Source organism: Opisthocomus hoazin, chromosome 6, assembly GCF_030867145.1.
Source record: "Opisthocomus hoazin isolate bOpiHoa1 chromosome 6, bOpiHoa1.hap1, whole genome shotgun sequence".
NCBI classification, from domain to species: Eukaryota; Metazoa; Chordata; class Aves; order Opisthocomiformes; family Opisthocomidae; genus Opisthocomus; species Opisthocomus hoazin.
Window position 1 is genome coordinate 47087432 of NC_134419.1, and position 143260 is coordinate 47230691.

A 143260-nucleotide genomic window follows, 5' to 3' on the forward strand; every position below is an offset into this window, starting at 1 on the left:
TTAACACAGTTTTCTGTATGATAGAAATGGTCTCGGTGCACTTCAGAATTTGGGGGAGTTAAATGGGGACAGTCAGAGGCCTGTTGTAACCCACACAGGCAAATGCAGTTCCCAAGGGTCAAGCTTATGGGCACTTGCATGTGGCCATGCTCTCTTATTGACAACATTTCTATTGTACTGAGCAATTGAACCTATTTCTAGGTCTTCCACGTGCTTGTTATTACTTTATTTTCTTATTGGTTTTGAGATTAGATAGACCTGACTCTCAGCTGCCTTTTCTTGAAGAGCTGACTGCGCATAGCATTAGTATATCAAAGATAAGGAGGTGCCAGTTTTCTTGCAAGATCGGAGTCAGGATGTTGGTGAAGGAGCTATGTTTGATTGTTCTGCTGCTGATCACTGGGCAAACATATTTTATTTCTATTTGGTCTTTTGTAGCTCACAGAAGGAGTCCATAGAATATAAGTGATAAGTAAATGTAAAAAGCATTTTTTGGTATTACATGTGATTGCAGCAGGGTTTTACTCTGTAAAATATGGCCGTACATGTTTAGAGCTCTGTATAAAGTATTACTATCAGGTATGAAGGTTCTGTTTTCAAATGTGAGCTTAAGCTCATTTCTTCTGTACCTGAAAAATGCTGTATGATTTTTCTCTTTGCCCCACACCCTCCAACCAGTGTGCTCCACACTCTCTGATCCTCCTTCAGGCAAAATGTTCTTTCTGATAGCAAAAACATAAGCCCCAAAGACCATTAGCACAATTAGAGAAACATGCTGAGTCTCTGGAGGTATGCAGGGACGTCATCGAATGCACTTCAATATTTTTACTCAGTTTCCCAGACTGGCCGCAGCCTAAGGTTGAGGGCTATTCAAGTTAAAAATGTTACTCATTGTGGGGTCCTGGTCTTGACTGAACAAACTAAGGCAGGAATCCTCAAATTATTTCAGCATGGATTCTGACTGCTGCCCAAACATGCTTTTTTGCCTCTTCTAGAGGTATCGGGGTGTCATGCGTCAGCCTCTGAAGGTGATTCCTCAACAGAGTTTGACTATTCTGCACAGGCCGTTTTCTCCATGTGGTAGAACAGAGCTACCATCTGATTAGGGCTTCACTTACAGGTATCTGTTATTCCTTTTCCTTTTGTTACTATGTATATTTGTTTGGCATTACCTGAGGAGAATCATATTTGCTTAGTGGCTTTTCAAAGTACACAAGCTGCATGCATATCTAAAGTAGCAAATTTAGCTTGCCCAAGCTGACAAATGCATTTATTTGTGTCTTGTGTTTTTGTGTCCATTCGACTCTCAAGCACGAAAATTGCACGGCCTTCAAGTTCCAATAAAGATGCTTCTGAAGTATCTCTATGCTTACCAGAACAGGTGTTGGATCCTGGTCTGACCTCCTCAACTGAGTGAGCCAGGTGGCCCCTCACTTTTAGAGCTTAATACCCCCAGCTAACACCAAATCAGTCTGTCGTGTTTGCCACTCCGACTGTGACTTGTCAGGAGCACATGAGAAATGATCCCTGCTGACAGGGAGTGTTGGGGCTGGGGCAGGTTTTGGGATCTCTTCTTTCAAAGTGGGTAGTAGAAGAAATAAAATTATGTACTCTTTACACAAAATATGATCCCAAAAGGTGTAACAGGGGCTTTTGCCGTTGGCTTTTCAGCCCTCTAGACTTTATGGCCCACAACTGATGCAAGGGCCCAGGTATAGTTGAAGAATTCAGGATTTTAGCTCTGGAGAAGTTCTATTTATCCAAAGTAAGGAATACAGTGGCAACTTCTTGTGATTGCATTTGCCAAGGAAAACTAAAATCCTGCATGGATGATATAAACTCAAATAATAAACTCGGGTGAAAAATAAAAGCAGAGGGATAAATTCTTCCTGTGGTAGACTTACATATTCTTATAAGATAGCTCTTGCTAAAACAGTGGAAGACTCCTGGTGACTTCAGTGTTCATTGGATCAAGTGTGGAGATCTGTTGCCTCATTCTATTTTGTCTGACGTTGTTGCAAACTACTCCCTCATGAATAGCTTTAGCAAAGTATTGTCAAATGGTGAACATAGATCAGGTTCATATACACTTTTTACTGATGTTAGTTCTGAGAATAATTTGTCCAAAGCTTAGCAATGACCTTATCCTCTTGTAGGCTGAAGATGAGGGGAAAGCCTCCATCAGTCTTCTCTTGCTTCGGGTCAACCAGTTCTTACTAGATGTGAGCAGCTGTCTACATCACAGCTAAGTTCTCTGCAGGACTCATCAAGTATGTTTTTTTAAATGCTGATGGAGAGCAAAGAGAGCTCCTTAGTCCTACATTAAACAATATGAGCAAGGGTGCTGATTGCAACTCATGTATGTCTGCAGCTCCCAGTAGCCCCTTGGTGTTGTAAGACTTACGGCAGCCTTTGGATGACCTACATTGTTTCTGAACACAAAACCATCTCATCATGCTTTGTCTTTTGATGTTAGAGCAGGACTGTCACACAGAAGGCATTCCCAAAAATTACTTCTGTTTTCAGTGCCTCAATGGTGGGAGTCTCTGCTAGAAAAGTTCAATGTCTGGATATGGATTTGTCCAAGTCATAATTCAACATTTGTGACAACATTTGTTTGTGTGTTTTGGATGCAATGACTGTGAATATCTTCAAGTATGGGGGATTTAATTCCACATTTTCAGGCTGATGGTCTACAAGGGAGTGGCTAAGGCCAGAGATTTGCTGTAGGATAAGCACCTTATGTTCACAATGCCAGCTGGTCAGCCTCTGAAAGCATTATCAGAGAAATCGGGTCACTAAGTGCCTATGAGAGACCTTAAACTGAACATGACTTGTATGTCTTCTGCACCTTGAAACAATCACAGAAATCTATGTAGTTGCAAGACACTGTCATACCAAGCCCAGCTTCTGCTGGAGACTCAAACCTTGTCCACGATGTTAGTTCGAGAGCTGGTTAGTCCCTGCTGGCAGTGTAGCACGTGTGAGGATTTAAACCTTATATGGGAGGCACTCAAGCCCAAGCGTTCGGAATTTCAGTGCACACAAAAATGCCCGTTGAAAGGATGATTGTGATTAACTGTCCATGAGGCACTTCTTCAGTCTCTTAACCACATTAATGTGCATAGGCATTTGTGATGAGTGTGGTACAGTCAAAGCAACGACTGTATCCTGGCTAATAGGATCTCCAAGTCCAAAAGCTGAGCAGCACGGGGTTTCCCGCAGCTGACAGGCAGGATGGCACTTAAAATTTGGGTTAATGAAGAAGAGTGGTTTTCTGCTGGGTTCTGTGGTGGTGTTTGGTCATCAGCACTGATCCCAACCTCAGGGGGGAAAAAAAGGCATATTCCTGATGCACCGTTTCATTAGTCTGCAGCTAATACAGCTTGCCTGGTCTCTGAAAATCAAACCTCTGTAGCATGCTCTTAAAATTGGCTCCCAAAACTGAAGTGCGCTGGACAATGCTGTCTTTGCGAGGTGGGTTCTCAAGACGAAACTGCCTGTTTGCGCTGCTGCAGAGCCCTGTGTCACAAGTCAGTGACAGCCATGTGGTGTGTTCACCGAGAAATGCTCAAACCTACTTGCATCCCAGAATTTTCCTCAAGAGATCAATAGGCCTGGGAAAGAAGATGTTTTCCTACAAAAAAAGTGTGAAGAAGTCCATCTGTTTACCAATGCTATCAGAAAAAACAGTGAGATGGTTGAAAATTGTTGAAAACAAGATTCTGAATGAGATAATGCAGCAGTAAAGTCCATCTTTAAAGCATTCTTTTCGACTCACTGGCTTTCAAGTTGTTAACTTTTCGTTACTTGAGAAACAATAAATGATAGCAATTGTCACTGGGTTCTTATCTTGAAGTTGTTTGAATGTACCAAGGTTAAACAATTCAGCATTATGCTTTGACTTAGTTAAATATATACCAATATTGCTGCTTTCTTCTGCAAAACTCTTCAGGTGAATGGTTGATGATGAAAAGAGAGGTTAAAAAAAATCTGCACAGAAGTTATGTCTAGCAAAGGACTATGTGCGTAGTTGACCTTAACCTTGTAAGCTCCACTTTTGGTGATCTTTGAAAGGAAATCCCCTAGATTTCCACCAATTTAAGTCAAGACTCAACAGTTTGGAAAACAGATCCTTAAGTCTGAGAAGGAAAGTCAGCCTGCTCTTCGTAATTTTATTATAAAACGTACTTTGCACCTTTTCCTGTCTGTTGAACAAAACTTTCTTTCTACTTCCTGCCCCAACTTTCTTCCCATGCTTTCTTCTGTTCCTAGGCATGATTTCACAGTTTCAGATGCTAGGTCTTTCTCATGGGCTGTTCTCACTGAGTATATAAGTCAAAAGTCTCTTGGTGTGATTGTCCCCCACCCATTCTTTGTCTATGTGGGATCTTACATCAGAGAAATTCTTCCGCTGTCTAAATTTCCTCAAGTTTTGCTCCTTGTGCTGAACTACTTTAATTTGACTCCATGAATTTCTGTCCATGAGACTGACTGGAGTGCACTTTGTCAAAAAGATGTGGTACAAAATGGTGCTGCATTGCACTTGTTTTTTCCAGACATTATTTTCATACCAAGGACAGTTTCAGTTACATGATTGGTGCGTCTGTGTTTCGGGGCACTATGTAATCGTCTTAGAGTCAGTGTGTGAGTAGGGATTTTTCTGTCGTTCACTTTGTATTGCAGCCTTCACTGCAATAACTCTGGATCATGTAATCTCCATTACCAAATATGAAAGTCTGTTCCCAGGTGTTTTATTCATTCCTCATATTAATGTCTGTTGTAGAGATTCTTGCCACGTAGTTCTACTGATATATTTTATTGGCGAATTGTTGTAAAAAATATTAAAAACAGCACATTAGTTTGAAATAAAGTACTTGAAGGTGTGAGAGGAGACGGTAAGAGCACAGTACTCATAGGTAGAGCTGGTAGGCATGGTGAGCCAACCTCTAGGCTCTAGCCAGGTTAAACTGCTTGTTTTGAGACCCAGCGTATGTACAGGACTATTGACTGTAGAAATCTCTCCAGGCAAAGGCTAGATAGTTGCTGGGAAGTGTACGTGGGACCAGAGCGATAGTTTCGCCTGTCTTTGAGGTAAGGTAAATGACCTCAAAGTGGAGTATTTAGACCTCTTGTTATAGATAGAGAATTTGTGAAAATACACCTTGTTTTCTAGGTTAAGGACAAGCACTGCTGTGGCGTGAGGCTGCCTGGGTACTCTGTTTTGCTCTAGTTACAACAATCGAAAGCAAAGGCTGAGGTATGCCCCGGCCACTTGGGTCTCCCAGCTCCTAACAACGTAAGTATCTCGGCACTTGGTCCAGTCTGAGAGTTGCTGAGCTGTGGGATTCCCTGCTGAGAATGGTTAAGGCACACGCCTGCATTCCCAGCAAGAGAGGTCAGAGGAAGACCATCTTCAACCACAGTGAGTAAAATCCAGGGATTTTTCAGCCCCTGGGACTGAAGTGCTGGTGTGGTCCAGAGCTGATCTCTAGTGAGGGCTTTAGTTCGCCTGTACTGAACCACTGAATTTGGTTATACATGGCAGTGAAAGGAGCATGCTTGATTTTCATACATCCCCTGGTCCGAGAAGTCATACTACTGCCTTGTACGCACAACATCTATGCAGTGATGTCCATGGCATGCATGCCAGCCAGAAGATTTACGGGGTTGAACACAAGCATTTCCTTACTCTGCCTTGACAGGTATTGTTATTTTTCTCAGCCACACTGAGTAAAGGATAAAATCTTGATTCATTCCTTATTCACACCCCAACTCTGACTTACATGTACAATTTTTACAGCAAAACAATGAACAATACTAGTTATTCCATAAATAACTCAGACTGTCTGTCTGCTGCTAAATGGCATCCTTCTACACAGGTCTCTGTCATGCTCTGTGGCACCACATCCATCAGAGATCACGCTGCTGAAGTCAATGTAGGCTATCTAAATATACCTGGATATTCTAGGGACTATTTGTTCTTTTTCTATCCCTGTCAAAATAAAACGAGGAGAGTAGCTTCCAAAGAAACCAGGTTACTGAATTGTAAATGCATTTTGCAGTGGTCTTTAAAAGACTCTGAGCTAGTAAAATGGCTTAGTAGGAACTTTAATTGCTTAACAGCTGTGGCAAATGTTCTCCTTTCCCCAGTTTCCTGCAGCGCCTTTTTTGCAAACACTATAAAACACTCTTTGACACCGTATCTGAGGTGAAGCACTGGGAGGATTACTTCTTTTTCCCAGGAATTCCCCAAACCTGCTCCGCTGCCACCCACAGTAAATGACAATAACTCATGATAAATCATGCAGGCAAGTCCTCAGAAGCTTTTGATTTACTGACTAGCATTTTTTTATGAGGGGATGAAAGCACTGTCTCTTTACCTGTCTGGGAAAAAAAATCACCGCAGGTTGTTGGGAAGCACTTTGACATGTGTTTGAAAGTCACTGTGGACACACTAAAATTGCTAGGTGTTTGGTGGCTGCTCTCCCTCTTTTCCTCCCGTTGTCGTTTCTTAATTCCTTTGGAGATAAGGACATCATGGCTGTGATTCCCTCATGACAGCGCTACATAAAACTGTACCATGGTGTTAAACCTATGGTAGTATGCGAAAGAACAGGGCTGTCTGGCCACGCAGAATGGTGTTACTCCGTTTTTAAGACTACTTTGACCTAAGGAGCCCCATGTGCTTCCTGGTCCTAGACCATTACCTTGGCATGTTTGCTCTGCTACCCGGGTAACTTTTGTTGGTTCCTGATGCAGTACAGTGAGTCACTTCTCACGGTTTGTGCCTAGCAGAGATGCGATCAGAAGTCCAGTAAACTGGGGCCCACAGAGAATGAAAATTGGTTTTATTTAGACATAAGTGGGGAGTTTGGTATTTAAAATACTCCCCCAGCAAGAGAAGATTCTGGTCTGACTCAACTGTATCAGGCCATTTAAGGAGTTAGGGACAGGAAAATCTGACATTATTTTGTGCCTTATGAAATACTGACTCCATAACTTGGTTTCGGTCTGTGCATGCTTAAAGAATAAAGTGAGTATTTCCTCCTTCAAGGTCTGTCTTGTAACCTCATGACAACACTTTGCTAGCAGTTACTGGAACAAGACTTCTGACTTCTAGCTTTTCATGGCAGTGGGAGTGAAGACAGGAAAATATTTTTGCTGCGGGTAGACTTCCAGTTTTGGTTCATTTTTTTTTAAAAGCGCTCACCCTTAGATTTTGTCATTTTCACAGGTAGGAGACTGTATGGATATGATTGTGTACATGCTCTCTTAGAAAGCCTTGCTATCCATTTAGGAAATCTGAGAAATTTCCTCCTATATTTATTGCTTTGTATGTCAGATGTATATGGGATATAAGAAAATAACCTGAAAGAAATTTAAAACTTAGCATGAGGATGTTACTTGTATCTAGAGATGTTCAGCAATGGGACTACTCCAGAACAGTTAAGGGCAGAGGAATTATGATTATCCAGGGGCATATTTCCTTTCTGTTAATTTATTTAGTAATCCTGCATCAGTGTCTGACCATATGAAGCTTTCCTGGCTTATGGAGAGCTGGGTACGGTGCTGATAAGAGAGCTGTGGGTGCCTGGGCTGGGGACGGCGTGCCTGTGGGAGGGAAGCTGGCGTGACACCTCTGCAGCTCCCCTCGCGCCAATGCCCTCGCTGCCAGAGGTTTCTGCATCATCGTGCTTGGGCACGTGCCTCCATCCCGAAGGATGACAGAGACTAGCTTTGCTCTGGACCAAAGACGAGCTCAGGCTGTGAGGTGGGGGGTATGTGCAGAGTAAAACGTGTGCGATACAAACAGGAGACTGCAGAGCTGGGGGAAGGTCTGTGATCTTGATTTATCTGGCTTTCCTGCTTATTCCCAGCGAAGTTACCCACTTCTGTCTTCCCTCCTCTACTTCCATTGCAACAAAGAGCATATGCGCTCCTCACAAACGGCTGGAGCAGAGGGTTCTTCTGGTAAGAGTCAGTGCGACAGGATGGAAAACAGTTTTACTCCCTGGGAAATGCTGGAGGGAATCCATATTTGCGTTCCCTCTGAAATTTTCAGTTTCTCTGTGGAATAATATTAAGCCAAATATTTATGTAAAAAATGAAAATATTTCAAATCAGAATATGGTTTGACTGCAATATGAACCTTTTCCAAAGAAAGAAGATGAAAATGTTTAAGCTCAAAAACTGGTTTCTGTATTAGAAAAACTGGTGATGAATGGAAATTTTTTACTGATCCTAATAATTAAAATATTTTGTCAGAGCCCAAGACAAAAGTTGCTGATTTTAATGCATAAGTCTTACTTTATAAGCTCTCCAATTTATTTATAGACACAAGGGAGCATTAGTGGATCACATATAGTCTAAAAGTGTATGCAATTCTTAAAAATGACAAAAAGGCCAAACCAAAAAATTTGCTATCCCATACTGAGCAGTAACCAAGTACCAGAAAACCTAGCTCTTGAAAGGAAATTAAGCCGTCTGGATACGTGGCTTTTGCCAAGTTTTTCTGCATCAAGGAGGAAGATAATGTGCTACATCTTGCCTGAAGAAACTGCAGTTTGTGTGCAAGCTTTAATTATATGTTTGCACAAACTCTGTCCCAGTATTTCAAAAGCAGCCAGCTTTGCATTATGTTCAAGGAGGACACTTTGTGTTATGTTCAAGTTGACAGAAGACTTGTGGTCAGATGCTTGTAGTCACCTCTCTAAATCTTGGTTTTCTTTTCCACAAATGAGGGATGTTTTTGTTCTTCTGTTTTGTGGGGAATATCTTCCTGAATCAATTGAGTTACCCATTTTCTTCATGGTATGTGTTCTATCAGACTAGATACGAGGACGAAATTTTTTATGACGAGGGTGTTGAAACACTGGCACAGGTTGCCCAGGGAGGTGGTAGATGTGTCCCATCCCTGGAAACATTCAAGGCCAGGTTGGACGGGGCTCTGAGCAACCTGATCCAGTTGAAGATGTCTCTGCTCACTGCAGGGGGGTTGGACCAGATGACCTCTAAAGGTCCCTTCTAACCCAAAGTATTCTATGATTCTCCAGGGTTTTACCATTTTCCCTTGCACTGCTGAGGTTTAGCAGAGCTGCTCAGTGGAGCTGCAATATGAAAAAACGTGTAGACAGCTGAGTTACAACTCATGTTCTTTAGACTTCTCGAACTAAACAGTACAGTATCACTTTCAGTTTTCTATTACTGAGCAGAGAGAGGTTTATAAATCTGATCAAGTTTATTGATGATAATGTCACAATCTTTTGCTGAGTTTAATGTGAATTTAATGATCTTCGGCTGATTATTTATAGACTGTTTGTGGTAGAGATGGAAACTGAACTTAGACCTCTGTGAGTCAGAACTGTAACAATGAGATTATTTTCCTTTCAGATGCAAACATGTTACACTCATTCAATTAATAACAAGCAAATAACACAGTGAGAGGGAGAAAGAGGTGTTTATTGGCTTGCATTTGAATCTTGCAGGACTGTAAAAAAATTCCAAGTCATTTTAACAAATTTGCATATCCCAAGTGATGGAAGAGGGCTGAGGAGAGGTGTATACACTCTTATATAAGAGGTGACATATTTGTTCTGGCAACAGGGAGGATCAGAGTTTGGTAATCATGGCCAAGGGCTTAAGCACACATCTCCGATTAGATTTAACCACCAAAAACATGGGACAGTTCCTCAAGTTGCATCAGGGGATGTTTAAGTTGAATACTAGGAAAAATTTTGTTACCGAAAGAGTGGTCAGGCATTGGAACAGACTGCTCAGGGAGGTGGTGGAGTCCCCATCCCTGGAGGTGTTCAAAAAACACGTAGATATGGCACATCAGGACACAGTTTAGCAGGCATGGTGGTGTTGGGTTGATGGTTGGACTGGATGATCTTAGAGGTCTTTTCCAACCTTAACGATTCTATGATTCTATGATGATTCTTTTGCAGTTCCTACTGTGCAATAATGTTGTGAGTCTGCTTGCCTAGATGTTTGGAGAACAGCTAGGACAGTTCTTGCTCACGCCATGCTGTGGGACTTGCTAGTGAACTGACCCTTCGGTGGGCAAGAAGAGCTGTGGTTACGGCTGTGTCAAACTCAGGGTTGTCAGGGTGTCTGTCTTACCACTGGTGTATGTCGCAGGCCCACCCTGCTCCCCTTCCTCTCCTTTCAAAGCTGAATATGAAATTCCCTATCACATTCGAAGATGTGAGAATAGGGAGAGCTTTGAGCAGGGTCTTGAAAGCAGCTGAGGCTCCACTTCTCTCCTTCGTGGCCATTGCATCGAGCAATTCTGAGTGAATCACTCTGTGCAGAATGCCTCCAGGTATCGACAGTAACTCCACAGCTCTGTTAGCATATGATTTAGAGACGGAGAGCCAGAGTGTAATTTGGACTCTTTCTGCACATGTTGAGGTTTATATAAAGTGTGCAGCACCTTTAATACTGAATTTATTTACACGGACAAACTCCCACACAAAAAATCCCAAATATTCCTCTCCAAGGTAACGCCTAATGTCATATCCACCCAGAACTGGAGGATGAGCGTAGGAAAAAGAGTAGCTTGAGGTGTTATTATATGAATGTGAACTTCATTACTAATCAATACCATCCAGAGTCTAGAACAGAGGGTTTCTTGACTCAGATGGAGGCACAAAATCTGAAGAGTGTACGTAGTAAATATAAAGCAAAGCAGGAGAGTAGAAGATAATCTTTGTTATTTCTTTAATTTTATTTTTCTCCCTATTTTTAAATTGCAAGTGCATGTAAGCATCCGAAAACTGATTGAAATGCAACTCACGAAAACCTCACATTGATATGCCAAGCAGGCATTCCCCAGGTAGGCAGCTCTAATGTGATTGCCCTGAGGTGGCAGGGCCACCCACGATGTGGAAGGAGTAATTTTTCTCTGTGCCAGCTCAGTCTCTGCCCTCCCTGCTCAGGCAGCGAGTGCCGGCTGGGATGCGAGTGACCGGATTGGGGCACTTGCTCCTTGCTGGCTGGGACCTGGCCTCCTCCCACCCCCCAACAGAGGAAACCCTGAGCTCCTATCAATGTTGCTACATCGTGTGAGGGGCTGCGGTCCTGTGGCATCTTGCGCGCCACTTGGGTGTTAGCATCTCTTGGCAGTTCTAGTCTGGTCTTAGGCTGGGCTTTGGGAGTGGGCTTGAGAACAGCTGTCTTGGTGGAGCTCGCGATTCCCGTATTCAGGGAAACAGAAAAAGGGCAACTCTCAGTACCGGTGGAAGCCCGTTTCTTGTCACCCACACCTGGTTAAGGAAGACTGCTAGTCTTAGGCTTAAACTGAGGGTTAGGACTGAGAAAATTAAACGTGTTGGGGCCCAGATTTTTCCAAGATTCTCAAAAGCTCAGAGAGATAAGAGGGCAGGAGCTGGCAGGGTCTTGTGTGTGGTTAGTTTTGTGTCTGGCCCCTGTGGCCTGGAACCTTCTGGCTTCTGTTTGGGGTACGGGCTTGTGCTGGGAGAACAGAAACCTCCATGGCTCGGGGCATCCCAGGGGCCTTCACAAAGGCGCAAAACAGTGGTGACAACCATGCTGCACTGGTACCAGTACACCCAAACTACAGTCATAAGGGGAGAAGTCTGCAAAAATAGTCATTTCATTATTGTAATGTTCTTCAACATTTAAACTTTTATAAGAATTCAGATTGTCTAACAAACTCTAGCAGATGTTGCTAATCAGTGACCCAAGCCCAGGACTTTTGTTCTGAAAATATTGGATCTTTTTAGATTTGTCTTCATATTGAACAGTGAACAAAGAGAACACCCTAGGAAACGAATTGGTGCAGATCAGATGGGAGTATTTCACTCTTATGTTTCTTGCTACTTGATATGCTAAAAATATATGAAATAGAAAGTTTCTTCTACATAGAGAGAGGGATCCTTCCATTCCTAAAACTGTTAGGACAGAATATATTGCTCTTCTGAAACCTCCTCCTGCCCCTTTTCTTCCCAAGGAGAAAAATCCATCAAAATCAGCCTGGCTCGATGAGCTGTGTTAGCTTTGATCAAAGCACATTTTTTGACAGGAAAAAATACTCTGTCAGAGTGTTGCTGTGTTAGGTATGTATCTGAGTGTGCATACATGCATATTAGCTACGTTTTCAAACTCTGAGGGGATTAAGAGCTCAAACTCATTGAAATTCAGGAGAAATGAGACATTTTGCTTCCTTGGAGATGCAGGCCCTAGAGATTTAGATCCCCAGGAGATGCAACCAGGGGAACAGACAACTATTAACTTTGACAAGAGCTCTCCATCATTTTTTCTGGGAAAATACTCCGCAGAAAAAAGTATGATGTTAGTTCCGGATTGAGGAGACAGGTGAGGATATTTAGGTGCTATTTATGTTTCCTTTTGGGCACCATGCAGCTGCATTTCTGTGATTTTTTATCAGTGTTTTAATATTACTCTTGACAGTGGTGGCATGGTTAAATCTGTAACGGATTACACTTATATCCATCTTCTATATGTGTATCCCCTCCCACACAATTTCCAGCTTCACATCCCCATGTCGTGAATGTAAATGCACAAGAAAATACATTTGGTTTTTCTTAGGTGCCTGCTGCAGGTTCCCCTGAGCTTTACAGGCCACTGCTGAAGGCACATGGAGCCTTTGCAAACACTGCTCTACAAGAACGGCCATACGGAGTCACACCAAAGGTCTGGTCTTGCAGGAGGTGGTTAGAAAAAGATCAAGCTGACAAAGAGTCTTTCCCTGGTTTAACTTTTACGCTTCTGGCATGGGGTAATTTAGTGCCTTACTGAGCTAGGGTTTGCATCTGTATCATCACATTTGCTAGTCACCCATGAACCTAATCTTCATTAATTTGTCTAATCAATTTTGCAGCCTTTTTAGGCTTTTGCTCTCTGTACCATTCTCTGGCAAGTTCCGTGATGGATGGTGAGTTTTCACAGAAGAATCATAGAATGGTTTGGGTTGGAAGGAACCTTAAAGATCATCTTGTTCCAACCCCCTGCCATGAGCAGGGACACCTTCCACTAGACCAGGTTGCTCAGAGCTCCATCCAACATGGCCCTGAACACTGCCAGGGAGGGGGCAGCCACAGCTTCTCAGCTTTGTTAATGTTTGTGCACAAGAGTGTTACTTGTACCCTTCTGGGAGCCTTACAGCTGATGTGTTCTGCAGGCAGAGGTGTCTTCCCAGCAGAACCGTAGGTCCTGGGGAATCTGAAGGTGCAGAAATGCCTTGTCCCCAGCACGGGAGCATCACCGCATCACTGGTCTGCAGCCAAGACTTCGTTCCACTGTGGACAGCCTGAAGCTGCTTCCCAGCTCTGCTCTTGCTTTCTCCGTCTCGGGCCTGCTGCTGAGGGAGCAGCGGCTGCCTGCCTGTAGCCCAGCCAGACCTTGCGGGACATGCAGCGTCCCACGGGTGAGTTACATGGGCACTCAGCGTGGCCAAGAGGTGCGGCTGCAGCAGAAGCGGCGTCCAGCCATGTGAAGACCTCCCACTCCGTGCTCTTGCATCATCAGCAGGAGCAGCATCATCAGCAGGAGCAGCAGCACCACCACCCCCAGCAGCTCCCAGCGGGAGCGCTCATCGCCGCTGTCGAGGTGTTCCACCGGCAAGAAAGTCTAGTTTCTGTCGCATTTTAAAGCATTGCAATGGAGAACTCTTTGACTGGTTCATTTCTTAGACGTTTCTTCAATGCAGGCTGTTAATTAAAAAACCAGGGAACTCCATTAACACATCGGTAAAGGGCAAGTGATTTGCCTCAGGTCAAGTTTAAACAGCTAAGCCAGTATGTAAACTTCTCCTTGATTGAAAGCTGAGAAATGAAGTTCCTTTTCAGCAGCCAAAAGCTTTGTCTGTGAACAACTTCCCAGAGTGGCAGAGTTTTTAATGCTGTAATTTATTGGGTGACATGTTGTTTAAATTAGTGCAAACACCTTTTATGTGCAGAACAGCAAAACAAGCAATGAAGAAAAGCTACTTTGTCAACTTGTGTTGGTGGTTAAACCCACTTTTTAGTACGTTGGCTAAAAATTACCTGCTGAATGTTAAAGATGCTTTCAGAAATTCATGCAGTTTGAGAATTAAATGATCAAACCAGCTCATTAAAAGAACATTTTGACTTCTGCATTTTTAGTGTGCAGTTTCCTGGGTTTTTTGCTATCATAAATGTGATTGTTTCCTTTAAAACAGCAACAATCACGTTTCCTGCTTGTTGCCGCTGTTAGATTTTCTTCCTCTGTAGTTTCTCACGATTATCAAAGCTAAAATAAAGAGAAACTTCTTTTAACTCTTAGAAACAGAGGGCTGGCTTAGATAATTAAAGATAGCATTCAGGAAGAAGACAACTTTCTACTTTACCTTCTCCCTGACTCATGTGTTTGGACAGCACACACACACTGCTAGCAGGAGAACCTGGGAGAGTTCCACTGATTCCTCCAAATCCTGTCTCAGAAATGAGTCCCACAGCTCCCTGCAAAGTAATTGGTCTAATTAGGTGGTGGGAAGGAGCTTCTTTAAATTCCTCAGAAATTAAGACGTGTCATCCGCTTAACATCTTAGCATCTGTTACTGCCTCTTGCACATTTCTCCACTACATCAGTCTGAAGGACACTTTCCTGGACCTTTCAGAGAGGGAAAAAAAAAAAAAACAACAACAAACCCAAGCCCTTGGAACAGAGAAGAAATTGAAGAAATTGGCCCTTTTTTTTCAGTGGGATGGAGCATGTAAGGCATTTCACCCCCTCTTTGTTCCTCAGTTTGGTGCACGTTTGTCTAGGTGAGTACAATGATCGCTTTGTTAAGTAAAAATGTAGGAGGATACCGGCATAACCTTAAATCCTGTAGTAATCGTTACTGATGTGGTAATGTCATCCTGAAATATTTTCCGTGGCAACCGATCCCTGTGCAGACGTTACCCTCTGTGTTTATAGATTTGGAGTTTTGTTTCAAATGGGTTGTTTTGAATCTCTTGACAGTCAGTCGGTAGAATGACAACTAATTCGTTGTTTCTTGTTTTTTTTTTATCTTTGTTTGCTGTTGTCTGGCAGCAAGTAAGTAACTATTTAATTGTGGCTAATTGCTCGTGCAGTAGGCATAATTTTAAGACACAATGTGCTTAGAATACTGGGTAAGGTGCCGAGGCACTGGGAAAGTTTCAGACTTGCGTGTGTAGAGTAGAGGAGAGGTGTACGGTCACTGCAAGCTGAAAAGGTTAATTTTGTAATGAAGCTGTCCAGAACTGATTGAGATTTTTATTTAGAGAGATCCTGCTACTTGATTTGTTTATGTTGTGGGCTTTTTTTTTTCTCCATATACTCTCTCTATTTGCTGCTATATGAATACTGGCACAGTGTCACGCAGAAATGATTTTATTATAAATATCTGTACAGAAACAGCTCAAAAAGTCCGTTGCAGCAGCTGGGTATGTTAAAAGCTCATAGTATTCCCAAAAGAGCTCGTGTTTACTGAGAGTCAGGTAACAAAGCCAAACAACCGCCACCTACAAAATGCTTTTCTTTGGCTTCTGTTTTGTTTTAATTGCAGTTCAGGCAAATTATGCCCCCTATTTCTTTGATAATGGAGCCAGAAGCACAAACGGGAACATGGCACTGCTCAGCCTTTCGGAGGACACACCTGTTGGTCAGTATTAATATTAGTGTGTTTCAATTGTGAAGCTGGAGCTGCTTGCTCTTTTGATTAGCAGCATTTATTTTGTTGTAGGTTGTTGTTATATGCTGTGGTCTTACATGTTTTTCTCTCAAGCTTTTAATTGGCCTCGATTTAAAATGACATATTTGAATTATAGCTGCAATTTAAAGCTGGATTTTAGCTCCCCTTTTCTCGGTCCATCAAATCTATTCACAGAATCAGAGCACAGACCTATGGGGTCAGAAATAAATTCATGGTGGTGAGGGACTTGCCAATTCTGTAAATGCTAATAAGAAAGCCTAGTTGCTAGTACTTTTATCAGCCTTGATAAAAGCAAGCTGTGCATTGGAAAGTAACAGAGGCATGATTTTCTTCAAACGTTTTTCATGCTCATGGTACAAATGGTGGAAAACATTTCTACTTTGAGTGAAAATGGCTTTGTCTAAATAACTGATGTTTTTTAAAAAGGCTTAGTTTTGTTTTATTGAAAATTCAAAAATTGATACATTTTTCAGCTTTGAACATTTTAAGGCAGGTCTATTTAAGCTTCTTTTAACTGTAGTGGCATTAAGAAAAAATTAAGAAGAACAAAAAAGGTGATTTATAATCAATATTTTGTATGGGGAAGAATAATTTCCCAACACTTAAAAAATTTTATGTCAAATATATTACAGTGATGAACACCACTTTGTATTCAAACACTGCGCTGAGATTTTGTCTAGGATTCGCTCCTGTTTGTCTGTAGCTCTTACAGGCTAAATCAGAAACGTCTTTAGCTGTTGCATATTAAGCACCAGAGCACCCGTTTATCAGCTGCCTGGTGCACAGAGGAGAAAGATGGCTGGGCGGAGCGGGGCACCCAAACCCCTCCGCTCCCAGGGCTGAGGTAGCTGGGGCAGGCAAGGGTGAGGGCAGGATCCTGAGGGCACAGACCCTCCGGGAGACCGACGCTGCCACCTTTGCCTTCCTAAACATGACCAGGGTCGCTCACTGCTCTGGGGAGCAGCTGCCTGGGGCTTGTTCAGAGAATCCATTTCTGTCCCAGTGGTGTTAAAGCCAGCCAAGATCCGCACTGGGCATGCTATGGGTTGGGGAGAGGGTGGTTGAGAAGCAGCGACTTCTCCTTTGCCTGCTCGACCAGACAAGAGGAGGGGGAGAAGGTGGCAGGTAGCATAGAAGTGACGCATCTAGCCGATGAACTTAAAAAGAGCTTGCTTATGATGCAGCAGGGATTTGCTATAAGCTCGGTCAAGCTGAAGTGGAAGCCTCAGCTGAAGGCTGACAGCAAGGTGCTGGTGCTTGAAAAAGCCAGAGTCAGACCAAGGAGCTGCGATTTTTTTGCTCTACTTCTGCACATGGAAACCACACTTGCTCAGCCTCAGCCATGTGGACAGCCCTGCTGATTTCTGGAGTAAGATCAGCCAGTGGAGTCACCTGTCTAACAGTGTAGATAAGGCTCATAATACCAGCTAGCCACAAAGTGGGCCCCCGACGCAGTCTGTTTGGGGTGGTGTTTGCCAACTGCACTGCTCGGACTGCGAACAGTTACAGCTCACTCGCTTGCCGTCAGCCTCCCGTCCCCCCGTGTGGTGCCCGCTCGCAGACATTTAGGGAGCATCAGCCACTGCTTTGAGCCTCCGGCCACCTGCGTGGGGATGGGGACCTAAAGATGGCACAGAGCTGTGGGGATGGGGAGCTGAAGATGGCACAGAGCTGCAACACACTCAGTGCTGTCCTTACCATCAGGACCACAGTGCTACGGGGTCTCCCAGACGACAGCACTCCCTGCAGCAGCAAAGTACAGCGGTAATTTTCCAGCGCTGGGACTCAGTGCATCTGATCCGGGGCTGCAGGCAGGCAAAAAAGGAGACTTGAGAATGCCTCGACAGCAAAACTGCAGTGTTGAGGGATCAGCGCTTGTGTTCGTGCTCTTGTAACTAGCCTAAGAATAGTGATTAAATATGTAATGGGCTTTTGCATGTGCTTTTGTAACATTAGCAACCAAACTAGGTATGTAGAGGTCTCTGGAGAGTTTGTTCTTTGGATGCAGCAGTGAAAAAGCTGGAGGTGCTCCGTCTTCGGTGCTGCTGTGCCTCATGCCTGCTGGCTTCATCCACAATGAGCACAATCCATGTGTTTACAGGCATTTACACTGGGTAGCTTGTACTTCTAAGTTGCTGTGTGAATGCGCTTTAAAAGACAAGAGAGAAGCAGCTTCTGGCTTAAGGCTTCAAATGTGCCACTGAAAGCATTTATCTGAGGTGAAAGGTTAGGAGGTGCTGAGTTTAGGCTTTGTCAAAGGGCCTAGAGAAACCCTCAGGAAAAGGGACATAAGAGCTTGCTTTTGCGAAGTGCAGGTGTGGTAGTTTTGCCACGCATCTACCACTGCTTCTCAGGGCTAATTCCCAGAACACCTTCCTCCAGAAGCAGGAGAAGGAATCTCGTCTCTCGTGTCCATGTGCGGTCCCGAGCATCCACACTCCAGCAGTAATTGTTCAGTTTGAGCAGGATGATAGTGACAAAACAGGGGAATTAAAACTTCCAGATGTTTGATTCTGGATGGCTTCACTCAGGCTTAGGTGCTGCAAAAATGGGCATGTTGCCATTAGGTCTTCCCTGTGCTTAAAATTTGGAGTCGTAGGCAGGGTGCTTTTCTTGGCAGTAGCCAGTGTCTGATCTGAGCAATGCCATGAACAGCAGATTTTACAGTCTGTGGCCCCGTTGAGATTACAAGCAGTTGGCAAAATGGTACGTTAGTTATATTCCTAGGCATCTGTAGGCAAGGGACATGCAACATTTTGGAGAACCGAAAGGAAATGGTGGATTCCCTATGTGACCACAGAAAGAGAAATGGCAGCGCTGAAGCTGCATGAACTCATCGCATTCAAGAAAATCAGATTATCATGCTCTCATCATCCTTAACTTGACCTTCTTTTCCCTTGTGCAGTTGTGCTTACTTACAGGTAGTTGTGAGCTACCCAGTTACATACATTGTGACATAAGTTATTGTAAACCCAGTTACATACATTGTGACATAAGTTATTGTAAACCCAGTGAATATTGTTTCTGTGCAAAAGCTTGAAAGTGTCTGCAAATTCCCGGATCCCATTTATTGCTGTAGAGACCCCTCAAGGCAAGAAGGGCCTGAACAGCAGCCCGTTCCAGTGCCAGATCTCAGAAGAATGGGAAAAGTAATGAGCTGAAATAGCAGTTGCAGTTTGTGTGGCTGTTTGGCAGGGCAGGTGGGTGATTAGCTCCTAGTGAAGAGTTGCCTGTGTACATACAAAATGTACGTGTGCTCCTAATCAAGGTGTTAAGGCATGTGTGGGATGCTATTTCAGGTTGTTTGCTTCATCTTACCTCGCTAATCCCTGTAAGCCCTCGTAGCGGGGACGGAGTGGCACTGAGAACAACTGCAGAGCGAGGAGTTGGTGCATACTCAGAAGGCCTAAGTTCATTACTCTGTCAAAGCCCAAGCAACATCAGTGCTCTGGAGATCTTTGCATGCTTCTCCTCCTTGCATTTTTCCTTTCTGTTTTCCCCATGGCCCCAGGTATGCACTCATCCCCATTAAAAGCCAGTTTGCAGTGGCGGTGCTTTGATCAAAGCTACAGCTGCCAACTACCTACCACTGGCTACCTGACCACTTCAGGTCCCTCTGTCCTTCAGGCTTCCCCTGTTGTTCCTGCATGTTCCTGGCCTCGTTGCTTCCCATCATCCACAGCTGGCTGTGGCAAGCCCTCTTGTCTTCTCTGGTATCCATTGTTCCTTCTCTGTTTCTGTCACTCTGCTGCTCCCCAAACTGCGGAGACTCCCTGCTAATGTGGTTCCTGGTCCATCCGTCAGTGCTCGGCCATCCTGCCCTGGCATTCTTCTGTCTCGCTGTAGGTGTTTCTGTATTTCATTCAGGACAGACATAGTAGCCGAAACTGCAAGGAAACTTTTCTGCTCATGATTATTTTCCAGCCCTCCTTGTCATAAAAAATATCTGAGTGAAAGAATTAACATGCTTCTCTCTTAAATTATAATTCCCTTCTGACTAGAAAGGACATAGGCATGGACAGTGTAGCCCAAATTGTGTCTTCACAGAATGGTAGAGGTTTGAAGGGACCTCTGTGGATCATGTAGTCCAACCCCGCTGCTGAAGCAGGGTCACCTACAGCAGGCTGCACAGGACCTCGTCCAGGTGGATTCTGAATATCTCCAGAGAAGGAGACTCCACAACCTCCCTGGGCAGCCTGTTCCAGTGCTCCGTCACCCTGAGAGTGAAGAAGTTCTTCCTCATGTTCAGACGGAACTTCCTGTGCCTCAGTTTGTGCCCATTGCAACCTTGTTGCTGTCTTTTGTCCTCCTGTGTCTTGGAATTGAGACCCACCAAGACCTTGCATTCAGACAACACCAGAAAGACTAAGTGGTTCAAAGGTGCAAAAACACTTAACTTTTTTAAGAAACTAAATTCTCCCCCCTAGGAAAGCTAGAAGCTACCTGAACAGAACTGTTAAACACAGCCTGCCTTCTGCATCACCGCAGCAGAGCTGGCGCTGTGCAGAATGGGGCTCCCCAGCAAAGCCGAGCACTGCACAGAGATGCACCCAGGACTCACAGATGTTACAGCCTTTGCTCTTGTTTTTATGCTTCTAATGGAAACCACAGATACATCAGAAAATTGCCCTCAGATGGCTTCGCCTTGGGGCTGGTCACTGCGGGTACGATGGGGACACATTGCTGCTGTCCGTGAGGTGATGTTTCGGGTCGCATGCTGAGTGCTAGCTGACGAACACCCCTCTCCCCACTGCAGGGGCTTGCAGCTGCAGGGCCAGTTTCAGCTGCAGGTGTAACATCTATGGCTTCTGGGCTGCCAGTCCTGGCCATGTCTCCGCTTTGCCAGCCCGCATGGTGTGACGGGGTGCAGGGAGGGAGCAGGAGTTGCCTGGGTGTGCTTAGGAAGGAGCAGTAGCTGTTAGTGAATGGGAAAAGAGCCATTTTTGAGGTAGTCTCAGTGTGTATGGTCCATGTCCTCCTGGAGCCTGAGCTCCCCTGTGATTATGTGGCTGGAGAACCGCCCAGCGGAAAAGGACCTGGGGGTGCTAGTCGACAGCTGGCTGGACACGAGCCAGCAGTGTGCCCAGGTGGCCAAGAAGGCCAAGGGCATCCTGGCTTCTATCAGGAGTAGTGTGGCCAGCAGGAGTAGGGAGGTGATCATGCCCTGTACTCGGCACTGGTGAGGCCGCACCTCAAATACTGTGTTCAGTTTTGGGCCCCTCACTACAAGAAGGACATTGAGGTGCTGGAGCGTGTCCAGAGAAGGGCAACAAAGCTGGTGAAGGGTCTGGAGAACAAGTGTTATGAGGAGCAGCTGAGGGAACTGGGATTGTTCAGTCTGGAGAAGAGGAAGCTAAGGGGAGATCTTACTGCTCTCTACAACTACCTGAAAGGAGGTTGTAGTGAGGCAGGTGTTGGTCTCTTCTCCCAAGTAACTAGCGATAGGACGAGAGGCAATGGCCTGAAGTTGCATCAGGGGAGGTTTAGATTGGATATTGGGAAAAATTTCTTTACTGAAGGAGTGGTCAGGCATTGGAACAGGCTGGCCAGGGAAGCGATGGAGTCCCCATCCTTGGAGGTGTTCAAAAAAACGTGTAGATGTGACACTTCGGGGTATGGTTTAGCAGGCATGGTGGTGCTGCGTTGACGGTTGGACTTGATGATCTTAGAGGTCTTTTCCAACCTTAATGATTCTATGGTCCTGTGGTGTAAAACAGCCATCTGCAGGCTGTGTGTTAGCTGTCCATCACCTTTCCTGGTCAGGAAACAGGCCTTTGGCTGAGGCAGGCGGAGAGCAGACGCGGAACCCCAGGCGAGATGGTATTTGCTGCGACATTGAGAACAGAGGCATCCTGTCCTGGGAAGATGGCCATGGATGTCCCCCTCAGCATCTTGTTAACAGATGTCAGCTGTGGTGGCAAAGGACAGTGAGGGGACTGAGCATGAGTCCAAAATCTGCTTGGCATGTTTAACTTGGCAGGGAGGGGGTTTGACTGCTGCATGTTGCACAGAGGAGAGGGACAGCGTGCCTTCAGTGAGAGGGCAAAACCAGCCCCGGAGCACATGGACAGAGACTGGCCTTGAATAAATTTGAGTTAGAAATGAAGTAAAACAGAGCAATGACATCAGGAGATGGCCATTCAGCCTGAGTGGCAGGAGCAAAGAGCAAATGGCTTTTAAATGGAATAGGAAAATGGAGCGAAAGTCTGGCGTGGGTCCTGGGAAGCAGCTGTAGCAGGGAGCAGCATGCAGCTCCCAGGACTTCCCCGACCCAGCCTGCTGTGTCATCCCCTTGGTACTCAAAGCATCCAGTTCTTCCGACCAGGGCCCATACATGGCATTTGCCATATCCCCGGGAAAAGACTCTTCTCTTCCCTTTTCTGTCTGACAGGGAGAGGCTGTTTACTTGGTACTCGCCGAGAAGATTTTAGCAGGTTTTTTTCATTTATTTCCTTTTCAGCAAGTGGAGGCATCACACTGAGAGGAGATTTTTAATTGGCATTAACACTGTGCTGAGAAGTGTTCCCAGGGTGTTAATGATATGGAGAGTATTGTGCAGTGAAATCACAATTCAGACAAAATTAGGAATTATAGAAGAGAATTTTTGATCCAGGGTCCAATTTAAAAGGCACACAAGCGTCCTGCATTATGAAAAATGAAGAAGTATCAGCTTTAGCTAGGAAGCAAATAATCCAACGTAAAGATCATTGGTGTCCGTAGCTTGCTCAGAAACCTCAGTAATGTCAGTCTGTACCAATGTCAATGTTTCTTCCCACATTTAGCAGCAAGAAAATTCCTGCTTTCCTTATGAGAAAATTCCTAGAAAATGTAGGAGAGAAAATTAAGAGATTGGAAGAACAAGCCCAGAGTCAAATGTATTCACCTAAACTTTCATAGTCTATTCTTTTCTAGCACATGCCCTGTGATCCCTGAGGAGGGGTTTGCAGTCCATCTACTGCCAGCACTGGTAGTTCAGGGCAGCCCCAGGCACAGCACGAGAGCCTGTGCCTGGTTGTTGCCGCAGGCTCTGAGAGACCCCAGACACAGGCTGCCGTGACCATCCTGCTTCTCCAAGACCCCAGACGTGGGTTGTGGTGTCCATCCTGTTTCTCTGAGACCCCAAACGTGGGTTGCGGTGTCCATCCTGTATCTCTGAGACCCAAGTTGTGGGTTGTGGTGTCCGTGCTGTTTCTCCACTGCCCAGGCAGCGCTGCTCAGCCACTGCTGCAGTCATCTGCATGAGCTAGAAACAGGCAGGACAGCCAGCAATATAAAAAGTGGAAGGAACATGAAAAGTGAAGAGGAAGGACAGAAAAGCAACAAAGAAATAAAAACTTCTAAAGACCAAAAAAGGCTGGAGAAAAGTACTGTACTGATAACGATGCCAGTGAAGTGCTGACAATTGACACCTGCATTCTCCATTTGGCCCCAGCTGTGATATTAAGACAAAGCTTTCGAAAAACAAGAATAAATGCAGTCAGTGCTGGTGCTGCAGAACCTTGAACAGTCTTGAAATTTATGTCTCTTATGTAGACAGCTAAATCAGGAGGCAGATGTCTTTTCAGGACATTGTTTTGTATCAGTCTCAGTTTATTCCTCTCCGTGTATTTCTTTGTACTTATGCAGTTCAGTTGTTACAATCAGAGAAGCGTCTCATCGTACAGATCATTGTCTTTCCCTAATAGTTTAGGGGGATCTCAGTTACAGATGCGTTGCTATTGTCTACTCTGTTTTGTGGAAAAAGTCCAAGAAAAATATGGAAAGTATTTTGTAGTTTTGTGAGCCTGTTTTGCAAATCTTGACTATTTGTTGGCTGGTTGAGCCAGCTCGTAACAGGGTCTGTTGTTTGTGCTCCTATGGGCCCATTGGTTTTTGCAACGTGAACATTTTTCTGTACAAAGTTGCCCAAATATTGCCCTAGTAATTATCATAAGAGAGTTTACTCAGAAGTGAGCACAGATCCCACATGGCTTGGCATAATCTCTGGCTATGCAAAGAAGGCAGTCATGTTTTCTAACTATCACTGCTGATGCCTGAACATTGTATGTCCATTAAGCCCACTAATCTGTTTGCTTCACATTTTGCATGCCGAAGAATAAGTAAATGGGGAGCAAAATGTCGCATTGCAAAACTGAGGAAACATTCAAGAATCTCACCTGTCAGTGCTTTAGGCAGGACCTCAGCCGAAGCTCTGGAGTTAAACAGAAGCTTATGGAACTGGTCAGTGAAACACTCCTGCAGGGAGGATGTAAGGAGAAGAGTATGACTTTTGAGAACAGAATTAAAAATCTCTCAAACTCAGGGCCAGAGTAGTTTAAAACTGGAGTCTTCTGGGTTCCCTGTAACAGTATTCTTCCTTAGCTTTGTGCTAACTTGCTGAGCAGGGATCCTTCCATCACACCTTTGCATCCCATGCGCAAGCAAAACTCACTACTAACCAGTGAGTCACTTGGCTACAGTTTTTCCAGTGCAAAGAACTTTGCTAGATATAAAGCAGAGTTTTTGTTTCGAACCTCTGCAACTTGAAGATCTTGGGTACCTCACCCAAGGCACAGCAGACTGGAAGGAAACAACAACAGTGTTTTATATTTCAGGCTCAGTTAACTGATATTTGTAAAGTGCTGGAAGTTCTTTGGATGAAGATATTAATGCAGAGTAGAATGACAGACATGTAAGTTTAAGCAAATATTGCCAATAAACCCTCACCATGTTTTGAAAACGTGGGTGTTATAACTCCCCCAGGAAGGGCTGCTTCTGATAAACAAAGTCAGTTCACTGAAAAAACTGGCACCAACTTCTCAAATGTTTAAAAATAGAAAGAACAATCTCTCTTTTCCCAGCTTGTGAAAGAAATACATTGGCAAGTTTGGAGAATTATTAATTGGCATGAGCATGAGTGGGTGTGTGAAGCAGAGAATTTAATGAGAGGGAGCTAATGAGGGGGAGTGGAGTAGGAAAGAAGACTTTTGCATCTATTGGTTCTGAGAGTAAGTGGAAAAGTCTGCAAATGTCCTTGCGTCTCCTGAGCTTCAGAGCCTGGGTCCAGTCCTCAGTTTAACCAGCAGGCTAAAAAGTGGCACTCAGGACTGTTGAACTATCTACTTATCCGTATTTCCCAGTGAGTGGGTTTGAGTCACAAAACCTTTGCATGCCACAGGGTAGCTCAGTTCCTGAGGAACAGACCAGTGAAATATTCACTGACTGAAGTAACCACCGGGCAATGCTGTTGAATGCCAATTTTTCAGGTACCCATGTGTACACTCTGAATGGAACTGATCCAGAAGGGGATCCTGTGACATATGGCCTGGGCTATGAAGCTGGATCAAGGCGCTACTTTTCTGTTGACGAGAACCTTGGAAATGTTACACTGATCGAGGAGCTTGACAGAGAGGTACAGTGAAATGGCACCACTCCATGTGTTCATGGAGTTTCCTTCAGTTTAATTTGATCTGTGGCTTTGAGGGACAATGTCAACTTATTTGCCCCTGAAACATGTAATACACTTTACAGTTCTGAGACATTATACTTCACTCATCACAGTGATTTTCAGTTGACTTGTGCCACTGACACTGCTATCAAATTTTTCGGCAGCTATCTGTCCAGCGTTTGCCAAAAGAGGAGTTTACTCTTTATTCCTGTCTTTCCCCACCTGTACCCTACCAAGAGCTTAGGGGCATTTACAGCCCTCTAATCCTCAGAGATCCCCTGTTGTTGGGAGGAAGTAGAGATTTGTGTTTGCAGTGTCCCAGGACACTGCTCTAGTCACATCATAGCCCTTTAGCCCAGGTAACTGTGTGGCTTAAAGATGTTGCCACCAATAGTGGCCTCAAGGCAGCCTTGTTCTGGGAACACAGGCATTGAACCCTTGATGTCTCCTTCATGGGGAGGGGCATGCAGTACTTAGCAAGCCCTTCAAAATACCATATACTGAGACAGAAGAATTCCGAATCAATCGTGCCTTTTTAGGGAGTGTTTCTTGAAAAAGGTGACTGATTTTCACTAGCACTTTACAAGACAAGAAGGATTCCCAGACCAACCATCTCTTGACAGTAGCCACATAAAGTCCAAGGAGCCCTTCAACTGGAGCCCCTGAGGGGTCTTCCTAGCCTCTGCTGTGGTTGCTTTGTGTAATTAGTTGTTGCTTTCATCCACCTGCTGAGAGATATTTACATCTGCAGTCCCTTTTCCAATCAGGGCAAAGGCCATTTCCCTAACAGAAGGTTTTTCTTGCTTTATAGAAGGAAGATGAGATTGAAGTCATTGTCAGTATTTCAGATGGCCTGAGTACAGTAAGTATTTCATTGTGCTGTAGCTTGTCAAACTGTCTGTCCCTGCATACATCCTTCTGCTAAATTACATTACAGGGACTATCTCATTTTATCAGAAAACATAATCTCGTTCGAGTCTCACCTCCTGTTTCAAGAGCTGCTGAACTCCCAGTAACTGAAGTCTCACTCCAGCTCCTTTCTCAGCTATTTGAGGATAATTATAATGTAGTGTGAGCTGAAAGACTGACTTTGTGGCCTGCAGAATTACAGCAGCTTCCTACAGAGTTTCGCTGTCAGCTCAGTAGGATTCATACCAAAGAAAACTCTGGATGCTTTTTGGAGAAGTGTGTGACCTTATAGCAACTAGTTTTGGACACTCAACAGCTGGCTGTGCTTCCACTCTTGCAATGTTTCTCTAGCACGGCATTAAGAAGATTTGCTCAGGCTAAGGTGGTGGGAGGTTTCTTGATCACATCTAATCATTAAGGACTTGCCTGAGGCGTTGCACAAGCATCCAGTCCTAGTTCTACAAACTCCCTTGGCATTTTCAGTTTACGGACAGATGCTGTCACAGCCAGGATATTAGTCTGCCTGCAAGAGGACCTGGGCTTCACCACTAGAGGTGCCACAAAAATGAGACCTGCTTACTATCCACAAGACTGGATAACTCTAGAGCTTATCTCAAACAAATTAACTGAGATTACTACAACAAACGTTTGGGAGGGGCCAGCATCCTACAGGCACAACTGCCCTGGGAACCTCTGTAAACATGAAATAATGGGATTGCATCCACATGTCCACTTGCAAACAGCTGGGAAGTTTGTAGGTCAAATGTACTTGTTTCTGTATTTTTAGAAAGAGAACACACATTTTGTTCAAGATAAATTGTTACATATTAGTAGCATACTATTAACCTAGTATCATGATATAAAATGAGGCTTTAATGAATGCTTTTGGAGGCCGGGTACCATCTTTTACAGTCTTTTATGTATTCTCATAAAATACATCATGGTATCTTAAATGCCACAAACAAGAAGAAAGAATTTTGAAAATCATCACCAATCTGTAATTTATAAAGTACTCTGAGATTCCTTATTTAGTGTGGAGATATCTGGGTGTTCTCCACAAACCAAATTCTTGTGGATTATGGGAAAGCTGCCGGGCAGAAAAGGACCTGGGGGTGCTGGTCGACAGCTGGCTGGACACGAGCCAGCAGTGTGCCCAGGTGGCCAAGAAGGCCAAGGGCATCCTGGCTTCTGTCAGGAATAGTGTGACCAGCAGGAGCAGGGAGGTGATCGTGCCCCTGTACTCGGCGCTGGTGAGGCCGCACCTCAAATACTGTGTTCAGTTTTGCGGCCCCTCACTACAAGAAGGACATTGAGGTGCTGGAGCATGTCCAGAGAAGGGCAATGAGGCTGGTGAGGGGTCTGGAGAACAAGTGTAACAAGGAATGGCTGAGGGAACTGGGAGTGTTCAGTCTGGAGAAGAGGAAGCTAAGGGGAGATCTTACTGCTCTCTACAACTACCTGAAAGGAGGCTGTGGTGAGGCAGGTGTTGGTCTCTTCTCCCAAGTAACTAGCGATAGGACAAGAGGCAATGGCCTGAAGTTGCATCAGGGGAAGTTTAGATTGGATATTGGGAAAAATTTCTTTACTGAAGGAGTGGTCAGGCATTGGAACAGGCTGGCCAGGGAAGTGGTGGAGTCCCCATCCTTGGAGGTGTTCAAAAAAAACGTGTAGATGTGACGCTTCGGGGTATGGTTTAGCAGGCATGGTGGTGCTGGGTTGAAGGTTGGACTTGATGATCTTAGAGGTCTTTTCAAACCTTAATGATTCTATGATTTTCTGTATTTTTCTTTTATGTGCTCAGTTTTAGTAGTGCAAAGGTATTCTATTACAATGTAATTTTCATTGCCTTTGACTACAGCTTAGTAGGCAAATGAACAGATACAAGTTGAAAATCAGCTTGAGTCACAATATGTTCTTCCTTTTCTACTCCAGGTTTCTGAAAAAGTCAGGATCCTTGTAATGGATGCTAATGATGAGAGCCCAGAGTTCATCAACACACCTTACATAGTCCAAGTGCCAGAGGTTGGTGAAGTTCCTTTGCATACTGGAAGTATATTTCAAAAGGATGTAGCAAGGAGGTAGTATGTTTTCAGTAAAATAATAAGACACACAGGACTAACCTGCATTCTTTTGCTTTAGAGTTTGTGTAGATATTTAATATTCACTGCAAACTTAGGGAATAAGTCTGTAGGTACTTAAGATGTGCTATTTTGTGGGTAAGCTCCAAGACGTGAGTCATTGGGAGTTCTTAGAATTTACTTCAGTGAGAATTGTACACGCTCTGTCTTAGCTGAGATTTTCTGTCATTTTTATTTTAACAAGTGTTTCTTCCTTCTTGTTCTTCTCCAGTTTCCTCCATTTTTAATATCTTTCCTCTTCTCTTTCTGCTTTTTTGTTCCCTCAATGCATTCATATTCTTTCTACCATCGCACTCTTTTTCTGCCTCCTTGCATGCCCATTTTTCATTTCTTCTTAACTCACCTGGTTTTCCATTTCTGTGTGACTCTGGTAACTCTTTCTCATCACAGAATGCTCCCTCTGGTAGCAGTATCTTTAAGATTGAGGCAGTGGATAAAGACACGGGTTCTGGAGGAAGTATCACCTACTTCTTGCAGGTAAAGTATTACTTGTACCTTCAAAAATCACCTCTCATTTACTGAGATCTCAGAAATCAGGTTAAAAAAAGATTTTGAGGGTTGAGCCTGCAGCTAGTGCCTATAGGACCAATTTTCTGCCATGCACAAGAAAACAAGCTTTGACAAAACGGATGTTGTCCAATTGCCGGCAGCCAAGCGCAGTCCAGCAGGCAGAAGGAGGAGCTGGAGTTGCCGCTGTCACTCCTGTGCTTGCCATCAGGACTTCTCACGGCAGGGCTCTTATGGGCCTTCTCGTTGGAGTGATGGGGAGAGCAAGTCTAACTTGTAAGCTTGTATGCATATGAGATTTCTAAAGCATGAAATAGCTTTCATTAGAAAGCAAAATGTGCTGGAAACCCAAATGTGCATTTTGGTGTAGCAGGCTGGTGCATCAGTGAGACCTGGATCACTCTGTGAGATGTGAGGTATTAAGTCTTCTCCCTGACAAAGACATGCTTGCTTGAAACCAGCCTTTCAGTTCTTGCCCACTGATGAAGAACAGAAAGGGCTCCGGATTTAAAGCTGAATTTCTGTATTACAGACCTCCTGCACGCCGAAAGGGCAACTTTTTGCATTATATCCTTCAAATTCCTTATTCCCCCAAGCAGCTTCGTCCAGACTAGCTGCGGTTCCCCTTATTTAAGAGGCAATAGAAAAAAAACAAAGCCAATTCGTTGCAATATTTACTTTGGATACCAATATGGAAACAAGCTGGAAGATATTTGCATAGCAGTAAAGCTAATCCTGTTAAGAGCTTGGGCACACGGTGAAAGAACACCTTGAGTGCCTTGTTGAAATTTAGTTTTGATTTCACCAGTTATGATCCATGTAAAAAGCAACTTGAAGGATTCAGTTTTGCATAGGACTTTTTCCATTAAGCTGATAGACTATGAAGCCAAAGAACAGCAATTTTTAATTTCTATATCTAGTTGATATATTTATGTGGCAAAAATGATACTAAAAACGTGTATTTTTTGAAGAAATGTTGCCGTGTCTTTCGGCCAAGTCTCCTGGAATTCTCAAGTTGCACAGAAAAAGACCTCTCCGAAAGTCTGATGTAGGCAGGTGGTGAAGTCCACTGAAAAGGCCAAGATTATCCAGCAGTGGCCATTGTGTATGGATACCCAAATCGAGGTGTGTTTATAGATATCTCCAGTCTAGAACAATGGAGGGAGACATTTTTTAGCCCTTTTTTGGAAATCGGATGTCTTTTAGGTTTTTTTTTGTATACCACAAAAATCATCAGAACATCACTGTATTGACAATAATCTATGCATGCAAACTTTCTGCTTTTTTTTTTTAAGCCAGCAGAACTTTGAAACACTAAGGGCTAACCCCTTTTTTGTTCTTCCTTTTCCCATCATCTTTTTTGTTAAGCCTCCCTACCTCTTTCCATGCAATGAACTGTGTTAACCAAAGTTTAAGATTTCACAATGAAATACTAAAAGATTAAAGCAAAAATCTATATTGCAGGTGACTGATTTATTCTGAATAATGAGAGGCTCGTGGCTGGTTCATGAATTGTTCATAAACACACAGAGGTGAAATTCATCAAATACATTATTCACCTAAACCGTATCATTATTCTAGTGTTTCTCTTTAGCAGATGAAATAAAAGATGAATCCCTACGGCAATCTTATTTCCATACCTGTAATATCTCGCTGTTTCTTCTCTTTTCTTCTAGAACATCCATGCTAATAAGTTTACAATAGACCGTCACAGTGGTGTCCTGCGCATCAAAATAGGGGTCACCCTGGACTACGAGAAATCAAGAACACATTTTGTCGTCGTTGTAGCCAAGGTACAATGCTTTTATCAGAAACTAGGGCAGGTGGGGGGTTGTATTAGAGTAGGAATGATTAGCTTACAAGTGTGATTTAAAGGGTTGCTGAAACATGAAGCATAAGTTTGAGGCAGCAGAGTCACTCCCTCTGTAATATCTGGAGGTGTGGGGTGTAAAGTGGAAAAGAGAGGGAGGAAAGGTGACCAGTGTCTGCTGCTGAACAACATCTGGAGGCATCTGGGAGCAGGTTTCCCACATTTTGCTCGGGCCCCAGCACCAGGATGGTGAGCCCCGCTGCAGAAAGCCACCTGTGCGTTTTGAGAGTCCCCTGGAATGGAAGGGTTGGGGTGTGCAGCCCCGGCTTCAAGAAGCACCAGCCCTTGGGCGGATGCAGGTGCTCAGGGATCGCTCGTGCTGTCCAGGGCATGGTACTGCGGCAGCAAGGGCAAACCCTGGCAGGCAGGCGTGCAGTGTGGGTTGGAGCCATCAGCCACAGGAACATACAGGGCACAGCTGGAACAGTGCCACACAAGTGACAGACTCCTTTTCTGGAAATATCTGTCGATATATTTTTTCTTTCACTTCTCTGCTGACTTGTGGCAGGAGCTTATTCAAATCCTGCAAATATTGCTGTACAACCCTTCTTGCCACTGTCGATTTCAGCAGCCCTGCGCCTGTGGCACAGCTGAGGATTTGTAACAGGCATTGAAAGTTTATGGATTCTGACGTAGTCTCGCAGGATCCTGTGGGGACCTGTCACACAAACAGACCCACATGGGTGGAAAGAGGATGATTTTGCTGTTACTTATAGGGACTTTGAGTTTCTTGTGTTTTATGAAAAACATACGACTCTTTTTATGTATTTATTTAGCCAGGGTTCAGTTGAGGAGTAACAAAATTTGGCTTAAATGATGCCTCTGGGTCAGCAAGGAGGAAAAAGATGAGCACGTCTTTTCCAAAAAGATAGAATTCTAAAAAAGAATTAGTACAGCAGGCACGCTGAACAGTTCATGCTCTTATACACCAGCATGACTACCGACCTCCAGCCGGTGCTCTGAGACTGAGGGTGTTAAAAGCTTCTGAAATTGCGAGTCATCTTTCTAATTGGCTCTGCTGTGTCAGTAGCACAGAGTTGATTGTAGCGAAGCCCCCAGAGACTGTTTATACACGGTGGCTATCTAACAGTTGTTGGCTGTACAGCTCCTCCGTGCTTTCACTTTATCATGTGAGAGTCCCAAGGAGACTTTGATCTTGTGCACTGTTTAATTTCTCCCTAGAAATGCGCTACCTTGCTACTGCACGTTGTCTTGTGTTTATGACAAGAGTATATGTGGGATGAAAAGCTGTAGACCTTAGTCACTAAGTTTTTGCATCAGTTTCTAGAATTCTTTTTTCCCTGTAAAAAACCTTGAATTCCCTGTCCCTTGTGTTGTTGATAAGAGATCATGTGTGACTGCATACATTGGCACGACGACTTTCAATATAAGAAATTACTTCTGAGACACTGCAAGCTGTCTTCCTAATCAGAGAGGGAGCAGGACAAATGGAAAAGTGAAGGGAACAGGGCAGCAGAGATTAATCTGTGTTTTGAGGGAGAGGAGGGATTCCTTGGACTGTGCTTCTGAAGGCTCATAAGGCGCATGCAGTGCCATAAGCTGATTTGCAGACATTTTTCAGCAGAGGGATCTGATGATGACTTCTCTTCTAGGATGGTGGTGGGAAGCTCAGGGGCGACAACAAAGTGTTTTCAGCCACAACTACAGTTACTGTCAATGTGGAGGATGTTCAGGACACTCCTCCCATGTTCATCGGGACTCCCTACTACGGATATGTCTATGAGGATACACTCGCAGTAAGTGCTGGTTTACGCCTGTAGGAGAATGACAGAATAGTTTGGGTTGGAAGGGACCTTTAGAGGTCATCTAGTCCAACCTCCCTGCAATGAGCAGGGTCGTCTTCAACTAGATCAAGTTTCTCAGAGCCCCGTCCAACCTGACCTTGAATGTTTCCAGGACTGGGGCATCTACGACCTATCTGGGCAACCTATGCCAGGGTTTCACCACCCTCATTCTAAAAATTTCTTGCTTATATCCAGGCTAAATCTACTGTCTTTTAGTTTAAAACCACTACCCCTTGTCTTATCACAACAGGCCCTGCTAAAAAGCCTGTCCCTGTCTTTTTTAGAAGCCCCCTTTAAGTAATGAAAGACCACCACAAGGTTTCGCCGCAGCCTTCTCTTCTCCAGGCTGAACAGCCCGAACTCTCTCAGCCTTTCTTCATAGAGAAGGTGTTCCAGCCCTGGGATCATTTTTGTGGCCTGCTCTGGACCTTCTCCAACAGGTCCATGTCCTTGTGCTGAGGGCTTCAAAGCTGGATGCAGGACTCCAAGTGGGGTCTCAAAAAAAGTGCAGTCTTTCATGTCTCAGCCAGGATGGCCCTATGGTTTCTAACACAGGCTATTTTGGAAACTGGGACCTAAACTCTGATTTGACTCCTCGGTGAAATGGGCTGACCAAATCTCAGACCTGTTCTTATGTACATCCATTGCAAATTAGCTGTGCAAGGCTTTCTGTTGCTGTCATGAAAGTCAAAAAGTATTCTGCCCATTTATGTTTGTCTAAGCCCACACAGTGACTAAGAGCTCTTCCATAGAGGCAGTTGGCTGCAGGCTTAAGGAGGTTGCCATTTACCTCACCTGAACACATCGCGCTGGAAGTCTTTGTCTGGTTTTGTGCCATGTGGTCTCACGGTGCTTTTATTTTCTAGCTCATCAGTCTGGTACCACCAGCTGGCTTTGCAAAGTGTGGGGACAATTTATGCCCAAGTGCTCTAGACTCTTTGTGGACATCACCCGGGGACAAGCAATCCTGACATCCCCAAAATGCAGGATACTTTCTGCTCAGTGATGGCTAGATGGGCAGGATGGGCCAGGAAGTCCTAGGCCTAAAACTCACCAGACTATCAAGAAATCAGGGACAAACTTAGGAAAACCACTTACAACTGGGAACACTGCATAGGTCGGCATGTGTCTGCTGCTGAAGATACCACTTTGTATCTATGACAGACACAAAATCTAAGGAGTACACTGAGCTCCTGGCTGTGCCATCACCTCAGAAAAGCGTAATGGCAGAGTTGCTTAAAAGGGAGTATACAGCTTAGCAAATTAGTTAGTTATGTCCACCATGACGCTTTCAGCCTCATATTCTTCTTGAAGCTGCAAACTATTGAATTTTCTCTGTACCTAAGCAGCGTCATGATATTGTTTATGGATCAGCTTTCACCCTGATACATAAGGTTTAATTAAAATGTTCTTCATACATTGGACGATAAATGGCATCTACTCATGAAATTACTCAACATCGGACTACTATCTTTTTGGCAGCGTGACTGCACGCTGTTCACCTGATCTTCCCTTGAGTTTCAAGAAAGACTGTGTCTTTACTTTCTAAGCTACAGTGTACGCTGCAGCCCTGGTTTGACTGTATATTGCATTTCAGTGCATAGGCTGCTACGTTTCAGCGGGGCAGAGAAGTAATGCTTGTGTGCTTTGCAGATGTTTGGAGTGAATGATGTTGTGTGTATTGATTTATTCTGCATAATAACATATAGATCTCAAAATAATTATCAGGTGCACACAGGAGTTAGTGTTTACTATGGAAATGGGAGTCAATAAATGTTAATTACATCCAGCCTGAGCTCATACTTTACGCCTTTATGATATTATAATGGTGGAAGCACGAATCGGTCCTTCCCAGTGTGGGTTTTGCTATTCGAATGAATTCCACAGAGAGAGATGCACTCGCTGGTTTTAGTGTTGTTTATACATTTGGCATTAATTTTGTAAACTTTCTCCTTTTCTCCTTGGTGGAGTTGTCAGAATTTACAAGTGCTCTGTCACCTTCAAAGGGACTGCACTGTATTTTGCCCGGTAGCCAGATTTTATTGCCGCTTCCAGCACAAATGATAATAAATACAGTTCTTTATTTCCAGTTGCTGTAACAGAACCTTCCTCTTGTTTGAAAAATTCACTCAAGGGTTGTCATGAAAATGTTCCTTGTTGCCATTTCTGATTAACTGACAGTTACTCTAGTGTTCCCTCTCTTTGCGGCCCCAAACAGCAATGCTTTAGTTCAGAGGCCTAAATTGCACAGCTCATTGCCACTTGGGTGAGCATTTTAATGCTGACAGCCATCATCCCTCTGAGTTGATAGGAGTAGTCACACGAGCAAATGGTCTCCAGTACAAAAGTTCTGTATGTATGGCCCACAGCCACATTGCTTGTGCAGAAAGAAGGATAGTGAAGGTTTAAGGACAGTTAAATCACCATAATTTTCATCACAATTTTATGCCCTAGATGTTCTTAGTCTGGAGAAGAGGAGGCTAAGGGGAGACCTTACTGCTCTCTACAACTACCTGAAAGGAGGTTGTAGTGAGGTGGGTGTTGGTCTCCTCTCCGAAGTAACTAGTGATAGGATGAGAGGCAATGGCCTGAAGTTGCATCAGGGGAGGTTTAGATTGGATATTAGGAAAAATTTCTTTACTGAAGGAGTGGTCGAGCATTGGAACAGACTGGCCAGGGAAACGGTGGAGTCCCCATCCCTGGAGGTGTTCAAAAAACATGTGGATATGGCACTTCAGGACATGATTTAGCAGTCATGGTGGTGTTAGGTTGCTGGTTGGACTTGATGATCTTACAGGTCTTATCCAATCTTAGTCATTCTGCGATTCTGTGGGCCAAGTTGCTTTGTGATCTGTGTTTGCTTTTGCTGCCTGTCTGAACCTACTTAGGTAGGGCCAAAATGACCTGATGACTCCTCAGCAGCTACCCGTGTTTCAGCTCACTCTCTGGCCACAGGGCACGGAGTGACGCTGGGAGCCTACACAGCAGCTACCCAAGGGCATCTTGGTAGTGAACCAAACTAAGCCTCTGGTGTCAGACTGGTTACTCCAAATCCTCTGTCCAAGTCTGTGGCTCAAGGTGGGTGTCCCTGGCCACTGTTCCCAGCTGCTCCTGTGCTGGCCAGGAGCCCATGGGGAGCGGAGCAGTGCTGCTGCCGGTCTGCTCGTGCTCACCCAGATCTGAGCTGGAACAAGGGACAAGAGGGCTGGGCACTGGGCAATCTGGCATTGGTGTCTCAGTGCGTGGGCGGCAACATCGCTAGGAACGACTGAAACTATCTGTGTAGGAACAACACAGAGCTAGTCCAAGGAGCAGCATCCAGCTCCTGCTCTGCTAAGCCAAGCACTCATTTTTTTCTGGCTGGGAGTCAGTGGCCCTTCCTGTGTTCCCCATTCAGCACAAGCAAGAGTATCGACTCTGTCCCCCACACCTCACTGCAGAAAGGCTTGCAGAACTTCAGTTTATTAATACACAGTTGCAATTTCCCTGCTCTGATCTGAGCACACAGACTGTGATTTCCCATTTCTCCCCAGGGCTCTGAGGTCCTTACTGTTGTTGCTCTTGATGGAGACAGAGGAAAGCCTAACAGTATTCATTACTGCATTGTGAACGGTGAGTCGACTTGTCTTGTATGAAATCTGAAGAGCAGTAGAAACTAGATCTGACATTAAATTAGAATGGGATATGCTAGAGTTTAGTAAAGCTGAGACAAACCCTTATGAAATAATGTCAGGTACCTCGAAGAACTTGAGGGCCCTCTCTACCAGAGAATAGCTAAGATACGATTCACTGAGTTTTATATCTGCTTCACAGAACTATGCTTGGAGTTGTTAACATTGCTGATTTATTAGGCATCAGTAGACTGCTTGTCATTTCAGAAAGTGTAAAGGGACATGCATTCACTGCTACTGAGCATCTCTGTCGTTTAATCTGGGAGGCAAGATAATGCATTGGGAGACCCAGACATGGTATTTAGGGGGATATTTTTATTAATATTGTGATTAAAGTGGCTAAATGGTCAAACTTCTGGTTTCTTGGAAGAAATTATATTTACCAGTGAAGAGACACTAGCTGTACACTGCGCTGGAAGAAATTAGATGTTACCAGAAGATTAATGCTTCTCATCAGCTATTCTGACAGTGTCTGTCGCACATCTTTTAATAGCATAAATGTGAGACTTAACTGAATTGATGATTCATCAGATGGTGAAGTCAACAACTTCGCTCAACTAAACTCCAAGCTACAACTTTAGTCTTGTTTGGTTCTCTCTTCCTCCAAAACAAGACTTCCATGGCACCCCAGCTCCCAGATGTGAGAGATTCCAAAATTTCATAAGAGAAAGATGAGGTGTAGTTGCAGAGCTAAGCAGCAAGTTCTTCACTGCATTACATGATCTAAACAGAAGGTCCAGAGACAAAAGAAGCGGTTGCGGCTGGGCATTTGCCTTGATGTGAGATGGGACCCATGCTGAGATTCTTTCTTAATGCAAGGGAATATGAGAAGAAAAGTGTTGCAGAAGAGAACAGATGGAAAATGAGAAAAGGTAAAAAGAAAGGTAGAGAATGAGGAGTAAGAACAATTAAGTGAGGTGAAAATATGGTGGACAAGGGAGAAATTGATCAAGGAGAATAAGCGAAGGCAAATAAACTAGGGAAAATGTCAAAGGGAAATAGGATTAATGAGGAAAGATAGTAGATTTCCCAAGAAAATAGAGGAGGATCAAAAAGGTGCTGTGGGATAAAAAAGGTGAGTGTTTAGGAGAGAGTAGAAAATTAAGATGGAAGAGGATGACAGGTAAGTAGCGTAAAATATAACTTAATGGAGAGCAGGCTTTACTCATACACATTTACACGGGATTTTGCTAGCATGAAATGGAAAAGAGGGGAAAGGAATATGCTTTTAGTGCATAGAATGTTTAAGAAATAGATGGAGAACAAAAGATTACAACAGCTTTCTGCCCCTGCACCTCAGAACCTGGCATGACTCTTGACAAGCCATTATACCAATGCCTGCAGGCTGAGTTGTCAAGGGGCAAGAAAATACCAACAGCAAATAGTAAATTATTTATTCTTTATAAGAATTTTTTATCTGGGGAGTGTGGGATAATTTTAAAAAACACCCCAGTCCTCTGAACATGCTGTACAAAGGAACACACATAATGCTACATACTTTGAGTTACCAGTTTCCTTGTGATAACCAGACAATAACATGAAGTATGGTGGCTTGAAACCACTATTGACTTAAGCTTTGCCTCAGTCAGGATGCACTTTCCAGGCCAATGTATCTTAATAATTGACCAGTGAATGAGTCAATATGTTTTCAATGTGGTGTCTAGTGTACTTTAATGAAGTTGCAGTTATTGCAGGTATTAGCAAAACAGGGCACTATCAGATGGTGTAAAAATCACTGCTGGAATTGAGTTAGAGAAAAAGAAAAATGGCTGGGCTTTCACGTTGTCATCCTTTATTCCTGGAGTCTTGATCTCCTTCATTATTAGGGTTTTCCTCTCTTTTGCTTTTAATGGTAGACTCTGCCACAAAGAGTGGATTGTGGCCAATACCATACATGAGGTAGCACGCAGGGGTGCCCACAGCCCCTTGGCGGAGCAGGGCAGGGCCCCCCGCGCCACCGGCAGGTCCCCTCCCCAGGCACCAGCCTGCTTTCAGCCATGACGGCGAGACGCGATGAGAGGCCGCTGCCTCTCTGCAAGCTGGCTTTTGCTTCAGCACAAATTCCCCAGGTCTCAAGGGGTCACGGCCCTGTAACTGATCTTCTGCTCAGATCAATGGAAGTTAGGTCAGGAGCGGCAAAGTCAGCCCACAGCCCTGTCCTGCCTCAATTCAAAAAAGGCTGTGTTTCACCCTAGATCCTCCAAAATCCCTTTTTGTTCAGGAGAGCCTTGCAAGAGGCTGAGAGTTTCTGAGCAACCGAACGTCTAAGGCAAGAAGATGCTTCTCAGAGATGCTGTCTGCAGAAAGAGTGGCTGTGTTTCTTTCAGACAGATTGTCAGACTTCTCACCTTAGCTGATATTAGTGAGAAAAATGTTCTTGTTTCTCAGAGACTTAATTATGCATTTGCTAATTAAAATAAGGAATGTCTATTTTTGTCTAAACCAGCATATAAAGATGACAGCAGAATAGAGATGAATACCAAATTCACATGCCTGGTTGCTGAGGCTCGAAGGGAACCTGACCGGGGTGGGAAGAGGAAAGTGAGGGCAGCTGCCCACAGGGACAGAGCTCCACTGAGCCCTTCCTGGGGGAGGAAACCCTTTTAGACCCTCATCTCTGTTTTCCTTTCACTGTGACCAGGCATAGAAATGCTTCATTTTTGAAAAGCAGCTTCAGATCTACTCATGGATATGGATACACATATGGACAAAGATATGCTTAATGAAGTGTATGGTTGATTGCTCATGCTTGTTCAGAAAAAAGAAGTATGGCATGTAACTAGAGCAGCTTGGTTTTACTGCAGGAAGCGAAGGCTCATTCGAAATCAGCAACACAACTGGAGCCGTTTCTGTTATAAAAAGCCCAAATCAGCTCAAGAAAGAAGTGTATGAACTAAAAGTTCAGGTATGTTCTGTGGCCACTTGAAGACTGTTGGTGTTAAATGCCAGGAGTAGGCATGTTTGTCTAAAATAGCTCAATCTATAGCTGACTTAACTGTTTTAGAAACTATCTCAAATATTTGAGCAGAGTGTCTGATAGTGTAAAAGAGAACAAACTGCTTTTGTTCCTTGGGGTGCTTAGAGTCTCAGATTACTTTTTTCAAATGAAGTCATCTTGTCCTAATTTAATCTCTGAGTCTAGAGAATCAACATCCTTTGAAATATGTAGATAACTCTTCTCTGTGTTTTCAGATTTCATTGCTAAACTGGCAATTAATGTCTTGTAACCTCTATGCGACGAGATAGGTAACTGCCAAATCTGTGATTAGTAATAGGGCTAGGGTAGGTCATGCACTGTTGTATCACTATCCGCTCCCGAAGCACTGATCAGCCACAGATAACGTGCTAAGACCTCGGTGAGCCACCACCTTGATGAGCTGGTATCAGTGTGACAGGCTGCATTATTTTAAGCAGTTTCTAAAGACCAAGAGTATAAAAATGTAGAGTTAAATTGTGAAGACTATATCAGTTTTCTTCAAGCAAATGCATATTATAACCATGAGAGTTTGTCATGGCAAGGACAATATTGTCTAAAGGCAGCTTTGAGGCCTTGCACACTGCCAGAACCAGTGTAGCATCCCCGACGGCACTTGGTTGCTGGTGGGCTCAAGCAGGTTGCTGAACCTGGGAGATCATGGAGTTCGTGTTGTCCAAGTTAAACTCAGGCACCATTTCTTTCCCTGATCTCTCTGGTTTACTGAAGTCTGCTAGCGCTTCCCAGACATGGAACTAGTTAAGCCCTTGCAAGCTTGCCTGATCTGCTGTTTATATCTATGGTGACCCAGAGCTCATGCAGGCTACAAAATCTTCTTGAGGAACCAAAAGGATGTTGTACTACCCAGCGTAGGTAGTGACAGGCACCTCAGTTACCAGACTAGCATCTTCACAGAAATTTAGCAGCCTAATGCCTTTGGATTTGAGCCCTTTGAGAAAAATAACATGTTAGAGATATCTGTTTTGCTATAAAAACACCAGCCAGAGTTTCCATCCTGATAGAACATCTTAGGTTCAATCCAGTGAATCAGGATGCATGTTGGAATTGTTGAAATATGGACAGATTTGATCTTTCAGTACAGAAAAATGCCAACTAGGTTTGCTTGTCTGTCCAAACTATATCCAGCTTAAATTAAGCTCATCTAGACAGCAAAGCAGAATTGTAAATCAGAGACTGAATCTCGAAAAAAGAATTGTGTCAATTTTCTTTCTCAAATATTTGCCTAAATACCGTAAGTACAGGTTTTTCTCACAGAGTTTTCAAGGCTAAAGTCCTTGCATGCAATGTGAAAATCAACCGCCTGTGGTACCACGGCAAATTTAAAGATTGTCTTCCTTTTTTATTCTGTCAACACTTTAGGCAAGCAATTATCCTGCCTCTGTTAGATTATTTGTCTTTAGAGTACTGTTTTCGCCTAGGGTGAGGTGCTAAGCTCACAAAATGAGGAGGAGAATTTTTTCACTGGGGCTTTACTGGGACTGGTTTGTTACCAGAATCTTCTAATCATCATAAACTTCAGTGTGAAATGGACTGAGATTTCTAGAGAAATATAAGGCTATGAATCTTTGTACAAGTTAGCATGTTAGGGTGATTTGTACATACAGAGCAATATTTGAACATGGAACTGAGGAAGGGGAGTATACCCTCATCATTCTTCTCTCTCCTGCCTGCTGCAGGCATCAGAAGTCAGTCAGGAAGGTGACGTCTCAGTGTATGCCTTTGCCATGGTGACCATACGGGTGGTTGACCTCAACAACCATCCTCCAACGTTCTATGGAGAAAATGGTCCCCAGAACAGATTTGAACTGACCATGTACGAGCATCCCCCAGAGGGTGAAATCCTGAGGGGACTGAAGATTACAGTCAACGACTCAGATCAAGTAAGTGGAATGTATGTGGACTTCCAGTTTTCCTGTCCTATCTTCCCAAAGACTAGGAAGAGCTATCAGATGGGGATACGTCATTTTAGGAACTCGACTATTTCACCTGCATTGCCTTAAAGCGTAGGGGAGGCAAAGTATTTGTAGGGTCCATTGCCACAGGGAGTTTGGACCCCGAAGTGTGCTTATACTGTTACGTCGATGAGAAGGGTGGTCCTAAACCTGCAGCCCAGTTCTTGTGGTGACTAAAATTGAACAGTCCTTATGAACTTCCACTAGCTATTGGTTACACTCCATTGTTGTCAACGTAATGTCCGAGATTGTACACCCTTTGGTGATTTACTTAGAGCTTCCAATCATTTTAAGAACTTCAAGTGCAATTGCTGTCTGTGTCCTCTCAGGCCCTGCTGGAAACAATACAGTCCGTACCCTTACATTGATTTCATTACGATATATTGTCCTTCCGACCCTTCTGTTACAGCCAGAGTCTGCAGCACATGCCTTGATAAATCATTCCCGCTGGAGTGATGTTTTTAGATAATCTTAAAAATTATGCCAGCGCCAAACTAACTTTAGCCAGATAAAGGAAAAGGAAAGAAGACTCCATCCATCTCAGCCTGCTATCTAGCTGACCTGTGATGCCCGTAGATACTGTGGTGATGGTTGCTGTAGGGATCCCTAAGTGCTGTATGAATGTCATCCGTCTGAGTTAGCCTGAGGTTAGGCAGTGACAAGAGAAAAGCCTAATGCATCTGAGAACTGTATTACTATCGGAAAGAGTGCTCTTCTATAACCATACTCAGTATTGTGCTGTTTTGACTGCATTGTACTCTGTCAAACCCACTAGCTTCTTCCCCCTCCCTCCCGCTGCTCTGCAGCAAGCAGATAAATGGCTCCTTTCAAAGCAGTGCTACGTCTATCCTGCTATTGTCACGGGGGATGTTGCTGCAGAAGGAAAGAAACAAACCCCATCTCTTCTGTTTAGAGACAAAATATATATGTGTCATATGCAGGCTGACAAAATATTCAGGCTCCAAGTGAGGCTATAAAATAAGCAGAAAAAATTGCTAAGTGCGCTGTACTCTCAAGAAGCTTCCTAGTACGGTGTAAGACATCATTCTAGGGGAGTTGGGTTGCTTTTCTATTAAGACATAGAATGCAATGTTTCCCTTCCATACAAGAAGACTATATAGAGAAGAAAATTAAACATATGTCTGATTCTGTCACAGCCATTTGTGACTCTTTCTTTTGGGGGAGTGGATGGTAAATTGAGGAGGAGGAAGCTGTGGGCAAGGTCTGGTTTAGGCCTACAATTTGACAGTTTTTACTTGCAAGAACATTATGCAGAAATTTCTCCCCCAGCCCTCTTCATCCGACAGACACAACATAGGGCTCGGTGCTGTTGTTTCTCCAGTCATTCCTGTGTCCCGTGGCCGTCTGCTTGGAGACATGCAGCAGCATGGCTTGCTCCAAGCAGGTCTGGGTTCTGTGGACATCACTGTCAGAAATCGCTCATCCATAGGAAGGAGGAAGTTCTGTCCCTGCCAATGCCACCATCCCTCCAGTCATGTACGGCCCCAAGTGCAGAGGACTTTGTACGGTCAGATGGTCCACTTTCCGCATCAGCATTATTTTCCATAGTCCAGCAGCTCTGGCTTTGTGTGTTTGGCTTTACTACCCAGGAAAAGAGAGCCTGTTGTCATCTCTATCGCTGTGGGGGTTTGTATGACTAAACAACGCAGACCACTGGGTCTAGATCCAGGATCATTCCGGTTTCCTTGGGGGACTATGGCTGAATATTTTTCCTCTTGACATGAGGTAGAGTTGCAGCAAGCAGTGCTCATAACAAGTCCTCCAGGGATACAGCTGAAAGTAGAGTTATCCTGTATGAAATTTATTAGAATTCTTCATCTCAAGACTCATGCTAGGGGGAGAACATGGCACCAGCTAGGCAGCGAATCTGGCTGGGTGTCACACTGTGACTGTGATATTGTTTGAGAAATCGATGAACTCGGAGAGTTGCCTCCCCAGTAAGGCAGAAACTGAAGAATCCCCATTTCATCTTTTCTCTTCCATGCTCTAGTTTGTTTAAAAGAATTTGTCTGTCCATCTGGCTCTGGCTCACTCTTCCCAACTCACACACAAGTGGTGGTAACCTTCTAGATATTGCTGCTTCCCATGTCCTCTCTGGCTAGAAGGTGTATTTATATTACGGGATTTGGCTTTTCACTTCACCTGGAGCTGTCAAATGCGTGTCTTATTTCATCCCACACAAGCGAAGCTCTTCTCCCAAGTGCATCAGCTTCTGAAAGGTTTAGTGGCTGTAACTCTGGGCTGGTTTAACGCAGTGAGTGCAAACCGTGGAGTACCACCTCTGTTTGAGAATTGCATATCTTTGTGGCTCTGCATCACCATCCCAGGCTGTGAGCTCTTAGGACATAGGCTGCGCTTCTGAGGGGTCCGTTGTCCTGACTTGTGCAGTTCCATTGTCTTTCCTTGGCAGGGACCAGGAGGAGGCAGGAGCTGCCTGCCGATGTGCACATGGTGTCATCTCTGCTACCTGCCCTAACTCACAGTGTGTGGTTTGAATCCCAAGGCTGCTTGCCACGAGAGCCTCTCTCTTCGCCAGTCCTGCTGCAGGGTTTTTCCGTTAGGACTGAAAGAATAACCAAGCTTGTCATTCTATTTTAAGCAAAGCTGTGTCTGTCTTGTGGCCAAGGCTGGAGGGATTGTATAACTAAGCTTCTTAGCAGTCTCTTGCCCAGGGGATGGAGAGCAGAGGGCTCTAAGCAGTAACACTCATTCTGATTTTATATAGTGTGAAGAAACAGAACCAATCTAGGCTGTAGGAAAAGGAATCATTCGCTGAAAACAATGCCATATCTGCTTTCGTTCACAGGGAGCCAATGCTAAATTCAACCTCCGTCTCGTTGGACCTGGTGGCATCTTCCGAGTGGTTCCCCAAACAGTCCTGAATGAGGCTCAGGTTACAATAATAGTGGAAAATTCTGCTGCTATTGACTATGAAAAATTCAAGGTGTTAACCTTCAAGGTACTTCTGCTTTCTGTGCCCTCTCTGCCTGTGTGTATGATATGTGTTTGATGGCTTATGTACTGATGGGATTTAGCTTCTTAATCCACCTGGAAGCTGTCTGATGCATTGTCAGTGACATTATAGTCCATGTAAGGGAAACTCATTTCTGCCCCTGGTTCATAAACTTCCAAAGGTTTAATGGATGCATCTGTGGACTGGTTTAGTTCAGTCAGTGCAAAATGTTGAGTATTCTCTCTCTGTGGAAACTGCACATGTTGGTGGCTCTGAGTCTTTCTGGACTGAACCCTAAGGCTGTTATTTCTGCTCTTGCAATGATAATTTCACAGTATGAAATCCTAATTTCTCTGGAGCCAGAACTTTACCTGCTTAGTCCTAAGTAATTTGGTTCATGATCATGCTGTTGAATGTTGGCAGGCTGAAGACCCCAGCTGACTGTAAGGTAATTTCCCAAAATTGCTCCCTGCCTTTGTCAGAGTGTATCTATCTATACGGCCTTTGCAGACTGACCTGAGGCTATCTCACCCATGCTCTAAACCAGCCATACAAGAACCAGCTTTCATCTGAAAGCTGGACCATTGTATTATTCCCTTCCTTGATGGATTCATTGGCTGATCGATAAGAAAATTAAGTAGTCTGGTTTTGTGTCAGCTGCCTCTGAACATGAATATAGATAGTTCAGTTCCAACTGCAAAGAATGGCATAGACAATCCCTATAAAAAAGACAAAACTATCTAGCTGACGATTAACATATACTAGTTTTGATTTTCTACAGAAAGTGGCATTTTTTGTACAGTCCAGAGGCCAAGTCCCTGGATTTTGGTCTGACCCTTGCTACATTGTTTGCCTTGTGTCCTTAGCAAGTCATTTCACTGCAGTGTGCTTCATGTCTCATTTTGTAATGTTCCTTAGTCATTTTGAGCTTCATAGGTTATAGATGCTACAAAAATATGAGGCATCATTACTGTATTAAAATGGAAGATTCTGAAAGGGCTATAAAGTGCTACCAAAACTAATTACAATAATCGCCCATCTATTCAGGTTAAACCACCAAAAGACCAGTAAAGAAGTTAGACATGGCATCCCCTTGAATACTAATAGAAATTGAGGTAGTTAATGTGATTGCCATGGACACTTAAAGAATTAATTACCAGGAAAAATGATATATATTTTTTTAGCTTAAGCAGTTGTTCACTTTTTTTTTGGATGAAATTATTTCTACTGGAGAAAGACCATAAGGCTTTGCTAAAAATGTGGAGCCTTTGTCTAGATTCCAAATGAAGAAGGTGCAGCTGGGTGATATGGTAGTAATATATGGCAGCAAATACTTTACAAAGACCTCATTGCCATCTTCATTTCCATGAAAAGTTTAAATCGCTTCCTACCCGGTTTTAGTTGCCAATGTAGTCATTCTGGCTAGAATTTTGGATTAAATATATTGTTATTTCTGTTCAACATGTATCCCACAGCAGCTTTGAGAAGCTATTTTCAGGGGAGGAGTTCTGTAAGCAATGATCCTTCTCCTCTGGTTTGCTACTGAACAGTAAAATTCCAGAAAGGAATTAAAGCTACTTTGACTGGGAGGTGCACTGAAAAACTACCTGAAGCAAAGGCTACTGGAGAAAATCTATCTTCCATTTAGGCCTGGCTCTTAAATGTAGTTGGTAGCCAGGACCTCCTTTAATTTCAGCTGTCCAAGAGCTAGAGCGGGTTTTCCAAGGCATGGCAGCCATGGCAATTCGTACCCCTCCAGCGTGGCCTCTTAGATCTCAGCCTTTGCCACAGTGGCCAGATATTGCCATCCCACCTTGTCACAGGTTGACATGCTTTGAGGACCAAACCTCCTGCCTCTGCCTCCTTCAGCTTAAAGTACACCCCGCCTTGACAGGATCCTGGACCTAGCCCTCACGTTCTGCAGAGGCTCACATCTCCCGCAGCCCGGGACTGCAGGAGGCTTGCAATTATCTTCAGCTGCCAAAATCAAACTCTATTTTAAAACTTTACCTGCCACTTTTAAGATCACATCTCAGTTTGCACTTCCGGTGCTTGTATTAATGGTTGATAAGTAATCATGTGAAGTACTTTTATGCTATTTTTTCTTCTCTCCACATGAAACAAATAATACAGCTCTGCATAAGACATTGCAGGCAAGTAAGCTGACAAAAATCCCTCCCTGAAGGAAGGTGTTGTCAGCATGTTGACATAGCTGTGCTATGGCTGCTAAAACGAGAGGGAATGAAAAATGAATGTAGAAAACAACGTAAAAGTACTAAGCTCTCATAAGGTATTCTAAGATGGGCTGATTCCAGCAGCAAAGACTATTTCACTGCAGATGTTATAAATTAATTATAGCTCCATGTGTGTGATAAGCAGTAAAATTGTATCTCTGTGCTGCTTTAGGAGCTGAGACTGCTCACAAGCAGGTTTTTGCTCTGTGTGACTGTCCTTTGAAAAATTACTTTTGCTGTAGCACTATCCAAAACTCCCAAACACAAAAGTTAGCAAAGAGACACAGTGACCAAACACCCCTTTTAGAGCAGAGGTGTCCTGTAGTAATTAAAAGCAATCCTTCAAGATTAATTTCTTCAAGAACCCTTTCACTGTTCATTTCCAGCGACACGGCAGGGTTGAGCTCCCACAGTACTCCGCTTTCCTCCACCTTCCAAAGCTCACTTAGGCACTCGCCCTCTTTGAGGGAGCTCCCTGGGACATATGTCTACTGGGAATTAAAACCCATGCAGCTAGATTTTTCAGTTGAGCCTTTCACATCTCGGTTAAATGTCTGCTCACTGGTCTATTAGTGGTCTGGTGTCCTCAGCAGGTCTCTAGAGCCCTCCTGCTTTGTGTTAACTAGGCCTCTGCCCAAGCATGAAAACCAAATGGTTGACAACTGTTCGTTGTGGTAGTCTTCTGTGTTCGGCCCTCAAACTTTCTGAAATGGGATTCTCCTGTACATGCCTGATCCCTGACCGTCCTGCATTTGGGGTGGGGGTACTGGTGCTTCCAAACATCCCAGGGCACTGGTTCTCTCATCACTTTACCCTGTTTGGTGCACCTTATTGCCCTGACTTCATTCCTGATGAAGAATTTATGCCTCCTCTGCAAAGGATCGTGATTCAATTTATGTGATTGTTCAAAATTGTTCAGTGCCTATGTTTCCCTAGCTTCTAGGAGCTGCCCAGGGCTGGGTGTTTGCTTGCTTCTGTTATGGCTTTTTGAGCTGTTCTGGTTAGTTATGACCAATCACACCTGTCACCTGAAGTTTAATGTGTATGTACTGGTTTGAAGTCCACTTTCCACAGCTTGATTGCCCATTGCAAGCGTGCACAAACAAGCCTAGGCTGCACGCTGACCTAGCTCATCATCTCCCTGTTTAGAGCTGTCTGGTCCCCCAGGCTAAAAGATATCACTGTCCCATGGGTAGTGAAAGGAAGCTCCGTTAAGAAATAGTAATAGCTGCTTTGTAGTAATTTCCTGTAGTAATTTTCTCTTCTCAGCTGCTTGCAATAGAGGTGAACACACCGGAGAAATTCAGCTCGACAGCTGACGTGGTGATACACTTGCTGGATACCAATGACAATGTCCCGAAGTTCTCCTCCGACTACTACATTGCCAGAATCCCTGAGAACTCCCCAGGGGGCTCAAATGTGGTTGCTGTTACAGTAAGTTTCATTCCTCTCTTAAGAAATGGTCTCTTTTCCAGGTGTCTGTGGAGACAGTTCAAGTACCTAAAAATAGCGGACAGAGGCAAAAGGCAAATCTTACTCGCCATTCAGCTTCCGGACTGAACTCCAGTTCCTGTCCAGAATCAACAAAAAAAACCCGCTCTGAAAAAATAAAGTTTTAGGCAAACATTTGTCAGAACAAAAAATTTATTTTGTTTTTTAATTAAAGGCCATCTGCTTTTAAGACAAATCACATGGTCTGTGAGTATTAAGAAAGCCCCAGTCAAATCAGTGTCCAGGAGGAAGATTCAGCTATGAGTAAGTGGAATTGGATTTACTGGATTTGCTTGCTTAAGTACAGGCAAAAAGAAAACAAGATGGCTGCTTAGTAGGTGTTAGTCTCCTCCTACTGGGAGGAATCTGGCTGCTAAATGCATAATTAGACAGTTAACGAAGGCAAGGATATAACATTCAAATACTTAGAGCTAGGAAAGAAAGATCCCTGTGTAAGTATCTTCTCACAGTGGAAAAAATAACCCTACAGATTTTCCAGTCTCTCACATTTTCATAGAAAGAAAGTCAGGGTATTACATGGGCCCTACGTGCTGGAGAAGCATTTCCAGCCGTTGGTGAGAGCTGTATCTCTTTAATGCAGCTGCTAGGACTGGAAACCGATGTCATGTCCCCAAGGCGAGAAAGCTGCTGGCTGTGTGGGTCGTCTTGGTGAGTGACGCAGGTCACCTTGGAGAGGCCTCATGGGTGAGGGTGACGGTGGCAGAATAATCAGAATAATGAAGTGCTGAAGGCAAATGTTAGGGATGGAAGAAAGAAAGAAGCGGAACGTAAACAATACAGAAAAGGTTGTTCGGGAAAACTAATAGGAAAGCTGTAGAAAAAAGACTCCCAAACATTGCTATCTTTTCAGCAAGAGGAGTAAAAAATTCTACGAGATGGGCAGCAAAATAAAAGAAGTTTAAAAAATGTTTGCAAAAGCAACAAGACTAGCCATTCTGAGCCAAGGTGGACAGGACAGCGTAGCTGAGGAGTCCGTGTAAAATCGACTGTCATGTGCTGTCAACTCAGTACTTGACCCAGATTCACAAATACACTTGACAAACTGAGATACTCCAAGTACTCAGAATGGCAATTCTGGCAGAGGTCCCAGGCGTGCAAATGTTTTAGGATAAGTTCAGCAGTCCTAAAGTAGACTGTGGTCAAAATCACGAGGTGAGAGAATCTGACAAGCTCGTGTCAAAGAACTAAAACCCACCTATCAGTAGGGCTGCAGGTGTGTTCTGTCAGCCGTGCGGGAATCAAAGGCATTGTTCCAGTTTCAGATTTAAACAGGAAGATGAATGAACCAGTCACTGTCACCATGAATTTTGATGGCCATATACAATGGTACAATATAACACCTCCTCAGAGCTAGAAGAGAAGCGGGAGCTTATGGAAATAACTGTTAGCAAATCAATAGCTTTCCTAAACCTAAGCTAAGAAAGGAAGCCGACAGGAGTCCGGAGCAAAGGTATCATCTGGTGTGGTATCTGCGTTACTAAAAGTCACACAGGCGCAAGAGTGATTAAAATATAAACAAAGTTGAAATATTTGGTATGGTTTGAAACATTTGTAATGCATTACTTTAAGTTGAATCAGTCGAACAAGCACAGGCTTAAAAAAATATATAAAGTAAATAATTTTGTCTAGGGAATATATGTTAATATTTCACTGATAAATAAGGCGGCTTGTGAGCATTGGTGTCATGGAGCTTAGCTCCATCTCTGTGCAGGGAAGGCTGTGTCAAATGGCGATGGCTGGGGCCATCTAGTGGCTTTGTCCCCCCCAGACTCCTGCCACCAGTCTGGCCAGCATCGCCAGCTGCTGCGCTTGGACAGCCAACGACACCGCCTTGGGTTAGGTTCTGCGATTTGCTAGGTGTGCGTCTGTTTTTGTGATTTCCCTTTAAAAACATGATGGCAAAAAGAGGGGAAAGCATTTGGGTTTTTACATAGCCCGTTGTTAAAATGAAAAATGAAAGATTTCCTTTGGCAATTTAGTAAAGGATGACTCTCGTATGTTCTTTTCTTAAGGCTACAGATCCAGATTCAGGGCTTTGGGGAGAAGTCAAGTACTCTATCTACGGAACAGGAGCAGACCTGTAAGTAAAAAAAAAAAAAAAAAAACAACAAAACCTACACAATTCTAAGCAGAGTTGTGAAAGAGTTGAAAAAAAAAAAAAGAACAGGCTTTTTCTTCACCTGCTCATTTCCAAGGACGTTTATGCAATGTTCTCTGTGAGTTCTGCGAAAACAACAACAGAAAGACTAGTGTGATCATTAAACATCTGCTGCACGAACCCGTGGAATTTTACCCACAAGCCCCCAAAGAGACATAAGGCAGCTGACGTACCAACCCACAGGATCTGTTCAATCACCATATGAAAAATGCTTGTGAGATAAAGAGGAGGTTTTAGTCTGGCTACTGTGAAAAGTCAGTTCTGGAGGGGAAAAAAAAAAATCCCTTGTTCTTTCCCTTTCGCTTTCCATATAGCAGTACAAATAGTTCAGTTTTAACTCTTGCCAAAATAAATCAAAGACTTTCGAGAATATCAACTTTAGCTTTGAAGGCCAGCTGCCCTGGGTGTTGAAAGCATTTAGCACATAGTCCTGCATCAGGGAAGAAGGGATTCTGATGCTTACTTGCTTTTGTAATGTTGCGTAGCTGCATCTGCCAGTCTTTGGGGACAGTGCTGGAGTAAGAACACCCTGAAACGCTAGTTTCTCCCCCACTGCTGCCATCCCTGGCCCGTTGGTTGGGGCTCCCAGCCGTGGCTAGCATCACTGTCATCACAGATATCGCTGCTGGAACCTGCAGCTCTGGCTGGACATGATGGGGATGCAGGACAGAGTACTGGAAATGAATGAGCTTTTCAGGCACTCATTCGTGGAATCCGTTTTTCTCTGTATGTTAATCCACCTGGGGTTAAAGCTGAACACTTCTTGTGAACGTCAAAGCCATTTAGGAGGAGGCACAATCAAAGTCCAAAATCCAAGATGTTAAGGGTGAACTACTTCTGTAGCCAGAAGGATACACATATGGGAGCATTTCCAGGATGGATTATTTTGAGCTTTTCACTAAGTCCTTAAGCTAGGTGCTAACTGCATGCAGGCAAGCAGGCAAAGGTCATGTCGCGCAGGCAGACTTCGTAGGTTTAAAATGTAGCAGCTGGTGCAAAGAAGCTTGTGAAGGTTGTTGACAAAAGATTTAGAAAAAAATGTGAGTGCAACTTTATTGTGATTGGAGCTATAGGAATGTTCAGACATGGTTCTTAGGCTGTCAAATGAGGAAATTAAGACGGGAAGACTGTTTTTTTCCTTCTTAAATATGATTTTTTTTTTTTTTCCTTTTCCTTGTGCCAGAATGGCATGGCTCTGCAAGGCTAGGTTCATTTCCTAGCTTTGGGACCTCCAGATCTGCTGAACGCACAGTTTGATGCAGATTTGAGAGTTTCAATTAGAGGCGTGATTTTTTCTGTCTCAGGGGTTACATCGGTGGAAATGCAGTTGCGTTGGCAGAAAAATGAGTTGTGCTGGAGTAAGAAGAATAATGTTAACTGGTGAAGATAAAACCATTATGCTGGTAATCCTACATCCAAGCTGCCAGTGGGAGTGGGGTACGCTGCTGTAATCTCTTCACATCTCAGTGCTTCTATTTTTCCACTAAAATGTGGGTGATGAGAGTCCTCTCTGCATGGTTAGGGTGGGTTGGATGCTAAGGAAGCACTCAGCACAGGCACTGTCTTCTACCACGAGTGCACAGCTCTTTCGACCTCCAGGTCTTGGCTTTCATCAAGACTTGTATTTGTATTTAACAGAGTAGTGAAAACGGCTGAAGTTTCTGAATTATTAAGCGCTCCTTTTATAATCATTCTCAATTGCACACGCAGTTGGAATACACAAAATATTTTGTTATCCTGTACATTAATTAAAGGGTATATAAAACCCTTCATCTGTTAAAAACCCTACTGCTTGGAGCTTAAACTGGCAGTTCATTTTAAAAAGATACTGGGCTCGTATCTTCTCTATAAATTCAAGCTTTTGGCTGACACTTTTGACACTGTCTCAGTAATTACAAATGTGTAGAATTGAACTTGCTACAGATAAATCTGACACCCACTCCATCCCACTGCCAGTCTATGGAAAAGTGATTATTTTTGGAGGAGATAATTTGCCCTGCACTTTGGGGGATTTGAGAGCAGCCATTTTTCTTGCCCATTCTGAGAAGCGAAGAGTTTAAATATGATACGCAGCATGCTTCCTTTAGCTATTGAGGTGACATCAATCAATCTTAATTTATGCAGAACGTGATCTAATACATTGTGCTTACAAACTGGGCAATTCCTTTATGTTTTAGCACAAAGAAATCGCACTGGGAGAAGGCCATCACACTGAGCATTTACTGAGGACAAAGGCTTGAAGAGAAAGTGCAGCTGAGATGGCTAATGCACCATAGAGAGACAGAAAAACACCAGACACTGACAGTTCTCTGGTTTTCAAGGATAAAGAAAAAACAAATACCAAAAATAGGTAGAGTAAATGATTTGGAAACATCAGGGTGACAGGAGTTAGGTGAAGGGTACCAATCTCTGGGTGCACCATTTCAGTGTTTAGAGGCCACCTTTGCCCCAGGTTGTAAACACACATTAAGTGACCGAAAACCCCAAAAGTCTTTCCACACTTCTTTTCCAGGTTCCTAATCCACCCATCAACAGGTATAATTTACACCCAGCCCTGGGCTGTGTTAGACGCTGAAGTGAGCTCGAAGTATAATTTCTATGTGAAGGCAGAGGACACAGACGGGAAATACAGCTTGGCTGAAATGTTTATCACTGTGCTAGATGTCAATGACCACTCTCCAGAGTTCAATGAAAACATCCAGGAAAAGACAATGATCATTGGATCACCGGTGAAGATAGAGGTGAGCGATGACACAGTGTGTCACAAAGCAGAGGGCTTTGGAAAAGCCCCAGCTCTGCTGTTTATTGCTTGGGGATCAGAATGGATGCCTGAAAGTTCGCTTTTCCTGGGGCTTTATTTTGTACACCCGTTTGTATGTAACAAATGGATTCAAGCCTGTAAGGATAGTATTTACAGACTGCTGAGAAGGAGAAATAAGTTCTATAGGTAAAACATAAAGTTCTCTTACAGTATTTGAACCATCAGCTGGCGGAGCATCCTGGCTTATACATTGATCATAAGAAGCCCAGATAAGACGAGTGAATTAAAGTACAGGGTTTTGAATACTTTACCTTCCTGCCACGCCTTTGTGCTCTTTCCCTTTGCTTTGCAGAATTATATTCATTGATCCAGCTTGGTACAGGAGGTAAAAAGATGCAAGAACAATTCACCGGCAAAGGAGAGGAATATCCTATGTCACACATATTTGAATGCGTGTAGTGAAGCCTGATTACACAACGTTTAATGTTAGTAGAATAAATACCACAGCACGATAATTAAGGCAGCCATAGTTTATCGTGTGGAGCCAACCCCATTGTTCTCTATTCATTTCACATTTGTGCCCCACGCTGTGTGAGAAACTCCCCAGCAGTGGACTATTTACATTCTACAGACAGGTTACGGTTCAGTTTTTCCTCTGATTTTATTTATTCTCAAACAGAAATTGCTTACACAAAAAGAACTCTAGTCCTGCTGTTTTTCACTAGAAAATGTAGCATAGCTGATACCAGAAAAGGGGAAATTATTTCCAAGATGAGACAAAAACAGCCCAGTCATGTCACAGCATGGATATTATCGGAAGTAAATGCTCTGAAACTTTTAGAGTTTTGTCTTCAGGAAAAGATACAAACAATAACATCTTTGTTCTTTACAATTCCCCTACCAGGCTATAGATCAAGATGCAGAAGAACCCAACAACATTGTGGATTATTCCATCATGCAAGCAGATCCAGCCAATGTATTTGATATAGACCAAAGCACTGGGGAAATCAAGCTGAAATCCTATATCCGCTCCCTGGACATCATCCACAACATCACAAAGAACAAAGATTGCATATGGTCGCTGGTGGTGCAGGCCAAAGACCGAGGCTCCCCATCCTTCAGCACCACGGCAGTTCTGAAGATCGATATCACAGAGGAGGTAAGCAAAGGTCTTAGAAAACCCCTTGCGTGAGGTGATCCTTGAGAGGCACCAAAGAGTAGTCACTGCTTTCTCCACTTCTGAGACTAAGACGCTTCAGGAGTTGACTTCAACAGCCAAAAAGTGGCCAGCCATTGCTTCTCCTTTCTTGCTAGCTCTGTTTTGTAGAGTGTTTCTAGAGCCCTGTGGTGAACCCAGGTTCTACAGCCACAAATGTAAAAGATATTTTGATCAGAGAAATTAAAAAGGTACAAAGGTAGGAGGATAATGTTGTTGGGAGATGAGTTTCTTGCATCTGATTGTTAGAGATAGACGCAAATTAAGGACTATAGGCTCCTGGGAGTAAAGGTAAATCCTGACTGCTAAATTTCTGATTTTTTGTTTTCATTCAGGAGAAGGAAATAATCTTTTTCCCCTACAAAAAGTCAGTGGAGAGTAGCTGGGGCCAGAGAGAAATATGTCAGACCAGTTTTGCAAGTCAGCATAAGTGACATAGGAAAAGTGAGAAAACTTTATAGAAATGCTTTAAAGTACACGGAATTTTGGATGCCAGTTTAATAATTGCCATACTATTAGCAGACAAAACAATAACACTAAAAGATAGCACACGTAGGCTGAGAGTTATCTGTTGGTACAACTTTTACATCATCCAATGAACAAGCAGCAATTTATGGTGAGCAGCACATGCATGCGTGATTCTTATTTATTGTAACTGCCTTGCCGTGCCTTTAAGTAGGTACCAGCAGGGAGGGAATGGGCTTTAAAGCAGATGAGAAACACATCATTAGCCTGACAGTCCCTGGACCACACACATACTGGGCAAAGATGCAAATCTCTTCCTACAGACCACAGCTGGCCGCCTCTTTGTTTGGTCAAAAAGCACCTGCTGCTCTTTTCTCTGCTACAATCTTTCTCTTCACTCCATCTCCTTTTATTCCACTGATACTCCTTATCAGGTGCATTTGTATGATACTTCTTGTATACAGTTCAGAGCCTGCTGGAAGTTAAAAGGTGTCTGCAGAGAACTGTGTGCTCGTCGGCAGGGTGAGCAGCCACCAGCAGCACAGGAGTGAACTCCCAGTCTGTGCTGGGTCTCTGTGGGAAGCCTGGAAATTTATCCGTTCTTACCAATATAAAGGAAATAAACTGCATAACGCTTTGATTTCCTGCGGAAATGGTACATTTTGGTGGGTTTTATACAAGAAATAAGAATTGCTACCCACAGCCAGCAGTGGGAGCGCCTGCCCTGCCTGCCTTGCTTCCAGGCTTCTCGCAGGGAACACGTGCCTGGAGTGGGTGGCAGCGGGTGGCCTCGGGCACTGTCCCCACTGCTGGTCCCCAGCATCTGGCCTCCAGCTTTCCCTCCCCTCCCAGATGAGCGAGTAACAGCAGCTGATGCTTTGGGAGAAAGAGTCTCCTGGATTTCTTTCTAGTGCTTGAAGCAACGTCAGCACCTGATGGAAGATGTCTGGTACAAGGTTCCCTCTCTGCTTCCTTTTCTCCCCCTTCAGGGGTACAGGCTTGGCACAAAGTGAGGGAGAGCCCCTCCTGATAAATTCTACAGGGGAAGCAGAGAGGGCTGTGAAGACACAGATTCCTCTCAGACACAGCTTTTCCCTTCCTCCCGTGCTCTTCTCAACACGGTCCCGACACAGAGCCCAAGACAGCAACAGCATCTTATTTCTTCACTTGAGTAGGTCTCTTCAGCAGGATCTGCACTACAAAGCTGATGTCGCATCCTCCGTAAGCTTTTATACATTTCTCCATTACTTCTTCCATTGCTTGCAATAATGATTTGGTTTGCTGTTTTTTTATCCAAGCACATCACATCTCCTTGCAAAAACCACTCTCAAATTTCAGCTTGCATGTGAGGTGCGGTGCCAGTGTACAAAACCCTTGGTCGCTCCCTGTGCCCTAGCGACGGCACAGTCACTGCTGACGCTTTGTGAAGAAAACAGCCTCTTGCTGTAGGGACACTGTGTACACACACACTCGCACACGTGCAGGCGCTCTCAGAGGCTGTTGCAAACGCACATTTCATCCCTCTGTGCTCCAGCTGTGCAAAGTCTCTTTTAGTTAGCTGTGTGGTGGGCATTTGTGTGTTACTGATTTCGGGTAAGGAGGATATTTTTGAATGTGCACTCTAGAGGTTTCCTGCAGTGTTAATCACACCAAGTAATTAAACAGGCATATTTTCTGATTAACATTTACCATTGCAATTAGCACAAGGCTGTGCCCTTCGAGATAGATGCCTTGTGGCAAAGTTCAGCAGTATTGCACATCAAAAGGACTTTTAGCTCTCGGAATAATACAGTGATAAAAAAAGTCAGAGGCCTTTTAATTTTACTGAGTCTGGTTTTATGGAAATGTCTATGGAGTGGCGTCTGTTAATCTCTTATCCTTTCTCAAGAGAATAAGAAACATATGCTGAAAAAGCCACTCTTTTTTTCACCCTTACATCTTACTCAGAAATCTGTTCCTGCTGCCCGAGATTTTCATGGAAAGCTGATTCCCACTCCTGATCCTGAAGGTTGGCCTGATGGGGGGATCCCTCTGTCTCTTCATGACCCCACTGAGGTTCTGCCAGAATACTGGGGCATTTATTTACACCTCTTAATAGGCTGAGGGTTAAGTCCATATTTAGACAGCATAATCTGTGGTTCTTAACAGCTTTGGCTGCTCATTTAAACTTCTAAATAGAGCTGGTGAGTCTCAGTTTTAGATTCCCCTAATTGAAAGGTTCAACAGATACCTTCTGTGGATTAATGCGGATATCTCCTCCTCTCTCATACTAACTCTGCAACCATGGGAACTGTGGTTGCTGCTGGCACTAAACATCCTTTGCCACATTTGCAGAGCGACTAGCCTCTGCTTTCCACCAATATGTGGACCTTGAAAAAAGATGTTCAGAGAAGGCTAGTTTGATTTGAGAAGTCTTGTCCCATGCTCATGTTTGTATTGCAAAGGGATGTAAATGCAGCCTTCATATACAGTGGTAGCACTGCTCTTTGTGATAAGCACTGGAAGGGGCAGCTTGTGTTCTGCCTGGGATCAGGAGTTACTTCTGAAGCAAATCTCCTCATCATCCCCACATACTGTGGGATGGCTCGTGCCTCAAATACCGCCAAGCACACAAAGCGGATTTCTTTCAGACGAAAATGTGTTTGGGGAGCACACTTAGTGCACTTTGGCACTAGCAGGCAGTCCATCCCTGCAACCAGGCTACAGCAATTTGAAGCACAACCCCAGAAATGCTGAATATGTGGAAGTGGTCTCCTCAAAACCAGCTGGTTCGTTGTACAGATCTACCTGCTCAAGTCGACACAGCCTGAGTTGTCTATAATCTGCAAGAACTCAGGTTCTTAACAGCTTTGCCTGCTTACTTAATCTTCTAAATATAGCTGGTGAGCCTTAACTGGTCATGTGGTTGGACATCTCAACCACACACTCCTGTTGGGTCCAATTTCTGGACACGCCGCCCACTTGTTCTGCTCACTACAACTCATGAGAAGCTGCCGGGAGGTGCGGGTGTCTGCACACTGCAAACTGTTGTGGCCTGAGAGAGAAGAACAGAGGAAATAAGTCACCATTTCAGCAGCAAAGAGAGTCATGGGCATCCCCTTTGGAAAACTCAGGTTTCTGAGGAGGAAGCCACTCTGGAGGAAGGATGGCAAGAATAAGCCCCATGTGATGCAGAGGGGTGTTTTCTGCAACCTGCCCTTCAAGTACGCAACCTGAAAGCATCTATCTACACGGAAACTGCGCAGTGCTGGGTCTTGTGAAACCGGCTTTGCAGGCTTGGGTCAGTTTTGGAGCCTCTCAAAATCTGGGGAGTCCCAGTGACTGCTGGACTCTTCAGCACCCTGCAGGACTTGGGCTGAGGAGCTTCTCTGCAGGGGACAGACGGTCACAATGGTTCTGCAAAGGACCATACGTACCCGCTAAATAAAAAATAGGTGATGTCATCTTTTAATCCAAACAGTTGCTTTAATATTTTTAATTGTATTCTTGCCACAGGATTGGACTTCTTTCCCAAAGCTGATATGAACAGCTGATACGAACAGACTTCTGCTACGATTCTGTAACTCTCTGATTGTCCCCAACCTTTCTCTGGGCTAGTGCTCATCCTGCTTCAGCAGGAGGGTTTGACTAGATGACCCACAGAGGTCCCTTCCAACCCTGAACATTCTGTGCTTCTGTGATAACTGAAGTCACAGCAAAAAACAGCAGAGCATTATCTTTTTGTGAGCAGTGATATTTTAACTCCTTTGATGGCTATTAAGAAAGAAAGTGTTTCCTCCAGCTTTTGGCCCACAGAGACATGACAGTGCTTCCCATAACAGCTTTCATTTCATTGTGTATCTGGGGCATTTTTATGCATACAAGAAAAATCAGAACTCTTCAAAATGCAGCATGCCTCTTAGGAAAAAACAACAGCTGAATAAATTACAAAGTGGCACTATTTGTTGACCCAGTTGAGACACTGTTGGTAATCGGTGCGATGACTTGACGGTATTTCCAATGTGCAGGTTAGCGCTCAGAGCCAAAGCACTTGAACTTAGGTGTCCAGATGCTCCCAGGCTTTCACTGTCAGTGGGTCCTCAGAGCTCTCTCAGACCTGGTCTGTGTGTTAACTGGCTGGGCCACACAGGCAAGACTGCAAAGCTTTTTGGTGGCAAAGACACTTACAAGAGCCTCTCTGCAGGCTGGCTAAGATGACACTGTTCCAGGCTTTTTTTGCAAGTTATTCCTCCTGTTTATCCTGTGAGTGGTCATGGCCAAGACAAACAGACATTTTCGCGCCGTATGCTTACAAAATGCCTTCTGTTTTTTACACAGGCGTTGTAGAAGAGTTGTTATCAACGGCTGATTCTAGGCAAAGCTTTGTGCAGTACAGGCCCAGTAACTAGAACACAGGGTGAACCAGCTAAATGTTAATGGTTTTGGTTTTGGTATTAATCACCTCTTCACAACTGAAAGTTCTGAACAGGTGTCAAACTTGGGCAGGAGGAGATGAATGAAGCCAAATTCTGAAACTCCTCATGCGATTTCCATCAGGTCTTACCCTTGCAACTGTTGTACACAGACAACATAGACATGTACTTCTGTCTAATCCTGTTTATTCAAGGTTTTCAAATAGCTTGTCAAATAATTATTACTGAGGTGTAAGATCTTCTTAAGTATATGTCATCTTCCTCCTTGTGTTAGTCCTATACTATTTAGCCATCAGTGCTTTGCTACAAAATAGGTCTTGACAACACTCAAAATAAGTGGACTTATTTCAGGTCATGTACTACTTAGCAGACTTTCACATGAAGATATGTAAGCCAGGGTAGAATTTCTGTCATCTGGTGGGATTTGAGTACACAAAATCCGTGTAATGCAGAGCAACAAAGCTGATGTGAATCAAAGCTCCACCAAAGTCATGGACTGCTCTGCTTTTGGTTTCTAGCTTAGGTCCATTCCTATTAAAATAATGGAAAAACTCTTTGCACAGCAAAATGATGAAAATTGGTCGCTACCTGTAAGGTAATATGGTCCACGAGTTTCAGTAACATTTCTTCACCCATTTCTCTTTGGCAATAGGAAACATTCAGGATAGGGGAAGAGTGGCCTTGGGTAAAGTGATTGAGGTAGGCTGTGAAAATATAGAAGTGAAGTGAAGACAATGGGGTGTCTGTTAGTGTGTGTTAGTGATTTTATATTCTCTAAGTTTAGGGATGTGATATAAAAATGAATAGTCTGCATGTGTAATACATGATGAAGTACTCTGAAGCATCCTTTGGGGATACTCTTAGTCATGTCTCTGCACAGACTGGGGAGGGAAAAGGGATGAGCATCGTTGTTTACAGTCATACAGGGAAATCCATATTGTCTCACTCTGAATGTCTAAAAGTCAGAGGTTCAAGTCCAAGCTAGTCACAAGACTCTCCTTATACTCACTGTCTTTGATCCCTGTTTTAGCATGTGATGCCTATTACTCTGGAGGTGTCGTTTCCTCCCCATTGACTAAAAGCTGGGAGCTTAGACCACTGACTAAAATGCAGATAACCTGTTACTAGAAGTGCAAAGTTTGGGCCATCATTTCCTCCTGGAGTTGAGTCCAGAGGAGTGGGGCACAGTGGGTCGCGTAACTGACCAGCTTGATGTCCAGCTTTGTGACCAGCTCTTGGTAAACAAACCTGTTCATGAATGTGCCATTTCTGAAGGATCTCCTGGCCTTGCACAACACTACTGTCTGTCCAGATGCCCTTGCAGGAGCTTGTATTCATTATAAATGTCTCTTGGAAACATAATCCGAGGGTGGACTACCATGCCATGAATAAGGGTGGTCTATGTGCCACGCGGCTACCCTTTATTCCCTGATCAGCCAGGTGTTTGTACCTGCTTCCTAACTTCTTTTAGGTTTCTGGATTCAGTTCAATGTCTTTCCAACTGTCTCCTCTCCTGTCCCTAGTTCAGCACTTAGCTCCCTTTATTTTATATGCTCTCTGTCCTGTACACATTTTACCCTAGTTCCCTAGTTGCATTTATAATAGATACTGGCATCTTTCAAATATAACTATGTGAGGGTTGACCATTTCTCTTATTTTTGATATTTCCAGATCAAGTCCAGGGTAAAATCCTATATTTTAGGCCTCAAGAAGCGTCCATGGACAATATTTGGAATTTGCATGGGTGGCGTCCTTTCCACCATTTCTGTAACTATGGTGATCTCCACCATCATGTACTGGAAAAGTGTGAAAAGATCCAAGCTTCATCCGCAGGGCAAAATCCGCAAAATTATACGGGGACCTCCGAGACGCACAGTGTGCTAAGCTGCAAAGTGAACTGGCCATTCATTTGTCCTTAATATGCCATATGTAGCTTAGGTTCTTGCTTATTTATTTTATTTTTAAAAACAAAGCTCTTTCGCTTTACTCATGTCCCCTACCTCAAAGAGTTTTGTTATGTCTGTAAAAGAGTACTTGAAAACAGAATGCAGCACATACCTGCTAACTACTCATTGGTACGCTATAATTTTATAAAGCTGAGTTTTCTCATAATCTTTTTAATGCCACACTCAGTAATAGTCCTATAAACTGCATCACCGTTATCACCTGCAACTGTTTTTGAAAGATCATTTGCTACTCATAAGCTTCGGTTTGGGTTCAACACTATTATTTCTAGGAAATTAACTCTGAAATGTAGTACAATGCAGCTGCAGACCCTGGAGCCAATTATTTTCTTGCTCAGTTCTCGCAAGTTAAACACTATGGTGACACGCAGGAATCCATCCTAATTTGGCAGTAATACTCCTGTGAGATTTTGTGTTTGTCAGTCGTCCACCTCGCAATACTGTAATGGTTGCCCAGTCTCCTTCTCCATCTAAATTCACCAAACCCAGATTGGCTCTTTGATTCTCGTTTCTTTTTTAGAGACAACTTCCACTAGTCAGCCCTACTTGTTACATATTTTGGACAAATGAAATTTCTGGGTCACTGTCTGTCCCATAGAGTAAGTCACGTGTTTTCTTTGTACTCTTTTACAGACTCTTCACAAAGGGCCTATGGCCGCCTTTTTGATGCAAACTAAAGATAACCCCATGAAAGCCTTAGGAGTGCTAGCTGGTGTCATGGGCGTAATGGTGCTGATAACTATCATGATCTCTACTGCCATGTTCTGGCGCAATAAGCGGTCCAACAAAATCATGCCGGTGAGAAGGATCATAAAAAAGAGACAGACCCCGCAGTCCCGGACAGTCAGGATGGAGTGGCTGAAGTTCAAGAGGCCCAGCAATGCTGCGGAGAAGTTTGTCGTGGAGGATGACGCCAAGAGCCTACACAACGAGAACAGCAACAACAACACCCAGGTTGCCCCAGTGCCGCCGACGGCCCCGTCACCCCCACCACCCCCGGCCCTGGCTCCTGGCGGGGATGCCCCGGGGTGGCGAGTGCCAACCGTGTCCGGCTCCCTCACTCCCAAGTTTATAAACAAGCAGCTGAAGAAGAGAGGTCACAGCAGCGCCCACAATGCCCTTGTGTCAGAGCTCAAAATGAAGTTTGAGAAGAGGAACGCAGCTGTCGGTGAGCCACACATCTAGGCACTCTTGGCAGCCCCCAGAGACTGCAGATTGTGGCTGTGCGTGGATATATTTATGTGCTGTGGTCTTCTCCGTGTCCGTCAGCACCCTGTGAACTGAGAGCAGCTTCTCGCTGTGATGACTGCTCCTCACCTTCTCAAAGTATTATGTGCTACGGGGTCACCCCACCCATAGCAAACGCTGGTCCATGTCCAGTTGTGACTGCAGTTCCTTCAGCTCGTGTCCCTTCCTGCGGCATTCTGACCAGGGTGCTGAGTACTCTCACACTGGCCACAGTCTCCCCAAGCCAACAGGGATTCAGATTGCCCCCATTTTGGAGGTCCCTACCCAGAGACCTCGTTTTCAAACAGGGTGTTCTGCAGCCGTGGCACTGGAGGATGCCACCTCTGACCTGGTCTGGTGGGTGGGTTTGAGGTGTCCAAGGTGTTGGCCTGGCTGTGACTCCGGCACCGAGTCAGTGTGCAGATGTCCTACAGCAGTGATGCTGCACGATGCGAGAGGGCAGCACGTAGCTGGTACCTGCTGTCCTCAGGGCGTGACATGCAGAGCGATGTGCTCATGGCCTGAGCACCTTCATTCCCAAAAGGTAAGCCAAGGGCAGGCTTGGAGAAGTCCTTCGTTTTCCTGCAGCTTATGCTGGATTTTGCCAGAGTACATGGACACGATGCTGCGCTTCGCTTCTGCCCTTGACTCACCTGCTGATCAGGGGATGGGAGGTCCACCTCAGCCTTCCTTGGACCAGCTGGGGCACAACTTGGGCACCCAAGTGCAACAGCAGTCCTCACTCCCTACTGCCGCCTCCTCACACCACGTCCCCTGATGCGGGGCAGGCAGCAGGAGGCGGCCATGGTTAAACAGCAGGGAAGACAAGGTAAAACGGAGGGAAAAAAGATACGTGAAAAATGCCGACAAGTGCTGGAAAGTCACATATGTTGGTCAGGGAAGTGTCTGGAAAGATCATTTGGTTTTGTACACTGCTAGCAGGAGGTGTCGGTGAACGTATTTCATCACCTCTCCTGCCTTGCTCCAGGGACCAGTGAGTGCAAAAGGAGATTTCCATAAAATATGCTGGTTAGTCCTATCAGTATTTTTTGACTGAATTATGCAACAGTTAATGGGGGGAGGGGGGAGTTGGGAGGAGCAACTGACACTTTTTTTTTTTCCTATTCCGTGACAGTAAAAAGACACTGAAGGCAGAGAACTTTTGTCACTGGCTCTACCCCACAGTTTGTCCCTCGTGTTCATTGCTGAGGAGGTGTTTTTCAGCTGGGCCTGGCTCTTTCCCACCCCTTGGGGAGAAGGCAGCCTGCACCAAGGTGCCTGGGGAGCAGCACCCTCCACCCTCTGCCTGAGCCCTGGCCCCGCGTGGCAGCTGTGCCGCCATGGACCGGCACCACGAACGTCAAGATGGGGAGCAAACCCTTCAGGACAGGACCCTGTTAATTCAAGGGAGTTGTGAGACTCTTCTCCAGCTGTCATTTCAGCTGGACCAGCAGCCCTGGCCCTCAGGGGCTCTTCTTCCCTGACCCCATTAGCTGTCCCAGTTCCCTTTGTTTGCAGCAGAACTCCATCAGGTTAGGGATAGGTGGTTGAATGAGAAGTTATGCGCTTAGGGGAAAAATCTTGTGGTTTTTAACTTCAGTTCAATCCACCTAGAAGCCGGAGAGTAACCACGGCTCACGTCACCCGCAGGCTGAGCCAGGAGCCCTAGCCGAGAGCTGCGGCAGGGCCCTGGCTGGGGGGGCCATGGTACAGAGCCTCTCCTGCCGCGTCTCTCATTTCTTGCAGTGTTTTCTTGCTTATCCCTCCTCCTGGGGCTGCATGGCATGGCTCGCGTTGTGCGCGGTCACTTTGGTCACCCCTGTCCTCCAACAGCAAGCTGGTTGGAGGGAGGGGAGGTGCAGCCCCCGGCCCCGCTCCTGGTGCCTTGCGCGAGCACACACCTTCTGCTGGTTGTGTCTCCAACAGGTTCTGCTGTGTTTCCCAAGGTACCAAAAGTTTGTGGTTTATTCCCTGTATTGCTGTTTTCCCGATGTTGTGTTGAAGCCGGTATTCAGTGTTCATTCTCCAATGAGGAAAGCCTATAAAGATCATTCAATTAAGTGAGATTTAACAGGATTTATAGGCTTATAGTCTTAGAGATTATATTTAAGAGGGAATAAAGACATTTTATTGCTATGTTGTGGGACTTTTTTCCAGTTAGTCTGTATTTCAGATTTGGGGGGGGAGGGTATAAAAAAAAAAACCCACTGCAAAAGGTGGTTCTGTGCATGGTGTGCTTCTGCTGGCAACGATGCCTTGTCATGGCTTGCTATGTGACCACACGGACGCAGGCACCCAGACAGCTTGCCAGGGTGACCAAACGTCCCCTTTTATGGGCCGCCAGTCGGGAGAGGGACGGTGTGGTTTTTGGGCAGTGCCAGCCTGGAAGGAGAGGAGGGGAGAAGCGGGGTGCCACAGGGCATGGGGGACGGCTGGGTCACAGACAGGCTCCTGGCTGAGCGCCCGTTGTGCTCCACAACCCATGTGCAGGAAGGCTCCCCGATAGGGAGCAGGTCTAGTTTGATGCTGATGCAATTTATTATGAGCTTTCTACACATGGTGATGGGAAGATTTGTCTTTCCCTGGCTGTTTCCCCGCTGTGATCCAGCAGCTCTCTCTACAGTTTGCCTCTGTGCCTCCGTGCTGACTGCGATGGGAGAAGGCCAGTCGTTACAGGCACTGGTTTGTTTTCCACTCCCCCTTGTACGTGGCCCTGTGCTGCTCCTCAACCAGCATCGGCTCGCCTGACCCCATATGCAGCATCTCCCTGAGGGTTTCTCCAGGACATGGTGGTCTCCCCCCTTGGCTGGCTGCTTCTGCCCCTTCCTTACCACTCCAGACCCCCATCACATGTGCTGCAGCTGCCCAGCCTCCCACATCCCTGCAGCCAAACCCCGGAGCTCCTTGGCATTCAAGTTTCTTTGCAATTTGTGACTGTAAAAGAGTAGAAATGAAGCAGAGGACATCTGCGTATTCTGAAAACCAGTCATGTTTATTACTTCAACACTAAAAGACTGACAAGACTAGCAAGTCACTTGAAGTATAACACCAAGAGTCAGCATTGACCAAACGGGTCTTCACGCAGTGAGTTACAGCAGAAGGAGGTGTTGGGGGAGGACATGTGGGGCATGAGGAGAGACAGCACGGAAAACACACAGCAAAAACCAAAATACAACTAGAAAGCCAAACTGCCACCTAGTGAAGCACATGCTAGGCTTCATCTCTGCTTACAGTTGAGACTTGCACTCTAGGTTTTTCCTTTTGGAGGTGGTCTGTAACACCACGTACGACAAGAGCTGCAGTACTATTGGCCACGTGTTTTGGTTGTGCTGGAAATCACGAGGCCAAAAAAGAGAAAAATAAGTCACGTCCTCAGACCCCCTGAGAAATGCAGCATGAGCTGCTCCACGAGCAGGGGCCGGTTGCTTTTACATCCATATTTGGGGTTTTTTTCCCCTCTGGAAAGGCGGCGAGCATTGGTTTCAAAGCAGCAGGGTGGCAGGCAGCCCATCTGCGTCAGGGGAAGGAGCCTGGCTTGCACATTTGGCTCCCAAGCCCCGGCTCCACCACCCCCTCTGCCCCCAGCCATTTGTCCCAGTTCAGGCTGAGGATCCCCATCACTTCCCCCATCACCCTGCAGCCACCACCCATCCTGGGAAAAAGGAGAAGAGTGGTGGGGAGGGGAAACCGCAGTTGAGTGTTTGCCTGTAAAAGACAAACTAGTCATTTTTCACCAGCTTTCGCTCTTAATTTTAAAAATAATATATTAACACAACAACACATCACTTGTGTAGCGATAGGAGTTAGGCGTGTGTATATTAGTGTGTTAGTGTGAGAAAGAGTGTGTGTTAGTGTGAAACTAAAATAGTCCTCTAAGATATGTTTGGAGAAAAGTAAAAGGCCCTCCCCTTCTCCTTAAATATATATAAAATGTAAATCAAAAACCCCAAAACCCTGTGCTGCAGCCACATTGCCCTGGTGTTCAGTAAGCGCTCGCGCGCTTGCTGTTCGTGGTAGAGCTGAGGCTATGGAACCCTTATGGCTGTGTCATCCTGAAGGAGGAGTAAGAAAAAAAACCCAACAAACCAAAGCAAAACAAACAAACCCCCCACTCCCAAAACCAACCCAACGACACTGATCAAAAATTTTAAAAAAAGGGTTTTCTCCAAGCGAAACAAAATGGCTCCATCACGTTGACCAATCTTCCCCCAGAGTTTTTGTTGCTGGTTGCGACCATGGCCCTGCACTGGCTGCCCCATCCTGTCTCCACGCAGCAGCACGCAGGAGAAGCCGCAAACGAGCCCCCCCGCTGGGTAAAATAAAGCAAGAAAGAAACACATGCCCGTGAGAAAGAGCAAGGGGAGACCTTCGGCCATTTGCCACATGCGTTGCTACTGGTTTGGGGAGGTTTTGGGGGTTAATGCTTGTTTTCTGGTCTGTCTGTGTGCACGGCTGCATGACGGCGCTGCTGCAGCACCCCAGTTCCCAGGGCTCCCCAATCCTGGTCACGTGCCCTGCCATGCACCTGAGTCCATGTGGAGCCACCCTCGCACGGTCCTTCAAGCCCACAATCGCGTGCTGCAGCTCGAGGCCATCTGTGAGCTGCTGCCGCGGCCATGTCAGCGGGGCAGCCGGGTCCCAGGCTAGTAGAGGTCGGCACTGTTCCTGTGGGGCGGCCGGCTCTTGGCGGGCTCATCGCGGGCCGGGGGCCGCTGACCACCGCGGCCACCCTCAGGGTGGCAGAGCCCGTCCTGGCTGCCAGCGGGCAGGCTGTCCAGAGTGCTCTCCTTGCTGCCAGCCGCCTGCGCCTGGCCCCCGCGGCGGCGGCGGGGGCAAGCGCCGGAGCAGCGGGCCAGGCAGCCCGGGCGAGCCTCGGCAGTGCAGGCGTACATGCCAGCGGGCACGGCCAGCACCATGGCGCAGACGATGACGACGATGTGGATGAGCTTCTCGCGCTGCTCCAGCTGGCTGACGTCACTGCCCGTGACGAAGACGACGCACTGGCCCTTGCGGGGAGCCTGGTTGCGCACGGCCACGCAGACCTCGTACTTGGTGGCCGGCAGCAGGTCGGTCACTGAGTAGGTGTTGACGCCAGGGCCGATATAGATGGCATCCTTCTGGGCGGCATCATAGCGGCCCACCAGGAGGGTGTACCAGGTCTCACCCGGCTCCGCTGCTGCTGCCGCAAACCACTCCAGGGTGATGCCGTAGACCGTCTGCTTGGCGATGCGCACTTCCACGTGGGCACTCGGCTCAGCGGGGGCGACGGGGGCCCAGCCCGGGGGCGTGGTGGACGCCCACGGGGCTGCCACACGGAGGGTGATGGCCACCGAGGCGTTGCCCAAGAAGTTGGCAGCTGTGCAGGTGTAGTTGCCAGTGTCCGCCAGCCGTGCAGCCGGGATCAACAGCTCTGAGCGGACGGTCTCCTCGCTGATGGACTCCGTGGACACTGCGGGCAGAGGGGGGAGGTTGTGTCAGCAGGCGGGAACCCTTCTGCCAGTGCAGGCAGGGTGCCGCCATGCCCTCGGCGCAGCAACACCAGCGCTTCAGTTTGGGGTGGGGGCCAAGTGGGACCTGCCCTGCCAGGGAAAGAGGAAGAGGGGTGCCGGGCTGTGCCGAGCCCCACAGAGCTCGTCAGCAAAGCAATACAAGGCAATAAACACCCCGAGCATGGGGGAGAGAAAGTGCAGCCACAGCGCGAGCGGCTGGGGAGGCTGCTGCGGGCAGAGGCCAAGCTGTCTGTGTGCCATCTGCCATCGGCATGCTCAGGTCAGGACAAGCCAGGGACGCCCACCAAGGTGCAGGAGGCCTCATCAGCTGCATTTTGGACACATGCTCCATCCTCCATGAGGCTTGAGTGCAGAAAAATGTCCGTCTCAAGAGGCTCAGGCCAGAAAGGATGTGTTGGACTGGAAGCAAGATGTGGCATTAGGAACAGTATCAAACACCCTGTTGTCTACCCAAACATGGGCGCGTGGCTGTGGCTGGGAAAAGCCTGTATGTAATTGATTCAGCATCTGCTTGTGAACAGATGCACAGGTGCTGCTACAACGCTGCAGTTAAAGCAAATATCAGTCCAGGATTAAGGACTAATGCTATATTATTTAGCTAGCTGGCTTATTAGGAACACACATAACCAGTGCGGTGCCATATATGTTATTAGCTTACCTGATGAAAATAGCAACTTGTCCTACTGAAGGCTCTTAGTAAAAATAAGTGTGAGGGAGGGCGTGTAAGAGCCAAGCTGAATAGGGAGGAAGAGGAAAAGGCTGCATATTACAAGGCCCTCAACAAAGAACGTAAATAAGCATGGCTTATGGAGAACGACAACCTCTGTTTTGGTTGTAGAACATGAATGGACACAGACAGGCAACAGGGCTGCAGGGCTTTGTGGTTTGTGTGGGTTCTTGAGAAAACATGGGAGTAGTACAGCAACATAGACGTGCGTATGTGTGTGCGTGCCTACAAACACATATGTGCAGACAAATACAATTATATAGACTGTGCATTTATATATTGTATAATGTACAGTGTAAATATATATGCTTGTCTAGATAACTATGTATTTATTATGTATGTATGACGTGTATTATTAATAGTTCTTACATCAAGTGTCATGATAGAAGAGCTACTACTAAAAATCCACACAAAAATTAACTGCATAAAAACGAGGCCGTGCTCCTTTCATCTTTGATTGATACCATGCGTGAAGCAGCTCTTCTTATGTCAGTCAGATGTGCTTAGACATGCAGGATGATTAAGATTATTTGGATTATTGCCACCACAGTAACTGTGACACTCTAAAGGGATTGAGAGCTGGTGTGGTGACTGTGCGGACCTGAAGACCTATGTAAGTAGAACAGCAGAACATAAATTTTTAATGTAAAAAAAAATAAAAATAGAAGAAAGAGCTTTGCTTACCATTAAATGCCCTTAAAAGTTTGAGTGCATAGCTCCACCAGACAGCCGGAGAAGGGCTGGCTTGCACAAAGCAGGTCAGGGTGACGTTCAGCCCCACTGGGACTGTCAGGTTGGTGTCAAGGGCTGAGGTCAGGGGCTTCATGCAGCTGTTGAGCTCCACTTCATGAAAAAACTTCCCTGCCCTGAATTTCGGGCTTGAGCAAGTTAAATAGGAATTCATCAGAATAATAGGTGGTCCGACTGACTTGATAAACTGGACAAATCCCCGCAGGCGACAGTCGCAAATCCAGGGGTTATCATGAAGGGCCAGGACAGCATTGGAAAGAGTTTCTATCTGCCCCTCCGCCCTCTGGCTTCTCTGGTAGACGGGCCAGCTGTAGAAGACATCCCTAGATATGACAGTAAGCTGATTTGAGGATAGATCTAAATAGGTCAGATTGGGCAGATAGCGGAGCGCGTGTTCTGGAAGGACATCCAGCCGGTTGTGTTTCAGATCCAGGATTTTCAGAGCCGGGGTGTCTTGAAATGCTGTCCATGGCACCGAACTTAATTTGTTCCCTTGCAAGCGTAGCTCCTTCAGAGCTGGCAGATATTCCAGGCTCTTGATGTGCATCACCGTGATGTTGTTAAAATTCAGCCAGAGATACTCCAAGGCACTAACATTCTCAAAAGACCCGCGAGGCAATTCTGTTAGGTGAGAATTTTCTATTCTAGTTTTCCGGATGTCCTGAGGAATGTTTGCAGGGATCTGCCTCAGCAGTGCAGACATGCAGAGCAAACTCCTAAAGAGGAAACCAGAAAATTCTTCAGCTCGCACACCACGTTCATGGCTAACAAACCAGTTCCCCGTACAGTCCTATAAGCACTTGAATAATTATAAGGTATTGTATAGAGGGCATGCATAAGCCATGCATCCATCCTTCAGTTTAGTTTTACACCCATTTTCCCACAAAGACTACAATTAAGTCATAAAAATTGCTATGTATGCAACTACATATCTCAGGGAAATAAGAGAAATGTCGTTCTATGCTCAAGCTAGTACTTTTCAAGAATTAGAGGAGGCATACTATGCGGCCATGTGTTTGGTGCTCGCAACATCAGCAAATATATATCGGGAATCTCCGAGTTGCTTCGCTGTGCTACAGCTAGAGAAACTAGCATTCTTACCTTCCAAAGCTGTCTTGAGAACAAGCGCATCCTGGGACACAAGACGAAACAGATGGGTTTATCTCATGGAAGGCCAGAAGAAGAAGAAAAATGTGACAAATAGGGTCCATATTCTCCTTTAAGAAAGCACCGTGCAGGGTTTGCACCAAACATGCCAACAGCCTCCAAGAAGCAAATCCTATTAGGTGAAATCTTCCTTGACGCAGCAATAAATCCTGCTGGGGACCCAGCCCTAAAGAAGACCTGTAGTATGGTTCGTAGTCAGTGTCGAAGTGCTAAAAATCACCCCTGGGACCACTCTTGGCATTTATTCTTTAGCTGTGGGGATTTTGACAGACATATTTATTTGACTGATAAGTTGAAGATGGAGCCAAAACCTCTTCCGTTCCTGAATCCTTACAAATAGTTAACCAGACCTATTTCATTTTTTTTAATTCCAAGTGTTCTGTCTCGATTGCCTATACTTTAATGGCAGTTGTCTAGGCAGAAAACCACAGTAAGGGCCAGGCCTCACAGTGCAGGCAGTGCATAGTGCCGTCTTGCACAATCCATCAGGCCCCAAAACCCACCCACAGCTCTGTGCGGGATTCACTATTGCACATGGTGAACGAGACATCTACTCCCCACACTTTGTTGCTCTGTCACAGAAACAGAACAAGTATGGCACTGTTTTTCCTCTGAAACATCTTTTGTTTTTCCCCCCACTATCTCCATTCTTACATGATAGTAATGAAAACAGCAACATCACTGTAGCCAGTCTGTGGGCTGCTCTGAGAAAGCAATATCTTTGAAGTTAATCTCTATTTGATAAATATAGAATTTCTGTGCTATTTCAATTTTTTAAGTTTGCTGGTTTCCCCTGGAAGAGACGTAATGAAAAATTCAGTCTAAATAATTCTGTTAGATGGGATTTGGAGCAACCAGATTTTTAATTTGTTTTAAATCCACAGTCGCGGGTTTTGGTTATGTTTTCCAAGCAGCGCTGCGTTCTCCTGGGGCCATCTAGTGTGTATGGGCTTCATCGCAGCCCGCAGAAGGCAGCGTGCTTCTGGAAAAAGGCTTAACCTCATTGCCAGTACATGTGAAGCTGGGTCACAAATCAAGATTATCCTGAACCTACTTAACCTCTAACCTATGCGACCAGAATAGAAAAATATTTATAGTGTTGCAGCTTAGATCTATATATGGCTGTCGGGACATGTGCAATAGCGTAGATCTGTAAGCCTACAGAAGGCGTAGGATTGATTCCACAGCTTTTAATCAACAGACAAATCAACAAAATGAACTGGTGGGGAAAAGGCTGGGGACTGGTGCAGCTCTTCATGATTGCCTCCTGTGTACCAGTGGGCCTGTTGGGCTGCCACTGCTCGCTATGCCCAGTCTAACCAAGACCATATGGGACTTTTTTTTTCTGTCCTTTTTTTTTTTAAACTGCAACGTTCTTTATTTATCCAAGGCGCAGTACATGATATTTCAACAGCTGCCCTGCACTTTTATATGCCAGTAATGCATGAGTGAAGGAGCAAGGCTGCTGGGCTGTATCACAGCTGGAAATCCCCCACCTGACTGTGGCAGCTGCTGGGGTATTTCTTGGTGACGCTGTTACTGTTGCCATGAGAGTGGCACCGGCACAGACCCTAAGAGCCAAGGCAGATGCTCTTTATGCACCTTCAGTGTAGCTCAAGCAGCAAAGGGAGCGCCCATCTGCAAGGCCAGCTGGCGGCACTGAGTGCTGCAAGGGGAGGATGGGTCCTTCCTGGTCATCCTCCAGCCACTGAAGCAGAGGGTCCCAGGGACCCCTTGCCACCCTGCATCAGCACGGGCCACGGCAGAGACAAACGCCACTTTTATAATAATAACTTTGTAATTTTATGCTTTAATATAACAGCTGATACTATTACTTGGTAATAATAGCAGTAAACAACACATGACACGGTTAGTTAGGCTATAGCTGGGAGTCAGGAGCAAAGCTGGGGTTTGCCCCTGTGTGTGCTGCGGGGACCAGGAGAGGAAAGCTTTCACCAGAGGCAAAACCCCATGTTTTGATGGTGTTCAGCATTCGAGGTGATGGGGTGCATTCCCATGATGGGAGAAATGGCTGAAGTCCACCCAGGTCCAACCATGCTGGCCAGGTATTCAGGAGGGAATGGAGATGCCCCTCAGTGCATGGGGTTCACAAGGGCGACGTGCTATAAAACTGCCCACTTTGTGAGGTGCACACATGCCACCAGTGAGGCCGCTGGTTTGGGGACAGTTCAGTTGTCTCCAGTGCTAGGCGGGTCAGCAGGAGAGGTTCACCGCTTCTGAGGCCTGACCTTGCCTAAACCTCCTTTGCTCGAGGGGAAGGCAACTCATTTACTGTCTCCACATCTCTCCTCAATGGCTTGCAGGGAGGGTCTTAAAGTATGTGGCAGCTGTGTCTTAAAAAATATCTTTCATGAACAGCATTATTTATTAGCATGTTTATATATAGAGTAAAAACTATTGGCAGTTTTTCCCCCCCATGTACATCTTTGGGCACAGTACAGGTGCATAATAATACCCAATGTCCTGGGTTGCAGTAAAATTTCACTCAGGCTTCTCTGTTAGAAAGAAATACATTAATTTAAATAAATGAGCTGATTAACAGAAAAAAAAAAGAATTGCAGTTTTTGTCTTTCTTCCATGTGGGCTCTCCTCCCAGTCCCACCTATCTTCTCCAAAGCCAGAAAAAGGCCTTTTAAAGAGTGGTGTCAGTACCATGGGCCAAAGCTTTGGCTATTTTCAGGCTGATATTTATTTGCTGCCTGAGAGGCCATTTCTCTAAATATTCCCAAATGTCAAGTGTACTCGGAAGGTCCAGTATTAACCTGAGAAACTAGTGGTGAACCACTTTTAAAAATCAGATGAATTAGTGCGTAGACAGTCTACACACTCTTGGGAGGGGGTGGGGGTGGAAGTAAAGGAAAAAAAAAGCTCCCCCAAACTGTGTTAGCTGCAGCCTTTATGTTTATGTTCCCAACTGGAGTGGGATTTTGTTGCCTTTTTAATTCAGTCCAGTTTATGCCTGCCTGTATATTTAATGGTCACTTTTGTGACAGCAGATGTCCACTCAGTTCAGCTGCTCCTTAACATTATGTGGCTTCCTGGCCAAAGTCAAAATGCAGAACAAGCTGTCTAAAACCCAAGCTGTCAAAACAGATCTCTATAGAGACGTTATCTACTAATCTATGGTAAGTGGAGTTTAAGAGACTGCGCTTCTTGCCAAAGCAAACACTGAAATGATGCCCATTGCACGCTCCCAGCAATGGCAAGGGACTCAAACTCCACCTTGAAACGGCAGGCACATGCAAGTCTGTAAGAAATCAGGTCTGGGCAGATGCTTTACAATCACAGTCCCTCTGCCAGGGCTCTCAGTGTCAGAAATCCCTGCTGGGGAGGACTTACAAGGTGAAGGCTGCCATTGGGTACCTGTAACACCAAATAGTATGCACGTGGAAAAGCAACTTTCAAAAAAGACGAGGGTGACGTGAAAAGAGGTAAAGACGACTTTTCCTTCACAACCCTTCAACAAGAAGAACATCAGTGGTACATAATTGCAGGTCTTTCCTCAATTTTTGGGGGTAACCCCGTGCCCCTGGTAGGGTCCCCTGGGGCACCACAGTTCCAGCTCCACTGCAGCAAGTCCCACAGAGTGCTGGCAAGGGGGCTCTGCCAGCCCCCTTTCACCTCTGGAGCAGAGGAAAGGCTTCATCTCTTGCTCAGGGCGGGAGTTAGAGTCCGTGTCCCACACCAAAACCAGGAGCTGAGGGATCCCGTGGTGTGGGACTGCAGCTGCCCCCCCATCTCCACCAGCAGCCCCCAGCCCTCGGGAAATATTGGCCCCACTCCAAGGTTCGCTGCTGCCTCTGAGAAGCTCCTGGTCCTGCTCCCTGGGGTGTACACACTTAGTTCTCAGCAGTTTGAACTTTTGCTGGCAATCGCTAAATTCTCTCTTTTTGATTTTGCTTAATAGGAAAGGGGGGGTTGGGGGGGGGGATATTCTTTTGCTGTGTTTCAGGCAACAGCTCCCATCTTCTATCCATGGACTTTAAAGCTGGTGAAGCCCCCACTAAGCCGCAGTGCTGTAGCACCGACTATTGATTAAATGCATCCTGGAACTTCTCGGACATTGCCAGAACAGTCTGACATTGAGGAACTTTGATGTCAGCTTCTTCAGAAGCTTTTTAACCTTTAGATTTTATTTTACCATTGGAATACTTTCAAGGTCCTTCTTCAATGGCCATTCATTTGTGAAAATATCTTGAAAAATGTTTCACTGTCCTTCTTGACAGGGTCCTTCTTCATTGTTTTCACAGATTTGTATATATACACATGCACGTTTTTGTGTCCTACATGTTTTAATCATTTGAAGACCTTTTAGTCTATTCTTTCGGGGCATACAGAAATAAATGTGAAAGTGTCTGCACTTAATGCAGTTGTAGCCTTCCAATGTGTTTAAATCACATTGTGTAAATAAGGTTTTTGCCTAAACATTACTTTGCATTTGTGGAATTTATATATATATGGCATTAACAATATTGCAGAGCCAGTATTACCTTTTGTCTATGTCTGCTCACTAGATTATCTGGTCACTTTTTAAGATGTTTAGAAAAATATGTTTCAAAGCTTCAACATATTTCTTACATTTCTTCTTACACTTCAACTACTTGCAGCACCCCTTTTTAATTACTTTAGGCACATTAACTCATTTATATTCTGCTCAGTTCCCTCATTTTTATAGCTGCTTTTCTCCAGAACCTTCTAAGAAAAAGAAATAACAACAATTTTTCAGTACAGTTCAGAGCTATTGGGAGTAATTTTTAAAACACTATTACCTTATTTTTGAAACCTTATCCTTAATTTTTCAATTTTCATATAATCTGATTTCCAAAACAAGTATAAAAAGGTACTGTGGAAGGAGGAGCTTGTCTTTGTTATGTATCACATGAAGTGTCCATCAAGGAGTAACTCACACTGCTCTCCAAAGTACTCAGCTCAGCCCAGGCAGCCAGCACAACCTGCTGCCTAATGCAGGTGGACAGTTACTTTATTCTGAAGTATTACTGAAGTGGTCCAACACTCATCTGAGAATAAATTTTAAAACAGTTTAATAGTAAAAGCAGGGAACATTGTAATCCAAGAGATTCCAAAATATATTGCTTGACAGTGCCAAAATATTTGAAACAGATCCCAAAAAGCAAAAAATTGGTCAAAACCTGACACAAAGAGATCATTAACAGAGGAAACATTTTCCAAGGAAAAAGAAAATTGAACATAACAAAGTGTCAAAGAAAAAAAAATTAAATTCAACTAATGCAGTAATTCCAAAAGATATTCAGAAGTTCATTTTGGTTCTTACAGCATACATTTGTCCAAGGATTTGCTTTAGCCGAGTAAGAAATTGAATATTCTCCTTGCCCGAACTCCGAGCCAGCCCCATCCACATGCCTTATGACCAGAGAGGGAAGCTTGCCTGAGCTAACCCTGCTGAAACTAGGCGCCTATCACCCCTTCGGTTAGAACAACAACAAAAAATCCAGCGAGGTATTTATCTGCTGCTTTACATGCTGCATACTACTGAAAATCTGACCCAGAGCCTTGAAAGTCGCATTCAGCAGAAAATCAGTTAATTAATGGTTTGAAATTTGACCCGCAGTTTAGCAAGGACAGGGTTTCTCTTCCAGCCGACACCAGATGACAGAGTCTATACACGTTCCTATCTATTGCCCATCATCTCGTGTGAATTACCGTGTGGTAGAGAGTGAGGCTTGTTTTGGAGCAGCAGCAGCTGAGAAGCTGAACCGTGACGCCTCACCTATGAGGCAGTGAGAACACCAATAGGAAACAGAAAAGAAAAATCATGTTTGTTCTACCTGGGATCACTATTTATTCTAAGTGCAAAAAATATCCAACAGAGTCTGTAGAATTGAACACATCCACAGTAAAGGTCATAGGATGATCTCTCCATCTGCCCTTCCAGCAAAGCGTGGCAGTGCCTTTTCCACTGCGGCTCATAGACCGTGTGTCGGAGCGTGCACCGACGGAGCAGGCGAGAGCTGCTCCTCGCCAGGGCTGGGTGTGGCAAATTACCCAGCTAGCGTCTCCAGGTAGCCAAAAGGCAAACACCTCTCGCTCCCAGCCAGCTCCTCCAAACCTGGCTTGCAGGGAAGCCCTTGGCAGCAGGTCCGCTCTGTTCACCTCAGGAGAGCTTTAGGACAGCCTCGACTCTTCAGGGCTGGCTTGTCCATTCAGGGCCCTGTCAGGCTGACTTCTCCACAGCGCAGCAATGCTGCTGCAGGTGTGGGCAGAAATCAGGCTCGACAACACAGCAATCCTTGCAACTCTTCCCAAAAACTGCTACAGGAATAGTTTTGTTCTACCTTGGAGAGAGACTCTAAAAATCATCATGGGAAATGCAACTGTGTAAATAAATAATAGATCTATTCCATACTATATATTTCATCAATTAATTTGTTGTATTAAAATACATAATTTTGCAAAATGTACTTGTAAACCTAAAAATCTATGCAGTCCATTGATAGAAGTAGCATGCATTATTTTCTACAGGGATTGACAAATTCTCCCAATGCAAGATAAGTTTTTTATCATCAATGTCAGGAATACAGGGAGCCCTACCAGGAACTGTTGTCATGTATCTCCTGTTGCTCCTCTGTACATTGAGATCAGACGACTTGCTTTTTCCATCAGGCCAAGTAATCTGACATAACTGAAACCCTTCTGCACGAGGAGGACTTGCAAAATCCGTACAGGGCTCCATTCCAACCAGTGAATTTTGTTAACCCACACTATATGTACACGTCTGGAATGTGAGTGGAGAGCCTTCCCGTACATTTACACATACATATTTCAAAACAATTTAGCAAGCTTTATCAGTTCAACTTGGCTGGATCCCTGCCATTCAACATTTAGCAGAACATATATAATTTTCTTCATGAAGAATACTTATTACAAAGAGAAAAACATTATATACAGTATTACTACATGAGGGACTGGAGTGGAAAATTATACAGCTGGAAAGTGCTTTGTGATAAGCACTCAGAACCAAATTCCAGCGGAGCTGCAGGACTTACTTAACTGCTTAGCTCACCCTGCCTATGCAAGTACAATTAGATGAATATCAGACAGCTTTTTTCCGGGTTCTTGAACTTGTAAAACGTTTGAAACCCAGAAGTCCAAACTGAGCCTATGCCACCACTGATGCCATGGTGGAAGTATGGCTGGTATGTGCCTGGCCAGCAGCCTACCACCGCATAGCGTACCTCTGCTCTGACGGAGCAAGGGATTTCCGCGACCAAACCGTGAGTGCCTGGCTGAACCCTCTGCTCTCCATCACTGGTTTTGTCAGGAGAGCCGGTAGCAATGCCAGCGCTGGTCTGGGAGATTTTTGCAGAACTGTCTAATGTAGGTTTTTCAGTATGATTACAAAGCATCACAATGCCACACACATTTTGCAGAGTAGGATATTGTTTGATTTTAACTAACACAGCTGATATAAAACATACTCTACTAGTTGCAACACAGCTAGAAAATGCCAGCTAGGCCTGATACTGAAAGACCTGTGTGGTATTGTTGTTCAAGAATATCCTAAGAATAGTGATTAGGGTCAAAATGCAATCATAAAATGCTCTCTGTTACATATTCTTAGGATTAGATTGGGTTTTGTATCTTGATTTCTGTCTTTGCGTATTTCTCTGAATCCAGAGGATAGAGCTGTTACTGTGTTGGACGTATTAGGAAGGGTTGCTGTACCTCTGTGTTTAGTGATCTATTAAGCATCAGGCTGCATGTTTCATGCAAACATGGGGGATGTAAAAGACGAGATTCTCAATCTTCACCTTCATGGATATTTATAATAAAGCTATTAAATACTCCCCTGTTTTTCAACCAAAAGAACGTCAAAGAGCTGAGAATAAAATACTTAGCATATTGCAGAGCAGGTGCTAAGCAATACCAAGCAGAACATGCTCAGAAATGTTGCTTAATGTTCTCACACTCAGTGTGCATGCTTCATTTTGTGAAAATAAAAGTGGTCCAGGAGAACAAGTCCATTATCACAGAAGCTTTTGACTGGGTACAAAACAGCAAACCCCAAGTGGGGTAAGCAACATGTTTCCATAAATCTTGGGCACCATATACCCTCTTGCATCCATCCTCCTCCAGAACGTGTTGGAGACAGAGGCATTGACAGGGAGGCCTGCAGTGCTGGAGCAGAGTCGTAGATACAGCCATGTGCTTTCCACCTAGCGAGCTGACAATCAGCCTGGTCACCATCAGCAAAAATATTCGTTAGGTTGCCCCTCTATCTTTGGTATTGCTTCTGAGTCCACACTGGATCGGGCAGACAGCAGCCTGTTTGACTCATCGGGGGTATGTCTAGTCAAGTATTCTCCTTCCACGCCTTTTGCCTTGGCCCCAGGAGACAGGCTTTCAAAGGTGACATAGGACTCCTGAATCTCCTTGGGTTTCCGCACAAAGCATTTTTTGCAGCGCCTTTTCAGTGCTCCACAGCAGACCACCAGCGTCAGAGGAACAGCAATGACACAGGCCACACTGATGACAACCACATTGATGAGCTTCTGGGTCCCTCCAGCGCTGGCAACTTCATCTGTGGAAAATATGATGCATTGCTCCTTCCTAGGGATCAGCCCTTTCACACAGACACACACGATGTATTTGGTCTTTGGCAGCAGCCCATAAATGGTGACCTTGGTCTTCCCTGGCTCCACGTTGATCCGCCGCATGTCTCTCTCTCCAAAGACGGCATAGAGGACACTGAACACTGTCGTGTTCTTTGCCAGAGGTGCCTTCCAGGCCAGGGTGATACTCTGGTCGGTGTCTCCTATCACCCTGACAGACCTCACGACTCGCTCTGGCTCCTGCTGACTGGTAGCTGGGCTCACCAGCAAGTTTCTGGGGTTGCTATCTTGTGCCACATCTGGGAGGAGGAGGCCCTCTCCGATGCCCACTCCAGCCCCCACGGTAGGCATGGTGGAGGTGGTGATGACGTACCTTGCCACTAGCTTGTCATTGTAGGCAGCTGCCTCCATCCCGTTCGCCTTCCCACTCCATATGCCTTTGGCGTTAGAGTTGGGGTCATCCGTGCTTTCTGAGTCTGTGATGATGAGAGATATGAATGCCTCCGTTGCCCCCAGAAAATTCTTTGCTTTACAGATGTACTCTCCAGAGTCGAGATAAGAGACTACAGGCAGGCCCAGAATAGACCAGCTCATCCCATCGCTGGAAATCTCTTGGTGAACTGCAAGAAAAGAAAAATGTAAAATAACTTTGCAATAATCAATAAAAGTAATAACACATTTTGTAAACTATTAAGATTCAATCAGCCAAATGTTTACTCAATACGGTAGGTTCATCATTTCTTTTTGTCACCAAGAACATTACAAAATCAAAGTAAATCCAAGAAAAGGACATTAACACTAAAAAATAGGTTATGTTGGGATTTACACTGTTTCAGAGCGAATATATTTGAAGCATTTGATGGTATTTCCTCCCAGCTGATGTACAGTTTGAAAACAGAAAAATAGCTGAAAAAAAATAACCCTTTTATGGCTAAATTACTGCAAGTTTTTATATTGAGCCAAACACAGGGAAGTCCGAACACTTACCACCAAATGACATGTACCCAGCTGAGTGTTGATTGTCTCACTTGGTTTACCAGGAGGCTAAAACTAACTTTTTTGCCTTTTTCTATTTGTGCAGGAATCATGCAGAAGGGTAAAGCACCTTCGTCATTATCTAACCAGCCTCTTTAGGAAGAGCACATACTGTGTCTGCCCTTTCCCATGGAAAGGTAAACCAGGGAGATGTCTGAAAGGCAAAAGGAAGACAGGATGCAAACTGCTGCCAAGCCCTCGTGGCATTGGGCTCCAGCCTTGGCAACCAGGGCACGTTCCAATGGCAATGAAATACCATGGCAGCAGAAGTTACTTTTTCAGTTTAATTATTTACTGAATGAGTGTATTAAAAAACATAAAGCTACCAGTCTTCCTATGGCACTTCCCCATACATACAGACTGTGGGCTGGTTCTCACTCCTTCCTATTCATAACACCAACATTCCAAGCAATTATATTATAGCTTTGGCACAGAAGCTGCCATTGCTGAGAAATAATGTATATTTTCAGCCAACTTTTTATTGAAAGGTGCTACAGTCTGATTCAATGAGGCAAAAAGATACATTGTTCTCAGTTGTAGCTCAAAGTGAACTCAACATATGCTTTCAGGAAAGGATTCTCTGTTTTATTTGTTGTGGTGGTTCTCTTTCAAGCATAGGAGGGCTGTTCACAGCACGATGAGTAGACACTCTCATTATGAGGAGCAGCTCTGCCACATCCAGCACATTACACACAAGAGAGCAATGGCTTGTGCAGATCCCAAAAAAAGGATATTTGTTACAAGCGGTTCTACTGCTGTGAGAGAAAGATACTCTCTTCCCTGTTTCTGTGCACTCAGGAGCCCAGTAATCCTTTAAAGACCAGACCCTATACTTTGTGATTTATTTGCTGAGTTTAGACCCTCTGTGAAAGTCAGAGCCAGGCCTGGAAGACAGTAGCATTCAGGGGAGGTAGGAGGGATGAAAGTTCAGGTCCTGAGCTAAAATCTCTAGGGTGAAAAGATAAGGATGATAGCCCTGAGTGCAGTAAAGGTTTCCTGCCTAAATTCCCCAAACATTAAAGGACCAACATTGCAATTTGGGGTCCAATCATTCTTGTGAATGGAAATGAAAGCATGATCAGTCACAACAACAGTGGTTGGTTGATGGCTTCCCCCACAAGAGTGGTGAGCACAGAAGATGGACCTGGTCAGCACTTCCCCCATGGAGCATTTTCCAAAGAGACCTTGTAAATCCATCAGAAAAGAACAATTTCTTGGAAGCTTTGCCATTGAAGTATTGTATCCTTCAGCAGTTTAGTGACTCTTTTCTCTTTTAATGTATCAGTAATGTCACTTGTTTGCAATCTTTTCTTTCTTTGCCACAGCAGGTTTGAATCCCAGTTGAATTCACGTCAGACATCTCTCTGCCAGAGATGTTTACTAACTGATTAATAGTAGCTCATCATTGGTCTCAAATTCAGTGGGAAGCCTTTTCAGTGACTCAATAACTAAATAACTACTCTAAAAATGCCTCTTGCTACTGCCAGATATCTTTCATTTCTTTGGCTCCAACAGTTTTGCAGAAAAACCCTTGACTCAGCTCACCACCACTGCAATTGTTACGAAATGAACAAAACCATCTCTTTACACATGATAGTATACATTTATCTGATTATATTTACATCAACATGTAAGTAATTTTAGAGTCTATAGAAAAATCGCAATGCTATAGTGAATTAAGCAGGATATTACTGTGAATTATACCAAATCTTTATTTTGCACTACTTTATTTTTGGGGGTCTTTTATAAGTGGGAAGGATCTATTGTCCTAGAAGCTTCACTTTCTGTACAGTCTGCAGAAAATAAAGTTGCATGTCTCCCTCTTTCATTCCATGTATATGAGAAAAGCTTAAACCACACCCACCTGTGCCATTCAGCTGAGCACCGTCAGCCCTTCTCCAGCTGAGCTCAGGAATGGGCACCCCCGTTGTCCCACATCGCAGGAGCACAGTGCTGCCCAGGATGGTCTTTACTTTGGCTACGGATGTATGTACAACAGGGCTTTGGCACTTCCTTAGCTCAACTTGGCTGAAGAAGACTCCTGCAAGGCTCCGGGGGGTGAAGCATTTTAGCCTGGGCTCAATGAATGCTATGTTAGGAGACTGGAAATTCAGGAAATGGACCATTTCATACAGACTGCAGTCACACACCCAAGGATTGTCTTGCAAGCCTGTCAAAATAAATCAGAGCACTAAGTCACTCCAATAGCACCTTTTGTTTCTGCTACTTCTGTTTCTGTTTTTCAGCAGGACAAACAACCTCTCGCTGCCGTTGGCTGAGCTTGGTGGATCCTATAGCTGCCAGTTAGTAGAAGGGAATAGATATGGCTTGCTAAGGTATCTTTTAATCTGGAGCAGAAATCAGACTCTTTGAGTTCAAAGCAGGATATCATGAAAACATTGCTATTTATGCTCGCAAAGAAGCAAAACAAGAAGTTATTATAAACACATTTGGTCCCAGGATGGAAAAAACAAATAGCCATGGGGGAGGGTTGGTTTGTTTTTGGGTGTGGATTTTTTCAATATGAAGAGACTATGGAGTCTTTTCCTTAGACAGGCTAGGAAATTCTTCTCTCTGGAGATTATTAAAATGTTAGCCAGATTATCAGCCCAACCGTCAGGACTGCAATAGGTGTAGGTGATCCTACTTGACTGTAAGAGTTCTCTTCCAGCCCTGTTATTTGAGGGGTTTTTTCACTATTTTAGTAATCTGTTGTTTTTCCTGAAATGCTGGTTTACACTTGATAAGATGAAAAAACTGTTTTAAGAGGCAAACTTAAGAATATACATGTTATGATATATAAAAGAACACAAATAGACTATCACTATATTAAGAATACACACATAGAAAGGGGTATATTGAAGAATACTCTCCTGCTTCAGAGTCCCAGAATATTTTGCTTTTTCTTTTTTCTGCTATCTCAGAGTGTACTTATTGAACTCAAATTCTGAAAAAAATGAACCTTTACTCTGTTAAAAATAGACCTGTGAAGATGGTACTGAAAAAGCAAAATCAGAAGTAGGGCAAAGTGGGAACAGAAATTGCTGCATTCTGATTAAATCTGTGTCATCCTACTTACAAATATTCACATTCATCTGTCCTGTGGACAGTTAATGGTCCCTAGTGACTTTAGCTAGCAGAATTGGTGCTGGGGATATTTGCACCACCTAACCCCATTTGCGCATTTGAAGTCGAAACCAGGAGCATGGTGTCCCAGGGCTCCCGCTTGCCGCGGGAGCAAGCTCTGCTCCCTCCAAGGGGCTTCACCTCCTCTTTTCCACAGGCATGGCTCGGGGCTGGCAACTGCCTGAAAGAAAAGAGTACTGATACTCCCTCGATTCCCTGTGGGAGGAAACAACAGCTGCCCACCCTGCGCTGCCCACTCCTGCTGGCCCCAGGCACGCTGCAGCAGTAATCATGCAGGCAGAGGCTTTCCAGCAAGAACAGGTTTTGACACAAGCACAGAGGGTGCACCATGAGGCTCCGTGAGCATCAAGGAAGTGCCTGGATTTGCTAGAGTCAATAGAAATACTGGGTCAATCAAAAGCCTCTGAGGCCTCCAATAAACTGTTTTAAAGACTGCTGAAATGTCTCTTGCTGAGAACTTTGCATACCATCCTAGCCAGGCTTGGAAGGGGATCTGAAAGTGGTGGAATGTGATTGGAGGGCTTTTCTTATAAATTAATGTATTAAAGTTAAGAGGACTATAAAGAATGAAAGTCCTGACCCAGATTTTATGTCAGTGATGGCTTTATTCCTCTTTATTTTGGACATGATAAATACCCATCTTTTTCTTTAATGCTGTTTAAAAAGGATCAATTCCATAGTTATCGTCATTAGAAAGTTCAGAGCTTGGCTTTGTTGGTTTATGGCATTTTTGCTTCTGACTTCATACACTAGATAGATAATAATTTATTCCAGATTCCCTGGCAGGTGCCCCAGCCCCAGTTGATGCCACGGCACCCCCAAAGCCCTAGTGAGCCCTTTGCTGCCCAGCATGGCACAGTCCCTCAGGCTCATGTGGTCAATCCTCGTGTGCAAAAGCCTGCAGCCTTGGCACAGACCGCCAGCCAGCAAGCTGCCCCTGGAATTACTTCTTCTTGAAGTAGTCTACATGAAAGGGCTCTGAAGAGGAGTCACAGTGGTGCTCTGTAGACAAAGGAAGGGACTGGGCTGACTCTTTATTATTCGTGGATTTCACACCTCCATACGAAACAGTTCATGGGCAGAGCGAAACGGAAACGTGCAGCCGTATTGTCCCATTCTGCTCCTGCGAGGGACATGCGTTTCATATACCTGTTCCCTAAGGGCGTCAGCAGGATAGGACACAGAAGCCAGAGTGTTAATACCGTATTAATCTTAGCATTATACTCATTTGCCTGCATGAATTTTTTAGGATCCCAGCAGAAGCTAACAGTGCATGGCTGGCTACGTAAATGCTCAGACTGGCCATGAGCGTCAAGGCATGATCTGTTTCTCTCGACAAAATACTGTCCTAATCTATATTGAATGGAATAACATTTTTACGTGTAACTTGACTCTGAAGAATAAATAAAGAGTATGATCTAGGCAATGTCTTGTCACGCCACAAATGAAACAGGCAATCCCAAACAGCCAGCTTTGGCTTAAAGAACTTGATATCCCATCTGGCAAAACAAGATGACGAAGCATCTGCTTCTCTCCTGATGCTAATGAAACTTTAAGCAACATGTGCTAAGGACACTAAAAGTTTTGTATGTGGCAATTTGAACCTTTTAAAAGTCTTGTGTCTCTTTCCACTGTGCTCTGGTTTTAAAACTTTAGTTTTGAAAACTTTACCCCCCTAAACGTATCCAGAGAACAAAGAGCAGTTGATACTTCCCGGAGTGAGAGACAACTTGCAGTATCTCTGACGAGATTATCAGCACGTGCCTGAACTCACATTGGTGGCTGTAGAGGCAGTACCTGCACAGGCACACAAGCAAGTGATGAAGTTTATGGTGTCATAAGCTGGGTATGGGGAGCCTGAAGTGAGTTTGTTAATATGTAAATTAATTTGTACACTTTATACGGGGTATTAAATTGTACACAGCATTGTACTGGCTGTGGTAACCACAGTGGGTGAAAATGCTGCAATAAGATGCAGAGCTCTTGACATTTGTGGCCCCTCCAAAATGTCAGAGAAGTCTCTTACCTAGGATGATCTTGGAGTTATCGTTGGGGAAGTAAGGAACAGCCTGGAGGTTGGCCCAGGTGGCAATAAGAGCCTGAGGAAGAGTCATCAGCTTATTGCTAGACAGGTCCAGGTATGTGATATTCTTGACATAACGAGCAGCATCCGGAGGGACTGAGGTAAGTTCGTTGTTGTGTAAATCCAGAAGCCTTAGCTGTGGCATGTCAGCCAGGGTTTCCCAGGGGAATGATATTAAGTCGTTCCCATCCAGTCTCAGCTCCTGCAAGCGACGGAGACCCTTGAAAGTGATCCCGCTGAGGCTGGCCAGGGAGTTGTAGGGCAACCAGAGGTACTCCAGGTTGCGGAGCGCATGGAAAGCCTCTCCTGGCACCCTGCGGATGGCTGTCTTTTCTATCCGGAGCTTGGACGTATCTACAGGGATGTTCACAGGCGTAAGGGTCATCTCCGGGTCGTTACACAGCACTGTCCTGGGGGGGAAACACAAACACAGGTGTGACTTTCTTGTATTTTGAAAAGCTTTTGAAACTTCATTTTAATGCAAGACTTTGATCTGCCTTTCTTTTTTCACAAGCTTCCTTCCTGCCATTTCTTACTTGCTGCTGATCTCTACATCATCACAAGTAGTACATCAACTAGCAGTAATACGTATCTACGTTTTGACTGCAGAGATTGGAGTGGTGTGAGTCTGAGTTCGGCCCATGTAGTGTTCCTGCGCTTTTTTCCTTTCTGTTTTTTTTAGAGTACTTGTGATAGACAACTTTCATGCACAGCAGAGGATTCTGGTGCATGTTAAAACAAAAAGATCCATAAATTGAACAATAACAAGAAGCCTTACTGACATGTGGTATGGCAGGAAGTAATAGAGATTAAAAATGGATCCTTGGTTTGTGAAATGAGCATGAGAAAGCCACCTAACAACTCATTGGAAATACACTACCGCAAGCTCTGCTTTGCTATGAAATAGTCTGGAAGGTGTGTACAGATGGTAGCAGTCACTGCAGCGCAGGCATGCACAGTTATGAGAGTGAAAGTGCAAAAAATTAACTCTTTGGAAAATGCCATACTAAAAGCAAGGCAGATTTATGTGTCTTAATCATTCCTGCCCATTTCTAATCACCAGAGGTCAAATCATGAAAATCCTATGCTGCATTTTCACAGCCTTCTTACAGAAATATTGTGGCTTTGACTTTGCAAAGATGTGGGATTGTAGATAGCCATGAGGAATTAAGGGAGATAAAACAGGTCTCTCAGACTGCACTTTAATTTGCCTGTCAGTAAGGAGAGAAAGGCAAGTTCTTCACAAAACACAAAGCCACCTTGCGAAAGGTTAACTGGTTAGATAGGCATGTCCCACTCCACATGCTAAACAAGATATCGCAAGAAATGTAATGCAGTCAGTCAAATAACATTTCCTTATCATACTGCCTGGCTGATCAACAGAATATGACAAAGCTGCCAAAACCAGACTGGTTTTGGCGGAAAGCAATTATTCCTCTACTATCAACAAAAACAAATAACATTGCTGAACGGCTGATACATGTTTCCCGGAGTTAAGTTCTTTGAATCTACAGCTGAATTGTTAATTCATAATCAAAGCATAGTACATTACCCTCACCCAGCTCTTTTATTGTGGCTTGAAATCCTGCCCACCCTCAGCAGGAAGTTGAGATTTTGAGGAAGAGAAAAATCTTTCAAATAACAAAAATCCAGAAACCCTCTTTCAATAAAACATTTTGTGTGTGTGTATGCGTGACACAAAATGTATGATAACAGAGACGCAACGGCAGTAAAACAGTGTGCTTCTCGTAGTGTTCCTGAACTATGTCAGTGAGCACTAAACATTTAATCTATGGGATAATCACCTGCTAATAGTGAGCAATATGAATCATAGTGCAGAAAAAAAAAGGTGACATTATGCTCCTTAAGGGACTAATGGTTATTTGCTTTATTATGTACCTTACCAAAACACGCTAGAGTATTTTCCAGTCGCTGAGAGGAAATTCCCCTGGGAACTGTGACATTTATGGAGCAATAATTGACTCTCCCGCTATTACACTCCCTTTTAACAATTGCAGACGACTACTGTCTCTACCACGTTTCTTACTGGCAAAGTTTCTGGTATTAAATCTGTAGCACCATTAAAGACACAAGAAAGTAGATCGGTTTCATGGAGATCAAAAATACAGGGGATAGCCGTCCATTTCTGTATTGTGGTCTTGTCTAGAAAAAATTTCTTCCAAAGGATTTTGCAAATACAATATTTCTGTCACAAAACCTCCTCTACTGTGAACCACACCTTATAAAAATGTAATCTGCGTTTCTTTCAGTCAGATCACTACTTTTAGATTACCCTTCAGAAAGACATTTTTATTACAGTCCTCCAGAGAAATGTCTGTACATCGGCATTGCATTCAAAAATGGATGCCCTTCTGGTCTTGCCTTCTTTTTTAACTACAATTTCCAGCCTGAGAATTATCATATTTAATTTTTGTTATTGTTATAATCTTTTTTTTTCTGCTTCCTTCTCAGCCAGAGTCTATCACTTTGCCTAAAATCTCCAACTGAAGGATTCTTTAAGTAAACGGAATTGCAGATTTTAGTACCACAACATCAACCAACTCTAGTCACTCTTTAGAAACAAACCAGCAGAGCAGAATAAAGCCTTCTAAAACTAGCATTTTCAGCACAAAATTTTTTTTAAAATTATGTTATTTAACTTTTATTCCCTTTTTGCCATTGCACCAGCTGTAATTATGTCACTTCTGTTCTCACAGAGGAGATGCCCAAACGCTCTCTCTGAAATCAGCTTACTGCGTTTTCAGAAGCTAATCCTCTGCAAATAAAGCTAGAGCGCAAAGCGACTGGAAAAATAACGGACGCGAAGTCTGGACGCAATATTTTCTCCTCTGAGCATCCTTACGGAGGAGAAGAAACAAAACCCCCAGCACCCAGAGGAAGAGCGACAATCCCCCCCGGGGCGAGCGTCGGCATACCTGGCCTTCGTCCCTTCGCTGAGGCTGTGGTAGGCGCAGCTGCACTGCGACGGGCACAAGCCTCCCGCCCGCGGCAGCCCTCCGAGCACCAAGCAGCAGAGCAAACTCACCACGATCCTCATGGCTACCTGCGCATGGGAAGGACCCCCGGGCTCTAGACGACGCGGAGGGTTTCGTCTATTGTTTTATCCATTGACTGGTCACATCTTGTTAACTCCCTTTCGTTTTCAGCCACGCTGTGATCTTCCAGCCCTCGCTGAGTCCATCAGATAAAAAAGGATAGGCAGGGATTAAGGATGGGGACTTGAGTTATTTTCATGAAGGTGCTTATTGCTTCCTGGAACCGTACCGACAGCATTTCTTCCCTTCGGGAGCCCCATCAAAACACTCTCCTCAGGCAATCTGTGCCTCTCGTGCAAGAAAAAAGCAAACATACATTTTGGGGACCTGCATCACAGGCAAAATCACTGTTATCTGACCAGGAATTAGCAATAATTTACTTCCTCACAGGGAACTGGGAATACTGAAAAACAGTTTATTGTGCTAGTGCAATGTAAGCTTCCTGTATAATAATACTAAAAATATATAGTGATACTACTGAAATGCTTTATTTTCTTATAAAAACTCCTAGTTTGATCAAACAGTTATTGAACTGTTGGCAACATGCCTGACAATAACAAACAATGAATAACCCAGTAAACACGCACATATTTCAGTTTATACCGCAGCTAGCACACACCTGCAGGACTCAGCACTGTGCTCAGACTTGCTGATACAGCAAAGCCCAGACAAGGGACCATTTTTGGGAGCACCACCTGACGCAGGGCCATGGGGCAGCTTCAGGAATGCTAAGAAAATCTCAGCTCTGTCTTAAGGACAGCCCAGGACTGGGTGTCAAATTATTTTTGTCCACTCCCCTTGAAGAGAGTAGTTTCCCATCTATTAGCAAAGGCAGCCGTAATTGCAAAGCTAGTGGGACTACCCATGGTTTCAGCAGCCTTCATCTGACTCCAAAGAACACAATACACATGAGAAAAATAGAGCTCATATATGCACAACATGAAAGCTTAAGAAGTGGCTACTGGAGATGGGAGCAGAATACTATTCAGACTAGCAACAACCTCTCATGTTTATAAAGATTATTTTTTTCTGTTGAGTGTGAAAGTATATAAATCACTCACACTACAATGTGCGATAGTCCTTTAAAAGTAAAGACCTTTGGAGAAACTAATACATTATTGTTATTTTCAACCTGATCAGATTGCTGTTTCCCCACTTCCCAGCCATACTGCATTATAACTTTGGCAGAAAAATTGAACCCTGTGTCAGACACAAAACAGAAAACACAAGTTAAAAGTTAACAGAAATAAGAAGTAACTGAATGCAGCGGAACAGCTAGCAACAAAGCGCTAACCAGACACTACTCCTTCAGAGATGCTTTAGGAAAATATTTATCTTCCAGTTCTGGAGCTGAGGAAAGCTATCTAAACTATCTAAATTCAGATTTCCCTAGGAAAGAACCACAGCTCTGTATCTTTTTAAAAGCCTGGTTGTATCTACAGCTGCCCTTCTGCAGAGATGCATAGAAGAATCAAATCATATGAACAGCCATAAAGCCAAGAAAGAAACATGAACAATCTAGCCCAAAATATATTTCAGAGGTTAGAAGAAAATATTTTAAAAAACAAACAAAAAATTGCCCCACCACAGGTGATTCAACGTGCAAAGCTTCCACCTCAGAGTGCTATGAGAGACAGACATGTTTTGAAGAGCTGCTGTGGATGTTGCTCCTCAAAACTCAAATCTCTTCCATGTTTGTGCAGCCATCTCAGACCCCTAACAAAAGAGTAGTCCAAAGTAGCTGTCAAGATGGACAGGGTGTTCCAAAACAAGTGTATCATGGGCAACTTGAGTTGCCTGTTGCTGAAGCTGGTCTCTTCTGTTGGCCGCAGAGGGAATTAAGGGACCCCAGTTCCCCAGCGAAGCTGGATGCAGAAGACTGCATGGTGTAACTACCCTCACGTCTCCACTGCTTGCCCCTGCCCTCCTGCCCAGGCTGAGGATCCGCCTGTGCAAGGAGGATCCCTATGGGATGAACTGGCTGAGGCAGCTCCAGCTCCAGAGTTCACCTCCCACGTCTCCTTTCCAACATTTCCTCCCTATAGCGGATCTGTTGATTTTGTTTTTTCTTTCAAATATGCCATCAGAAGTCAACCATCAGAAGTGCAGCAATAGCATACCTGTCCCTACGTACAAAGTACCTGCGGGTTAATGAGTATGCTACAGCAACAGTAGAAGGCATTGATCCCAGCAAAGATCGCTTACCAGGATTTCTGGCGTACAGGGCTCTTCATGCAGAATTCATCCTGTGTTCTTCAGCAGGATGAAATTACACTGGCAATTTTTCAATAATTCTGGGTAATGAACTCTCAGAGTTTCAAGGTAATCTAGATGTGGTTTGGGGCTAACTATTAAACAGACATTTTATAGTGCCATAGTTTTGCATAAGCTTGTTTCACAAGTAACTCCGATAATTAATTAAGGCTTGTAGAAATCACTTCTGAGAGGATGGCCCAAAGGATTATTTTTCCCCATGCTATTTTCACATTCCACATTTATTGTCATTCAAAGAGAAATTCAAGTATCTCATTATTTGTTTCTGAAGAGATGAGAACATGATGCAGTGCTGCTCATTAAACATCCATAGCTGTGCTCTCATCGACTTCCATTAGGTCCCATTTCTAGATTTAATGATTTCTCAGTTCCCTTAATGATCTCCAAGATAAGACCAAGCTCATTGGGTTATTTAGTGCACTCATTGGTCAACTTGCCTTGTTGCCCAGACTCTGCCTCAGCTCAATATTCACAACATTGACCAAAACATCTCTCTCGCCACTGAAGTTAACTTCCACTTGAAAAAGCAATTCAACATAATTAACCTCTTGCCTCTGTTTTGTTCAGTGTGTCTGACAAAGTGGTTTCCCTCTATTGAACTGTATCATAAGATTTGCTCTCATGAACCTCAATTTTGCCTTCACAAATGAAACATTTAAGTTACAACTACATGCCGGGAGCAGTAGTAGAAAACTTAATTTATAAAAAACAACAGCAATCAATAAAGCATGCCTTAGCAGCTGCTAATGCTTCGCACTTTGTCAAGAAAACAGCTACTTAGTTAACATGACAGACTCACTTCGGAACAAGAAAGAGAAAAACCTGGTAGCAGGCCGAGAGATTAATAAAATAAGATAAATAAAAGTGGTAATGTTAACATGTTTCTCACCTTGGAGCATATCTGCATGTGTGTCCAAGACATGTGGAAAAGGGAGGGAAAAGGACCAGTCAGCAAATAACACAGTTCTGCTTTATCAGCACTTACATGTTCGAGGTTATCCTCCCCACTGGCTACATTCTCTTATAATTGTTCACCGGTGCATCACCACCGAATGATGCAAATGATGGGTTAAGCCACAGATACACCATTATTAGGCTTGGTCTGAATGGCTGAGAGCGTGGGACTGGTCTCGCCATGAGGAAACTCAGCAAGACGTTCATCAGGAGGCAAGGAAAGCGGCTCAAGTAGGCTCTGGACATACGGAGTTGGAGGAGGAGGAAAAGGAGAAGGAGGAAGGCCTTGGTGCGCAGGGAGCAGATACATTCCCCTGGTGCACAGGCTTCACAGATGCAACAGAAAGGAGCAGGCAGAAGAGGAGAGAGAGAATTGATACAATGAAGGCAATGAAACAAGATGCCTAAAAGTATAAGGGTAGATGCCAGTACTTGCAGTTCAGGGACTGCGTGACGGGAACCGCAACCACGCGCAAGGCAGCATCTCTGAATGGGCTGCAAGAAGACACTGCTTCTGGTTACGTCCATCCTCCCTCCCTAATTCAGTGAGATGGAACAGATAAAACTGGAAGCAAAATCTGGCTGCTGGGTTCAACAGGCCGTGTAGTCTCTTTTACACACAGTTGTGGTTTGTCCTGAAGCACTTGTCTGCAGTGCAACATCTTTCTAGATCTTCACGGTATTTTTACATGTATTACCTCCTCCCAATCACCAGACAAGTATTCACACATTATGCTACTTAATTTAAAATTAACACTCTTTAGCTAATTTCCTTGAAGGTGCAGGTGATACTTATATCAGACTTTTTTATAATCAATAGCATATTTTGCAAGTGCTAAAGTTACCAGTACAGAGTAAAAACATTTTATTCATGACAGCCAATTCCATTCCATAATGAAACTAGTGGGAGGTTGGCCCTTCACTTCCACTGCCACGATTCTGCATCCTAAATCATAAAAATAGTGCTTCTTGGTGCTTACTTCGGAAGTAAACAGTCTCTTCTCTGCATCAAGCTAAAAATATCAACTGGAGAAAAAAAACATACAAAGAAGCAGCCAGCAAGTGTCATTCAGCAGAAGTGTAAAAATTTGTTTTGCATTCTCTGAGAACAGGCAGAACCCCTGTTTATATTTTTGGTGTAAGTAAATGCAAAGGAAATGGGGTCAAAGTCTACTGTCAGCAAAGCTCAGCACATGGCAATCTTTCCTGTCTTTCCTAAGTAGGTATAATTTAGAGAAAATTTATTGGTTTGTTTTTAATAAGATTAAGTTAATTACTTGATCTTATAGTTTCCATTTTTTTCCCATATAAACATTTTGTACCCAGAAATGTTTTATTAGCAGATTCTACTCATGAGCTTGAAAGAAAAACTTGAGTGACAAACTCAGCATGCTTCATCAGGTCACTCACTTTTAATATGGCCATTGGACAGAATTTATTTTTACTTCTTTTCCCAGTAAACATAGAGAAATATGGCATCAAGCAAACAAACCAGCATAGCTGATCATAAATGAAAGCCATAAAATACCTTATTATCATGATTTTCTGAAAGGTTTTATTAGCAGGCAACACAGACCAGATGCAAAATCAATTTCATTAGCTAAATGCATCCCCAAGAAGCTTCTGGCAGGGCACATTTTGTAAAGCGGAAAATCCTTCCCACTGATACAAGTCGAGAGCACGTTAATGCATTACGTCATTCTAAATTGGATCTTGCACTTAATGCTGATGAAGGCAGCTCCTCCAGACCTATAGGACTGAAGTCATTAACAGACCTCTGGGTGTGCTGAAGAAATAAAAGAAACCCAAACAGGTTTTGACATGGAGCATTAGAAGTCTATCAGTGGTGTTTCTTTTGTGCATACATTTACCTTGGTTGTTATAACCAGCACAGAGCAGCAGAAGTGAGCACAGACCACTGACCCACCGAGGAGATAAATGCATACACCTCCCTTATGAATGCAGCATTTAACCCATGTCTGTCCACGCAGCAGAAGCCGCTTCATAAGGGCACGCTGCAACCAGCAGCGCTCAGTGAAGCGAAGCCTAGCAGAAGATGGAGGTGTACACCAGCCCACCTCATCTCTCCCTTGCTCCTCCCTTTGGGCTCATGCACCTAGGCAGGTCTCGTCACAAATGACACAAACTGAAAGTGCTCGGTGTCTGTGACACTGTTGTACCCAGAACCTCCAGGTCCCACAGGAGAATGATCCCCTCAGTAACTAGTAAGGCAAGTTTGGCTCCAGCCTGGAGGAGGTGACACTAGCTCTTGTGTCACCTTAAGGGAGGAGTGGGCCAGCCACCATGGCCATGTCTCTTCTACTCTTCTGCTCCAAAGAAGAGTAGACATTTGCCTGTCCCTTCTCACACAGGGGCAGGCAAATGCCACTGGGGTAGAACATAACGGACCCCAGAGCAAAATTCCCTGGGACAAACTCTCTGTAAACTCCTCTGCAGAGGAAAAATAGCAGATGAATTAACAATCTCTTTCTTAAAAGCCCTCTGCAAACCTATCTATGAGGCTATTAGTCTTGAGCACTAATGAGAGAGTGAACTTGTGTTGCCCAGTAGATGGATGCTGGAAGATGCTTCCACCCACAAACAATAAATGCACAGAAAATATGTAGAATTCCATATCAGTGAATGCTTTAACTGTCATAAAACCACCTACCAAGGTAATATAAAAAAAACCCACAAATGTGAAAAACATTACTGAGTTGCACAGAATGCATCTTTTTCAGGATACTGATGCTTCTGACTAGGTTTTTTACACACAAAAAAAGATCTTTAAAGCTCAAAACAAGTATCACTCATACATGCTGCAGTCATCTATCAGCTTTCTGCTATTCCAACTCTCTTGACATTACAGCTGGTAGTAGGGGGAGGAAGAAAAGGAGGAAAAGAGGAGCACTGCAGCAGCTTCCCACTGCTGGCATGTGTGGTTTACAAAGTGCTTACTATTTCACATTTATACTGAAACAATGCCCAGAAGCTCCAGTAAGTCATAGGATCTCTAAAAGTTTTTATCAAAGTCTAACACCAGTACCTCCAACGGAGCACAGCCAAGGAAGACATGACACGAAGATTAGGGAAAGAAACATATAAACAAATCAAGTGTATCATTGACTTGTACATATGTGTATATAAATATATAGATTTAAAGCTTAAGTTGTCGCGAATAGAAAAATTAATACATGAGCTCTGCTAGCCATAAGCTTTTGACTGATTTCTGATCAGTGTAGTAGCTAAAGGGGAATTTTTACAAGTCTTCTAAAGAAGGAAACAAAATACACAGTGAGTAAGACTGAAGAAGTATTTATGTGTCTGTACACACATGCACACTCCCACAGAGTTATCAAAACCCACAACCAGAACAGCACAAATGTAATGTCCAGCAGCATCACTCTCACAGCAAAAAATACTGTTCTTCTCTGAGATGCCACAGCTCCGTACCAGTCCACTGTAATCCATTTTGATGGCTGGACATACCATGATTGTATCTGACATATGTATTTTAAATGGCTAAAATGTTTTTCAGTTTATATTCCTGGTCCCTCTTCTCTATTGTACCTTCATTCACTACAATCCAGTAAGGTTCCTACAGTTTAACAAATTCAGCTAACTTTGGGCTTAGGATCCTCAGCTGCATGACAGAGGGGGTCACGCAGTAATATTGCTGACTGCAATGACCTTTTCTGATTTGGACCTTAATAGTATTAGTCTAAGCCCTGCAGAGTCACCTCTGCTTAGGAAACAGGGCCTGTTTTATTTTGCTTCCTTAGGCATGCGAGAAGAATTGAACTTCTGGCACTGTTTATCTGGCTCCTGCATGCAGATGGAGCATAATGTTTTACACAGCTACCCTCTGCCCTCTTTCCAGTCTGATCATCACCAGCTTTCATATTCTGATTTACCTGCCTACAGCCTCAAGATTTTGCAGGCTGAGTACGTGCCCTTGTGGCAGTTCTAGTAAACCTCTTGGAAGCTGCAAGTCTTACATGCAGGGACCAAGAAAAAAAGAAAACAGAAGAAGTGACAAAAGGTAGGAAGAAAGGGAAAAGGAAAGCTTTTGCCCTGCTGTATTCTATTTTCTTAACATTATTTTTCTCAGAGTAATAAGCTCCTCTCAATCTATTATCTTCAGTAATGCAATGTATGTAAATATATGCATGATGTGGGGTCATAATAGGAAAATTACATTGTCTGTGTAATCATTCTTATTTTTATTCTGATTATTCTTGGACTAAATGCTGCATTATACATATTTTTTTTCCAAATTTATTTGTGATATGAGAGGGGAAGTTTGGGGAGGTAATAGCAGAAAACCAGGGCATGCCTCAAGTATCCTCTCACCTGTACAACTGTCCTACTGACCCGCAGAAGGGCAAAAAGGAAAAGTGCCGCCCTTTGGTTCTTCTGATTTGCGTTTATGGTCCATACTTCATTTGTTCAATGCTTGAAGATACATAACTGGCTTCCTTTTGATCACCTATCCTTATCAAGATAAAAGTGAGAAAGAAACCTGGGAAGATGAGGGAAGCCTATGATGATCATGAGCTTCCTCTAAGCGCAGACTTCCCTGTCCCATCTGCGTGCAGACACAGTGATATTAAGCCCATGCAGACCCGTCTTTAAACTTCATTTACTCCAGAGGATCTTTGCTAGGGCAAAAGCAGTTCTACAGCCCCGGCTGGACCAGAGGAACACGAGGAAGGTGAATGCTCCGCAGGCAGCAGCAGGAGGTAGCACCTTGCTGCAGCCTGCGAGAGATGTGCAGCAAGATGAAGTTTTGGAGATGACCTTCTCTAACGAATTCCCACAGAAGCGAAGTGGTGTGTAAGGCCCTCAGAAGGTCTTGTCCTCTAGGGAGAGTTTAATCATCTATCATAATGGACTTTAATCTTTTTTACCAATATTTTGGAAAAACATACCAAGCTTCTCTTGTTTTCTTGATAGTTTACTCCTCATCGCCTGTATTTTAACCTGAACAATTCTAGGCGTTTCTAACTTGTTAAGTATATGCATCCATTAAATTTCTAAAATTACCATTTATATTTGCTTCAATGTCTCATGTCAAGTGTTTTGCAGGTTACTTCATTTCGCTGGAGGAACATAAGCGAAACAATTTTTTTTCTGGGCATTCTCTCTTCTTCCGACTTCTTAGACTACCTGCAAGATACCTGCATGACATATGGTTCATATACTTTGTCTGTCTGAAAAGCAATTTCCTAATCGAGACTTCCACCTTACGGTGAGATTCTGCCTACCAATGATTCTATTCAGGAACTAATTGGTTCTTTTCTGTAAAAAGAAAAAGAATTACCAGGAATGAAGTAACTTAAAGCTGAATAAGAGAGCCTGGAACTATCATTTTGAAATGGCACACTATGAAAGCTCCTCTCCTACTTCATTAGCTAGCTACAAAACAGAGAACATTTCAGCCACATTCTCACATTACAGGAGACAACAAAAGCACAACTGAAGGCTATGCCTTCATCATGATTAATTTTGTTTTGTGAGATAACATAATGTAGTGTTTATAAGCCTCGTTCCACTCTATTGTAAAAGGCAACTCAACTTGAAGAAATTGATTATCACACTGAGCTCAAAGGACTGGATAACAGAAACTAAATCAATTTGGCAATCTTTAGAAAAACAGTAACATTTATTTCACAGAAATGCAGAGGGAAGCCCTGGTTAATCCATAGGTGTGGTTTATAACTAGTTCTGTTGATTGTCCCTAATGTGCACAAAAAAAATGCATAACACAAGAGGCCTTAATACATCTATTGTAAACCAAGTACATTTGGCCAAGTTTCCATAGGAGCCTTCAGAAGAAGAAAGAATCCAAAAGAAGAGAGGAGCAGGCGAGAACTGTAGTTAACCTCAAGCATCAAAAGAAAAAAGTGATAAGGCCCAAGTCTTTTATGTTCTGGTACAAATGATTTGACTGCTCCTTAACAGAGCCACCTGAAAGGCAGGCATCCATCTGAAGCAGCCTCTGGGCTCTCTCAACAGTCAGTGAAGAGGCAGAGGTGTCTCCAGAGCACAATTTGTCCTGCCCTAAAACAGATAATGCTTGGGAGCTGCCCATTCCCTCCAGAAATAGTAGAGAAAGCCTAGCTTAGACTAGATAATCAGCACCTTTGGGTTTTATTCAGAAAAAATTACCTGTGATGAATCCCTCTCAATTTAAACACATGTCTTATACTGAAGTCAAGGAAAGCTGTGCAGAATTCAGGATTAAGTAATATTTGTGGGGGAAGGATCAGCAGAAAGTTTGAGGACACCCCTACAGAGAGACACTGGTAGAAGACTACTAAGACAAGCAAGTTATACAATATCACAGTGACAGGGAAAATGAGGTTCTTTTGTCATACATGGCCTAGAAGTTCATCTACATACATGGTCAGTAGCATAGACACATTGAGGAATGGTTCAGAGAGAGTCACTTTCCTTCCGTACAGGAGCAACAGAAAACAAGAGAGCTGGTATGCAAATCTTCTCTTAATGCAACTAAAGCCCCTCGTAAAAGCAGGGTTTCCTTTGAGAATTGGGTACTGGTCTTTGAACTGTAATTCCTGAAAGAGTTATTATTCTGTATGCTGTGGGAAGGCCTGAAGCCCACAGGGCAAACTAAACACAGACTGTCAAAAGGCAGATCCTATATTCTGTAGGATTGCCTTCTACTCTGAAGTCACAGAATCACAGAATGTTCAGGGTTGGAAGGGACCTCTGTGGGTCATCTAGTACAACCCCCCTGCCAAAGCAGGGCCACCTACAGCAGGCTGCCCAGGACCTTGTCCAGGTGGGTCTTGAATATCTCCAGAGAAGGAGACTCCACAACCTCCCTGGGCAGCCTGTTCCAGGGCTCTGTCACCCTCAGAGGGAAGAAGTTCTTCCTCATGTTCAGATGCTTCAGTTTGTGCCTGTTGCCCCCTGTCCTGTTGCTAGGCACTACTGAAAAGAGCTTGGCCCCATCCTCCTGACACCCACCCTTGAGACATTTGTAAGCATAAATTAGGTCTCCTCGCAGCCTTCTCTACTTCAGGCAGAACAAGCCCATCTCCCTCAGCCTTTCCTTGTAGGAGAGATGCTCCAGTCCCCTCATCATCCGCGTAGCCCTCCGCTAGACTCTCTCCAGTAGCTCCCCATCTTTCTTGAAGTGGGAAGCCCAGAACTGGACAGAGTACTCCAGATGGGGCCTCACTAGGGCAGTGGAGAGGAGAAGGAGAACCTCCCTCGACCTGCTGGCCACACTCTTCTTGATGCACCCCAGGATCCCATTGGTCTTCTTGGCAGCCAGGGCACACTGCTGGCTCATGGTCAACCTGTCATCCACCAGGACACCCAGGTCCCTCTCCACAGAGCTGCTCTCCAGCAGGTCCACCCCAAGTCTGTACTGGTGCATGGCGTTGTTCCTCCCCAGGTGCAGGACCCTGCACTCGCCCTTGTTGAACCTCATCAGGTTCCTCTCTGCCCAACTCTCCAGCCTGTCCAGGTCTCGCTGAATGGCAGCACAGCCTGCCAGTGTATCCACCACTGCTCCCAGTTTGGTGTCATCAGCAAACTTGCTGAGGGTACATTCTAACTCTTCATCCAGGTCATTGATGAAGAAGTCAAACAAGACTGGGCCCAGTACTGACCCCTGGGGGCCACCACTAGTTACCAGCCTCCAATTAGACTCAGCGCCGCTGATGACAACCCTCTGAGTTCTGCCATTCAGCCAGGTCTCAATCCACTTCACCGACCACTCATCCAGCCCACACTTCCGGAGCTACCCTGGGAGGACGTTATGGGAGACAGTGTCGAAAGCCTTGCTGAAGTCTAGGTATGTAGGCGTGGGTAACGGACCGTTGTAACGATGTGACCCCAATATGAGTATGATCGTACAGCTTTATTAGTCAGCAAAACAAGGTTTATATAGCAAAACTATTACAGCATCTGAATGGTTAAAACCCCAACCCATATATAGGCAAAACTACTGCAACTCGTTGTGATTGGTGCAGAGCTGCATCTCGAAGTGAAAACAGTACTGTGGCAGGAAACAGCAACGTGGCAGGAAGGAAGTGACAGTGTGGCAGGAAACGGTGATGTTCCCCCTGCTCCAGTGTCCCGAGCTCGTCGCTCTGCCTTCCCAGCAGGGTTCCGTGTCAGCCGCTCCCAAGGCTCACCTCCGGATCAGAACCTGGGTTGCTCAGCGCACCAAACTATGTCCCCTCTCGTCCAGCCAGGACTCCACAATTCCCCCTTTTTGTTTTTTGAGCAAGCCAGGTTTGCTTCATCATCTTGGAGAGAGCCTTTTTAAGACAGCTAAAGCAAATACATATTATAACTCCAACAGCAAGTAACACGATACATATGCGCAAAATTTCTATAATTAAACCGTTAAGCCAAGCGGGCAGATTACCAAAGAGCGAGGTGAGAAATCCATCAAAAAATCCCTGGCTTTGTTGTATTTGATTGGCGTGCTGTTCAAGCCATTATAATTGCTTGTGGATGGACTTACTATGATCGGACAAGTTCATACAGCACATGCCTTCGAAATCCTCACAACCATGTCCCTGGGCCAGCAGTAAAAAATCAGTTGCGGCTCTATTTTGCAATACTGCATGTCGTAGACTACTCTGATCTTCTAGCAGGGATTGCAAGACTTTTGTGGTAACACTGGCTTGCTTCTCTGCCCAGCGTTCCGTGTTCACCAATCTACTTCTGTAGCAGTGTTCCGTGTTCGCAACTTTCAAGGTCTATCTCCATTACCAAGACTGGGTTGCTCAACAGCACCAAACTATGTCCCCTCTCATCCAGCCAGGACTCCACAATTCCCCCTTTTTGTTTTTTGAGCAAGCCAGGTATAGTTGATGAGGTTGTTGATGATGATGAGAGCTGACATTAATTTTGGTCTTCAGCTTGCTACCACTCTTTCAGAGGCCCACACAAACTACAATACTAACAGTATAAGAACACAAATGCTAGTTGAAGACATAGAGATGTGAAGTGCATACCACAACCTGCTGGATATAAAGAAAGATTAAATTAACTTGAGAATGATACATACTGATGGTAAATCTGTTACCTAGCATATGGCTGTAGATTGATTTACTTGTATTCAATTTTCTTGCTGGATTTACTTGTATCCAATTTTCTTCCTGTGTGGATGGTGGGACTAAAGTACCGCTTGACCACAACATATCATTATTGTCAATGGGAGGGAATGCATCTCACCGCGTCAGGCATCGAAATAGCAGTGTATCAATAATATGAGCTCAGTAAATTTGCACTTGGGTTATAGGTATACTTATCATATATACAAACATCCATAACATTTAGTATTGGCTATCGATATTAATTACCTAGGTTAAGATCAATGTACCTAGAACTATGACTCATTAACTATATAGGCTAAAATTAATGTACATAAAAGCATAAAGCTGCAAACATCACCACATCTATTCCCTGCTGCATCAAATGCTTCCGAAGTTTTGATAAATCAGAGTCCAAATACAACAATCTAAAGTCAAAAACCAGAAATAGTCAATACCTGCAGAACTTACCAAACCAAAAGACACAAAACAGTTACTTAGTCCAGACAAATCCGTTAGATCACAGAAACCAAATAAATCCATCAGATCACAGAAATACAAACAGTGTAACATAAAACCACACGTTCATGGTCGCGACCACACACACACACAGAGGCACACCAAGTTTTTAGCGTAAATCCAAATATTGCAAAGACAGGACTTACAATAATATTCAACATTTAACAGACAAATTCCCAAGCTTCAGTTTCAGGAAGAGTACTCTCTTTTCAATTCAGGATTAGAAAGGACACTTTCCCTTCTCGTCAGGGATATAGCTCAACGCTGTGAAGCTTTTACTATGACTAACAAATAGGCAACAAGAAACAATACTGGAAGAATGCCTTTGCCTTATTAATGGTTCACACTCAGAACTTTTTGGTCCAGTGATCAGAGGTTCTCCCCGAGAATCCCTCGGTGCCGGCTGGAGGTCCTGCAATCCCTCGGACCATTGAAGTTCAAGAGCAGCGTCCTACCTGGGTACCCAAAATCTATTACTAGAAAGCAGCAAAATAATTAACTTCCTAAAACTTAATGTTGGAGTTCTAGAAAGCAGGCATTCTTTACTGCAGTACTGAACGCACAGGGAATAGTTCTACTCAAATGTGTGTACTGAAAAGACACTCTTACTAGATATTTATGCCATGTTAACATACATAATCATTACATTTCTGCAAAGTACTTATCATTCTCCATTTCTCCCCCCCCCCTTTTTTTTTTTTTTTTTTTTATATATTAATGTCTTTTGTACATGCATATTGGCACCTCTAGGCAGTTGTCAGGAGCCCTCAGGTGAAGGTTTATACTTTTCCTCACGGTGTCTGCTAGTTGACCTTTGCTCTTGTGCAGACGCAGTTCTAAAATCGCGTATACCGTATCCTCCAAGATTGCTTCGTTATACAAAAGCTGTTGTGGGAGATAATTGCCAAATATGCAAGGAATGTATTAATTGGTGTGGGTGGTGCACCCACTGCAGTCATCAGAGTACTTGCGTTTGCTGTAATTTTTTCAGTGTTCCCTGTGTAATAGGATCATCCAGAGTGGGTCTCTTCTGCTTCCATGTCAGAGGTTGCTCCCTGAGAGTGAGTGTGGTCACCTCTGGCATCGGATTCTGCGTTACGTTCTTTCAGCTCATGATATAGCTTCACATATTTTGCTGGTAACCATCAAGGGCCTGTTGAAAGAAGAACACACGCATACCCTCTTCCCCACGTTATTAGTTCTATAGGACTTGTCCATTGTGATTCCCCAAATTCTTTATACCATACTTTTGGTCGAACCACAAATGGAGGGACCATCCCGAATTGACGGTCAGCTGCTATTGTAAATAATTGATCATCAGAACGATTTTAACAATTAAGTACATTAAGTGTTCCTGTGGGGTAACACTGCCCATAGGATTCCCCCTTTTTTGTTTATTTAGCATAGCTTTGAGGGTCCCGTGGACACTTTCGACAATGGCTTGTGCAGTAGAAGAATGTGGTATACCTGTAACATGTTGTATACTCCAGTCCTGTAGGAAAACAGAAATTGTCCGTGAAATGTTCCTTTTCTCCCGTATGTGCCGTGGCTACCAGAAATCCTGAGAAAGTATCCACATTAACATGTACACAATGCAGTCGACCAAATGTTGATATATGTGTAACATCACTTTGCCACAACTCATCAGCTCGTAAACCACGAGGGTTCCCTCCTGCACACGATGGTACGGGTGTAATACATTGACAATCAGGGCATGCATGAACATTTTTTGTGGCTTGCCCCCGGGGCAAAGCAAATTGTTTATGCAAGGAAGAAGCATTTTGATGAAAGAAGTCATGAGATAATCGGGCTTGCTTGAAACGGTGTGGCAGTACTGCTGCCATTGTCAATTGATGTGCTACAACTTTTTCTTCAGTTATTGGTTTTAGTAGAGTAGTATGTAACTATATATGCATTATAAAATATACACGTACACGATTTTCTAATTTCAATAGCAATTGCATCTGCAATGCGTTGAACAATATTCACAACATGCAGAATCTGTGACAACATTGAGTGGTTCAGTCGAAAACAATTCAAAAAACGTGCAAGGCCGCTGATAGCTTAAAAATTTGTGTGGATCCTTCAACGACTAAAATAGATGATTGCTAATCTGATGAATTTGTTTGTTTCTGAAACACTGTTCATGCTCCTTTAATAGGAACAGAAACACGTTGGTTTTTTGGCTGCAATGAAATTTGAGAGAGGGAATGTAACAGCTTATGTTGTGGAAGGGTATAACGTATGTTATTTAAATAATCAGCTAGAGCGGCTTGCAGTGATAAGGATTCACTGTTTAAAGCCACAAAGTCATCTTTAGCCAGCAGCAGGCAAATAGTATCAACTTGCTGACAGTGATTCCAACCTTGTGCTATTAAGGACACTATGATGTGTACCTTTGAAGTCAATGTTTTCATGGGTGTATGAGACAAAAAGATTCATTCCAGAGTCTTCAACTTCTGCGTGTTAACACACCACTGATCGAAAAGAGGGTAAGGCTGTAAAACAAAACCTTCATAAATGATATACAAATTTGTTGGCAATTCGACATTAATTCTGAAGGTAAAGGCAATTGCAATTCTATCTGAAATCTTTTGTAAAACAGTTTTTGCTTTTGGCATTAATCTTCGGGAAAATAATAAATCTGAGTCCTTTTTGACAAAGTAAATAGAGGGGACAAATCTTCAGCTGTAAAGTCAATATTTTCACTTTTCAGCAGAGTGAATAACATCATCTAGGTAGACTATCTGAACCTTGGAAAGATAATAAAGTCCAGCTGTTTGTTCACAAGGAAGTCTACTGCAGTAATTGAATTGTATACATTTTTTGTAACCAAGTCCTTGAATGTTAGAAAAGATGGTTCTCGCCGCACCGCTTCTGGGCTGGCAGGAATGGGCCGGCGCGCTGGGATCGAGGGAAGGGGGGGGGGGGGAAGGGGGGGGGGGGGGGGGGGAGGAACCGTGCCGCCGGTTGCCCGGGGGGAGCCATGTGCCCCACCAGGTGTAAGGTTTGCTGACCCATTCGATGTGGTGACTGCTGGCGCGGCGGCTGTACAGCGTCTGAGGGACTGTGCAGTTTTATGTTGGAATTCACCTCGTTTTGATCTCAGGTCGGGTACGCCAATTGCTGTCGAGAGACCCTGTTGTACACTTTCGGGATGCCGGATTTTTACACCCCACTTCCCGTTTCTCTGGATTCAAAGGATCGTCAGGTTTTGGCAGATTTACTTCCCGCACTTCTCATGTTCGGTAGGAATTTCGTCGTATGTAGGGTTAAATTTCAGCAGACTGCTGCTCTGTCCTTGCTTTTGAGATAAGGACAGAGCTATAGCAGCTGCTTCTGAGATAGTCTCTGTAAGTTTTAGAGCATTTAAAGCTGTATGCACTGATTTCCAAGTAATGATTTCCTCAGGTATTTTAAACTGCAAGACTTTGTTCTTTCAAACTTCACTGTAAAAAAATTCTTTAATGGAGCCTTCGCTCCTTTTCTCAGTGACTGTCCCATTCTCCAGCGAGCCGAGGGGGGGCGGGGAAAACAGACCTGATTCCTGCTCAGGGTCTGTTAGACCCAGCCCCTGCTCACAGCTTTCTTCACGTGGTAACTTAGTGGCCACTCCTCCGGCCAAACACCTGTACTTACGATTGTCATCCATTAACCTGTTCCACAGGACAGGCTGAGGCTTGTGTACCTCAGATAATGGTGGCAACGTTCCACTGTCCATCTAGGATGGCATCTCTTGTAACACCGCTCCAGCAGGTAGGTGTGATCCGTGCCAGAGGCCCAGCTAAACATCTCGGAGAAGAAGCCTCATTTTCCCGGTGGGGGGGTTGGTAACGATTGACATATGCTGGAACTGCGAGCTCTTGTCTTGAAGATGCTGCAAAACTGACTGCAACAGATCGCACGGTTTTTGGGTGGTTTGTTTTTTTTTTGAGTAATTCGTTCTGGCCGGCATCAGAGGGCGTCGGGAGTGGAGACGCCTCGCTGGAATGTGGCAGGGGTGGATAGAGAGGAGGGGCCGATGTTGCAGGCCGCGCCCCAGGAGGGGCCGATGTCGTAAGCCGCACCCCTTCTCCCTCCCCCTCTGGGGGTGGTACTAGCCGCTCCTCCCCTCTTCCGAAAGACAGTCGCAGTTCCGCGCCCGACTCCTCCCCGCTCCCTGGGGACGGTCGTACTACCGCGTCCGGCTCGCATTTCGAGTTGATGTCTCTGGCAGCAACTTCTGGTGGGCCACCCCCCTCTGCACCGAGACCGGAACCGCACTCTGCACTCGCTCGAATCTCGGCAATTGTGTTACAAGTGATCCCAGTCATCCCTCTAACAGCAGGTAGCCCGAAAACCCGTGATAATGTCCCAGGCTTAGGCGCGTGATCCTTCCCAGGCTCCGGAGCTAGCATCTGAGCTGCAGCACACGCCACCTCTCGTTCAGCTTTCATGGCTTTTAAAATGTGTAATACTGTTCGCCAGAGCTCGCGGACGGCTTTTATCTCCTTTTCCTCCTTGTCCTCCCCCGTTATTGTCCTTTCCCACATCATCTCTCCTAACTCTTGCCGTTCCGAGACGGAAATAAGTACCGGGGTATCCGCAAAGTGACCCCATCGTTGCCCCAGTTTAATCAACTTCATGAGTTGGTTTGCCGTTGTGTCTATTCCTCTCTTAGAGAGAATACCGACTAACAACGTTGCCGTGGCATCCACCTCCATGCCAGTGACCCCGGCCTCCACGTTAAAATTTAGCTGCGCCAGGCAGCCCCAGTGTGGCTCGAAAATCCCTGGGAGTCGGCCGCCCATACCTGCCCTGCGCGTCCGCACCCAGGCAGGACCCTCCCAGCCGTTACTCCCACGCCCCCCTCTCTAGCTGCTCACCGCAGACCGAGGGCCTCCTGCAGGGAAACCGTCCATCCTCTGCTACCAAATGTAGGCATGGGTAATGGACCGTTGTAACGATGTGACCCCAATATGAGTATGATCGTACAGCTTTATTAGTCAGCAAAACAAGGTTTATATAGCACAACTATTACAGCATCTGAATGGTTAAAACCCCAACCCATATATAGGCAAAACTACTGCAACTCGTTGTGATTGGTGCAGAGCTGCATCTCGAAGTGAAAACAGTACTGTGGCAGGAAACAGCAACGTGGCAGGAAGGAAGTGACAGTGTGGCAGGAAACGGTGATGTTCCCCCTGCTCCAGTGTCCCGAGCTCGTCGCTCTGCCTTCCCAGCAGGGTTCCGTGTCAGCCGCTCCCAAGGCTCACCTCCGGATCAGAACCTGGGTTGCTCAGCGCACCAAACTATGTCCCCTCTCGTCCAGCCAGGACTCCACATAGGTAGATAACATCCACTGCTCTCCCCTCATCTACCCAGCCAGTCACACCATTGTAGAAAGCTATCAGTTTGGTCAAGCATGATTTCTCCTTGGTGAATCCATGCTGACTACTCCTGATAACCTTCTTTTCTTCCACTTGCTTACTGATGACCTCTAGAAGGAGTTGCTCCATCATCTTTCCCAGGATGGACGTGAGGCTGACCTGTCTATAGTTCCCTGGGTCCTCCTTCTTGCCCTTTTTGAAGATTGGAGTGACATTGCCCTTTCTCCAGTCCTCAGGCACCTCTCCTGTCCTCCAGGACCTTTCAAAGATGATGGAGAGTGGCTCAGCAATGACATCCGCCAGTTCCCTCAGCACTCGTGGGTGCATTCCATCGGGGTCCATGGATTTGTGGACCTCCAGATCGCTTAAGCAATCCCTCACGCAGTCCTCCTCAACCAAGGGAAAGTCATCCTCTCTGTAGGCTTCCTCTCTTGCCTCCAGGGCCTGAAATAAGTCCTGAAATATGGCCCTGTTCCACAGAGAGAGATAGCATATGTCATTATGTTATGAATACGTATATGACCCTAAAATCAGTAGGCTAACAGAAAGCAAAATGTATTATTTATAGGTCTCTCAAATCCGTTTTGAGACAGGTAACAGATCAAGGCAACAATTATATGTATTTGATAATGATCAAGGTTGGCATATCCAGCAAAGACTGAGAAGTCCAGGATGCCATTAATATTCCAGTAACTTTATTCATTTTCTAGCCTAAGTGGATACACATATATTTATCAAATACGTATTCAATTTACTATGAATTAAGCTACCTGTCCCTAGAGGAGCAGCTCAAACAGCAGGAAGGAAAGGCGATGCTTCTCAGCTCCACAGCAAGTGTCGTCTGTCTGATGCAGAAAAGCCAGCCCCAGCACAGCCTGGTCCCATGCAGCCGCGCAGTGCAGAGACCAGCCCAAGGCACGAGTGTGAATGACTTTGAGCCCGGGCAGCATGGCACCCTTGTGTAGACAAGCACAGCATTAACACATGACATTTGGGGAGGAGATGAGGGAGCTGCGTGCTTTTTTGAAGGAATTTTCGCACAGCACCGCTCTGGCCCTGACTCTGAAGATGCCTTCCCACTGTCTTACCTCCCACTGAATTTACAGCTCCTTCACTTTGGCTCAGCGTGGCCAAGGAGCTTTGCCTGAATATTATCCCTGATCTTGGCTCTCTGCACTTGCAGCACTCCCCTACCTTCCTCTGCACAGGCAGCACTCCCACCCCTGGCCCCATCCTGCCCGCAGAGATCACAAACCCCGCTCCGGAGACCCTCATGTCCTCCCCGCTGGCCCCGGGGCTGCCATGCTCACCCCCCAAAAGCACAGCCACCACCTCCTGCCTCGTCCAAGCCTCCTTGGCCATCACTACTACTTCTTCCTCCAAAGAGCTGCAGAGCACATCAGATCGAGGAGCATGTTAGACTGCCAGACTGTCGAGGAGAACGGTTACTGCGTGGCCGCAGGCTTGTCCGAAGGGCTGATGGCTTCCCACGTGCTGCCCTGTGGGCTTGTGTCCTGCATCATCCCTCCTGTGGCCAACGCCACGTGCCTGTTTACAGTCTGGGGCATATTCCCAAACTGCTTCCAAATCAAAACAAATTTACACAACTGCAACTAGAAGGTCTCCAAACAATAGGCTTTCTTGTTTCTTTTCCTCGAGGAGAAGCATTACAGCATTTCCCATGGGGACCAAGACTACCGCTCACCTCTGTGATATCAAACTGAAGTCCTGTGTGGCTGTATGCCCAGCCTGCTTCTGCTGAAATGCCGCAGTTTGTCATCTAAAGGTGGTTTTGAATATAAAAAGTCAAAGATGATTTGGCTAAACATGAATCAGAAGAAAGGATTAGAAAGGCAGAGGAATAATAATACATCAATTTGGCAAAGTTCTTCCTGTGAATATAAAAAAGTATGTCAGTAATCTGCATTGATTGCTTGGAGAAAATTCAGAGTGCATGAGTGGTCTGTTATCTTTGCACTGCACCTTTTTTTGCTGTGCTTGTACCAATGCATATTTTACAAAGATTAATACACTCCCACCAAATCCACACAGTCTTATGAAATCCATGGGGACATCTGGCAACAAGTTATCAGATCTATTTTCTGTGTGTTCCGTGTAAACATATTAGTAAACAATGAGGTATTCGTAACTGAGAGGGCAAGATGAAATGGATGTTTTACTGATGCAGAGACAAGAAATAATTCCATATTCAAAATATGAAGTTGTAAAAGAACATCCGCTTGAGTAAAAGATCTTTTCCTCTGAATTTGGAAACAGTAAGTAGCTATCAAAAGAGTGCATAAAGTAGAATGGGATCACTAAAAACTTCAAATTTTAAGGAGTTAATAAACGTCTTTAGCAAACTTTTTATCCTTTGCATGCTTTCACTCACTTCACAGAAATATGTGATGTAAGGATATGTCTTGCGTAAAAAGGGGGGAAAAGAAACAAACGCAGCTTTGTTTTACCAACCGGAAAAAGAACTATCATTAGCAGATTCTATCAAACTCAGTAATTTATTACCCATTTACACCTCCTCTTGTCTTAAAGAAAACCCTTTATAACTAAGTGAATTTAGCAGCCATATTAGACCATACATCATCCCATATGACCCAAATGAACTATTCGAACATCAGTTTAACACAGCATCAAAAATAGATATTGAGAGCCTGATGCATAAAGTTTGTACTGATACCAATTGCACTTGAGTCAGACGCTGAACCACCACTGGAAAACTTGCCTGTGACTGACTTCTGTTATTAGACTCAGCATTGATAAAGTAAATAATGTTTCGATATGGAAATCTTTTTAAGACACTTGAAGAAAAGCAGCAAGCAGCCAACACTTTCAGAATTTTCATTCTAATAAAGATCTGCTAAATCCAAAGGGGTTGGGGCAGACTTTCATGGAAAAAACAGTTTTGGAATGAGCAAAGTCTGCACCATAGACTTTGATACACACCATGAAAAATAGCAGCAGAGTAACACATTTGAGAGGTTTGTTAGGGAGTGAGGGCGAAGTACAGTGACAGGCAACCAAAAGTACCTGACAGCCCTCACGAGGGCAGTTCGCACAATGTCCATGTCCTTCATCCGTAGTCTAGAAAGGCTGTGCAGCTTTATGTTGACAAGCATTACAATGAGCCATCTATTTCCAAAACAATCACGCTAAAAATATTTATGGCACATTTACAAGATCTAGCACTAATTTTTTGCAAGAATACACAAAGGATCACTATTCAAACACAGGCTTAGATCAGTCATTTGCCCTGCTAGGAGGCAGGTCTGTCACCTTCTTTGTCATGAAGACAAGTAGGTGAATGAAAGACAAACATAACAATGGATTTATGTGGTGCAATGTAATTTTGCTCTGCTTAAGCCAAACATCCATATAGCCTAATAAATATCATGCCCTCCTGAATCCTACTTCAAAATCCAAGAGCATATCCATCATGGCAATTACCTACCTCAAAACCAGCCATAAACTGAATGCCAGCAATCACAAAACACAAGATGGTTTCGTAACAGCCTTGAAGCTCCAACCAGTTCTCCTGGGCATCACAGCCTGTAAGCACAGAACTCAGGCAAACCGCAAAAAATCCACCACTGTCTTCAGCCAAGCCCCCTGACTGTGAATGCACCTCCACTGTGTAGTCAGGAGAACCATGAACAAGCTCTGGCTGCATCTGGAGCGATTCACTCTGCCTGACATCTCAATCAACCCAAAGCCAGGTTAGCACAGTGTGGGGCCTGAGCCGGGGGAAGCCAATACCCCTCGTGCTTCAGCTGTCTTTTTGCTCCCATTTCACAGTAGGTTTGTGAGGATGAAGAAAGTTACCTCTCGAAGTAGCAACTATCGTGCTAGTGGCACCTTGCTGTTTAGACAAAGAGTAGGTCTGTGGAAAAGGGAAGGAGTGAGAAGTGAAGAAAAAGGAAACAAAATACAGGAAAAAAAGGGTGAAATCAAGTACCATTAAAAGAAAACAGCCCAATCTAGTAGTTGTCATAGCTATTGCTATTCTAAATGTAAGTTAAAAATTGAAAAGTGTAGCCAAGTTGCTCACTTTTAATGGACAAGCATTGACAATTACACAAATAGTAGCTGTATAGCTAAAAAAGTACCATTTGTTTCACTCGGACTCTGAAAGCTGCTGACTTCCATTCTGCAGGATCCAGGCATTCAAATTCCCAAAGACTTAGTTAATCAATCAGTAGTACAAGAAATGAAAGGAAAATGGTTGACCCTGCTGGGAAATGACAGGGGCTCATGTACATCTCTGATCCATCGTGTGGTTTCCTCATGGCTGGAAGTCAGCCAGCAGCTATAAACTCTGGAGGCTGGACAAGCTGCACGTTGCACATACTCCAGAGCCACACTACACCAAAAGCCCAGTGCTCCATCACCTCCAAAAGGACAGTAAGGTAATTCCTGTGAGCACTAACCACTGGGCAACTCATGTATGTCCTTGTATGTCTGGGGCCCAAAATCAGCAATTTGTAAGTGTTTCCCTTTAGTCAGGCTGTGACAGTGTGCACCCTAATTGAAGCCTCAGTTACAAAGAGGAGATATGTTAATACACAGAATAGTAATTGCCAGAAAAATACACTGGCCAGTTTCTAAACAAGGGGAGAGGGGAAGACCTACATGCTGCAGAAATTCTTGCTTCGTACTTTTCACCTAATTACCAACTCAATGAGTGCCCCTTTGTTTTTCCAGGTCACTCCCCAATTACATATTACATGTTTCCTTCATTCCACAACATTTAATTGTTTTCCAGTGTTGCAGAATTAACTGGACAGGGTTCTTAATCTTGTCTCTACAAAGAGCTGCTTGTAATTGCAATGAATGCTTTCATTTTGCTGGTGTCTGAAATACGATTTGCAGGGGAAGGGGGAGTGCGGGTTGATGCTAGTCCTATCATTAATAACATTCTTGCGGGGATTGTAGTGGTGGGAGTAAAAACCTCAAAGCTTTTATATAATAACAAGCATGTGTCTGCACGTGAGCTGCTCCTTTAAGAAGCCTTGGTCTGGTGGAAGAAGGGGGACCCGGAGAAAAGGCAGCGCTACCGCTGTAACACAGGGCAGAGGTTAAATCTGTTGGCATTTTTATCGCAAGTATGGTCACTGCATACCCTCTCCCCGAAGGCTTCACCGAATTAGAGGTGTTCGCCATCGGCACAGCCCTGCTGATAGAAGGTAAGCTCGGTGCGGGACCTCAGCAGCAATAAGATTTTTGCCCCTATTATTACTGGTGGGATGGGGAAGGAAAATCAAAGCAAACAGGAGCATTTGTGGTATGCCGACCCAGACCTGTCATGGTTATGGTGGTTACATCACTAGTACTCCTGCTGTGTAAATCAGGGTGAGCTGCAAGCTGTTAGCAGTGAAGATCTGCTCTTTATCCATAGCTGCCGTATGGCGGGGATTAGCTTTCTTATGAAGAATTTAGGATGTAAGATCTTGTTGTTGATTTTTAAAGGCAATTTTAGCTTCCTTGGGGGAAGGATGTTGAAATGATGGATGATCTCTCAGTAAAATTGGGCTGCTTGTTCTGTGGGCTGTGGCAACAGTCTTAAAATTAAAGATGATTGGTCCAAAATCGCCTGTTAACTGTTACCACACATCCAGATTGCATTGGCAGTGCCGCAGTTAATGGCTGCTGGGTAAAAGTAACCAACAGAAATATACTTGCATGAGACTCAAAAGTTCTCACAGTGTTAAGAAGCAAAATCTGACTTAGTTTGAATTGTTTGTTTAATTTAGCCAATGTGGGCTTTCCTTCAGGCATGTGCCACTTTGTTGGGAGAATGCAACAAAACTGTGAATTTGTATCTACCTGGCAGCTAGCGAAGGACAGGCTTGTAGCTAGGGTCACTTTGGTGTCAGTCACTGGCGTCTTCCGAGCTACATCCCAGTCAGGGCCTGGGACCCCACCCCTGCATAGTGCTGCTCAGCTGGGGATGCAGGGGTCGTGGGGCCCAACAGTAGAGGAGGAGAAGCAGTAAGCACCATCAGAATGGGATAAATGCTCATCAGGTCACCCCATGAACGTGGAGCGTGGGAGGAAGGAGGATGCTCACCCTCTCCTTGCAGGCGAGCTCAGCTGGAAGGCAGCGTCATATCTCCTGCAAAGGAAAACTGGAAAAGCTATGTCAGAAACTCTTCCTTGGAAGAGAGAGAGAAGAAAAAGCTTCTATTTCTGGCTAAGGGGCAAGCTGCTGCCTAAACAGAGCGTTCAGGGATAAACCTGGCCAACAGCCACTAAGTCATCTCCAGGGCCTGGTGGGTCCTGGCATGGCCTCGCACTGTGTCACTGAGGTGTGAGAAGGGGCAGGAGGACAGGGACACTGTCAGGTGCCGGCAGAACCCAACAGCCGGCTCTGCTGGGGATCGCCTGGTCATGGCCCCCCAGCCCTGCCACCCTCCCACCCACGCCCGGGGCTGCAGCCTGACTGGGACCTGCCATCGTTGAAGCCCAAGCAAAGTACCTGCTGGTAACCTTCACTTAAATCTGGATATGGTCTAACACTTTCCTGTTTTACTAAATACAAGTATTTTCTACAGGGTTTTAGCCAGAATGTGCCCAGCAGATTGGCAATAAAACTTTATATTTGTTGCATGACTTGGAAGATCAAAATAAATAATTAAAGATTAATTCACTTTCTCAAAGATTCTGAAAAAAAAAGCAGTGAAGACCTCCTTTTTTGCTGCAGCTTCTAAGTTCAGTTCACAAAAAAGTTCCGGGGAAGAGGAAAACCTTGCATTCACTTAATTAACTGGACACATTTGCTGTTCTAAAAATGCAAACTCAAAGCTATTTTTTTTTTAATTTAGTAAGTTCTCTATTTGTACGCTCATGCGGGCCTTCAATAAAGCAGAGTGGGGTGAAGCCTGGAGCTTCCAAAAACAGGGGAATGACAGAAAAAAGTTGATACAGCAGTAACTTTCAGCTCTATTCGAAATATGGTTGCAACACACCTCTCCTAAAAGCTTCACTGCATTTGGGAGAGTTGGCAGTAGTTTTACCCTGTGGGTGGGAGGTAAGCTGGCGGGGAGGAAAGAAGAACAGCAGATCTCGAATGGCTCCAAATACTTCTCCTGGAAATATTTTGTTATATGTTGTGTAATGAAAGATGCACATCAGGCTGTTACTATGGTTATGCCATCAGCCATTAATGCAATTAAGGTAGGAGCAGGATTTCTGACTAGACAAAAACATACATCTTATGTAACTGCAGAATTAAGACAATGAGCATAACTACACTGCTTTACATAGTTAGGGGAGATGGATATTTTCTGCGCTACATCATTTCTCTTTCCAAGAAGAACACAAAGAAAAAGACATACTGCCTCTCGTCTGACTGAGACTTAGAGATGGGAAGTTGGGTCAGAGCCTCAACAGAGCCAAAATAATTCAGGTCATCTTGAAAAGGACGTTACAGGGCAACGGTCGAGTTCAAACCAGTGAAGAGTGGGTTTCAGGGTGGCACAGCTCTGTGCTGGGTGAACAGCTGGGGTTGCTTGGATGCTCCTCTCTGAGGACCAATGCTAATTTTTTTTTTTTTTTTTAAATCTATCAGTGACTGCTTTTTATAATTAGATTATTCCTTTCCATGTATAGTCTATTGACGAAAGGCAATAATAAGATTGAGCTGGTGTGATTCAAGCACTGTCTGGGTTAATCTTAGACAGAAGCCCAAAAGGCAGCAGGCTGACTGAAACATGGCCTAGGGATTTCTACGCTCAGACACGTAAGAATGTTACAACTGATATTAAACGCAATCCATTTCTCTACCAAGGACAGGCCTGGAGATGTGTGCACCAGCAGCACGTGCTGGCTGTCAGCCCCTCTAAAACTGCCTTCTCTGCATCTCTCTCGCTCTGACCCATGCGTCCCTCGATGCAGCCTGGCAACCAAGTTTCTCTATTAAACAAGAGGCAGAATTACAAACAAGATTAAACCATCTCTGCTCTGCTTCACTGGCCATATCCCTGATGCAGTTTGAAGCACTGGCTTGTGCTGTTACCTGTGACTTCTCTCCCGAAAGTCTTCGAAACTTGCACGCAGACTGTGACCCTTACAGATATATTCCCTGTGCATAAGTTTCCATAGTAATTATTTTTCTCTCGTTAAAGAAAACAGCTGTATTATTCTAGATATTTTCCTTTTCCAGCTGAGTCATGCCAAACACTTCTGTATTTCAGCCCTGCTCGGTTTCTGTCTGAATGGCTTGACAATTCTTTCTTTCCGAAAAATCAAAGAACTCCGAACACCCAGCAATCTGCTGGTTCTCAGCGTTGCACTGGCCGACTGTGGGATCTGTATCAACGCATTCATTGCTGCCTTTTCCAGCTTCCTAAGGTATACCTTCTTTTTCCTAAAGGATGCTCACAAGAACCACATGAAAATTAACAGCTCAAGTTCTAAGAGGTCATATTATTAATTAAATGACTCTCTCTAGCATACCACCTAAATAACCTTCTCATTCTCTCAATCTGAAACAGTAAAATGAAACTCTTTCTATAGTTCTACCAGCAAAGTAAAAAAGCAGATTTTACTGCATATAATCACTGACAGATTATAAGACTGATTATAGAAGACATTTCACCAGACAGTTTTACCAGTGATTATAGTAGAAGCTATGAACATCAAAATAGCAGTATGTTTTCATTTGACTAAACCTCTAGAGTGACCCTAAATTTATCTGCAAGTCTTTCTAGTTTTTTATTAACTTTTCCATTAAGGCACTTATTTGAGAAGTTTGTGGAAAATGAAAATGCAGATCTGTTGGCAGGGAGTGCACTTCTGTTATGACACATTTGATTCTCCACATTTTCACACATGTCAATCATTTAATCAGAGGACAGAGACAATATCAAGCGTTTAAGTGAATGATTACAACAAACAAATCACAAGCAAACCCTACTCAAAAAACACCCCCACTGCCCTATAAAATAGCTGATGAATAATTCCACCTAAGTAGCATATTTTTAGACCCTGGAAATACTTCTAATAGAGAACATAAAGATATTTCAAGCCAGAATGTGACTATTTTATTCTCTCTTGATGGATATAAAAACATTTTTTCAAATTAACAAGTTAATAATATAAACAATTAACAATAATACGCTCCAATGAGGCTTTATTGAACACTATTTTACCTTCTGTATAGGTCACTCTTGTTTCAGACACATCTCACTGAAGTCAGTCAAGATGCCTTCACTGAACTGGAGCTGAGAAGCTAAGGTCAATACATCAGAATCAGCGTGGATTTAACAATTGCAGGATCTTTTCTTTTAAGCGGGAGCAGAAGTTTCCCAGCCTCCCAGTCAGTCAGCTATCTCCTGTTCAAAGGGACTTGCAGGGGTAGTCTCCTAAGGAATTACACTGGTGTTCTGTAAATGAGAAAGAAGCTTGCTGAAGATTTCCACCTCACAGCCAGCTTTATGAGCGTAAGAGTCAGGTCAGATGAACACAAAAAGCAAAAAAGCCATGGCTCCTTGCCATGGGTGACCAGGATATTGAAGGCACGTGTCAGCAGATGTCTGCTACATCTCATGGTTCTTTTTGTTCTATGTCTGCAAAGATATTTGGAGCCTCAGTCTGGCTCTCAGGAGTATTTTTATTTGTTGTGAGCTTTGCTGCCATGTTGCATGGCGAACACTGACTTTCCGAAAGGTTGTTAGTCATTAGGTACTTCCAGATGTTGACATATTGGCTGCTCCCATTGGGTGTAAATTTTGAAGATATGGATAATTGGATGAAATGTAGATTTCAATTTAAGAAAACAGCTTTCCAATACATAAATCCAGGGTTGTCTTTTTTTCTCCATATTAAGAGTAGAAATAGTACAACAGCTATATCAGACGCCACAGCAAGATAAACACTGGCAAATACCGACAGGCAACAGCAGTAACCTCTTTCACAGTGTTTCTCAGACTTAGAAAGCACGGCCACAGGCTATCATTTTACCATCTCCGTTAATGCAATTTCCAAAACATATCTTCAACTTTTTCTATCATTTTCTTAACATATTCCTTGCTTGTTGACAGATACTGGCCCTACGGCTCTAATGGCTGTCAAATTCATGGATTCCAGGGCTTCTTGACAGCACTAGCCAGCATTAGCTCCAGCGCTGCAGTCGCCTGGGACCGGTATCATCACTACTGTACAAGTAAGGGCTACAATTTATCTAGCAACCTTACCCAGATCGTGCTATAAGGCAGCTTGGTTAGATTTCAGAGAATAAAAGCAAGAACATGTTTATTGTCTGCATATCTTATATATAAGTTTATTTATCTTACGCGCTAGAGATAGAGCAAATATAAACATAATCTCCAAAGGACCTCTTCCCCAAAGACCTTCAGGAGGTATTTCCTCTTCCAGACCACATCCAAGCTGTGACTCTCTTGCCACGCTTTCGCCTTCTCTATAAGTAAACTTCAGTGTCCCAAACAAAATCCAGCTTCTCACATAGAAGAAAAATCTATGTACCTCGGGCTTCCATCCAACACCCTGTTGTGTACCAAACAGATTTTCATGCCCTTGCAGAGTTTACTAATTACAGATAAATTTCATGTAGCTAGAGAGCTGCCTCCGCGGATGGAGCAGATGGAACAGAGCCCACAGCAAAGCAGTGGTGCAGAGGTGCGATCAGGCAGACAGAGATCAGCAGCCCCGTTGTGAGACACACAGGCACTTTGGGGCGCAAGAGCCATTTATGGGGTTTGGGCTACGTTCCATAGCCACTTATGAAGACTGGAACTCAATACAATTGTTCCCAAGCAAGGAACAAATTATCTGCAAGTTTCAGTAAAAGTGGCAGAGCTATTTTTAAGTACTGATAAGAGGAAGAATATGCTCTTTTTCTTCCCTTAGTGAAAGCCATTTTTTTGTTTTTTCTTGCAATTTAGTTTTTGCCTAGCTCTGACACCTTAGCTGCATTTAACAGAAATCTGATTTTAGACAGGGAGATCAACCCAGGAAGAGAAATTTGCCTTTTTTTGTGGACTTATGAAAGCATATATTTGATATAGATGAGAAACAGAGATTGACAGCATTGTCAAATCTATGGATTTATAGACATAGATATTTTCCACCTTTTATCACAGAACTACCTCTCAGAGTTTAGCAGCACTGGATTTGCACATTCCTGTAATGGGAGAGGAAATATCTGCTGAGTTAGGGTGCCGAGTTGGACTTGGTGTCTGCAGAGACGGGTAGGATTTGTTCTGAGACTCCAGCTGTGCTCCAGCCACCAGTGAGGATGGGGAGACCAGGGCAATAACTGTATTCTCTTAGCTCAGGACTCGGGAAGCACAGCAGGGCGCGTTATCAACGGCTGTAAAACAAACTAGTAGGAATGGACAAAACCTGCTTTCTTGTGAATATGGTGCAGAGGGATGATGTTTGCTTTTGTCTGATAAGATAGACTTGGGCTGTCTGCTCTATGGGTGCTTTCACAGGGCCTCGCTGCTCCCCAGACACCAATGTTCACAGTAAATGCAGCAATTTAGTACCTGTCAGTCCCCACTTCCCTCTCCAGTTTACTTCTAAGTAGCCAATGTTTTCAAAAGTTATTAGGAAAGGACTGAGTGACAAACACAGGGTGTACAATCTCATGGCCCTCCTTAGGAAAAGGGGAAGAGACATGATACGAAATACAGACTTATGCTGAAAGGACATCTTAGCACTCCGAAGTGCAATGAATGCCCCAATCTGCACTATTTGGCCATTTTGGCAGTTGTAGGGGAGCTCTGCCATGTGGGAGAGATGGGTGAGGTTCTCCCACACAGATCTGCATCTTCCATGCTTCCTGCTAAAGCCAGGCCCTTTCCAGAGGAGCAAGGAGTCCAGAGCACCCTCTGTGACTGCACCATTCCCCAAAAAATTGTGTCTTTTTGGCAATGTTGATAAAAAAAATGCAGCTCTCCTTTTCTTGTGCTAAAGCACAGGTTGCTCAGACCACAACATATTTTCTAAATGAGAGTGTAAATGTTGGCTGGGGCAGAAACTGCTGAGCTGCAGCGCTTCAATCCCCTCCACCGCTGGCATCCCCACAGCCTTGCAGGCACGGCCTCCCTATGATTAAAGCAGCCAGTGATAAAAAACACCCAGAGCACACTGCAAACTTTCAAGCTGATGATCCTGCTGAGGGTGGAAAGGTTGCCAACTTCTTGTTCTGCAACTTTCGCCAAGAATTCAACTAAGGCAAGGAAATGTTTGTTTGTTTTCACGTCCAGACAAAGGCCCCAAATAATGCAGGCAGTAAGCTAAATCCATACCAACACCCTTTGGACACTGAAATGTCTTTGGAGCTAGAAGAGTAGCCTCTGTATTTTACGAGAGAGACAGCCTGAAAATAAGCATATTTGTGGAAAGACATTTTACTCACTGCAACATTGACTTTAATGCTTTCGTGTCATGCACTCCTCCAGTCAAGAGAATACTGCGTTAAGAGCACAGGCAGAGACACCCTCAGGGCACAAGCTTCTTCAGTTTGCTCAAATTGTTACTTACTGATGGCCAAACATCGCTGCTGTTACTGAACGCTTTGAACAACAAAACAAAAACAAAACCCCGGAAGGTTTTAAAAGCTCATGCTCTGTGGATATTCCAGCAAAACCAGCCACTTCTAGTTTCTTCCTTCACATGCTGATTGCGAGGAAGATCAAGTCATATTTCATAGATCTGATACACCAAGCCTACGGGCTACACTATGCTCTCAATCCATACATCAAACTCCTGTTGACACTGGTGAGAGTGGCATGCCCGTACAGAAGGTAGAAAATATTTTTGCCTAAAAAACAAAGCTATCAAACTTTTATCTTCATTCCCCAGAAGTTGGTACTCTTTCCAGACTCCATTGAATCATCCCCAATGTTTTTGTTATGTCCTAACAGCTTCTGAGAAAACTGTTGTTTTGGCGTTCCTTGGCTTGACACTTGATTATCCACTATCCATATTTCTAAGAAGAAAGAGCTGATGAGAATGTGAGAGATTACTATGATGATAAGAAAAAACAGGACTTCCCAGCCATTCTGGATGCTAATAAGACAAATATGCTCACCAACATCCCGAACATTAACCAAGTTTTTTTAATTTGGAAGTCGACACAACCCTCAGTGACAAAGTGCTAGCATTCAAAGTCTATTGATAACTAGACATGTCACTCTTCAGAAAACAGGTTGATATTGATTGGCATATGGAAGAAAACAGCCTGCCCACCACACGTGCCAGAGAAGCTAGAGTTTCAAGGCATTTTACTCTTCCTCCTCTTGCTTTCTTCTTCCCAGGCAACCTTGCTGGGCAACTCTCTTTTCATCCCCTAAATGTTGCTTTGGGGGCTGTGAGATGTTACTTTCACAGCAAGGAGGAGAGAACTACAGAAATCTGTAGTCAAAAAGTAAGCAATAAAAGGAGGAAAGGCAGGGGAGTCGGAAGGGTTTGAATGTCAATCACTAGCAAGATGGGAAAACAGATTATTGTATTTCAAATTTTGATCATTAGGGGGAAACGGAGAAAGCAGAAGTAATTTTATCTTAGCGCCCAACAGTGAAGGAGGAAAGGGCAAACTCTGAGGAAGCTGTCTATCAGTAGCCAGGCATTCAAGACAGAAGATGGCATTTCATGTCAAGGTAGACGTTGTTAGTTCTCCCTCCTTGGCCATTCAAATGAGGAAAACGTCCTGAATTATGTTCTTAGCACAGCAAGGGAGCAAGGAAGCAGCAGGTTGGGAGGTCTTGCTGGGATCAGGCAGGCAGTGGGCAGCTGGGGGACAGCCCAGGGCTCAGGGACATGAAAGCAGGCAGCCACCCACCACGGAGACGTCTTGGTGGAAGGCGTCTCGATCTGACTCATGAGTCAGCTTGGTGAGAGGGCAGCACGCTGCCATCAGCAGGTTATGGGGAGGGGAAGGGTTCTGGTCAGTTTTTCTCCTTTCATAACCACAGCATACACTTACAGTTTTAAAAGGAAAGAAAAAAATCTACAAGATTTCGCACTTGCATTTAAGAATTGGGGGAAAATGGAAAAATCTAGGAGTGATTTATGTCAGTACTTTTCTCAATATTACCAGAGAAAAGCCAAACAAAATTAGCAGGGATTTCACAGCAGCATTCAATTACAAGAAGTCAAATTGCAGTGAGTTTTATCTAATCCTTAATATTCAAGGAAATCTAGGTTGTTATAGCAGTATTCAAAGATTAGCAAACTACCATTTGCTCTGGTTGCAGCTGTCAGCTCTGTCAGATTCGGAGCAGGTCCTTACCTGCTGTCACACGGACTACAACCACCCTGCCACACTTCTGTCATCTGGTCTTGCACCTGCATTAGTTTTCCCTGAGAACATGCCAATGTTGATACAGATCTTGCATTTTTGCTGAAGCGGGAGGTGATCTCCAAGACAGCTTTACGATCATGGAGAACCACAGCAAAAAATTAATAGGGTAAAAAAAAAAATCCCTTTATTAGGTTATTTTAAAGAGCTTTTTCTAATGATGTGCACAAAAGCAGCTATTAGCAGTGCAGCTTTCTTATTCCTACAAAAAATGAATCCATGTGAACACCATTAACTGGTGCTTTTCACGCTGCAGATTAAGTAGGTACTAACACCTATTTTACTTTGGACTGATACATATTTTCCCTTATAAGACTTTCACATATTCTTGCCTTTGATAAGCTTTGCCAATTTAAAGTGATGGATGCCATAACGTCTGGTACAAGCCATACTGTTCTGGAATACATCAGTTATCATAGTTTAACCATTTGCAAGAATGAGGGAATGGGACTTTTTTCCTCCATCCTAGAAAATCCTGTTGACCTTTTATTTGAGAAATTCCTTTTGAGAACCAGCCTGAAATCTAGTTGAAAAGCAGACACTGTGTTAGAGAAGTATTTTTTGCTCTTTCTGTGAAAATCAGATATTTGACCAATTTATAAATCTTTAAAAATCCAAATTCATAAATGGACCCACAGACTTCAGATGGAGAAATAGTTTATGATTATGTCACTAAAAACTGAGCAGCATGATCAAAAGGATTGTTCCATGCTTTGTCTACCACTTCCTAAAATTTAAGCCTTCGACATCACAATGTATTAATCTTTAAATGATGAGCATTTTTTTATTTGAGTGACCTCTTTCTGTTCCAAAGCAATTACAGAAGCCATTTAAAATCCTCTGTATTAGTATTTCACTGTATGGAAAAGTGCAGCTTCCCTCTTGCTTTTCAAGGAGGGAAAGCCAGAGCAGAAAAGTGATTAGATTTAATAGGACCAAATTGCCAGCACTGGGCCCTAATTAGGACTTATATCCTTAAGCATTTGCTGAACTCCATACATACACATTTAACTGAATTAGGACCTACTGAATTAGGATAACTAAATTTTATCAGGCAAAAAAAAGGTATTTAAGATAAAACAATGGCCTGCTCTGCACAAAACCAACCAAACAGCTCTTGTCTCGCTCTCTTGCTGTCAGCCCTCTCAGAGGAGCACATTTTTGCCATGTGAATGGAGCATGATTCTTTCACTGTTCTTGTACTGAAAGTATGTTTTCTGGGTAAAGCTAAAATATCATCAAATTAGTTTAATTTTTCATTCATACCTTTTTAGCTAGCTCTGATGGGTCATTAAATGTTTTCTGGAGGGTCAGCAGGCAGCTGATTTCACCAGGACTGTTTCACCATTAATCTCATTTTGCAAAAGGCCAACTCCAGAAGGAAAAATTTCATTTTGTTAGTTCTGATTCTGTCCTTTTCTAGTGTCCAAGATAGGAGTCCTGAACTAGGAGAAGGAGGAACAAATGAACTCAGCCCCAGAGCCGAGTTTTCCAAACGCAGGCTGTCATTACATGCCAGACCCCATTATTGCATGGTCCTTTCATTCTACATCTAGCAAGAAAACGGTGTTCCATGACACCCGTGGAAAAGTAACTAAAACAATTTTTCTTGCAGTTTTCATAGAAGAGGCACAAGCTTTCAAGCCAAAAATCAGGAAAACAAAGGAACAAAAGAAAGCTAATGGAAATTGAGCCATGTCATCTCCTGCGCTGCCCAGGGCCCTCCTGGCCACAGCAGAGGGGAATCAAGGCAGGGCATGACCAGCCAAAGGCATGGGGAGCTTTCCTCTATGGGCTGCACTTTTCCTGTTAAAAAATTATACATAGATATCTTCATTAAAGCCACTCATGACAGAAAATATGTGAAAGCCCTTTCAGCAGGAGGCCTCGCACCTTTCTTGCTGCCTGCATGCAGGCCAGCCGGTAGCACATGGGGCCATGGGCTGCCTGCAGCATGCCACCAACATGTCCCAGCTGCTGAGGGCAACTTCTGTCAATGCAAGGATCTTTTCCTTACACGCAAAGATCCATAAGGTGCCGGCATGTGGCTAGGACCCCATGGCACCGGAGTGCCTCAGTCAGGGCCCATCATGTTTTGAGACCTTCACAGTATCACAGTAGTCCATGGACTGAAAGAACGGGGAGGGACAAGATAGCAAAGTGTCTGCCAGATGCCACAAAACATAATTGGTATTAAATACTTCATAGGAATTGCTGAGAAACAAAAAAGCCACAAGATTTAGCTTGTTTTTTCAGAATATCAGGAGGGCTTACCACTTAAAAGATTGTATTCCCAAAGCCATAAATCTACACTTGGCATGAGCTTGGTTTAAAAGAAACAAAAGTCAGATCCAGGTTTCAGTGCAGCTGCCTTTGATAATGCCTTCAAAGTGTTGCCAGAATATGTAAAACATAAAACAAACCTGACAGCTTATGCAATAAGCTTTGTCCTGAATGAAAGTCAAGTTACAATTGTGTAAAGCCAAGCTACAAGAACTGCTCTGTAGAACACAAATGGAAATGGGAACCTTGGGTGAGTAACAACTCTCAGATGCTTGTTTGAGCAGATACCTAAACAGGATGCAGTTCTGAAAGACACAATTTAGGCTACATTGTTTCTTTGGACTGGGAGATTAAGAATAAATTACAAGCTACTAAGAAGTATGACTTGTATTTCTAACCCCCTAAATCAGAAACTGCTCCTTTATTTTCATCTATGTCATTCTAGAGTCGTATTATGTCAGTACTACAAAGCAATATTTGAGCCTTTGCAGCTAAAGTATATCTTCTGTGTAGGAATCATACAAAAGACAGGTATTAGTCATTATTAATCATTCCTCATTAGTAATTCTTGAAAAATAATGTTTTAAATGACTGAAAAATCAACAGATTTTTGGTAACTACCATATTAAAACATAGAGCACTTAATAAAAAGGATTATCTTCACTTTTTCCTTGGTATTTTAAATTGCAACGTGTACACCTATCTTTTCCCATTACTAATTTTTTAACTCCTGCACCAAACAAGTTTTCCAAGTTGATTTTTAATGCAGTTCAAACTCTAATTCTTTTCCCTGAAGAACCTCTAAAAGAGAAGAAAAAGGACAGAGGTAGAACCAGCATTACTGTAAAAGGACAATTTCACCACCACACCTACTTTACTCTCCTTTAAAATAAACAGGGACAGTACAACAGAAAATAGCTACTGTAAAGTTTATGGTCCTTGCTGGAGCTGCTGCCTTATGGGGATCTCCAGCCTGTGTGGCCCCACCATACTGCCCACCCACAAGTCGTCAGCCCCAGCTGATCTCACGGCAGGCCCCCACCTCATGCAGCTCACCTCCAGTCCTTCGCCTTTCTGAGAAAGGGCAGAACTGGCCTGAATCTTCCTGGCCCGCTGTCATGATGCTGCTGTTAAGTGCAGACAGAAAGATTGCTCCCCAAGCTCGGTGAAAATTACATCATTACTTCTCCCTAGGGGGAGATTTGATTAGAAAGGAGCAGTGGGCAAAGTCACCGTGCTCCTTGCTGATGCGGCTGGCGTCATGGGCTGTTCAGCACGGGCATGATTATGGATGTTAGCCTCGGTAACAGAATTATCCAGGCCTTTTCACACGCAAGCAGTGAGGCTAACACAATGCCTTGCAGCAGCAGGGAAGCCTGCCTGGCTGCTCCATGTAGAAAGACTTCCTGTGCCTCCTGAAGTTTTCAATCTTTCGTTTCATACATTGCCCTATTCCCATGGCATTTTACAGAACTGGAGGAGATAGCCACAAGTGATCATCTTTAGTAATATTTTTCTAATTTTATACTAATGTTGAGCTTCATATTTCCTGTTCCAGGCTAAGCAATGATCTTACGGGCAAAAAAATTTGACCAGCAGTATTTTTAGGACAAGATTTGTTGTCAGGTTGTATATATATATTCACATATATATTGATGAGCAGTGACTTTAGAACAGGGTATATTGAATATCCATGCGTGCTCTGCACTCTTGGCACAGCAGGAACAAAGTAGGCAGGAGCTGGGGAGTGTGCGCTTGCTTGTGCCCGAGGCTGTGGGGTTGGGGCACGTGGCTCTGGCCCCACACAGCCAGCTTCGCCTGGTTCTTTCGTCCTGGGCACGGGGACCCTCTGTTCTCTTCTCTTCCTGCAGGGAGCAAGATGCAGTGGAGCACCGCCATCTCCATGACAGTGTTTGCATGGCTGTTTGCTGCCTTTTGGTCCGTGATGCCCTTGCTGGGATGGGGGCAATATGACTACGAACCCCTCCGAACCTGCTGCACCCTGGACTACAGCAAAGGGGACAGGTCAGCGCCAGGCTCATCACCCACGGGAGCAGGATGGAGGCTGCTGTCCCCTGGGCAGCACACCAAAACCCCCAGTTGCCCCCACTATCGCTGCTAGGATGAGGCAGGCATGGCCAAGGCTGCCCCAGCTGGCATGGCAGCATGTGGGAGCAGCCAAAGCCAGCTCCCTCCCCAGGAGAGACCAGTGCCTGCTGCTCCCTTCCTCATCTATAAGCTGCTTCTTTTCTGGGTTTAGTGCTTGAAACTCCTTCAGAATGATTTTGGGTTTACACAGTTCAGCACAGCTGTGTGAGTAGGGATGCCTGGGTTTGGAAACCAAACACCTGCTGTGATTTTCTACAATACTACCCACCCTGCACACACCGGCACAGCATGACTTAACTGGCCCTCAGCAGGTGCTGCACCTAAAACGCATTGCCAAAACTGGTCTTGAAAAGTACAAGCTAACAGATATTCACAGCAAGTTTACAGAGACATGCTAGAGAGGAATTAACTACCTTCTTTTCCTCCCCCCTTTCCAGAAGCTATATCACATTCCTTTTTGCGCTGTCCATTTTCAATTTCCTGATCCCGGGCTTCATCATGCTCTCAGCCTATCAGTCCATACACCAGAAGTTCAAGAAGAGTGGGCACTATAAGGTAAGAAAGCTTCCTCAGCCCCTGTAACTGCCTTGTCAAAACAAGGCTGCATCCAATAGAGACAAAGTCCTCAAAAAGCCAATTTCTTTCACAGAGGCTTTGGCTCAGCTCCTTCTGTGCTAACTCCCCGGCATCAGTTGAATAAGAAGGTAGGGAAACACGGGATGGGGCCAACCAGAAAGTTCATGGAAATCCCAGATTTTAAGATCTGACCAGACAGCCACATCTGCCCCAACCTAGCACTGTAACCAGTTCCCCATGAAAGAGGGGGACAGACTAATGACCCCAAGGACTCCCCTCCACCAGCACTGGTCCAACTCTAGTCACAAAACCAACCTGCAACATGCAAAATATTTGCTAATAGTGTATCAATAGATACCCAGAGAAACTCTGCTCGGGAAGGATCATTAATTCCTGGTTTGTTACAGGCTCTTAGCTTATCGCCGAGGAAGTCAGCCAGGGCTGCAGCACTGCGAGGAGACACGCAGGCACCCCATGGGGGGAGAAAGGCCTTCCCAGACGCCTCCTGTTTACACTTGGCTGAGCAAATTCAGAAATCTTTATGAGCTGGAAACAAAGGAATTGCTCTGGCGTGGCAGGTTTATGGGAATGTAATGTGGTGATTATATGAGTTGTTTCCTTAGGCGCAGGCTATACAGTCCGGGGCACTATGCGTGGCTGGCGGGCACAGCCCGACCCCTGCACTCAGAGGCAGTCAGTTCTCAAGGGGGATGTTATACCAGCAAAGAGACAGCCAGGCAGACCAGTTGTAGCTGTCTGGAATAAACACATGTGTACTCCACATATTTCTTGAACAAAGCTCAGTGTTCATTATTATAAGTCTATAACCCTTTTTTTCACTGAGTTTATGCAATATCATGCGATTTCTTAGGATATTCTGTAGCTGTACAGACTAGTTATGATGCAGAAAATTTAAGGCTGAAATTATCACTTCCCTATTCATTAATACTTCTAAGATACTGGGGAACAGCTGGCCATGAACACCGTGGACAACACCCTTACATGAAGGACACAGGAACCCTCCTGCCACAACACAGATGTCACTGCATCCCTCTCTTGCACTGCCATAGTAGTGGCTTCACACAGTTTATTCATCTGCAAGACCCGCTGAGAAGTCAGCAAAATATCATTCGTTTCTGTCTCTTCTTCAGTGTACACAATGCCCTTGCCCCTCAGCAGCATTTACTGGCCAAGGCTCCCATGTGTAGCATGCACGCTCCCTGCGTGGTCCCCAGGAACAGGGCTGTGGGGCATGCTGCGCCGGCAGCCCTCGACTCCAAGGGACCTGTGTACGCACACCTCCGACATCAGCAGCAACGCCGCAGCGGTACAGCATCTCCTGCTGTCTGGTCCTCTCCTGCTACCAAACCACGGACTCACAGGGTCTGTCCCACCCGCTCGTTGCGCTGTGCCGTTGTGAAACACAAAGGAATTTATTCCTCTTGTTTTTCAGTTTAATACTGGTTTACCGTTGAAGACGCTGGTCATTTGCTGGGGTCCCTATTGCCTTTTATGCTTCTACGCAGCAGTTGAAAACGTGATGTTCATTTCACCAAAATACCGCATGGTACGTGTACACCGCCTGAGGGAATTCAGTCAATGACATTCTCCTGACTCCCCTCTCTGTTCCTACAGAACAATGCCAATTCACTCACAATTGGCTTTACTCATCGTAACATATACAACGAGCAGATTGTTTCCTCAAAGCTTTCTCTTCATCTACCACTTTTATGGCGCAACAGCTAAGCACGGTGGTAATAACGGGCAGCATATTACTGCTTTGATCAAGCAACAGTTTAGAGAGTCAGGGCAGTCAGTTAGGGGTCTGTAGCCTGTACTGCTTCATGGTTTATAGGAGCTTTTTGTGCCCTTCCCAGAGTCAAATACCAGCTGAAAATTTTAAATTTTTAAGAGATTGTTTGTTTCATTCATTTTTTCTAACACTTCTCTCCCCTTACAGAAGATGCAGTCTATCACTTTTAAGGTTGTGTTGCCTCCTTTTCTCCTCCTTTTTTTTTTAATGAGTCTTGGCTTCAAGACTGCCTCTGGGACTCAGTAATATCACATCAAACCTTGCAATTTTCATTCAGTCCCCAAAAACCAGCCCAGTTTCAGGTCTCCAAATCGATTACAGTACTTAGATATTCAGTATCCCACACAAAATGTGTTAGCAGTATCAGCCCACTTCTCCATCAGAAGGTGTCCACAGCACACCCTTCACTCCTAAATGTTTGTATTCACTCTCAACTGAAATATCCCAGATGCAGGCAATGCTGATCTAAATTCCTTCTCCTGGAGACTATAATTTCCTGAGCAAGGGCCTCCAACCAGTCAAATTGCTTTTACCTCTCATCTCTCCATGGGTAGCAAGTTACTGCATTTGGACACAGGTGTTGTTTGGTAAAAGGAAACTGATTCTGTGCTGAAATCAGCCCATTGGTTCCTCAGGGCATTTTCCTATTAATAAACATTGTGTCTCATGACAGATTCCTGCCGTTGTTGCCAAGACTGTGCCAACAGTGGATGCCTTTGTGTATGCCCTTGGGAATGAGAACTACAGAGGAGGAATATGGCAGTTCCTTACAGGACAGAAGGTTGAGAAAGCAGAGGTTGATAACAAAACTAAATAACCCATTATGGCATTACGCAAAATTAATGCAGGTACATCACTGAAAGCAAAACGCTAGAGGAAACTGTGTGCATTCTCCGATACGTACGTGCAAAGATGGTTCCACATTGGGAAGGGCGTGCATTGGCTACAAGCAACAAAGTACTGAAAGGAAGCCCTCCAGATAACTGTCCAAACCATCACGAGCTGCTTGTCAAACAAGCTGCCTTAAACATGTGTTGATTGTCACCAGTCTCATTTTATATGTCACTGCAAATAAACTATGTGCTGGAAAGCTTTTTTTTTTTTTCCTGATACGCTAACATAAAAGCTCAGCAAATTAACTCAGGCAGGGTATTCATTTGTCCAGTGAGGCCTCCTCAAATCAATCTGTGCAGTTTGTCCATATGGTAATGTCCGGATTACTAAAAGATTAAAGGAATATCCACTATCATGCCACATGTCTGTATAAATAGCTTGTACGCCTGAACAATGCTTTTTCAATGGACCCAAAATGGGAGTTCCCAAATTTCCATGATGAAGCTGCCATCCGAATTCCATATAAACATTTCAGTGAGCATTTTACCCCAGCAAGGAATATTAGCTTGGCTTCTATTCAAACAAATTAGTGTGTGACATTCAGCTTTGTCACACACTGAACTGCATCAGATTTTGCAGCTGCTGCTTACCAGGACAATCAAGCCCATAGTCCATCATAAAACCATTCATCTTTTTATCGAACACTGAGCAAAAACTAAAGGGAGGTATTGGTCAGATTCTGTTCTAGAAATATTGTCAGAACAAAAATTAACTTCACATCTGCCATTAAATTCCCCCATGTTCTACATGACTGAGAACAATCACTGAATCGGTTGTGATTAAAGAGTCTGAGCAATTAAAAAGCCACTTATTTTATAATTATCCGAATTCACATATATTTTCAACTCTTAGAAATGTCCATTTCAAATGTTTGTAGTTGCTCATGCTGCCCACATTGTCTACAGGATGAAAAACTGCCAGTTGGTGTTGTCTGTTACTACAAGATATGTCTCAGAATGACCCATTTGCAAAAAAATGTGTGCGTGACCCACAGAATACAAGAGATTGTGCATACAAAAAGCCAAACCTAATTGATTCTTACAGGGATCGTATGGTTCATTTCCAAGCGTTGACAGTGAAAGAGCTTTTGAAGCCAACCAAAGAAAAAGCTGATCTGTCCCTATGACACTTTCCGACCTATCAGAAGGGAAACCAGTTGTGTATGGGCTGCAAAAGGGTAAGGAAAAAAAAAAAAGAGTTGTGTAGGGGTTACAAAAGGTTAGATGGTGCAGTCCTGGAAACTAAACAATCAGTGGGTAGAAGGGACGTTCCCCTCACAGCTAGAGACAAGAAACAAATGTCACTTTGTCGCAAGTTAGCCAGCAGGTTCCTGTTTGGAGATGTGCTTTGGGGCTTGTGAGGCTCAATCTAGTCACAAACTACCTGACAGAGCAGTGAATAACGCCGTGACAAAATTATTCGGAATAATCACATCTAAAGCTGACAGCTAAGACTTATGTCTTAGGTACACATAATATTCAGTGAGAAGATGACAAAATGTTTGCACTGATACGTGCAAAATATTGTGTATAGGCACAAATTTACCGTTAAGTATGTATCTACAGTGACAGGCTCTGAATCTGTAATTATCTCTTCCTCAGGAAAGAGACCTAGGCAGGTCTCAAAATCATCAGTTCCCTTGTCAGTATTGTCATACTGACAAATCCCAACAGAACACTAGAAAACACTAAAAAAGGAATAGGAAACAAGAGAGCTCATACAGTCACGCTATCTGAAAGCCACTGTGCTCAGACTTCTTGAATCGGGTGCATAGTTTGGGTCATTCCCACTGACAGAGGACATAGATAAGCTAGAAAAGGGCCACAGGGCTGATCAAACTTAAAGAGGGGCTTGAACACAGAAGGGGTGAAGTGAAGGAGAGTGCTGCCTCAGAAGAGGTCACCAGCCAGGAGACAAGAGACAGCCTTATTGAAACAGGGGTTCGGGGGATGTGAAGATGGAATGGTCATTTGCTGCCTCCAACAGCACACGAACGATGGGACATGCAGTAAAATTAAACTGAGCTGTGCATTTTCTGAAGTTCGCAGTTTGAGCAGTGTTCTTCATGTTTTCCTACTGAAGAACATTATGGCTTACATAACTATACTGTAATAATATAATACTTAACAGCTTAAGATATTTGCTTAGGGTCCAAGTTCCCTTTGGCTTAAAGGGAACATACCTCAATTAGGAACTCGTCTCAGGCTTTAGCTCTTAGTCCATTTTCAGATTTATTTTTGCCTTGCTCTTACTGTAAACCTTTTATCGTGGGAGTAGAAAGCAGCAGAGCTGCTTCTTCATTCTGTCGGACAGCTACAAATCTTAATGTGCCTCTGCTTCGGTTGGTGTGCTGTCTTTTGTATTTGATTGCTGAAAACTAGTGATGGGTAAAGCTAAGCATAGCTTAAAGCTGAGCATAAGGTTGCTTAGTGGTATTCAAGCCTCAAGAGGAATAGGTCCCCTGTCCTGAGAAGCAATCACAGCTGTTGAGGCACTGAAGAAACGCAAGGTAACAGAGTCAATGAAATCCTTCAGACCTAGGGATAGTGCAAAACTTAAAGACAAGCTTTGAAGAATGTGGGATGTGTTCATATAGCCCAGTGTAGTGCTATAAACTGAGACCACAGAGGCAGCACAGTGCATTACAGTGACGTGAGAACAGGCTGTCCCACCCAGCCGGGGCCTCCCACAGCTCTCTGGAGTGAGACCTCCCCGCAGATGCTTCCCTGAGCACTGTGTTGCATTAAATACCTTTGAGCTCCATTTGCTCCCATCTGCTCAGAAATCCCGCCTGGTTTCACTCGGCATCTCCAAACCTAAGGATGTACTTAAAACCTGAACTATCTCTTCCATCATTCATCTTCACCCTAAATTCCCTAAATGAATGCTTCTCAACCAGTCAGGCCCACAGCTGTCCCAGCCTATGGGCTCCTTCATAGGTGTTCCAAAGGCTCTTGACTGAGCAGAGAGGGCAAATGAAGCATTTGAACAAGCTGGGTGGACTTAAACACCTCCTCGCTTCTGGTTCATAATGCCTGGGCTCCTGGCTTCCTATCAAAGATGGAACAAATGAGGTTGCTCGTAGCTCTTTTATTGGATCACGGATAACCTCACGCTCTCCACCAAAAAAAATTGAAACAAACAAAAAAGAGATGGAAATAAACACAAAATTTTCCAGGAAATGGTCACCAAGGCAAAAAACCTCTTCTCACTATAACTAGTTCGCCCCACTAATTTATCCACATTAAGAAGAACTGGCTGACGACCACAAACAAGCACACCAGCAAGTGTGCTGAGTTTCTTTCAGAAAAATGTCTGGAAGGAAACTGCAGCACATCAAGAAGCCCAACACATGCTTCCAGTTAATTACACAGTTTATCCTTCGCACAGTCAGCCTTCACCACAACGGCGCTGGCCCGGTGCCCTCTGCCACTGCGGGTTGTCCAGGTCTTTTCAGAGCATCTGCCACCATCCTGATAGAGCCAGTCACAACAAGGTCCCATATCTCAAGTCGCTTATGCTGAAGCATGCAAAATCCTGCTGTGTTTTCACACTCTGGAGAATCCCAGGTGGCTAGAAACAGGATTTATATTACCCTAACCAAAGTACAGCCCGGGGGTTATGTAGGGGCTGCAAAACACTCCCATGCAGACAGCATCCTACCTACTATCCAAGGGGGGGGGGGAGGAGAAAAATGTAACCCTTAGATACATTCTGCAACTCAGCTTAAGACACAACAGCCAATCTGAACATCAGTGATTAATACCTGTCCTGTCACTAAAGATGAGCGTGGCACAACCTACTCACTTTTAAATATAATTAGCTGGCCCTTCAGGCTACTTCAGGTTAGCCATTGCAGCCCTTTGTTGGGGAAGGTTTGGACAATTGTTTACCATCAAAATAGAAAAGGAAAGTGTGCCTCTCCTTAGGGTTCAATTACTCAATTCAGTATCCAACCATTCTTAACACACAGTGGTCTGCAGTATTCTACCCAATATTACCAAACCAGCCTACTGTCCCTCTTACAGACAGTCCAGTTCTGCTCATTTTGCTCATTCGTGTCAGAGTGAATATTGTGACACATTGACAAGAAACAGACTTCTGAAGAAGATATAGAAGGCAATTTTTCCTCTGTATCCCTGGACAAAACCAGCATAATTTCTTCAGGTTTTCTTTCAGCAGACAAAAATGCCTCACACCTTAGATAGCATCTCTTGCAGTCCAATTTTCAAGGCTATTAAACGCCCACAACTCCAAATGAAGCTACTGTGTCCTCAGTAATGCTGCAAATCAAGATCTTGCAGACTCAGCTTTCCTGCAGTGCCCACACTTCCAAACACGCTACAGTTCAATAAAAGGGGGTTGAGTTTTTCTGCAGTGCACATTATTCATGTGTTCCATACACTTTCTGATGTATCTTTCCTAGCACCTCTTGTACATCTGATCAGGGCATTATAAATCGATTTAGGAATAGGGTCAGGGGAAGTATTTGCACCTTTCCGAGTCTATTACCATACTACTTTGAATTGCATTACTGTATAACAGTGAAGTGAGCTGGTTTTGTCACCACAGGGAAAAAAACATTGCCAGATTCCTAAACATAGACTCAAGTGCTAAGGATTGGTTTGGCTCAACAAGTTGGGATACAGAGACTAAAAGTGTAGTGTAAGATCCTGGTAATATGATGACGGCAGGTGTTAGTCACAAGTGTTTGTCCTTCCTGTCATGTCTCACTCGTATTTCTGCTCCTGTTTCACCTGTGAGGATGACTAAGCAGAGACTCACACCTCAACCTATGATATTGAGGGTTTGCATTATGGAGTTAAAATGCAAAAATATTTGGTACCATCTGCCTCATATACATATTCACACTTTGAGGTTATTCATCAGAGGGTTACAATCAATGGTCTGTATGGATTACCCTAGACAGGCTAACACAGTAAATACTCAGAAGGTGCTTTGTTGTGAAAACAGGCATTCCACTTTCTGCAGAGAAAAAGGGAGGACAGACTGATCCAGATTATGTAAAATAATAAGAGTTCTTAAATGGTGAACACACACATGCCCACGTATCTATTTCAGGTGTTGTCTGGAAATCCGCTAATGTAAGGTAATCTCCTGTGTATCGTTAAAAGACAAAAGGATCCAATATTAACAGCAACCGAAAGCAGAAAAATTCTATGATCTCAACAGGATGAAAGTTTGAATGATTGTGAATACTATTAAAATTGTACATGCAAGACTTAAGAACTATGTTTTTAACACTTTAAGACCCTTGGATTCCCACAGGCAAGATTTTTTCCTGTGTTAGCCATGTACAAAATCTTTCAAAGCAGGTTTTGTTCAGAACACAACATCAGACCACAGAACTGCCAGAGGAGAAGAGTTAGGGCTGAGGGAAGGCACTGGGCTGGGCTACAGATTTTCCTCGTTTCAGAAGAAGCAGGAGACAAGCTCAGGGCTCAGCCTCCTGCACACCAGGTAGGGACGACTGCCCTGAGCAGTGCTGGAGAGACAGGGCAAAGGCATCTGAAGCGAGCTGCTACCTCCTTTGAGGCTCTGGCCCACAGAAATAGTCAATGCAACTAAGAATGTGCACCTAAACGTTGATTTCACATTGAGAGTTATTTCAGATGCAGGTTTATTTACCTGCTTGAAAGGAATCTAATTTTAATTAACCCAAGTTTTAAATTAATGTAAACTAATCAAACGTTGTTTTGAAATATGTTTCAGAGGACAATACATCATTCAGTAGGTCTCTAATGGTAGAAATTGTGCTTCCTTTTAATAACTATTTGTTTTCGGGATCTGAAAAATAATTGTGTCATTACAAAGCAAGGTCTAATATCTTAATTTAGGGCCATCATAGATCAAGTTTTAAAAATACTTATTTCTAACTGGTAGTACAAGGATGTGACTGTAGGAAGACAAATATTTGTGGCCTACAAACACACATACCTTATTTTTAAGGAAAGGACTGAAACAGTGACAGCAATAGTTTACTTACACATGAAAAAATGCAAAGAAAATTATATAATTGGAAGCAGAGAGCAAACTTTCAAGTCCTGACCACAAGAATGCTAAATTTACAATGCAATTTAAATATCGACAGTGAAAACTAACTGCATTTTGGCAGACAACAGTTGGAGGCTCTAATTGCTGGAAAAGTCACTGTTTGAATTTTCTTGGTGAGCAGTGACATAACAGATTTTTTTCCTCTCCTCATGGTGTTCAGTGATTTGCACCCGCTGCCCCAACGTTTGTTCCACTGAACTACACAAGTGGGTGCTATGGCAGCATGCTTGATTTCTATCACCATAAGCTGACCCACCATTCAAATACAGGCAGTTTTGCAAGCAAATTGTATCACATTAGGTTGTGCTGAAAAGCAGCTCTACAAGCAGAAGCTTAAGGATGCTATTAATTACAAATGGGGCAGGGAAAATGCCTTTAAACAAATAGAGGGAAGACAAAACCAGTGCTTTGATGGCAATATTCATCAGCTCTTTCACTACTGAACTGGAGTCAGATCAAACCTCTAAGCTTATCAGCAGCATGCCTAGATATCCCATTGAACAGCCCCTCTGATGGATGGACCAAATTGTGTATTTCCCAGAGGGCTCTGCAGCCTTTCCTTCACTGGGAAGGTCTCAACTTTGTTGAAATAGCTAACAAAGAAAAATCTCAATGGAGACAGGACAGCGGGCTGATTTACTGAATTAGCCCTTTATCTACAAAGGGACTACATACTGAGATATCTGGCACAGACACGCAATATTTACAAACTGAAGCATAGGAAGTTCCGTCTGAACATGAGGAAGAACTTCCCTCCGAGGGTGACGGAGCACTGGAACAGGCTGCCCAGGGAGGTTGTGGAGGCTCCTTCTCTGGAGATATTCAAGACCCGCCTGGACAAGGTCCTGTGCAGCCTGCTGTAGGTGACCCTGCTTCGGGAGGGGGGTTGGACTAGATGACCACAGAGTTCCCTTCCAACCCCGAACATTCTGTGATTCTGTAATATATCCAGCTCCTGGAGGGTAGTCCCAAGCCTGAGTCTGGTACACAAGTTCTCCCCCGAAAGTGAGATCCACACATAAGGTACGGAAAAGCGTCTTAACAGACTATAAATCTGAAGAGGATTTTTTGTTTCATATCCTCCCCGCTTGGCCTTTGGCACTGCATTGAGCCACTTCCTTGCAGCCTGCTTTCAGCAAGGATTCAAAACCTGGGACTTGGCAACCTGAAGACTATCTTTTCATATAATGAGCAAGAAATCACTGTTGTGGACAAAACAGATGATTTTATGCAATAGCACTCATCTGGGAGTGGAGGGATTCAAGTCCACTTGTCCTTAACCTGATGGCAGTCAAACACGCATCTTCTGTTGCCCAGGAGAGCCACCAAGCTGTTGCAAAATTCTTTCATTTCCCTATTGACACGGTACCTTTTGCAGAACAAAAAGACAAGATTTTACCAACTGGAGGGGTAGAAAATGAGAACAAGAAATTTGGGATTGATTTGACTTGACTAGAAGGGAAGAAATTTGGATCATGACATTTGCTTCCAGGATAAAAATGCAAAGGCTCACATGTTTCTAATGAACACTTGAATTTCTCCAAGATACTTGCGAGGATGAATAAAATATGACAAATTAGCACATAACATAGTCTGTGGACTAAAAACTAGGCTACTGACATATCTTAAGATACAGTTGGTAGGCAGATAACACTGAACAGGGACATTAAGCCAGAGAGACTTTTTCCTGATTCAGTTGGTGTTTTGCTTTTCTATATTATAGTCACGCATTTAGGTGACATAAAAATTTGTGGAGTAGTAACTAAGAGGTAGGTGGGTTATCATTACAGGGTGATCTCAGCCACCAGGTTAGATAGTTGTAACCTGACAAAATGTGTTTTGGTAAGACCAAGTGTTTGAGATCCAAGAATGGCAGTTGCTTATATTTACAGAATGGAAGACTTTGCTTTGAAAAACAGAGCTCAGAAAGGGATTTAGAGGTCATTATAGATAATCGTCTCAGTGTAAGCTGTCTGGGCAATGCTGTAGCAGAAAGGACTAATGAGATTCTTGAATATGGCGGGGGGGGGGGGGGGGGGGAATAGATGAACTAAGAAGAGTATGAAGCAGAAATAATGAAGGATTCCAGCATCTCTGGGCAGCACTGCCAAGACCTCTACTAGGTTACTGAATCCTATCGTGGTATCTGCATTTCACAGAGGATTTTAAGACATTGGACAGAGTTTAAGTGAGTGTCACAAATGAATTCTCTGGCTTTAACAAAAAAAGCCCAGGCTTTCCGATGTGATGGGTAAGGAGGTCAGCATATTCAGCTCACTAAAAGGAAAGCATAGACATACCTTCATCACACTGTGTAGGTAATTGCACTTGAGGAAGATATACGTGAGGAGCTTTCCAATCTGGCTGACAAAGATCCAATGAATAAAAGTTGAAGCTAGGTAAATTCAGCCTTGAAATAAGGGAAAATTTCCCAGCAGTAATGAAAGACAGGAACAGCTTATCAGGGGAACTAGTGAAACCACCATCACTTGCAGCCTTTTAGACAAAGACAGATAGCTCTGAAGATACACCTTCAGACTAGTTTCAGACTAGATGATTACTGTTGTCCTTCCTAGCTCTGCAAGCTGTGAACCCTTAGTTCCCCTATGCACACCTTTATTTCCTCAGCCCTTGGTGAAGCAGGACTGCCTACACTGTACTCCACGTGCTTGCAGTGTTTCTGTGATGGCTCGATTACTGTTACATGGGTTATGACTGGCAGGGAGTTAGCATTGTGGGGCCACATTGGCCTCATGGTCAGGAAGAAGGGGTGATAGAGGGAAAGTGTTCCTTGCCAGAGAGGCTTCGGGTGGATGAACCATTTCTTCTTCTCAACAAGAAAAAGAAGATCTCTTTTTCTCTACACCTTGCTTGCTCGCACACATGCATCTATGTTGCAGTCCTAGAAACAGCTATGTGTAGCAACAGACTTCCCTCAGGAACTTTAAACAAGTTAGCCTGCCATACATGGGCAGTCAGACTAAATGATTTTACAGTCCCTGAAGTTGTTTCTTTTTCTTGCATCACCCCAAGTAATTTTTTTCTTCCTTTCACAGGTCACTGGAGCCGAAGCATAAGAAGAGGGAAGAAAATGTACTCACTTGGAATGAGGTTTTCACCTGGTGTCTCCTGAGAGTAACAGAGTGAATGCAGTGACTTCCAGGCTACATGAAGGTAAGCAAGACAAGATGAAACCCTATCAGCTGAGCAACACTGCTTGTCTGTGAACTCCATCTTCCTCCCACTCTTCTGTCCTGTTGTGATACAGTCTGTCAGCCCTGACAATCAGCTAGGGTTTTGATAGCAGGTGTTTGAGAGATCCTGATCCGTTCCCAAGGTAGGAATGAGCAATTGTCACAGCAGCAGGGTGGTCATTAGCAACTCTACTTTGGCAGATAAGCAAAAAAAAAAAAATAAAATAAAAAAAATTGCTATATGCAATCTGGGACAGGGCTTAAAAACAAACAAAAAAGCATCGAATGTAGCAGTGGAGAGTGTCCAACCCTTGTGAAGCTAAGAAAGCTTTCCTTTACATGCAGCTCAAAACTATTTTGAAATGTTCCACTGCTTTCTTCAAACTCACCCATAGAACAGTTAGAAAGTGGAGCACATCACAGATATGGTCAGACCTGACCCCAAAATGCTTGGTGAAGGGAGTCACACCAGCCAGCTTCCCTTGCTAAAAAGTCCAGAGGCACCACATCTTGTCTGGTCCCTCTGCCCATTCAGAGGCAGTGTCCTCCAGAAGAAACTGCACGCTGGAGGGCATTGCAGACACACAAACTCTGCTGTCCCACAGCAGGCACCAGTACCTCTGCCATTATCTAACACCTAAAGATGGTGTTTGAAATTAAAGGTATATAGCAGCCATACTTATAAATGCAATGCATGAGGCAGCAAAGAGTTTTGACCAGAAACATAAGTGCAAAAACCCAAGCTTCTTGTCTCTTGTCTCCAGTAAAAACCCACTCAGCAGCTGAAATTAGAAACATTAATCCCATGGCATTGCCCATAATTAAAGGTTCCATCTACCAGCAAACAGCTGCATAACTAGTGCTGGCTGAACCTCAGTGCTCTGAAATGGGATTAGGATGAAACAAAAGGAAAAGCAAGCATCGCAAGCATCAGTAGGACAAGTAATATCTCAGCGTGTCTCATCTTATATTGACCAAATAATAAAGCAGGTTTATTGGTGTTCTTCTGCAGTTCTTCCTTCTGAGAATTCATTATCAGCAGAAATAAGAGTATTACAAACAAAACAAAGGAATTCGGGACTAGAAGCATGCCAGCATCCTATTACTCAACGGTCTACGCTTAGATCCTGCACTGAGCATTTATTAACTCTCTTGCTATAACATTTCAGAAGCCTGAGCTTCCCACCAAAGTCTGTTTTGTTGACTTACCACCATAAGAGAACACTGTGCCTCAGACAGGCTATACAAATAGAGAATTATCCAAAGATATGGTGATCTCTCCTTGGGTGTCTTTAAAGAGTACATGTTATTTTTCTGGCTGAAAACTATTTGTAGATATGGACAAATGACAGGATAGCAACAAGAAAGAGTCATCCTGCTGGGAAGGTGCCATATGGTACACAAATCCCATCAAGAGGGTTTAATTGTTATTTTAAAGCCTACAGACAAGCAGGAGTAAAAGGGAGCCCAGTTCAGATATTCTCCAGATGCTGATTTTGCTCACAAGTTGGTCACACTGAGAACGCATTATTCATCCCTCCTCCTTCTGGCAACCATTAAATATGACTGAAAGAAAATGGAGGTAACTCCCAGTTACCTTCCCAGGAGTAAGCCAGTGCTGTGCGTTACCTCTCACCGAATCACTAGGCTCCTGCAGGGTTTACATGCTAGCAGCCAGTCCTGCCTCATTTTCACTGACAACTTAACTCAGAGAAGCTGGTTCATCTATCATGCAGTGATGGGATTTTCACAGGTTAAAATTTGTTTGGGTCTCTTTGCAGAAGTACCCCTGCCTTCCGACAGAGCCGTAAGACCAGGGCTGCAAACAGCATTACTATTCACACATCTGTTTCTTCCTTTTTCTTCTTTCTGTTTTTTGTCCAGCTGATAGAAAAGAAATGAACTGGGAAGTGTTTTTAGGCAAGGCGACTGTACTGTGGCTGAGGGGTAGTACTGGGGATGCAGAGCGGCAGTCTGCATTGGTTCCTCAGTTCCCAGATTGGGCTTTCTTCTCACTGTCATGTTGGAAGTAACACAGAAGAGGAGCTGGTGAAGTACTTCCTCCAGCAACCAAAAATGACACTGAGGTGACTTGTCAAACTTGAAGCAGTAGAAAAAATTGACCTCTGAAAAGGTATACCGGCTGTTCCATCAAGGGTATAACTGAAGACTCTTGTTTGATTTTATTAAATTGGCGTATGGAAATAGTACATAATTTAGAATCGCAGGCTTTCGTTAAAGCTCTGATTGCAAGGGTTTAAGCAGGTCTGAGGCCCAATTAAAAAAATTAAGTCCACAAAATTTAATCCATCTTTACCTTTTTGCTTCAAGGTGACTCTTGTTAGCTCCCTAAAATTAGATTTTTAATCTCAGATTGGCATCCCATTCTCTGCCACTCAAGTATCACAAACAGTGAGAAGATTACGGCCACTTATGTAGTATCTATTTTCCTATAATCCTTTTAGCACCATAAATGCTAAATATAGCATCCAGTTTAAATTAGCTTTAACCTCAAGCTGACTCCAGTAAACTATGCAGGAACAGTCATTAAAAAAAAAAAAAGAAATAGAAATATTCCCACCCTTCAAAAAAAAAAAAAAGTGTTCAGTACAGACAAACTGATCACCTCAACAGTGGCAAATTCTCCAACAGAGAGAAACCTAAGACTCGCGAGCTATTAGTCTGCCACACGCAGGTAGATTGGTTACTGCACTCACCCTTACAGCCATCCCAAAAAGCATAACAAGAAACTGGGGCTGCTCACACCACTCCTTTATCCTGGCTATATTTCATAGAATCAGAGGATGGGTTGGAAGGGACCTTAAAGATCTTCTAGTTCCAATCCCCCTGCCATGGGCAGGGACACCTTCCGCTAGACCAGGTTGCTCAAAGCCCCACCCAACCTGGCCTTGAACACTTCCAGCGAGGGGGCATCCACAGCTTCTCTGGGCAACTTGTACCAGGGCCTCGCCACCCTCAGAGTAAAGAATTTGCAAATGGTTAACACTGAACACCAAAACACTTCTGCAAATCAAACTCCCACTAGTTTTTCCAGGACAGCCCTTTGTGAGACACCCATGAGACCTTCACAAGGAAACCTGATATATCCCTTAACTCAGGGAGGACCATCACTAGATCATCAGAAGTCACTCATGAGAAGAACTAAAACATGCTCAAAACCTAGAACAGCAATGACCTCAGTAAAATGACTGCAGGGAACCCTGCCTTTTGCTTGCCAGTCATTTCAGGAAGAAATGTGTCCTCAGCACCAAAGCAGGGGTCTCAAGAAGGCTGCTAGAGAGCAGAGGTCTCCCACATTCAGACAGGGATACCCACAGCTGGTCCCAGGGAGTCCGTGCCAGCTGCTGCTGACTGCAGCTGGCTTTACAGCTGGGGTACCCGCAGGCTGCCAGGGCCAGAGCTCGCTCCGTGGATTTTAACTCTGACAGTTATAGGCTGCATACTTACTCGTTAACCTACATGTTCTATTTCTGCCTCCACAACAGCTATTCTGGACCAGCTATGTTTTTCCATCAGCCAGTTGGCCTGAGGAGCGTAACAGCAAATCAGTGCAAATAACCCGACCATCCTGAAGTAAACAAACATCAGATGCAACACTCCTATAGCTAAAGGTTCACCTCAAAACTTAGTACCAGATTTAACAAGGCTGCAAGTTTCCCCATCTGTTACCTTTGCCCTTTTCAGGCACTACTTGGAGAGAAGGGAAGACCACCCTCTGCAAGCTTGGCATTTTCTCATACTCCAGGGAGAGAATGAGTGCCAAACCCTACCCCGGCCTGGGAAATGTCATAGAAATGCAAATTAAAATATATCTGATTGTGTCTGCCTGTCCATTTTGCTTCAGCTTGTTAGGAACAATGAAACAGATGCCTAAAGCTGAGCAGTAAAATGAGTACCCAGGAGCAATTCCCGCAGAGTTTTCCTCCTTCACTTGGAGGACTGCCACACACATAGATTGTGATATTCTCACATGTTCATTACTGAGATACACTCATCTGTTAACTACAGATCAGAAGGAGAGGATAGATAGAGCTGGTCAAAGGAGAAATAATGAATCAGAAAATGTTCTTGTGAACTGCCATGACTACTACCAAAACATTTTGTGAGCTTCTGTTTAAAAAGGTATGAAATCCCAGCAAAATAAATATATTGAAAAAAATGGTATAAGGGTTCTATATAAAAAGCAGAATAAAACTGACTGTGAGCATGAAATCCAGAGCCTGTAGTAACAAACATGACCCTCATGCTGCTTCCACAACATTGTTCCTTAAGAAGCATGAAATTTCTTTTATTTTACGGACAAGTTGCATAGTAGAAGAGTAAACAAAACATTTTCAGCTATTTCTGGACACAAAACCAAGAAGCAATAAGATAGTACTCAATACAGGAAATATCAGGAGGAAATATAAGCTCCAGATATCTGTTTTGAGCCTCCTGAAGCCAGACTGAGCATCTCATGGGCCCCAGCAAGCATATCGCTGCTTGAGGGGCACTTGGTCCCACTGAAACACAAGGAAAGCAGCAGCACCGTAGAGAGGAGAAAGGATACAAAGATGAAGGACAAGGACACAGGGGTAGAATCACAAATTTAGAGGAGAAATTTCTTCAGCTTCCCTATATTACCATTTGCAAACATATTCAATTCTTGGCTTCAGCAACCTCTTTGACTCAGATCGAATCCCCTACAGTAGGTGGTAGACAAATATCCCAAGCAAGTTTAGAAAAAGAAGTTATCTGGGTTTCATAAACTAGGCCCTTTTGAATAAAGTGGTTCTGTTTATGTTCATTCCACAGAATTTTTAAAACTTGCTCTCTGATACTTTTAAAGAGATTAGCAAGTTAAGCAATTATCTATGCTCTCATTTCCTCATGAAATACAGGTTAGTTTAATCTTCTTAGGCTCTGCAATGATACTATAGGGCATAGCTATAGCGCAAAATAACACATCACTCCAGATGAAAGAGGCTGCAAAGGTTCTGCTCTCTTCTTTATTTATTATTTTGAAAATAAAGAAAATTAAAAAAAGAAAAAAAATTTCATCATAACTACAGTTTCTGTAATTTGCTTCAGGGGCATCTAAAAGCAATTCTACTCACAAAAAGAAAAGAAAAAAAAAAGAGAAAGCCCAGTCTTTGAAATTGAAGGAAAGAGGTTGATATTATGCCAGCAAGGGCAATCCCTGCAATAGTGAAGGGTCAGCATGTGTTGTCCAGCTTAAGAAAACACCACAGACGTTACGTGTGTGACTGGCAGGGATCGCTGGCTGTAGCGGGTGAGTCCGAGGGGCAGTGGGTTGCAGGGGGCAGTTGTGATGACCGAGACATAGCGGGGACATCCCATGAACTGCGTCCTTGCCTACCCAGGGGAAGCCGTCAAGCTGGGCCAGTGTGTCGGCACACGCCGCTCCATGCTGGCTCCGTACTGTGCTTCCATGATATTGCAGCCTCTGAGGAAAACGACTCGTTGCTAGTTTATCACAGGCCACTACCAGCACAAGCATTTATGGGGGATACAGAAATAATTCACACTGACCAGAACCAGTGTGCAAATGAAAACTCTTCTCCCACCCAACTCCAATTCTCTTTATTCGATCCTGTGTTACCCTTACCAGAGAACATCGAAATGGCAAATTTAGGGACAAAATAAGTGCTCTTATGCTGAGTCCCGACAGCCAGGAAAGCTGCATCGGTGGTGCACACCTGAGGGTGCTCCATGGCATTTCCCATCACTGGGGCAGCCTAAGTGGGCCCCAAGGAAACCTCAATCAACCATTTGTTTCTGAG

The 143260-nt window shown here is 44.2% G+C and overlaps 4 protein-coding genes and 1 long non-coding RNA gene across 5 annotated transcripts; 2 read left to right on the plus strand and 3 right to left on the minus strand.

Annotated features, from left to right (window-relative positions):
- Positions 1-14418: 14418 nt before the first annotated feature.
- On the plus strand, positions 14419-62970 carry CDHR1 (cadherin related family member 1). The gene is made up of 17 exons (XM_009939139.2): positions 14419-14774; positions 15542-15637; positions 24934-25079; positions 25927-25977; positions 27957-28046; positions 28553-28639; positions 30346-30462; positions 32153-32296; positions 35878-35956; positions 38820-38920; positions 40687-40890; positions 43790-43942; positions 47440-47604; positions 49695-49762; positions 52353-52581; positions 53506-53760; positions 61292-62970. The coding sequence occupies exons 1-17, from the start codon at positions 14714-14716 to the stop codon at positions 61841-61843; spliced, it is 2598 nt and encodes an 865-aa protein (XP_009937441.2). The 5' UTR covers positions 14419-14713; the 3' UTR covers positions 61844-62970.
- Positions 62971-66528: 3558 nt separating this feature from the next.
- On the minus strand, positions 66529-70083 carry LRIT2 (leucine rich repeat, Ig-like and transmembrane domains 2). The gene is made up of 3 exons (XM_075424164.1): positions 69974-70083; positions 68807-69588; positions 66529-67334 (listed from the first exon to the last, which is right to left on the minus strand). The coding sequence occupies exons 1-3, from the start codon at positions 70081-70083 to the stop codon at positions 66529-66531; spliced, it is 1698 nt and encodes a 565-aa protein (XP_075280279.1).
- Positions 70084-78285: 8202 nt separating this feature from the next.
- On the minus strand, positions 78286-87974 carry LRIT1 (leucine rich repeat, Ig-like and transmembrane domains 1). The gene is made up of 4 exons (XM_075424165.1): positions 87853-87974; positions 84860-85326; positions 81551-81856; positions 78286-79271 (listed from the first exon to the last, which is right to left on the minus strand). Exons 1-4 carry the CDS (start codon positions 87972-87974, stop codon positions 78286-78288), a joined length of 1881 nt encoding a protein of 626 aa, XP_075280280.1.
- Positions 87975-105784: 17810 nt separating this feature from the next.
- Positions 105785-108373, minus strand: LOC142361614 (uncharacterized). The gene is made up of 3 exons (XR_012764249.1): positions 107877-108373; positions 106942-107127; positions 105785-106640 (listed from the first exon to the last, which is right to left on the minus strand). It is a non-coding gene; the product is annotated as an uncharacterized LOC142361614 (long non-coding RNA).
- Positions 108374-111107: 2734 nt separating this feature from the next.
- Positions 111108-128431, plus strand: RGR (retinal G protein coupled receptor). Its single transcript, XM_009944518.2, has 7 exons — positions 111108-111369; positions 114379-114535; positions 116227-116348; positions 124667-124820; positions 125342-125459; positions 126934-127047; positions 127967-128431. The coding sequence occupies exons 1-7, from the start codon at positions 111291-111293 to the stop codon at positions 128108-128110; spliced, it is 888 nt and encodes a 295-aa protein (XP_009942820.1). The 5' UTR covers positions 111108-111290; the 3' UTR covers positions 128111-128431.
- The last annotated feature ends 14829 nt before the right edge of the window (positions 128432-143260 follow it).

Excerpts from the sequence above, each read along its gene's own strand:
- CDHR1 (XM_009939139.2), top strand. The coding sequence starts at position 14,714 with ATGGAGCATGTAAGGCATTTCACCCCCTCTTTGTTCCTCAGTTTGGTG. Across the intron at positions 30,463-32,152 it reads TTGTCGTCGTTGTAGCCAAG|GATGGTGGTGGGAAGCTCAG; the intron begins GTACAATGCTTT and ends CTTCTCTTCTAG. Across the intron at positions 40,891-43,789 it reads CAGTCAACGACTCAGATCAA|GGAGCCAATGCTAAATTCAA; the intron begins GTAAGTGGAATG and ends TTTCGTTCACAG.
- LRIT2 (XM_075424164.1), bottom strand. The coding sequence starts at position 70,083 with ATGGACCCTATTTGTCACATTTTTCTTCTTCTTCTGGCCTTCCATGAG. Across the intron at positions 69,589-69,973 it reads TCTCAAGACAGCTTTGGAAG|GAGTTTGCTCTGCATGTCTG; the intron begins GTAAGAATGCTA and ends TTTCCTCTTTAG. Across the intron at positions 67,335-68,806 it reads ACTTTTAAGGGCATTTAATG|TGTCCACGGAGTCCATCAGC; the intron begins GTAAGCAAAGCT and ends CTCTGCCCGCAG.
- LRIT1 (XM_075424165.1), bottom strand. The coding sequence starts at position 87,974 with ATGAGGATCGTGGTGAGTTTGCTCTGCTGCTTGGTGCTCGGAGGGCTG. Across the intron at positions 85,327-87,852 it reads AGCGAAGGGACGAAGGCCAG|GACAGTGCTGTGTAACGACC; the intron begins GTATGCCGACGC and ends TTTCCCCCCCAG. Across the intron at positions 79,272-81,550 it reads TGCTCAGCTGAATGGCACAG|TTCACCAAGAGATTTCCAGC; the intron begins GTGGGTGTGGTT and ends CTTTTCTTGCAG.
- RGR (XM_009944518.2), top strand. The coding sequence starts at position 111,291 with ATGGTCACTGCATACCCTCTCCCCGAAGGCTTCACCGAATTAGAGGTG. Across the intron at positions 124,821-125,341 it reads GACTACAGCAAAGGGGACAG|AAGCTATATCACATTCCTTT; the intron begins GTCAGCGCCAGG and ends CCCCCTTTCCAG. Across the intron at positions 127,048-127,966 it reads TTTCACCAAAATACCGCATG|ATTCCTGCCGTTGTTGCCAA; the intron begins GTACGTGTACAC and ends GTCTCATGACAG.